Below are 132,507 nucleotides of genomic sequence, written 5' to 3'. Positions count from 1 at the left end.
GTGACTTCTGCCGTCAGACACTGACGAAAAAGCCGTCCTTTCACGTTGGCATGATAAGTGGCCAGTTGCCATTGTAGTTTAACGGTGCTCGGCAGCGTCAGGTTAAAATGCAATGGGACAAGAATGAAAGTTATGGTAGCCAAAGTCTGACTGAGGCGGGCGACAGGTGTGGTCGATGGGTCCAACAACATGGACTTTCACCCGAGAGAGTGGTGTTTGCATCTTGTAAGATTCTAACGTCAAACCCTGTTCTTTTTTCCTAAACCTAGCCATGTGTTTGTTGTTGAAGGAAAAAAAACGTCAGTTCACGGTGTTGTACTGTCGTAGTGCCTTTATTTTGAAAGAGACTGTATGTAAACATTAAATTTCCTGTGAAAAGAGAAGTGTATCTTGAAAGGAGACAATGCATGTAACAGGCAGAACTTGACACGGCGTCCCAGAGAGTCAACAACCAACACACCCAGGGTACCTTGCAGGTCGTATGTGGACGTGGAAAGTCCATGACCTAAACGTCAATATGTGACGAGGTCGGAGTGAGAATGTTTTGCTGCATAAGTGCAATGCAAAGTGGCGGTGATGAGCTAGCTAGCGGTATACACTATGAATCAGCTTATTACAACAAACGTCAGAGAAACTGGGATTACAACGCAAACAGAGGTAGCGTGACTTCATTCTCTTCTTCATTCTTCGGTGTCTCTGGATGCCATTACTCCAATACAGCTGTGTCTTAATTCAGGGGCTGCAGCCTTCGAGGACTGCATGTGAGGACCGGTTGCATTGGTGCGACCAAGGCTGTCCCATTTCGAAAGCTCCTTCAAATGCTGCCTTCTTTCCCAGAATTTGGAGGATGCAACAAATGAATCCTTCATTGCCCAGTTTATCCCAAGATGCATTGCGTGCCAGTGACAAATAATAACAATCTCTGGGTCTGTGATTTAGGGCTAACTAACGTACTAGCTTACTCTTTCTTTCTTTCTCTATTTTCGTTCAGTTTAGCTGATGCGGTCTGTAAAGGAGGTGGCCGACGTCCTTCAAAGGCTGCAGCCCCTGAATTGAGACACAGCTTCTATCTTTACTAAATAGTGCTTTATCAATGCTCTGAGTGTGGCATAAAAACTACAGCAGTAAAATACAACATACACATGAATGCAGCAGCAACATTAATCCAACAACATCACATATAATTTAAAAACACTTACAGGGAACATTTCACTGCACAATAAATCCTTTTCTTTCCTTATTTTAAGTACATTTTGCTGATAATACTTGCATATATTTACTTTGGCGAGGTTTTAAATGCAGTACTTTTACTTGTAGTGAAGTATTTTTACCAGTGGGATAGAAGTACTTTTACTTATTAGCACTTTCACTTAGCCTCACAGATTAAGGCGTGGCTGTGGAGCCTTGTTAAAGTGTTAAGCCATGAAACCTTGAGATTAAATGCAGCTAACAGCGACACATCAGTTGAGAAGACGGGAGGTGACAGCAGCGTTCGTGACAGAATATATTTTTGAGGTTTAATGAGGCAGAAACAGATAAATGACAGCGAGCAGGGTTAAAAAATTATGCAGCATTAAAATGAAAATCCTCAACTCAGGGAAATTTAAATAACTCTAAAACAGGAACTCTCTTATGCTGTTGCTCCAGTTTGGAAAAAACAGACATGCTGTGCTGATGACAGCTAAACAGCCTCACCAGGCTGTTGCCCAAAATTTCCTGTCCTCATGACTAACATGCTCACAGACAGTGCAGCAGATAGAAAGAGACAAACAGCCCAGATATGGCTTCCTGTACTCTATCAGTGCCACCGTCTGAGCTCGTACAGTGGTGCTGTCTGTGTCTTTACCTGCAGACTGTAACCTTATATGGTGCCCTGTAGTGAATTAAGAGGAAGTCCCCCTCTGTGGAAAAAAAAGTGACAGCCTGGTGGTTTCAGTAGACGGTCGGCAGCTGTAGGAGGCAGCACCGAGCAGCAGCAGCTGCCCACACTGCAGCCTCAGCTTTAGGAAGTGGTGTGAGTGCTGATTTTCATTTCTACTTCTTTCATTACACATGCATGAACACAGACACACACAAAAGAAGTATTATTTAATGCTTCGTCCTACACAAGGCTTTGAGGAAGTACAACAGGAAGTGGGGGCTTTTATTTTGTTGTTTCATGTGTGTCATTCAAAGACACATCTCTGATTTGATCCTTATGGAGAGTTGACCAGTTTGAACCCACCAACCTTTGTACATTAGTGACTCACTGGTTTACAAGGCCACACATGGAGTACACACACACAAACACACACACACAAACACACACACTTCTTCTTCTGTCTGAGAAGGAAACTGGAACGTCCTCCTCTGCAGTTTCCAGTTACTGAAACACAACTGAGAGAGAAGTGAAATCGACTCGAGCTGTGAATTCCCCTGAAATCACACACACACACACACACACACACACACACACACACACACACGCCCAGAGTCACAGGAGGGCATATGCACGCAACAAAAAGCGACAGATTGTCAGTTCAGTGCTGACAAATTGATGCATACATGCAGGTAATGGAGGTGCTTGTAAATGGGAGCCTAATGAGACAAACACACACACACACACACACACACATAATTTCACAGTCCTCAGGGGGTGAAGCTGATTTCCTTGAGACGGCGTCCCATGTGACCCGTCTTGCATTCCTCAGATTGTTGTCATGTGACAAACTTAAAGATTTCCTTTTATGGATGTCAGCGTTAACAGGAGGGGCGTGGCCTCACTAATACACACCCAGGTCAATAAATACACACACACTCTCACAAACACACACACACACACACACACACACACAAACAAAGAATGCACATTACTGCACAACACAACAACTCACACACTCCTGCCAGCTCAAACACAAACAAACCCACAGAGATAAGACAAAAGGGCTGAAAGCAGACTGGCAGCAGACTCATCCTCCTCTAAGTCACACACACACTTCACAGGTACAGTCAGACTCAGGCGGCCTGTGAGTTTCAGACCAACTGCTGCATTACATGAGGCTCAGACCACAGCAGTGAATCTGTTATGACTGAAAGACAGTTTGACTTTTATATTAATGTCATTGTTACAATGTAAAGTGGGAAAGAAATAACGTTGTATTTCGTGTAGTCGGGTAAGAGCACTAAAGAGCACAGGTCTCGGCCCATGCTAAGGTTGTTAGCACAGCTTATTAGTGTATCTCATAGGGCTGGCTTTTGGTACTTGATGCCTTTAAGTACCAACACATTCTCACTCCGACCTCGTCACATACTGACGTTTGGTCATAGACTTTCCACATCCACATACGACGTGAAAGGTACCCTGGGTGCGTTGGTTGTTGATGTTCTGGGACAACAAACACACATGGTTAGGTTTAGGAAAAAGAACAGGGTTTGGCTTAGAATCTCACGGGACGCGAACACGGCTCTCTCAGATGAAAGTCTGTGTTTGTTGGACCCATCCATCACCCCTCCCGCCTGCTCCAGTTGGACTTTCGTCGCCTTAACTTGTCCTTGTCCCACCGCGTTTCCCCCTGACGCTGCCAGGTGCTGTTAAACTGTAACAGCAACTGGCTGCGTGTCATGCCGACGTTAAAGGACGCCTTTTTGCGTTGGTTTCTGACGCTGCAAGTCGCTGCCCAAGTGCTGGATTTCGATGACTTTGTTTCCATTCAAATGATACCTGCATTCGGCCCTTTTTGTACCCAGGTCTAGAAAGAAATTACAATTGTTATGGTTTAGCTCCTAGCCAATCATTGCAAGTGTTCTTCGATTTAATGCGACGTGCGATTGGCCCTCTACTGCAGCAGCTACGACCCTTACAGACTGTGGTGTGGTGAAGTTGAGCGCGGTGTATTTACAGAGTTGTTTGTACAGTTATTTAATAAATATTTTAATAATTTGAACACTTTCTTATTGTTTTTTAGATATTATATGGGGCTTTTTTGCCTTTATTTGATAGGATAAATATAGCCTTAAAGGGGGAGACAGGGTGGGGATGGCATGCAGCAAAGGGCTGTGGGTTGGGATTGAGCCCGTGGCTGCTGCGGCAAGGACAAGGCCTTTATACATGGGGTACCTGCTCTACTAGGTGAGCTAATGGGTGCCCCAATAAGTTCTTGCATTCACATGATGGGTACTGAATGAAGTAGAGAAAAAAAGGTATCAAAAGAAGAACTCTATTGGTATCAGCATCACCTTAGGGACACTGGTACTGGCATCATAATTGTTTTTTTAACAACCACCAGCCCTAGTATTATCATAATCAGGTTTCACTGTGTCAAAACATCTTAAACTGTGTATGTGTTTGCTTGCAGCAAAACTGTCTTTAACCCTTTGAAACCAGAAACTGAAAACAGTATTCTTGTGGTGCGTTCAGACGACTTTCACAAGTATTAAAACCTTTGAAACCTGAGAACTTTGGTTCAGATTCTTTCGAAACAATGGCAAAAAGAAACTGGGAAAAGAAGACATGAAAGCGATTTTTAAAAAAGAGAAAGAGAGAAAATTATTACTAAATGATCGAAAAAGGAAAAAATGTCCAGGAATGTTTTTTTGATTATTATAATTATATATTTAAAAGTGTTATGATGTGCCTGGCATCTTGTTGCATCTCTTATTGCTTGAAAAACAGACACGGGATGACAAAGTGGAGCTTAAACATGTCACTGACCGAGCATCCCAGCTCTGTAGCGGTACCACAGAGGCCCGGATTCAATCCTAACGCAAGGCCCTGTCATCGATTGATGACGAAGCCCATCTGACATCAATGTGACCCATTTAGAGACGGTCAGACATGCTTTGACGTGACTCTGATGGTCCATCTTGGGTGCGACTTGGCACAGCTTGGCATGTTTATGCTGGTAATGGAAATGCAAGTCAACATGGCCAACAGTGCCATTGTAAAAGCCCTAAATGTAAGCTCTCTGGTGTGTTCTGGGTGCACCCCCTTGTCTCCTCACAGCTGGATCTCTTCAACATGAAGAAGCAGTGGCTCCTCTCTATGTTCTCCATACTGCCAGGCATAAAATTTCAGGGCGGGACACCTCAAACCTTCTTCTAGTCACCTATAAGTAGTAACCGTTACATATATTCAGTCTAAAAAATAACAGGATCTCCAGCATGTGTACATTTTTGATTAAAAACTCCCTGAAGGTTGGTAAAGCCCGGCTCTCCCTGCATGTCTCACACTGACACATTACATCATGCTGTTCTCATGTAACAGTCTGCTGCACAACAGCACCATGTTCTGCTGCTGCATAGCTCAGAGTGGACTTTGTCCGACCCTGGGCTGTAAAGAAAAGCCACTGTGCCGCACTAAGCTGAAAGATCGCTGCCATGAGTGATTAAGCGGCTTCCAGTCACACACACACTCCGAGCACACTTATAAGCACAGCAGGTAAGGTGTGACTGGCTCGTGAATGTGCTGATTAGGAAAGGATGCTAAATCAGGAGACGAAGGAGAGGAGGATAAATGACAAAGGAGAGGAAGAGAGGAGAAATAGAAGACGTGATATGTTATAAACCGAGAATAAAAGATGGAGAAGGATCCGAGGAAAGGTGTGGCAGTTTCTTATGAATTCTCTATAGGCTGCACATTCTGCTGCCGGTCTGCAAGAGCCGGCACTCCACTTCCTCTTTACCCCACTTCCTGCCGCTGCTGCTGGCCTATGCCCTTATATGGCAGCCGCCGGCAGCCAATCGGTGCGGAGCAGGCAGCTCATTCAAACAGCAAGTGTGAGAGAGGAGAAGGGTGGGAACTGCAAACAGAAATGAACAGCATCGCACCATACAAAACAATATAGCCCCCCAGCACAAACACACACACACACAAACCTGCCGGCTGGCGTGAAAACAAAAAAAGAGGTGCTACAATACAACAAAGCAACGCAACGCATGCAAACTTTACTCAGTGATTCAGGGGCACCGGGTGCACGCTGCAGCGCCGCAGTGAAGTTGTTTTTTGGTGGCAAACAGAGAGGGTGGGCTCTCGGTTACTATGCAGAGGAGAGGAGAGGAGATATATTTCTAGGGCTGAGAGGAGGATGTAGACAGAGGTATGACTTGGCACATAATCCCTCTATATTTAACAGTTTAATCAGAAGCTGACATGTAATTGTCATTTGTCAGAATAAGATAAAGACAGTGGACAGGAAGAGAACGATCCAGAGATAAGAGGAGAATCAGAAAGAAAGCAGGGAGGCACGACAGGCTGTAGCGTTACGTAAGTAGCGTCCAAACACAGCCGAGTGCCAGGGACTACGGACCAAAGTGCATGGGCGTGTGTAGGCTGCTGACCTCTCTCACTGCATTCGAGCTCCAGCTGAGGGGGCAGCGATGGGATAAGGAAGATCAGGAAGTAAAAGCAGGGCCGGGGGCCTGTCCAGAGGCTCGAGACTCCCAAACGAGCCAATCACAGAGCTGCCAGCTTGTGAAATGAGCCAATCTGAGAGGAGGAGCCCTCCCACCAGACGGAGACAGATGGTTGAGGACAGATAAGCCTCCCTGGGTTCACCACAATGCAGGGGGTGCATAAGGAGTGTGTGCATGTGTGTGTGTGTGCGTCAGTGGGAGTTAGAATTAGATGCAGAGATGGATAAGTCCGTCGCTCCTCTTAGCTTGAGGAGAAGATCTCTTTGATATTTTGCACAAACTACATTCAAAAGTAGAAGTATCATCCTGCAATGGTAGGCCTCAGTTTACACCCATGTCTGTCCTGAGTCATGTGCAGCCATGACAGCTAACGATGCTTCAAATGATGCAGCAAAGAAGCTTCACACACATCCTCAACCCGGCAGCACAGAAGATCTAATCAATCAGCGGTTTCAAGATGGACACCCAAGATTAGTGTCACTGATTCAGTATCTGACCAACGTCTTCCCCCCTGTTCCTGAGAAATGACGTTGAGTAATGGCCAAAAAAGTGTTTTCGCTGAACATTATGATGTCACAGTGAAGTTACTTTTGACCTTTTGGATATGAGATGGCATTATTTTATTCAGTTAGACATTTGTGTGGAATTTGGTCGTAATTATTGTATGAATTCTTGCGCTATGGCCCAAAACATGCTTTGAGAGGTCCAAGTGACCTCCAAGTGGACGTTTGTGCCCAATTTGAGGAAATTCCCTCACGGTGTTCCAGAGATATCACATTCACGAGAATGGGACAGATGGATGGACGTTCGTACTGCCATGACCCAACTTGTAGGCCATGACAAAAACGGGAGACACACATGACATCAACTGAAAAGTGTGCAAATTTATTATTAACAGAAGATAACTGCCGAAACATAATTAAGCCATGAGGTGTGTAAATCTGTGTGTCGGTGTGTTGTCAGGTGAACGGGTGAGTGAGTGATGTGTGCAGGGTGTTGTATGGTGTAGAACACAAACTGTAAACCAGGCCGAAGCCACTTAAACAAAAAAAACGTGGTTTTGGATGAGGGGAAGAGGTCGAACTGATGGCACAGCCAGGCTTCGGTAAGCTGCCACTGGGACACTGGCCAGGTGCTCCCAGTTGCCACTTACTCAGCTCCGCCCGACAGGACCTGAAGACAAAGCAGGTCTTACAGGTCACAGAGGCGTAAAAACATGTCTCCTGGTCCTTTTTCCTTCTTTTATATATAAGATAATGTGATCATGTTTCTGTCTTTTCATGCAGTAAACACCTCAGGAAATCTTTACATGCAGCTCTGGGTTCATTTCTGACACTTCTCCATTCATGGTTAAAGCGCTGGAAGCCGTCATCAGCCCCTGTTTTGCACGACACCTGAGTTAAACCTCACAACCTTAAAAGGCAGCTGTTACTTTGAGCCAGTAAGAGCACAGAACGCCGGGAGGAAGTGAGGTGGATGCACAGGAAGAGGAAGAGAAGAAGAAGAAGAGAATACAGGGGGCCTGGTGTTTGTTCATGAGGAAGAGAAAAAAACATTTCAGCCTCAGACACTGCATGTGGTTACTTCATTAGTTTGGGAGAGAAGCTCTCTTTGTCTGGCGAAAACAAGTCTGAATACTGGGTGAAACACATCAAGCTTGATCCGATTTATCTATAATAACATTAAGAGTTTCCTTTAATCAATTATTAGTGGAAGATGTTTTGCATTAGTGCGCAGCCAGCAGCTAACACTTTTATTTCATAGCTCGGTGCTGGAGCGAGACCAACACGAGCTGTGACACACTTTTATAAGAGGAAGTGCCAAGCCTGTAAGTCACCAAGAACGTGTTTGGATCATCACAACAATATGTGCTTTGTAATCTGAACTACTTGTTGTACTGAGGTGTGAAATGAAAGAGGTGTAGAGAGATTTCCAGTGAGCTGTGCAAAGTTTGATGACTGGTGTAAGATACTGGTCAGGCAGCCATGACGAGGAGTGGCCAGTAAACTCAGTGTGTGTGTGTGTGTAAGAAGTGGGGGGTTGGAGTTAAAGATCCAGTTGGGCCTTAAATGGGAAGCTAATCCAATCGGCGCATGAACAGGCCAGCTGGCAGGCACAACACACACACACACACACAGCTGGTAACTGGCCCGTGCCTTGTAGTCACACCGTCACCACGGTGACCCACAGATCGATGACGCTGCAGACGGCCGATCTATTGGCTGTATCACAGGAGAGAGGGGGGATGAGGAGAGGAAGGAGGGAGGGAGGCAGGAAGGGGGTGATGGCAGAGTGGTGAATAGGGCTTCCCTCACTGAAACTATGACCAGTCACAGATGGCAAACAATTGGTCAGCCAGTCACTTTTCAACAGGCTGCAGAGACAAGAGAAAGAGAGGGTGTGAGGAGGAGGAGAGGGTGAAAAAGCTGGTTTAGTAAGATAGGAAGAAAGAAAAAAAGAGGAGAGGAAGATTTTGCTGCAGACAGACAAAACTTTTAGTCGCTGTCTGCATCAACAGCTCAATTTAAAAATTTAAAATTCAATTTAAAGCAAAAGTTTGACATTTTGGAAAGTGTGTTTATTTGCAACACATTCACACTCCGACCTTGTCACATATCGACATTCGTTCATGGACTTTCCACGTCCACAAACGTTGTGCAAGGTACCCTGGGTGTGTTGGTTGCTGACGTTCTGGGACGCCGTGTCAAGTTCAGCCTGCTACATGCATTGTCTTCTTTCAAAATACACTTCAGTTTTCACAGGAAATGTAACATTTACATACAGTCTCTTTCAAAATAAAAGCACTACGTCAGTACAACACAGTGAATTGATGTTTTTTTCCCTTCAACAAGGAACACACATGGTTAGGTTTAGGAAAAAAGAACAGGTTTGGCTTTGGAATCTTACAGGACGTGAACACCGCTCTCTCGGGTTTGTTGGACCTGCCTGCCCCACTTCGACTTTTGCCACCTTAACTGTCAACCTTGTTCTGCCATGTTTCCCCCTGACGCCACCAGGTGCCATTAAACTATAACGGCAACTGGCCGCCTATCATGCCGACGTTAAAGTACGCCTTTTTGCGTTGGTTTTTGATGCCGCAAGTCACTGCCCAAGTGCCAGATTTCAATGACCTCGGAGTAAGACTGGGCTCTTATTTGCTTTCCTGTGGAGTGTTAGATGAGAAGATTGATGCCACTCTCCTGTTAACATATCATTAATCTTCTCATCTTCACACATAGTTTTAGAAATTTATATTTCCCTTTAAGTTTTGGCCTCTTGTCCACAAACAAACAGGTCACTAAAATGTAAATTTGCCTTCTTATGTGCAGACTTTAAAAACTCTAGTAACTTCGTGTCCATGTGGATGTGTAAAACAGAGTCTGGGAAATGGTGACATCATCTCCTCTATTTGCACATGCCCATTGTTGCTTTGTGCAATGAGAATATACCAGAAACAACAACAATAGCAGGCTACCTGTTTTGTTTTTTTTACCTTTTTTTTAGCACTGCTTGGTCTAATGACTACTTTGTACTTAAACTTAGTGTTGCTGCACCATCAGCTGCACCTGGTGTTGTTAGCACCACTTCAGCTTCCACGGTAGAGTCCACCGGATACAACAGTTTTGGATCTGACTCATCAAAATTAGAAGATAGTGGGACAATTGGTGGGAGGGATTGTTGTCAATTAGGAGGGGAAGGAAATCTTTTGCATGTCCAGAGCATCATTTGTATGTTAAAGTGAGCTCTTTCATTCTTATATTGAAGGAGGATAGAAGGTTTACTATCTTAAAGAAGTATCTCACAACTTAAAAGATGTTGGGTTTTTTTTGTAAAACTGGGCTGTCTATACAATATGTCTAGACAATAAGCCAAAATATGTTTCTGAAAACATCTGAGGCTCAAAAACAGAATATTTTAGATTTAGGTTTAGATTTGATCAGGGCTGCCTAGTTTTGATCTGTTTAATCTGATTTCAGTCTCAGTTTGAGAGAAAGAAAGAAAGAAAAAGGCGGTTCTGTCTCTTGATCTTCTGTACTCTTTGAGTCTCTGGTGGCAGCATGGGTGGGAGAAGTACAGCCTGTAGTTCAAGGAACAGCCCGAGAGCCAGTGAAACTTTGCCGGATGACACAAAATGCATCATCTGGCAGGGAGATCTGGGTGGTAAGATGGAGGGAAGTTTGCCACAGTTCATTTATAAATACTACTCTGACTAGTGTGATTCAAAGCTGGTTGAAAATCAGTGAGGTATCCCTTTAATATCGTGGAGAGACAACAGATGACAGCTAATGCCGGTGAGCGTTTGGAGTCATTTTTGCGTGCTAGTGTTGACGGAGATATTTTGTAAAACGATGGTCGTGTGTACAGACTTTTTTCTTTATTAAACAGAGGGGAAAATGTATAATATGTTTGCGAGACGGTACTGGGCGGCACAGGGGCCCTGCTGTGTGGACTTTGCATGTTCTCCCCGTGTCAGCGTGGGTTTCCTCCGGGTGCTCCAGCTTCCTCCCACAGTCCAAAGACATGCAGGTTAATTGCTGACTCTAAATTGTCCGTAGGTGTGAATGTGAGTGTGAATGGTTGTCTGTCTCTATGTGTCAGCCCTGTGATAGTCTGGTGACCTGTCCAGGGTGAACCCTGCCTCTCACCCAGTGTCAGCTGGGATAGGCTCCAGCTCCTCCACGACCCCTGACAGGATAAGTGTGTACAGAAAATGAATGAATGAATGAAATAAATCTGTATACATGTAGACAGGGCCAAATGAATTGTGTGTTTAGCACCTGCAGCAGTCTTGATTCATATCAAACGAGCTAACAGGTGATCTCATTGACTTTTTGCCTTTCGCCTGCTGAAGTCAGGCCACGTGACAAGTTAATCAGTAACCCAGTGACCACTGTAGCACGTGTGTTTATATGCATGTGTGTGTTGTTCAAAGGTCAAAGAACCTTAAAAGACAACAGCTAATCATAACCAGTGCTATATTTGATGACAGTGAGAGTATGTGTGAGTAAGTCAGAGCTCAGTGGAAAGCTTTATATGGATATATGATGTGGGCGAGTCTATGTGGGTGTCAAGACTGTGTGTGTGTGTGTGTGTGTGTGTGTGTGTTTTCTGAGGGTCAAACAACAGTCTTTGCTGACATCTCACCACCCTGACCTCTCAACTAAAGGAAACAAAATCCAAATTAAATGACACAAACACACACAGCCTTATTAAGCATTCATGTGTGTGTGTGTGTGTGTGTGTGTGTGTGTCTGTGTGTCTGTGTGTCTGTGTGTGTGTGTTTGAGTGTGCATATGTGCCTGCGTTGTCTCAGTGTTTACCAGTGAACTGATGGTGTTGTAACACCCCTGTGTGACGTCATCAGCTCAGTTTTTTCTCTTCAAATATGGTAACTAGTTAGCCAGCAGCAGCACCACAGAAGAAGAAGAAGCAGTCTGTTCTGCAGCGCTGCCACTCCTTGCATTACCAAACCCCTCCCACATGACTTCCTGTTCCTCTAATGAGTAAAGATGCCGCAAGTTTCTCTTTGCTTTCAACCTAAGAAGGCCATCATGGACTGATTTAGTTTCACAACCTCCTCCTCCTCTCTCCTCTCTGTCTACATTAACGCTGTCTCCTCCTCTTCCTCTCTCTGTCGCTCTGATTCTGAGGAAGATTTGATATTTTCTGGCACTCATGGCACCGGGAAGCCGAGGCTTTAACAAGGGCATGTTTGGTGTATATGTGGGTGTGTTTGCGGGGGAGGGGAGAGGAACCATGAAAGGCCTGTTGCTAATGGGTAAAGCCGGCCATAGGGGGTGGACATGAATACTATATCTATTATACACACACACACACAGGCAGAAAGAGTTAAACATCTGCTGCCTTGAGTCTCACTGCTATTAGACTACAAGGCTGCAGCTCAATACAAAAAACATTAGTTGCAATTAGCCTTGAGTGAGGTTGAAAGCTAAGGCCTGCAAATGTGGACATCCAAAGAGGAAAACAAAAAGCATGAGGTGGGAGCGAAAGATACAACCATCAGACTGGATCTGAGTGGAGTGAAGATGTTGGTAAAGAGAGATAAGAGGAAGATGATGTGAAATATATGATGTCATGTTGGAAATGCACTTTGTCACCTACAGAAGTTTCATTCTTGCTTCACTGCATCTTCGCACATGTGTGTGTGTGTGTGTGATAGTATGTATAAATGTTTGGGAAAGGTCACGTGAGGTCGAGCTGAATGCCTCAATGTTGGCATTTCCTCCTTTAGACAAAAAAACAAGAAGTTAAAATGAATAGTTTGACATTTTGGAGAAACGATTCGCTTTCTTGCGGAGAATCACATGACAAGATTGATACCACTGTCACTTCTGATATCTGTCTCATTGTCAATTAAAATTAAAAGCTAAGCAGCAGCCAGTTAGCTTAGCTTAGCATAAAGATACTGTGGATATCTTTGGAGGCAATCTCCGTTTGTTCCTGACAGCGAGAGGTAGAAACAAAATCCTCGAGCCCCTCTACCACGGAGTTCAACAGCATAAAGGGCGGCCATGTTACATTTAATTAAGTGCGATAAAACAGAAAACATACCTGACAACCATACAAACTCGAGCCCAGATTAAGTGATACAGGAATATGTTAGCATAAAATGAACTCATACACATCTAAACAGCGCTAAAACATGGAAATTACCATCAAAGCAATGTCACTTACCTCTCCCACGAACAGCAAAAGGGGAGAGGTAACACCCCTTTATAGGTGAGGTACCCCCAAAGGTGAATGTGGGGGTACAGAAACTGAGTATCAAACATTCCACATATTGATTAAGAAGCTGCAGCCCACCGCTAGTTAGCTTAGCTTAGCATGAAGACTGGAAACAAGGGGAAACAGCTAGCCTGTCCAAAGGTAACAAAATACACCTAGGAGCATTTCAGTACTGATCCTGTAACATCTCATTTGTTTGTGTCAGCACAAACATTTGCAACATTTACATTTGTGAACTTCAGGTTGATTTTGTTACCTATGGACGGAGCCAGGCTGGATGTTTCCACCTATTCCCAGTGTTTGTGCTAAGCTAACAGCAGCTGCTGACTCCAGCGACGAATTTACTGTAGAGACTTGAAAGCGCAATCAATCTTTGAGGCTCATGTAACCACTGTTCATACTGTGGAGAGTTTTATTAGTGAACTGTCACTATAAAATGAAAGGATGTTTTGGTGCCTCTCACAGCAGCTGGAGTCTGAGATATAATTTAATTCACTGGGCCGACTGCCGGTGACTTTTAAGGTGGAACGTTAACTTGTAATGTTACTCAATGCATGAGTTGACGATGTGAATCCATCAACACACCTTAAATTTCACTGTGACAACTTTGACCATCACTTTAGTTTTTTTATAACAGACACTTTTAGTTTAGATTTCGACAGGTTTATGTGAACTGCATATATTCTAATCCTCACTCGGAGAAGAAAAAAAAATCGCTCTGGAGTGTCGTTCCTGTGGGCTCCAGCAACACTAAACCCCTGAGCTTGACTGAGAAGGACTAAATACACAAACCCGCTATTTTTAATATCCCATGGAGAGAGACTCTCACTGCAGCCTGTTGTATTTTGTTCTGAATTGTCAGTGTGCAGCCTCGTTCTGTGGACGATAAACAAGGTGCAGACTGATAAAGGAGGAAATACAGTGAGTGCTGGACAGAGCAGTGAGTGACAACAACCCCGCCCACATTTAAGGGTACTGTTTGTGGTGGAACCGGTTATCTGAAGGGTTACTTTTGGTTCCATGCCTAAAGTGTTTGGTTGAAACAGGGCTTAAGTGTATTTTTAATGCCATCTTTCACGGCTGTAACGAACGCAACCATGTTCATGTTTACATTTGGTCAGGGGCTACTTGGCTGATAAAGTATTTTAAAGGGGATATAATATTGAAAAAAAGGTTTGAGAACCACTGCTTTAAGGCACTGGAGACAGACCTACTCACTTGGCGGGGGGTTAAACAAGGTGATAAACTTTTATATCATGGAAAACCTTGTGGTCATGTTGACGGGAATAAGGCCCTCAAACAGTGCTTTACTAGCAAAAGCTGTTTGTGCAGTGCGGCCTTCAAATGCAAAACTCTCTAAGCCACATTCAGGAGGGTTTTCCCCACCGGAACACTGCAGATTGTGTTCAATCCATGTCAGTATCACCAGTCACTGACATGGGTGAGTTATGATACTCCAGGTTAAGGCCCCAGGCTCTTGAATGCCACACAGAAAAAACACTAACAAGCATTGAAAGGTACAGCTGAACAATTCACCTGGCTGAAAACCTTTGTACCAGCTGACTCTGGCCCCACGTTGGCCTCCGCTGGTGGCCGCTCGGTCAAGCTGCTGAACATCATTTTCGTAGAAACATACAGATGAGGTGTTTTTGCTAAAGGGCAGAGAGCTTTTACAACTAAATTACAGTTATCTTCAGTAGCTTCTGAACTCTCCCTGACTGTAAAGGACAGGTTCAAGCCTGGCAGAGCTTCTACTTGTTGCTCTCATTGAAGTGTCACTTAGTTTGATGAACGGCTTATTTAGATAATCACAACTTGTTGTAAGAATTGTTAAAGACAACACCATGAGGGCCTGTGTGTAAACTTCTGTCTGGATGAAAGATCCTCCGAAAAAATCATTAGCTCTGTTGCATTAAGGAGCTTGGCAGCAAGGTGCAGGTTCAGAGAGCCTGCGTTTCACTGGTGTAAACATACACACACACACTGTTATGACACATGAGAGGAGTCTTCCCAGGACACTATTCCAGGCACTTGGCTTGTAGAAATTCCAACTGAAGAGTGTTGACAACACACCACTTAACCAGAGACCTCTCAATTACTAACAGTGCACACACATACATGAGTAAATGCATATCCAAAGTCCTGCTTACCTAAGATGACTGACAGCTGATTTAAAGGCCCAGTGTGCAGGATTTAGGGTGAGATACTGGCAGAAATGGGATATAATAAGCATGTTTTCCTTAGTGTATAATCACCTGGAAAAAAAATCACAGTGTTTCCGTTACCTTGTAGTGAGCGTTTATATTTATATGGGGAACGAATCCTTATCTACAGCATTGCAATCTCTCTATGGAGATCACCATGTTGCACTGCCATGTTTCTACAGTAGCCCAGAATGTATACAAACCATAAACTGGCTCTAGTTGGGGTCATTTGCATTTTTACATTGGCCACCATAGTTAGCAGCTCTTCAGATAATTTAGCTCTTGGTAAAAACCTTCTGACTGTCTGGATCTTAAGTTATCAGAGAAAAAAGGTGAGCATACGTTAGCAGGTGCTGAAAAACACTGACTTGTAACATGAAACTGTTTTAGTCAGTGTTTTTACTGGTTAAAATCACCTGGTCCCTCTTTTGGGAGTGGCGAAGGCCTCTGTGGATAATTTGGCTCACGGTAAAAACCTCCTTATTGTCTGGATTAGACATACAATTAGCACACATTAAGTTATCAGAGGAAAAAGGCGAGCTGAGCTAGCCTGTCTGCGATGAGCCAAACAGCATCTGAAAAACATTAATTTGTAACGTGAAACTGCCTTATTCACTATTTTAAACGGTTTTGATCACCTGGTCTGTTTGTTTAGGAGAGGAACAGACCTCTGTTGATAATTCGGCTCCCGATAAAAACCTCCTGAACATCTGAATCTGAAGTTATCAGAGAAAAAGGTGGGTACACTTTAACAGTTGCTGGGTTAGTGGCCAGTCTCTGACATGCCGAACATCATTGAAGAAACGCTGAACGACAGACAAGTGTGAAAGGGGGAGAGAGAGAATTGATGACATGCAGCAAAGGGCCACAGGCTGGATTCGAACCCGGGCTGCTGCGGCAACAGCCTTGTACATGGGGCGCCTGCTCTATCCACTAAGACACCAACGCCCCAGAAACGCAGATTTTTAACGTGAAACTGCTTATTCAGTGGTCTGACTGGTCTTAATCACCAGGTCCAGGTTTAAAACAGTTTTAATCACCTGTTCCATTACTTTTGGAGTGGAAGAGACCTCTGCGGATAATTTGGCTCCCAGTAAAAACTTCCTGAATGTCTGAATCTGAATCACATTAAGTTATCGGACAGAAAATGTAAGCACACTGTTGCAGGTGCTGGGCTAGCAGCCTGTCCGCAATGTGCCAAACAGCATCTGAAAAACACTGATTCGTAACATGAAACTGTTTTATTCAGTGTTTTTAACTATTTAAATCAACAGCCCTTTTGTTTTGAAGAGGAAGAGACCTTTGTGGATAATTCAGCTCCTGGTAAAAACCTCTTGAACAATGCACACTTAGGGAATTCTAACTGAGAGAAGTTTTAGCTTGTCACAAGCTGCAATCCTCATCGCTAGACGCCACTAAATCCCCTTAAATCTTACACACTGAATGTTTAACAAAGTGATACTGAAGTGAAAATAATCCGTACTTTCACTCTTATGCAGGAGTAAATTCAGAAGAATATGTCACGCCACAAACTGTTTCCCACTTGAATCGGTGTAGGCGGGGCTGTAACATGACTCACTCACTCACTAACCCATGTATGTGCAAATGTATAGACACACACACACACTGTCAGCTTGACCCAGAGGCACTCCCTTAAAGCCAGATTAAATATTTCCCAGCCAATCCCTGTTTATTCTTTCACAGTGTCAACATGGAGAAACAAGGTTCAAGACACCTGAACCAACCCTTTCCCCTCCGTCATTACAGAAATGCAACATTATCACCAATGAAATGACGATAAATGAAAAGACGAGGCTAAAATAGGTAACACAGGGATAAAGTAGGTTTGAGATTTGACCCTTTACTATGAGATTTAAGACCTGTAAATCAATAAGTGGGCCCAGTAGACCTTTGATCACCTTAAACGCACTCCCTTTCATCTGCAAAGCCTCTAACATCGTCTCTACAGAGAGTGTTTCCCTGGAGTCAAAGCTTGACGTGGGTGAAATGACAGGTGCAGCTCTGATTGTTCCCTTTAATTAAATGTTTATCACCACAGAATAATTATTTAAGTCTGGGAGCAGGGTGTTTGTAACATGGCCTGAAATTAACCCTTTCAGAATCTGCAGGGTTAGGGGGAAGTTACACAAGCAGCTGTTGTTGCAGCTGATTTAAAGGGGTCACATGAACCAATAGTGTCCATTTAAAGGCAACTTTTCACAGCATGAATGAGGACAAGGAAGAGAAGAAAAGAGAAAAAAAAATAGGAGTTGGTGTAACTGAGAGAGAGGAAGGGGAAGTGGTAAAGGAGGAAGAGAAGAAGTTGCTGCATGTCTCAGTGGCCTCAGTTAGAGCTTTAAATGGCACTGAAGCTGCCCGGCCAGTCCGCTAACACACACAGCACAAAGTGAATGGTAGTGTGTACCACATGTTTTAAGGAGAAGATAGTTGACAGAAGGGCAGAGAAGAGAAAGAGTGAGATGTGAAAAAAAAGGAGAGTGGAGTGGTATAATTTATGATAATGGTCTGATGATGTACAGAGACTTAATGTGGCAGTGAATCAGTGGATGGAAATTTTACTAGCCTACAGGCCCTTGGCTAGCCTTAAAATCTAAGTCTGAGATCGTGTCACATGGGCCTCATTAGTCATGATGTGAATGAGGCAGAGGGCGAGAGGCCTCAATATTTTAAAAGTCCAGTGGACCAGGAGGTGGAAAATAGGAGCGATAATACGAATAATAAAGGTGAATAAAAGCAGGTAAAAAGGTAAATCAAAGGGGTTTGGTTGATGAAGCTGGAGGACAGGGAGTGCTGACAGAGAGTCTTCCTGTTTCATAATGGTTCAAAATGGCACACAATAGCTTTGATAAGGGGGTGGGCAACCTGCGGCTCTTAAGCCCTCCTCCTGTGGTTTTGACTAAAATTATGTGGAAATGAATAACGGTTATTTTTTAACATTTTGAATTTTCATTTATCATTGTTGTAGGCCTAAAGTGCTTCCCTCTGTGTGGCCTATACACCAAATAAAAAAACGTTTCGTCATCTAAAATGTGCTCCACACGGCCTGGCGCCATTTCCTAAGTCTCCCCAGCTCCTGGAGATCGCACTATGGGGCCACTACGAAGTCCCGTCTTTACACCGCCTTTGCATTTTTACACAAAGCCAAACAACGGCGGCATAATGTGTGATTTTAGACAGTATGCCAGCATCCCGGAGTCAAGAGGCATGATGGCCACGACGCTTTACACAACAGTGTCGGCCTCAAGTGTGACATATTACATACTTGTCGGCAGTGCTTTCTAAACATTAACAACAGCATAACCTGGCAGCAACAATAATTTACCATCTCTGTAATATGGCAGCTGATCTTGCCCTCTCTCAGGGTGAGGAGCTCCTGGACCTCAGTGTTTCCCCAAATTGCAGACATGTTTTCAGCCGCTGAGCTCCTACTTTGAGTTAGCGGCTAACTGCTAGCTGCTTTTTAAATCTCTCAGTGGTCGGTTGTACACATAAAATGTCATCATGCCAGCTGTCCCTTTTACGCCAACCTCACCTCTGCGCTGTTACTACCCTTGTCACCGGCTTAAAGGCGAGACATATCTGTCCCCCCTTTTCCACGATCGTACCTTTTATACAGAACAAAAAGGCGGCACAGCAACACAATATCCCCACCTTGAACAGGCAGTGTAAAAGGGGCAATAGACCCTGAATCCAGAAGAGGAAAAGTCAAAAGAGAATTTAATTGTGCTTGGACAGATTTGGTTGCTTTTACCACCAACGCTGCAAAGTTAAAGCACCAAATAATCACTAACAATCCACTGCACAGTGGCCACCTTGTGGTAAAACAAATGAATGAATGCTCATTATTGGACTCAGATGAAGATGCACCTTGTGTCAAAATGTTAGTCTTTAAATAAAGTTTGTCGCCTCACGTCCATATGCTTCAGTATACGTTAGACCAAAGCTAATTCAGACCTTTGAGTGATGCTGATAGGCTCATTTAGACTTCACAGGCTGTGTTAGTAGTAGTGCTACTTATTGTAAGGCTCAAATATGTTTTGCAGCTCCAGAGAGATTTTTTGGGTTCTTTTGATAGTAAAGGTTGCCATCCCCTAACCTAGGTGTTTCCTATATGATAGACAGATGGCTGAAAAAGCAACTGAAAACCTCCACTTTCACTCAGCTGTATTTTGGGGCTTTTTTTGTTATTATCACAAGGTACACTGTCTGAGCACTACTATCTAACTCTATTTATAACATCTAGTACACTGCAAGCACCATTAAAATCTGGCAATCCTAACAAACCCCATCCTCCCCTGAAACGACACACCTTTGTCAAACTATCAAATCTCATGCAGAGGCAGAGCAGCCAGCCTCTGGCAGGATATTCAGGAGGAGCCCAAAGAGCCTGTAGCCACAAAGCACAAATACTTAATCAATAAATGAACATTATCAGTGAGCACTATGGCGAAGGGTGGCCTACATAACATAAGTGGTCATCCCTAGCTTGTGGCAGATCAGCTCCACCACTGTGTGTGTGTGTGTGTGTGTGTGTGTGTGCCATGTGTGTGACCTGGTGATGCAGTGGCTGTGGCTCCCACTGAGCTTACAGCTGGTTTTCAAAGTGGACAGCAACATCAGCATCGCCCCCCCACCCTCTGTGTTGTCTGGAATAATCAAATAGAGTCATGTAATCTAAAGAAAGGAGCTGGGAATGAGGGCAGCTCTGGATGAAAGTCTTGGGCCTTTGCAGCCTTCACAGGGAGGAGTCCTTTGCTGCTGAGCTCTGTCAGTGTGCCAACCAGCCCCGAACAGGTGCACGGAGGACATTTTAACACGTATAAAAGCTTAAACATGATTTAACATGTATATAAAAGAGAATATGAAGAGATTAGGCTTTACTAGGCCTCACAACATCAATCCCTTCCCTTTTATTTTCTCCAATCCTTTGCTATTATCGCCTCCCTCTCTCCCTCTCCCTCAAATCGCGAGCGCCCAGTGCAGCACAGTGCCCCAGTGCATGACGCCGGACCAATCAGAGGGCGCTATTCCGAAAGTTTACCTTTTATGGCTAGAGCCGGGCAACTGACGCAGTATAAAAAACATGCGCCCACAGCTAACGGATTCACTCTGAGCGCCGTCACACGCAGCTTGTGCGGGATATCATTTGCCTGAAACCGGTTCCCTTAAAGCGAAAAGCCCCCCACCCAAAGGTAAGGAGACACGAACTGATGCTTGTATTTCTAATTTTAGATTCATGTTTCATGTAAACATCGAGTTAATTTGTTTATTTAAAACGCAGCTGTCTGAAATTTGCCATTTTGAATGCAAAAGATTGAAGTGACCACGAGGCTCTTTGTCCTGCCACACATCAACTGTACTGCTAATTTAACTTTATGGTTTTAAAAGTAAAAATTGCGGAAACCAGGAAGTGTATGTGCCTGTGTTAAGATATGCAGTGGTGACTGCAAGACACCGCTGAACTTGTGCTAATGCGACTCACAGGTGCTTTTGGGTGTACCGTTAGCCGGCTTATAATTAATGTTACCCTGCGAGACAACGGTCCTACGTGGGCTGGGTCTTTTCAACGTGTGATTGAACAACATTTGCATTTGTCTTTGCCGTGCTGGTTTGCATCTCTTCCCCTCAGCAGGGTACTTTGAAAGAGGCTTTGAGTTGGGGTCGTCTGGATCCCGGCTGCTCCCTTTGTGCGCCCGATGCGGCGGGGTGTGACCTACTTTAGCATATTAGCTTAGCCACATCATGCTAGCACCGCCCTTCAGACTTGCAGCAGTGGCAATTTTTAATAAAGTTTTATTTTATTTTATTTTTTTTAATGGACGCTTGTGTCCACTTCCTGGTCGTGTTAGATTTTTACTTCAACATTATAATAATTTATAAAAATAAAAAAAGGTCCAAGATTATGAGGCCTGTTAAAAGAATAAATTTAAAAGCTTAAATGGATAGATCTGTCTTTAAATGATTTCCGGTCTAGCCAGTTTGCATAAGGGGGAAAAGGGGAAATGGCGATTCATCCACCCATTATAAAAGGCGTGGCTTTCAGGAAATGGAGCATCAGTCAAGGACTTGTGACCATTCATGAGTCATTATGCAACTTGATTTTATTTTAATTAACTCCCAGTGTTAAAAGGCTGTCAGTAATATATTGAACTGGTAGTAATGGTGTCTGCGGTCGTGTGTCAGTCATGTTGAGTGAAATGAATGAAGCAGTTGAGTATGACGCAGTGATATTGAAGCAAAGATTTCTGCCGGGTCTTTAACAAAGTGTGATTAAGCACTGACGTGACGGCAGCAGAGGAAGTTAACGGTTGTGACCCGGAGGGAGTGGTCGCGCGGTGCCGGCTCTGATAATGTCGAATGTTCCTTTTCTCTCGCTGTACTCTGTCGCCCTGCCTGGCCGCGCGCCATGGCGCCGGTAGCCGCAAAGCTGCTCAAAACCGAACCATGTCCTTATATGGTAATAACAGAATGCAGCGCCACTTCCTTTTGTCTGGCTCGGTCGGAATGTGCGGCACGAGCTCCACCCAGCGGCTAGTCTAGTGAACTGCATCTAGTTGAGTGAACAGGAAGTCAGAGTGTCAGGCGCTGCTCGGAGGCGGATGTGAGACTTACCGGTTGTGTTTCTGCTCTTCACAGTTCAGCCATGGAAGATGAAATCGCCGCACTGGTTGTTGACAACGGATCCGGTATGTGCAAAGCCGGATTCGCCGGAGACGACGCCCCTCGTGCTGTCTTTCCCTCCATCGTCGGTCGCCCCAGGCATCAGGTGAGTGATTGATCTCCAACAGGATTGACTGATGTATTTATTTTGAAAAAAAATGCAACCAAAAAAGTTGTTAAACGTAATTAATAAGAGAAAAAGACATAATAAAATAAGGATTGCAACAAGAAAAAAATGCATTTAATCCTACTTCTTTAAGAATAAAATATTAATAATAAATCATACTTACAATTCTTAGCATAATATTTACTATTTACACACCTTAATTTATCTTAAACATGAATGTATATACACACTTTTGATTTCATTAATCAACTAACTGAATATTGACAAGCTATTTCACTTCTTTAAATACAAACTGTGCATACACACAATATAAATATACTTGCATACACTTAGTATACAGAATAAAGCAGTAATTAATTTCAATTAGCCTTTGTGCTAATTATAATAACTTATCACAGATGTTAATGCCTACATTTACAGTCTTAATTTAATCTAAATATATTTAAACAAAATTAAGTGTTAATATCTCAAATGACATCTTAAGTTTGGCTCAAATGTTATGCAGTTAATAAGACTTAATAGCAGCTAGACCACCTTTTGTATACTTACAGCCATCGTGAAATTGGTGTGCTATTAAATAACCACCAAAGTACATGTAGTCAAGATGGCTGCCTGTAACTAGATATAAAAGGGCCCACTTATCTCAATGTGTTATTGCAGAATTATTTTGGTTAATTTAAGTTTCAGTGCACAGTATGTTAACAATCTGTTATCTCTTGTCCAGGGAGTGATGGTGGGTATGGGCCAGAAGGACAGCTACGTTGGTGATGAAGCCCAGAGCAAGAGGGGTATCCTGACCCTGAAGTACCCCATTGAGCACGGTATTGTGACCAACTGGGATGACATGGAGAAGATCTGGCATCACACCTTCTACAACGAGCTGAGAGTTGCCCCTGAGGAGCACCCTGTCCTGCTCACAGAGGCCCCCCTGAACCCCAAAGCCAACAGGGAGAAGATGACCCAGGTACACACCCTTTAAATGTGCACATGTAGAGTTGTAGCATATCTAGTTCAGCCAGACCGTACCTTTTTTAAGGTTCAGAGCTAGTTGCCTCATTTCCTCCTTGGTCTCCCCTCTTCATCCCATTCTCACTTGCTCCTTCCTCCCCCTCTCCTCCAGGACCTCTCTCCTATAAGATGATCTATCATCAACAGGTCTCTCTTGACTGTGTGCCTTATCTGCACTTGTGTCTAGCTGAGTCAGTAGATCAGCACCTAATAGACATCTGACATGCACAAGTGTGAAGGAATGTTGATTTTTCTGCACTTTTTTTCCTCTACTAACTTAAATCATAGCCTCACAGTAATGCATGTAGTGAGTGCAGTGGCCACAGACGCTAAAGACTTTTCTCATCTCTAAGTGACAATACTAAACTGCTTTTCTTTCTCTTTACAGATTATGTTCGAGACCTTCAACACCCCCGCCATGTACGTTGCCATCCAGGCTGTGCTGTCCCTGTATGCCTCTGGTCGTACCACTGGTATTGTCATGGACTCCGGTGATGGTGTGACCCACACAGTGCCCATCTACGAGGGCTATGCCCTGCCCCACGCCATCCTGCGTCTGGACTTGGCCGGCCGCGACCTCACAGACTACCTCATGAAGATCCTGACAGAGCGTGGCTACTCCTTCACCACCACAGCCGAGAGGGAAATCGTGCGTGACATCAAGGAGAAGCTGTGCTACGTCGCCCTGGACTTCGAGCAGGAGATGGGCACTGCTGCCTCCTCCTCCTCCCTGGAGAAGAGCTACGAGCTGCCTGACGGACAGGTCATCACCATCGGCAATGAGAGGTTCCGTTGCCCAGAGGCCCTCTTCCAGCCTTCCTTCCTTGGTACGTTTCCAAACTTAACCTGCGCTACACGCTAAGAACATGCTAAACTCTTATGGTTATAATGCACTTCAACATACTGACGAGTGTTTTTGTCTCTGCTCTCAGGTATGGAGTCCTGCGGAATCCACGAGACCACCTACAACAGCATCATGAAGTGCGACGTCGACATCCGTAAGGACCTGTACGCCAACACCGTGCTGTCTGGAGGTACCACCATGTACCCAGGCATCGCTGACAGGATGCAGAAGGAGATCACAGCCCTGGCCCCATCCACCATGAAGATCAAGGTGAGCTGACTTGATCCAGAGTCCACAGAGTGACACTTAGCTGCTGCCTACATAGTGACAGGTTAACATATGTGAGTGAAATGCTATGGTATGCTAACGGTGTTTCTCGCCTTCTCTCTGCAGATCATTGCCCCACCAGAGCGTAAATACTCTGTCTGGATCGGAGGCTCCATCCTGGCCTCCCTGTCCACCTTCCAGCAGATGTGGATCAGCAAGCAGGAGTACGATGAGTCCGGCCCCTCCATCGTCCACCGCAAATGCTTCTAAACAGACTGTTCCTCCTCCCCCTCCCCGACCAAACGCCCAACAACTTCAGCTCTGTGCAAAACAACCACACACCACACATTTCTCATACACACTCAGGCGCAGAGCCTAGATGACCAACTCATTGGCATGGCTTCAGTTATTTTTGGCGCTTGACTCAGGATTTTAAAAAACTGGAACGATGAAGGAGACCGTAATGTTTTTGGCTAGGTTATTAAAAAAAAAAGCACCCCAGGATTCTGCAGTTGCATCTGGGGACTTAAAAAATGTACATTTTGTTTTTCTTTTGAGTCATTCCAAATGTTTGTTAACTGCATTGTTCAGACACATGATTCCAAATGTTAACTGCATTGTTCAGACACGTATTCGCCTCTGTGAAGGCTGCCCAGTGGTTGGCGCATACTTAAACATGGTTGTAGTATCGCTTGTATGTAAATTATGTCTGGGTTTTTTGTACTTTCAGCCTTAAAAATATCTTGGTCCTGTTAATTTTTTTGTTTTTGTTATGCAAAACCCAATCGTGACCTCTTCTTCCCCCTGTTGGAGGTTTCATCCCCGGGGTGGTGGGGCAAGGGGTCTCGAAGTGATGGGGTAACATGGGGTGCCAGACCGGTGGGGCCAACCTGTACACTGACTAAACAATCCCAATAAAGTGCACATGTGTTCCGACATGACGTCTGACTCTTGTCTTCTGTGAACTGTGTATTTAACTGTTGAGCTACTGAAAGCTAAAGAACAACTTAGCTTTTTGCTTTAAGTGCTGCCTAGACTTGATTTATTTCTAGTAAGTCTTCAAAGTCAGTCTCAAATTTGAGGTCTTAATTGCTGCAAATATTCAACCTCATTCATCCATCTTTAATTTTGTCTGAGTGAAGCTTTTGTGCATCAAAATCCACGTTCTAATATTACAAGTCTTAACACCTATAACCACTGAACTTTATACTGTTATTTTACTGTACTTGCACTGTCATGTTGGCAAAATATGTAACCTAACACTGATTATTCCTACATAAAACCTACCTCTAAGGAGGACAATACACTAGCCTTAGGTAAGGTAAAACTAACATCTCTGGGGGGAAATTTGGGATACAGAGTAGACAAAATTAACATAACACAGTCCAATCCAGGATATGGGATACTGTCAGGGATAAATCTTAGACATTAGTGGTCACTGCTGCTTAAGACAGACAGGACAAAGGACTATCTGCAACGCTTGGTGCTAGATTTAGGGAGAAAAAACCTCCATCAGGTGACCCTAACTTTACATACAGATGCTGCAGGTTATTAAAAGTAACACCAGTGATCTTACAGCACAACTTGACCACTTCCAACTTGTTGTTTTTAAGGCTCAGATCACCAAACCAACAAGCCGCGTTAAAAGAGAACAAACTTAATAAAAGCAGCATCTACATCGAAACTCCTCAGCTACCTTAAAAAGAAAAGGCGCTTGTCATCTAAGACAGTGCCCAAATACTTGCACTGCTGCACTGCTGCCACCAGCTGCCCCTTGATCACACAGGGAGCAGGAAGACACAGGAAGCCTCCTCCAAAAATCAAACATCTCGCTGGTCTTAGACACATTAATGCGCAGGAAAGACTGGTCGCACCAGTTAACAAATCCATCAAGTGGCAGGCCGTGATCATATTCTGATCCATGAAGAAGACTTGCTATAACAGTCGTCCACCTACTTAAGGACAAATCTTGATGTGTGATTACTCTCACATTAATTTGTGTACAAACAAAATAAAAGAGGAGAAAGAACACATCCCTGAGGGGCTCCAGTAGATTTCCTCATCTTTTTTTTTGAAAACAAATTAAAAGTTGATAACGAGAGGCTATTTGTCTAAAAATCAGCCTTAAATTTAGTGAAATTTAGTGTCTGATACCTGCTGACACCCTGATAGAAATGTTTTATTCAGATGAAATAACTACAATAATTATCCATTTTATTTAAAGGCACCTTTCACCACACTCGAGGTCACCTCACAGGCATAGATAGAGAAAATTACAGTAGATTAAAAGTCAGCGAGGTCAGGAGTTAAGTAAAATAACAGCAGCAAAGCAAGTTTACAGTGAATAAAATTCTGCGTACACAGTGGATATGTGTGGCTACATGCACGGGAGTCAAACTGAACAGGCTATTTGAAATAGAGATAAGCGCCTTAGCGTCTGAAGGCTCTAGACCCCATGGTGGTCAGGCAGGCCGGCGAGACAGTGAGGTGGATGGAAGAGGAAGACCTGAGAGTGTGGGTGTGGATGTGCAGGAGTTCAGAGAAGTTGAAAGGAGCTAGGTTGTGGAGTAAGATCTTAAATCAACGCGGTGTAATTAACTTGGAGCCAGTGAAGCTGCTAAGGGACAGGAGTGATGAATTACAGATTTGAACTAGCGTTTAATGCAGGTCTCATTTACACTTCAGGCCAGTGGTTCCCAACTGGTGGGTCCAATCCGGCCTAATGTTGATGCACTTGTGAAGGCTGAGAGGTTTCAGGAGCAGATACTTCATGTAAAATGCTGCTGAACAGTTCTTATACCAGGCCGTGATGCAGTTCATCAAGATGCTCTCAACTGAGCAGTGGTACAAAGACTCAAGTACAGAGAGGTTGGTCGTCCTCAGCGTCCTGAGGAAGTGTTGTCTCTGTTGGACCCCTTTTCACCAGAGCAGTGGAGTTTATAGTCCACTTGAGGTCCTCGCTGATGAGGGTTCCCAGGGATGTAAAGTCAGGGACCTTCTCCACGTCCTCCTCTCCTATTATGAGTGGTAGGTGCTCCTCCTGTTGCAGGATGTTGAGGTTGCTCACTGCATACCATTCTATTAATTTGCCGACCTCGTCTCTGTCTTGTTCTCTCTATTGTTGATTTCAGAAATATAACGCACAGGAGTAGACGAGACCGCTGACCCTGTTTACCTCTGCATCACTCTCTGCCTCACCTGTTCAGTACCTCTTCAGTCCTGTTACCACTCCCAGCCCTGAAGGCACGGTGGAGTTTTATCAGAAACAGACACAATGACAAAGCCTCCAGTGTGAGCTCCACAGTTTGCCTGTGGGAGTTTAAAAGGCGTGTGACGAGTCATTACTTAAAGGTGTGTTTGCAAAACCTGAGATAATCCCAAACATCCTGTATTTAGTAACAGTGAGCTCCCTGTCTCTGTGTTAGCACTGAACCCAACATGAATCCCATTAGAACAGCCTTGTCATTTATACACTCTCCTCATCAACCAGTCCTGCAACAGAGACTGAGTACAGCTTCTCTCTTTTACTTGTATGACAAATATAAAAATAGTGCCTTTCATGAATGTCTCATTTAGTCATTTTATACCTGTATGTCTAAAACCACTGAAATATTTAATAAAACTTTAGATATCTTCACCCAGAACTCACTTTATACGCTGTACTGTGCTCTTATATTCAGGGCTGCTGCTGGACGTTTTTGTGCCCTCAGCATAATTGTTTTATTTTATTACGTCAAGCAAATATGTAAATCATAGTTCCTATAACGGTCTCTAATGTAGTTGTGCTTCATCTTAAATTTCAGTAGTTGATCCTTATGATTATGACTGATGGCCATTAGCTGTGTTAGTGCCCCCTCCAGCACTTGATGCCCTACACACAGCACGTGATGTGCATGTATGTAGTGGTGGTGCTGCTCATATTTCCATACATTACCTGCTGTGTGGAGCTTTGGGGAAAACACATATGAAACCAACGCTATTACAATTTTCATGCTACAGAAGAGAACTAGAAGAACTGTAAATCGATCAAATTATTATGAACCACTTAACGCTCTATTTGTTAACTTACATGCTTTAAAATATTGTGATCTAGCTCATCTTAAAACTACACAGATAATGTACAAAACACAAAATAACTTGCTTTCTGCTGTATTCAGAAAAAGTTAAAAATAAGAGATATAAGATGCACAAGTATACACATAAACAGATACCTACATACACTGAAGAACCCTTAAAGGAACAGGCAGTTGCAGAAAATAAAGGCTGTTGTGATTGGCTACAAGATGTAAAAAAAAAAAATGAAATAGAAATAAAATTTAATAAATAAATTGAATAGGTGTGTTTATGTATATCTGTCTGTCTATATCTGTTGTTATCTTATGGGACTGACAAGGAATTAAAATATGTAGTTTGATTTGCAAATTTAAAAAAAAATGTTTTAAAAGTGGGTGTTAAACAAATATAAAACTAGGAAATGATTATTATTGTGTAGGAAATGTTTGGGAATTTTATTTATTTATTGTTTAATTTTATTTTATTTTATTTTTGTTGTTATGTCTCTTTTTATTTTGTTTTAAATTTTATTCTGTTTCATTCATTTATTTTATTTTATTTAATTTTATTCTATTTCATTTAATTTTTGTTGTTATTTCTCTTTTTATTTTGTTTTATAATTTTATTATATTTTATTATATTTCATTTTGTTTTCATTGTTATTTCTGTTTTTTATTTTGTTTTTAAATTTTATATTATTATATTATTTTATTTTATCTTATGCTATTTCATTTATTTTTGGATACCTGAAATCTAGTAATGAATTATGACAATATGCCAAGTAAAAAGGGTGGGTATAATAAGCTCAAGCTTCAGTCTACATATTTTTAGTCTATATTTTTTGTTTGTCTGTTTGTTTGTTTTTTGTTTTGTTTTTCCCCTTTAATATATTACGTGCATCTCTTTTAGAAATTAATAACGACTGAATCAAGTTTCTGCTGCTACTGCTACCACATATTGTGTGAGGAAACAGTGAACCCAAACAGTGAACCCAGAGAGCAGAGATAAATGAAAGGATGTGGCTCGTGCTGCACAGATTTGTGCTGCTGCAACGCCACAACCATCACTGAGTCTTATCTGTTTACATGTTTCTGATGTTTTCTGCTCCAGGGTTCATGCTGACCTACTTCCTGCTGTGTTACCTGGCTCAGCTGACCGGCTGTGACATTATCAATCAAAAGGTCACGGCGGGCTCAGAGGACACATCACACCGAGGTCAGGAGAATCAGATCTGTAAGTGATTGTCACACAGAAAGCTTTTTCTCTGCGTCCTCAGGCGTATCATCGTGACATCATCTGCGATCATGCTCTCCTCGTGGGATCATGAGATTGTTTGTTGGCTGGAAATGCTTTGATGATGAGGATGAGTAACAGATTAGAAAATGTTTTTGCTCACTGAGGACACATGAAGCTGCGATGATCTCAGAGACTTTAATAATAAGTCCTTTCCAATATTTTATTTGGCTCCGGGAAACTCAACTTGATTTTCCTGTGGTTATACTTTGCAAAATGACATGAGGCCAGGGCCAAGTTATTAAACAAACATTAATATATTTATCATATGAAATAAATAAACAAGGCAAGTTGCAGCAGGCCCACATACGTCAGGTGTACACAGGGGTGTTTCTAGGATCTGAGGACACTCTGGGCCCAGCTGGGACCTCTGTTACTAAGCTGCATTTTGATGCTATTCATGCACTCTGTCACCTTATTGACATTCAAGGCACAAAACAAATCCCAGTTATATCAATTAATGTTCATTGTGAGTTAGAGGATGAGTCGGCATGCTTCCCGGCATCCTTTCATAGATCGCAAATTGAGCATCACTGATGTAGGCTCTCCATAACCACATTCAGTGGTGCAGGAAGCATTCAGATCCTTTGCTTAAATAAAAGTGCTAATACAACACTGTAAAAATACTCGGTTACAAGTAAAAGTCCTGCTCTTAAAATGTTCCTTAAGTAAAAGCATGTAAGTATAACCAGACAGATGTACTTACAGTATTAAAGGTAAAAGTATTCAGTGCAGAAAAATGCAAGACCCAGTGTCCTCAAACAAGTACTTCCTAATTTACAGCTTCTTATCTTGTTACTGTCCCTAAAATCGGTCAAATGTGTTGCCATATCAAACTACAAACATTATTAATCATAAATAAACCAAGTTTCAACCATAAAATGTGATCAGGTTTTGGACCTTGTCCACTTTTGTGTCGGGATCAGCTGCAGACTGACTTGGCAGAGATTACGGAAGCGATTTGCATTCACTTGACAATAAAAAAAGGCCTGTTTTTCCTGAGTATTTTTTTCTGTTTTTCTGAGTAATTTATTTATTTTTCTGTTTTTTGTGGTAATTTTTTTTTCCTGAACGAGGAGACGAGACACTTCAAAATCCTGCGAGAAGCTCCCACCTGGCACCTGCAAGTGACCCCTGCATCCATGGTGACTCCTGCTCATGGATGTATTTTGTAAGGTGCCTGCGTAAAGTCGACAAACTAATGATAACACCATCTATATGACTTAAAGACAAGAGTATCTCCCAGTGTCTCAACCCCAAAACAAAGTAAAACTGGATTAAACGAAACAAGCAGGTCATGTTTGCTTCCATTATATCGAGCTCTCAAGAAAGGAATAAAAGCGTCTGTTGTTCTATTGCTCTCTTAACTCAGAAGAAAATACCACGAAAAACAGAAACAAAATTACCACGAAAAAACCCCCCACGAAAAACAAAAAAAAAAAATTACCACTAAAAACAGGAAAAGAAAGCGTCTGTTGTTCTATTGCTCTCTTAACTCAGAAAAAAATACTCAGAAAAACAGAAAAAATTACCCCGAAAAACAAAAAAAATACCATGAAAATCAGAAACAAAATTACCACTAAAAACAGGGAAAAAAAAATTCCACGAAAACAGAAACAAAATTACCCTGAACCCCCCCCACACACACTTTTTGTCAAGTGAATGCAATACGCAAGAATGCCATCTTGTTTTTGCATAAATTAGTGGTGTACTGGGCTCTTACTAGCACTAGATGGCACAAAAAGTGTCCATGAACGAGGACAACAGGTCTGAGTTACAGAATGAAGTTTAACGTGCAGCAAACCCAGACTGTGATGTCCTCATATGAGGAGGCAGGGTCTCAGGAGGATATAATAAGATCATTATTATAACTCATACAATAATGTAAAAGCAGCATTTTGCTGTTGTAGTTTCGTTGAGGTGGAGCTATTTCTTTTTAGCTATTTTGTTTTGGACTGCAGCTGTTTTCATTGTGTAATTATAAAGCAGCAAATCCTCACATTTGATCTCTATTTAATATAATATGGCGTTCACATTTATATTGTGTGGCAAGACAGGCAGTTTGAGGGAGGACTGGTTGAGGTGCTGCATTACAGTGTGTTTGTTGTTTGTGACCATATATGGCAGCAAACTGTGCAAACTGTGATGTGCTGCAGCACAACTTCCCCACTGTCAGAACTGCCACTCACACTACTACTGCTACTTTTCTTTCTTTTCCCTCTCCGTCTTTAAGTTATTTACTATTATATATATATATATATATATATATTATATTTTGCGCTTGTTTGTTTTGTTATCCTTTTGCGGGGGTGCAGTCATTGAGTCATAGAGTATATGGTGGCAGTTGGAGGGTGGGGGTTACATGGGCAGAGAAGGCTCTGCATAATTGTATAATGAATTTTCGACTATCTATTTCTATTTTTGTGAAACTCTATTAAAAATTAAAAAATTAATTAAATAAAAGTGGTCAGTTGTGGAATGTTAGGAAGCACATTTACTCAAGTATTGTACTTACTTGAATATTTAGTTCTCGTACCACTTAATACTTCTACAACGTTACATTTCAGAGGCGAAACTGTACTTTTATAAATTTGTCTGACAGCCATAGTTACTTTACATGTTAAGTTTTTGCACACAAGCATAAAAAATAATATTTAATATCTAAAAATATTTAAAATTAATAACATTTTAAATAACAAATAAATACAGTTACTTTATAGGTTTCATTTTTATTCATAGAAATATTTAAATACAGCTGAAACATTTTGGATAATTGAAGTAGTTTTTCATGCAAAAATATTTGGGAATCTTAAACTATGGTGTTTTTGCATTTATGCATGAAAAATTAATTTTCTGTCAGTTGATGAATCAACTGATTATTAAGGTAAAGGTAAAGTTCCACTGATTGTCACACACCTGAGTGTGTGAAATTTGTTCTCCGCATTTGACCCATCCCCTGAGGGAGCGGTGAGCAGCAGCGGTGCCGCGCTCGGGAATCATGTGGTGATCTAACCCCCCAATTCCAACCCCTGATGCTGAGTGCCAAGCAGGGAGGCAATGGGTCCCATTTTTATAGTCTTATATGTCTGCTGTATTTTCATATTTTTCTGTATAAAAATTAAAATCTTTAAAGTAACTATAGACATTTTTTTTGTATTTATTTGTTCTTTTAAATGTTATTTATTTAAAATATTTTATTGTTAATTGTTGTAACGTCTATTTTATTTTATTTCTTTTTCAGAATTTATTTCTCTTTTTTATTTGATTTAATTTGATTTGATTATTTAAAGATTTTATTTTTCAGTTTTTTAAATAATTAGATTTGTTTTCAGTTTTTTATTAGATTTCATTTCATTTAATTTTTAAAAGATTTAGTTTATCCGTTTTTTAGTTGATTTTATTTTATTTATTTTATTTTTTTACAGATTTTATTTCTGTTTTTTTTATTTGATTTGATTTGATTTGACTATGGTCATCAGGCAAATGTATTAAAGTCAATAGTACAATACCTGCCTCTGAAAGAAGTATACAGTGGCATTAGAAGAAAACATGGAGTTAAGTATGAGTACTCCACATTTGTACTTAAGTACAATACTTAGTTACATTCCACCACTGACCACAGACAGTACTGTTGAGTGTTGCTCTGACTCTCCTACTGTTACATGGCCTGTTTGTTCATGTGACGCAGTTGCACAGTTCAGACAGCAGGTGGCAGCGAAGCTCCATTTTTAATTTACATCCAAAAAAGAGGTGTGACTGCTCTCTGCATGTTGCCATCATGTTCTCTGCATCCCAACACTTAAACTCACATTAAAGCTGATACATACAGCTACAACTGAACCAGTTATTTTCATACTGGTTTGTGAAATGGCCGTCTTTGATAATAAAGTTAAATCAGACTGAATGGATGTGGTGTTACTGGGCTGTTGTAATGGGCAGACTGGTAATGAATATGGAAATGGGGCAGTGCAAGAGACAGGACTGTGTTCAATACAGCAGTAAAAGGGTGGATGGAGGGTGTAGGCTGTTATGGGAACTGTGCATGTTTTAAACCATCTTTCCTCGAGTGGTGGGAAAAGATCGACTGCTGACACGAGCACATTTCCTGTCCACATCTAAAAACGGATCTCAACATTTGCATATTACAGAGAGGAACAGAGGATGAGATGAATGGTGGATGGTGGATGGTGCGGCCCCACCCTCGTGCACTATGCATCATATATCCTGTTTCTGTGTGCGACACCACAGATCCAGCACAAGCCAAAGTCATGCTGCATCCATTAGTCAGGCTGTCCCAGTTTCATACAGTATTCTGGGCTGCAGGGAGGCACCTGGTGATATATGAGGAGCCTGGAGGGCTGTTTGAGGGGACACAGGGGCCTGTGCACATGCATGATATGGATTCATACGTGCATGTATTAAGGCAGGTTGAATACAGACAGCCTGCTGCATACACACTGAAGATCAAGTGTGCTTGGTATTGGAAATTTATTCCATCTCGCTGCAGCCCCCCGCCTGTGATTCTGCTGAGACTGCTTCCCTCTGATATCCTTTTATTGCCACGCCAGCAAAACACTCGCTGGCAGGGAGGCAGTGCTTGGCATGCCTGTGTGTGTGTATGTGTGTGTGAGTGTGAGTGTGAGTGAGTGCAGCCATACTTCACTTTCCTGTGCTTGTGGAGGTTATGTGTGTGCTCGCCCATGCAGGTGTGAGCGCTGCAGGTGTTTGTGAATGAGGCACTCCAGAGACAACACAGAGGGGGACCAATTTGTCAGAAAATGAGGCTTGCTGTGTTCCTCCATTTACTACAGCTGTGCAGCTTTACTGCAGCTCCGGTCGGGGTCACTGATGCACCCCCCCTGCACGCAGTTCTCATCCATCCCCAACAGGTGGGGTTGCTGCGCTACACGGGCCTGTTTGGAGCATAAAGTGGGTGAAAGGCAAAAAGAAGGCTACCACTGCTGACAGAAGGAGGCCAGCAGAGAATAATTGATCATATTCAAATACAGTAGCTCCTGTTTCTGTGTGTCTTTGAGTGATTTGCATTCTACCGGGGTGACATGTTCACTGGAGGTAATGCACCCCCTCTGCATGTATCCCACTGAATGTTATTTAGTTTGATTGACTGACAGCAGATGTAAAGTGTTGTTTCTGTCAGTGAGCTGCTGACTGACAGGAGGCTATAAAAACCGGTCAGTTGGCTCATTTTTAATCTGTTGTTTTCTATCTGTCTCTCAGTCAAACCAATATGTTCAGCACCCTCGATGGCACGTTTCCCTGCCTGCCACAGTCCAGAATAGAAATAAGGGATTTGTAGAAAGAGCACACTTGATGGAGAAAGGCAGTGTCAGGGTTAAAAGGAGGTGTGCAGGCGTTTTCTATTTTCTCCTTGAGGTTTCAGCGACCCTGACACATCACCACTGTGCATTTACTCAGCAGGAGATGTGCCTGTTGCATCAATGTTTCCTTACGGCTGCGGTGGAGGCCCGGTGGTGTTTCTCAAGAAAAGCCCCACCATTTCTCAGAGTTCTAACCACACGACTCAGGCACAGGAACAGGCACCAAAAATACACACCATGTGCACTGCAGGCTTGCTCAAGCACCCTGCATGCACAGTTGACAAGCCACCCACCCTCCATCCCCCGGCTCGGTTTGAAGCGGTGGCAGATGGGAATCACTTTGCTTTGACTTCCATGCGTGTCCTCGTCTTGGTGCCATTTTCCAGAAATAAGGGTGTTTATTTTGATATGATTCAAATAGAATTCAAACTGCAGCCTTTTGGCTGACGGGACAGCACACATCGATTTACACAAATATAGCAGATGTTGTGGATTCTGAAGACATGTAGGTCTTGGACTTGGTTAGATGTGGTAGAAATTTGTGTTTGTTTGTGTGTTCTAATTGACCCAAATTGCCAGAGTAAATGTTGGCATTGTACGTTTCTGCAAACCATGGACACGGTACACTTGTATGTTATTATGTAGCAGATATGTTGAAACTTTATGTTTCAACAATACTGTGGTTAACATGTGGTCAGGTTTAGGCACAAAAACCACTTGGTTATGGTTAGGAAAACACCTATTTTTTTGGCTTAAAATGCACATTTTTAGTGGCACAATCTCAGCTTGAAGAGCAGCAATGTGATGGTAAAAAACAACCATTGTTGGTGGCGCAAGCCCTGTATGAAACTCAGCAATATCACAGTAAAAAACACCTGCTTTTGGTGGCATAAACTCGGCTGTAAACACAGTGATGTCTTGGTAAAAAACAACCATTTTTGGTTACACAAACTCCGATTCAAATGTGGCAATATCTCAGTAAAAAACACCAACTTTTGATGGCGCAATCTCTGGTTGAAACTCAGCAATGTCTCGGAAAAAACACCCGTTTTTGGTGGCACAAACTCAGCTGTAAACACTGTAATGTTTCAGTGAAGTACAGTCTGGAAGTACAGCAGTGTCCCAGTAAAAAACAACCTTTTATGGTGGCACAATGTGCGGTTGAAACACAGTGATGTCTTGGTAAAACCAAGTTTTGTGGCACAAGCTCGACTATAAACACTGTGTGGCACAAAACTGGCTGGAAATACTGCTACGTCTCAGTAAAAACCAACAGTTTGTGGTGGCACAAAGTCCAGTTTAAACGTGGCAATATCTCTGTAAATAAAACACCCGCTTTGGGTGGAACAATCTCCACCAGAAAAGCAGCGACCTCTTGTTAAAAACAACCAGTGTTGATGTTTGGTGGTCTCAGACAGTGCTCTGCAGTTTGGCAGGCATCTTGCCAAAGTGTCACACCATCCACCATCCCCTCAACCTCTCAGTGACAGTCATCTCATACATGTTACCAGAACTACGTCACTTTAGAAACACTGAAATGATATGTATAAAACGTACAAATGAAACTACCCGTAGTTTGCAGAAACGTACTATGCCAACATTTTCTCCTGAAGCCTGGGCTGGTAGAGCTGTGTGTGCATGTGGTGGCTCAGTCCTACTAAAATAATAAACTCCATATATATAATGTATGGGAAGAACATATATGACCATATACGTCTCACTATTTCTGCACACTGCAACATCCAAACATCCAAAATACAGCTCAGTTTATTGAAAATTGATAAATATGTTTAAAGATAATCACGTGTGGACAAAGAGTGTGTAGATTATCTTTGTAATCTACTTCCACACATTCAGATGTGTGCGTGTGGCCGGCTGTTTGTCCTCCAGCAGAGAGCTCCTCACCCTCCCTCCCCCTTCCTCCCTCCAGTAGTCCACCATAAAACCCTGCAAGCCACTGTCTGATGATTGACAGGTACCCCATGAGAGCTGTGTGTGTGTGTGTGTGCCTCAAGTGGGGAGCTGGTGTGTGTGGTGATGTCAGTCATCTCAGACTCAGTGGCATGTTTACTGCATATATATATATATATATACAGTGTGTGTGTGTGTGTGTGTTTGTTTCTATTTGTTTCATCCCATCAGAAAACATGACACTGCAATTAGCCTCCTTCACAATCATGTAGTGAGTGTGTGTTGCTGCAGTGCAGCAGCAGCAGCAGCAGCAGTCCCTCCGATAACAACACAGCACTTGTGTCGAGCATGAGACAAGGTATGATGAATGATTTAGCACTTTGGGCATGCGGGCGCTCCATGTGTGTGTGTGTGTGTGTGTGTGTGTGTCTGTGTTGGGAGGGGTCACATAAAATATCTGGACTGTTTATTTCTGCTTCTCATTTGTCCAGTTAAAAAATGTTGTATAAAATATGTTTAATTTGGAGCAGATCATAAATCCAGGTTTTATTATCCCCTCAGCTCGAGTGCTGAGTGAAGAGCTGTTGCTGAGTGGCGGGTGCTTATGCAGGGGGGACATCTCTCTGTGTTTATTTATTTATGTATTTCTTTTCCATAGAGGGCTGAACCCCCAGCTGAATTAATCAATGCTGCCTCTGCGCTGCGTCCCCTGTGGGTTAATGCAGCCACACGCCTGCAGAAAATCAGATTGCCTGGCTGCCAAATAAAATAATTTACCTGATCCTTCAGCTGATAGGACAGACTCACCCCCAAAACCCCAACAATGGTATTTGGACAGCCACGCAGCTGGGGGTTGATGGGAGATATGGTGATAGACACAAACAACAAGGGGAAGAAAGAAAAGCACAATGAGGCTAAAATAAGACTCAGGGATAACAAATGTTCTCATCCTGTAATCTGTGGTCGGCAGAATAAAAACAATGTGAGGGGAATGAAAAATTGGCCATGGTGTTTTATTGACTCAGCAGCATCTCAGGCTATAAATCATGGTTTTCTGTACTTTTCCACTGTGGACACACATAGAGGACAAGCTCTGGGCTTTCAATTGGGCCATCCTCAAAGAACCCAGTTGGTGTATAGGCTATAAAAAGAAATAATCTACCAAATGGTCCCATCTGCTGCTGCTGCTGCAGTAACGCATCACTGGGATAAGCCTAACCTAGAACTTAACAGATCTGTGTTATTAACATTAAATGAGGAGGGTTAGAAGCAAAGCAGACACAGCTCTTGGCTGCTTAGTGTTCTGTTGATGGAGAGCGCAATAAAAATTACGAATACATTTTTATTGGATTATGTTGGTTGATGGATTTCAGCAGCATGTCAGGCTAGTATAAATTAGGACTGTAACGATCTGTCATAACGACATCAACCTGGAGGTAATTTCATCAAGATTATATATTTAAATTACAGTTACTGCTGAATACCGTTGGGTTAAACCCGTGCGTAAAACATGCGTAAAATGCCGCTTTTGTGGAGAAGACCGCTGTTGCGCGCTTTATTATCTAAAGGAATCATGACTGAGCTCTTTGATAAAAATATATGCATACCACCTCGACTTTTCATAACCCGCAAAGAAGCCAAACCCACCTCAAAGTGGAGATAACCCCCCACGAAACGCCGCCGCATCTGACAAGAAAAACAACAACGAGAAGATGAAACCTGCCTCCTGCTCGCGGGCTGAAGAGACAGCAACAATAGGGCCCTAATCTAAAGGCATTGTCTGAATTCCCAGTCGGAGCGATTTGGAGAACAAAGGCTGGCTTGGTCCCCTCGGACGGCCCCGGGACGGGACATCACTCTGATCTCCGCCTGGTAATTCCCTCCCCGGGTCCCGTCAGGGGTGACAGGCGCTGCGAGCAGACAGGTCAGGGCTGTCGCTGAGCGGCCTCTTCTTTATAAGCTCGGCTCGGTGCTGAGGTTGTTTTCCAAAGAGGGGAAAAACACCAAGAGGGGCCGCCGGGAGTGCGGCGAGTGTGGCAGCCACACATCGGGCTCGTTTCTCCGCTGTATGACGCGTCCGTGGCTGCATCAGATGAGCCTCCGCTGTCCTCTCCCCTCTCCGTCACCGGTTTGGTGTCTGCTGCAGCGCTTCTTTTCCCCTACCGGAGAGGGCTGCCTTGAAACCGGCCTCATGTGGAGGAGGAGGGGCTGAAGGAGGGGAGGGGAGGGGTGACATGGGCAACTTGAAACCGCCTCAGATGTTTTTTTTTAAATCAACATTTTCTGTAACTATGTGAAGCGGAGCGGTTCACCTCAAATGAAACGTATGGATGATAAAAATAACCGTGAGAGTGAAACACTGTGTGCATCATATTTTTAGAGCCCCGGGTCACACCAAAGGTCGACCACCCCCCTGTCTGAATATCAGCACTAAATGAGCACGCCACTTCTCCTCCTCTCCTCTTCTAATGCAAATCTGTCCCCGCTAAGACTCCACCATCCACAGATTATACACAAGGAGACATCCAAATGCTGCCTGTTATGTTCATTTGCATACCGACAGCTTTACCCTTAGCTTTGGTGGGAATCACAAGAACAGCGTCCGTGAAGGCAACAACAAGGATAGTCCCTGGCTGACATGATAAAGATCCACAAAGCCTTTGACCTGTGAAATGTGCCCGCAGACCCACATAATGCTGAGTGATGGCGAACAACTGCAGAGCCAGTTTAACCCCAATTAACAGATAATACAGCATTTGATGGAAGATAAGTTTCCCCGCCTCTCCTCTAACTGTAGGCAGTACTTCATTTGTATCTTGCATGGCTGCACATAAGAAGCCAAAAACTTTGTGGCATTGTGTGCAAAAGATAAGACAATAGTTACTGTATAGACTCCTTCTCAGCCTTCATGGGTGTCCTGGATGTGCAAGCCTCATGTTTGTGCTAATCTGTGTGAGGTGTATGTTTTTTATTCCATAATTCAGAGGTTTTTTGTGAACATTTGGGGGTGTGGGGACTCTCCTTCAAGAAATTTTGACTGTCAGACAGTTCATTTCCTTCACTAAGGTTAGTTTTTGAGCACCAATTTGTGCCTTTTCTGCATAAACGTATTGTGGAAATGTCATACTTCCAGCCAGTTATCATTCCTGGGGCATCAAATACCGACACTTCCTTGAATCCCTTGGCTTGTGACACTAAATCTTGGGGTCTGTATTAGAAGAAGAAGAAATAATTCACCACAGAACGAGGGGAGAGAGTTGTTTCATCTTTCAGCTGGCAGTGGAGGTCGGAACAGCAGTGAAAAGACGTCTGTTTCAAAGGTATAGCCGGCACAATGGGACCATGGACGGGATGGGGCGGGTGCGACGTTTCGACAATGTGCTATGTGTGTGGCCCACCACTGGGTGATTTAAAAAGCAGCTAACAGCAGTTAGCAGCTAACTCAAAGAAGAAAAGCAGCCCAAACTGGAGAGACAGTTTGGTCCAGGAGCTCCTTACCCTCTGAGCAGAAGATGACATCAGCCGCCACATAACAGAGATGGTAACTTATTGTCATTGGCATGCTATGCCATTGTTATTGTTTATAAAGCATTGCCAACGTATCTGTCACGTCACACTGGAAGCAGACACTGTTGTTTTAAATGTCACACCTGTCTCACTCCTTTCACTTCTGGAACGCCGGGATGCTATTTAAAGTCACATGACCTGGTGGCATGATGCCTGCATTGTTTGGCTCAGTGTAAAAAAGCAATGACTTCATAATGAGGGAACTAAGTAGCAGCCATATTACGCAACCTCAGAGTAAAAACTGCTTTTGAGGTTGGGTAACTGCCACCACCTTTACTGGAGGCAGCGCCGGCCCGTGGCATAGGCAATACAGGTGAATGCTAAGGGTGCCGTCATTCATGGGGGGCGCCACAAATGGGGGAAGAAAAAAAATCAAAATATTTATCTATTTTTTTACTATTATTAGTATTATTTTTGAAATATTACATAAGGCCACAACAACATAACTACACAGCAAAGCCTGGGGGCGCCAGGCAGAGGCTCGCAAAGGGAACCAAATGTCCTAGAGCCGCCACTGAGTGGAAGCTTGTCGCATCTATGAGTTGCATTCTAGAGGTTCATAAAAATAATGCTACTTTTTATTGTTTTCATTGATGGGGACACGTGTTCTAAGTATTATGAGGGACGTGTCCCTAACTCAAGTATATGTTTTTTTTTGTCAGTATTTGGGAATACATATTAAAAGCAAGAAATTTTGAGTGTCAAACACTTAACTTCCTGCATTCTGGTTCATTTCTAAGCACCAGTTTATGCCTTTTCAGCATCACTTCATGGTGGAAATCCCAGGTCGTCAAACACTGACGCTTCATTGCATCCCTTCGCTTGTGACCTCGTCACATATCGACGTTTGGTCATGGACTTTCCACGTCCACATACAGGTGCAAGGTACCCTGGGTGTGTTGGCTGTTGACGTTCTGGGACACCGTGTCAAGTTCTGCCTGTTAAATGCATTGTCTTCTTTCAAAATACACTTCTGTTTTCACAGGAAGTTTAACGTTTACATACAGACTCTTTCAAAATAAAACACCACGTTGGTACAACAACGCAACTTGCTGTTTTTTCCCTTCAACAACAAACATACTTGGTGGTTTTAAGAAAAAAAGAACAGGGTTTGGCTTTGGAATCTCCCGGGATGCAAACAGCGCTCTCTCGGGTGAAAGTCATTGTATGTTGGACTGGGACTTTCGTTGCCTTAACGTTCATCCTTGTCCCGCTGTGTTTCCCCCTGACGCTGTGTATCATCCCGACGTTAAAGGTTGCCTATTTTCATTGGTTTCTGACGCCGCAAGTCACTGCCTAAGCGCTGGATTTCGACAACGTTGCAAATTAATATATGTACAGGCTTCAGATCCACTCATTACTAAAAGTGTATGTCATATATGCACAGGGGATGCACGTGGTCGAAATATTCCCAATCTACGTCTTTACCATAACCATACAACCTTTGCATAATAACTGACCCATTATAGGTTGTCTGGGGTTTTTCAATGGGAAAAAAGACGCCTGAATAAAGTTGAATAATTCAATTAGAAATTAATTGAAAGGCCTTTAGAAACTGTGAGATTATTATCTCAAGTTTTTTATGTTTGCATTCAGGCTCCTTTTTAGAGGAGAGCAGGGGTGTGATGGAAATAATTTACTGACTAATTACGCACTGCTTCCTGGTGAGAAGAAACTAAAGCCCACACTACATTAAAAAAAAGGAGTGCAATATTTTTTAAGAGTAACAACGCCCCCATACTTCCCAGTCTTTGAGCGTCTATTGTAATTAGCGTGGAAATGGGTGGTGGGGGGGTGGGGGTCGCCTTGAAACTGGCCCCCACCACCACCACCACTGAAAAAAAAGAGAAACCCAGTGCTTGTTTTGATCACTCAGTCTTGAAGGGAGAGGGGACCTTGAAACGGCTCAACCTCCTTGCTCCATAATTGGTTTTATAGTGCTGGCGAGAGGCCAGGGCTGCTTTCTGTTTTTTTATACACACACTGGGTTTGATTGACAGGCCCGGCAGCCAATCAGAGCGCAGCTGTGTGAGAACGTAGAGGGCTGGTCCCGGGTTGGGTGGCAGCGAGGGGAGGTGGGCGGGGCCTGCAAAACAATGCTGTGTTTCATTGCTGAGGAGTTTACGGACGCGTCAGGGGCTCGCGCTCCCCCCAGTTATCCCCCAGTTTACCTTCGGACCAGCCTGTAATGGACTACTCCAGTTCTCCCAGCGACCTGGACGCCTTTTAGAAACATTTTTAGCTCCTTCACCTCCAGGTTTTCCTACATTCAAGTAAGCGGTCGATTTTTTTCTTCTTCTTCTTTGGTGTTTCTTCTCCCAAAAGTGACTCGGTGTTTTAAAACACAATTTAAACGAAGTGAAAAGGGCGCGGAGGATTTTTTTTAGCATACGACATTTTGGTTTTTTTTAAAGCGATGTTGGCGCTGTTTAAAAATCCCACTTTCGAGATGTTTCCGCCGAGAAAGTTTTGCGTGTCGTTAATGGAAGCGTGAAAAGTTTGAAACGTGGCTGAAATGCCCGAGCTGCTCCGCTGCCGCCGCGCAGCATGGAGCTACACCGAGGACGGTACAAGCTAGCTAGCCTCCCGGGGGTGCTTCAACCGGGGGGTTTAAAAGCAGCATTACTGCTTCAGTGTTGTTTGTCTCAAGTTAAAATAAAGGTTTATTGTGATTTTTAGGAAGCTGATCTTCAGATCCCGCCCGCCTGGATATCACGAGTCGCTGCTGTTATGTGTTTGCTTGCAGCCTTTGAAGGTTAACTCGATTTTCGCCTTGTTTTTTAGCCTAAAATTACACAACTAATTATATTTAAATTGCGTTTCTCTCACTTAGAAATGTAAAAAAATGCCTCCAGAAATAATAACTAAATTTCACCCTCTTGTTGCCTTCGGATAAACTCGCATTTGCTTGTTGTTTTTCCTCCATAAAGTAACTTTTATTAATTTTTTTTGAGCTTTTAAAATCACACACGCACATCTGCGAGTTGTATCCTCAAGTATCTGCTATGCAAAATATTTAAATGGACATTTTTAATAGATTTAAGACGCATTGCACGAGTCGATGTTGATTAAACTGAATAAACCTGCATTTATCAAGTGAAAACAGTATTTATATGATTTAATATGAGCTCAAATGAGTGCCCTCAAAGTCAAACCGTCGTTTAGTTGGATGTAAAATGAGGTTTTAGTTTTTAAACATTACCCAGGGAGTGTTTACGGGGCTGGGTTTTGATTTCTTTCCTCTGGGCTGCTGCACCCATGTCCAAATGGCGAAGTAGCCCGGACTAAATTCGCATCTGTGGGCAACAAAACACCGCTAACCCCGCTGATTAATGATGCAGGCTTTTGCAACCTTATTTATTTTTAACCCGTTTGAAATTTATATTTGATGCGCCTCCAGTATTTATGGTGTATTGGTTTACAGGGGCGACTCCTCGGCCCATAGCCTACATTGCTGCTTTAGGAAAACAGCTGGGTAATCGGAAAAAGGTAGAATAGGCTGTTAAAATGTGACCGTGTGCGTTTCCATCGCATGATCCGCTTGGTGTTTTATTTTATGGCCGGGGCAGAGCAGCTGGCCGCCCCTCTCCCTGGTTGTGTTTCCCTGGGAAGCGGAGCCCCGGAGCGGCCGCCTGCTCGGTGTGCGGTGGGGGTGGAGCGCTGCTGCTCGTCCGCTCCAACATTAGATCATAATATTGTAGATATAAGTTAAAGCTGCATTAAAGAGCTGCAGTTTTGCACCAGGAGCAACTCGCACCGTGTTCCTGTCGACCAGCTTAATGAACGTTTAGTTTTTGAAGTGGTTTTCCAAACTGCGTCATTGCACATATGGACCGCCTGTTCGCTGGAAAGAGGAGAAATCCTAAAACTACCAACAGTTTGTTCAGTGTGCCTTTAGATTATTTATCAAGCCATTTTTTTCTTGTTGTGTTTTGTAGGTCAGCAGGATGGCTGATAAGGAGCCCGAATCGCCTGGAAAACTAAAGACATTATTATAGCCAGAATTGGCTTTTTCGGAATAGGGGGCCTATCCGAGCGGACTATTTCTTTTCTCAACTTTCCCCACTGTGGATAATGGATGGCAGAGATTTTGGACCTCCCCGATCCGTCCACGTACCACCTCCGTTGTTGGCGGGGCTCGCAATGGAGTCTCACCGACTCGGAGCAGCAGCAGCAGCCGGGAGGATCCCTCCCTCGCCCGGTCACTTGGGCGCGAGTCATCCGCCGCCTCTCCATTCCGGAAAATTCCTGCCATCGGCCATAAACCTACATCCACACCACAGTAAGTACACGATGCTTCAATGCTGTAACATGCCTGCTACCTGAAACCATCAAATTATGAACTTGAAATAACGCTGCGCAAATATTGCGCACAGTTTGTGGCATCATGTGCGGTCATTGCTCGGATGTCGCTACGGCGTTCCGTGGGAAATGTACCCAGCTGTAGATTTCATAAAGGAGGTGTGGCTGTTTATAAAGCTGTGACAAGTTTCAGATGTGCAAGTATGGGATCGGGTTCAGGATTCTCCGCCTTTGCAATGGTCAACGCATTAGCGGAAAATTACTTGGCAGCGTGCAACACGCAGCGGTGGGTTTTTAAGGCACAAACAGGGCTGACTGTTCAGGGTTGTGGTGTGGGTGTTGTTGCAGCAGTATGCAGGTCAGGGTGCAATGGTCTTGGATTGCATGTGGACCATTTTACCGTCATTGCCGTGGAAGCAGATACAGTTTGTGTGTGTGTGTGTTTTGGGAGATTGGGGGTGGTAAAGTTGCGACCCTCAGAGAGATGACAGACCACCTCTTAACCTTTCTGGGGGGGTTTCTTAAGTGTTTGTGAGAGCGAAGAATGGCTGTGGTTCAGTCTCCTGTATTTGGAGTAAAAGCCACTCGCCTGGAACATTTGGCAAATGGCTGGTGCTGCTTTTAGCTGCGTTTGTTCCATTTGTGTTGGACATCTCTGCTGCTGCTTTAAATTGGGGAATCTGTGTGAGGGGAAGAGAGGGAGAGAGATCAAGTGAGTGTGTTTCTGTGTGTGTGTGCGCACTTAAAGGTCCAGTGTGTAAGATTTAGGGGGGGGGGGGGGTGTTGGCAGAAACGTAATAAAATATAAAAAGTATGTTTTCTTTTGTGTGCAATCACCTAAAAATAAGAATCCTTATGTTTTTTTTACCTTATATCTCCATACAGAGCAGGTCCCCATCTACAGATATCACCATGTTGCACCACCATATTTCTAGAGTAGCCCAAAATGGACAAACCAAACACTGGCTCCAGATAGGGCTGTATTTTCGTGTCTGGCACCCTAGTTAGCAGCCCCTCCCTGATGAGCAGTGTTCTTGTAAAATGGATTTATTCAGCGGTTTTACCAGTTTAAATCACTGGGTGTGTTTGTTTTGGAAAGCAAGAGACCCCTGCGGATAATTTGGCTCCCGGTAAAAACCTCCTAAGCATCTGGATCTTAAGTTATCAGAGAAAAAAAATGAGCTCACGCAAGCAGTTGCTGGGCTAGCAGTCCATCTTTGACATGCTAAACAGCGCCAGAAAAACTGAATTGTAAAGTGAAACTGCTTTATTCAGAGTTTTTACCAGTTTTAATCACCTGGTCTATTTGTTTTGGAAAGGAAGAGACTGTTGCGAACAATTTGACTCCAGATATAAACCTCCTAAACATCCAGATCTTAAGTTATAAGAGAAAAAGGGTGAGCTCACATTAGCGGGTGCTGGGTTAGCAGACCATCTCTGACATGCCAAAGAGTGTCCAAGAGTAGATAAACCCAATTTTTAAAATATGAAACTGCTTTATTCGGTGTTTTTACCAATTTAAATCACTGGATGTGTTTGTTCTGGAGAGGAAGAGACCTCTGTGGATAACTCAGCTCCTGGTAAAAACCTCCTGAACTACGAACGCTGAAGGAATTCTAACCAGGAGAAGTTTCAGCTCTTCAACTAGACGCCACAAAATCCCCCTAAATCTAACACACTGTACCTTTAAATGAGCACATGTTGGGTGCAAACTGGTGGGTTTTAATTTGTTTGTTCATTAAAGAGAAGGTGTGGTGTGAATCAGGAAGATGCTCCTTAAAGCAAATCCTCATGTATTTACATCATGTAGGTGTGTCTCTGCGTTAGCCAATAGATCGTCTGCAGTATATCTTAGTCCCCGCTGAGCTGCTGGTGATTTTACTTTCACTAACCGCACAGCGATGTCTGCTTCTGCTATTAGTAATAGAAGCCTTGAAATAACATTGTGCTAAAAAAGATAACAGTGCATATTTGCATACAGTTTTGTGGTCAGTCAAAGGGAAAGTCAGAGCTCTGTCATCGAGGTTCAAAACATATGTTGTATAGGAAAGATAGGTCTGCCGTGTCTTTCGTAAAATGGAAAGTCTGACAAACGCTCTCCTCGAGTTACTTACTTACATCCCCCTGAAGTCATGTCGCTGCAGACAGATACAATTACAGCTCCTCTGGTTTCTTTTCAGAGGTAAACCCCGCCCGGAGATAATAATATTCCAGTTTAGTTGTGTTCCCCCGTCCTTATCGCTGAGCGTGGGTTCAATGCAGCACTTGTCACTTTGGAGCGGGATGTACTAGAGGTATAGTAAAGTGAGGCATTGCTCCCAGGGCAGGGCTCTGATGAAGCGTTAATTTGACACACCGACAGAGAGCCCACACACACTCAACCTGCACACATGCACATGAAAAGCTGTCAGAGATGAAATCAACTCGCAGCAGGGAGCGTTGGGATGATTGATGGGTGTACCGTGGCAAAGAGATGTGCCAGTTTACTGCAGCTAGTTGAGCTGATTTTTGCGGCTGCAGAATAACAAGGAAATATTTGCAGGTGAAGTGATCGGATGTGCTGCAAACCGTGCAAATACACGTCTTTGTAGCAGCAGTTTCAGTTGGGATGATGTTCCTCCATTTCCCCTCCCGTGGCTCTGAAACGAGCTGAAAATTGCTTGCGGTGTGCATGTGTGTACAGACTTGTGTGTGTGCGTGGAACAACTTGATGTGTAACCAGGGGGTGGGGGGGTGGGGGGGGTTTGTGAAGTGGGATTGACCCAACCACTGTTCCAGCCCAGATTGGCAGTTTAAACACTCCTTTAAAACGGGATACATTTTATTCTGCCCACACACTGACCTTCTCACTCTCTGACTCTCATCTCCCCTACGCACACTCGCAGCCTCCACCCACTAAAAACACACCACCGTACGATGCAGGTCATTTAGCTTTATGGCACTCCTCAATATCAAATCCCCACACACATTACATTAACCAAACCCAATCGAGATCTCGGTCCCATGCTTGTAATAACACTATACAGCCCTGTTACATGATAATTACCCGGTAATTGCAAATGTTCATAATGTTCCCCGTTTAATTGCAATAAACAGCTTGAACGCGGCGCTCAAGGACCTGACGTGCAATCACAGGAGCCAAGGTCGCCCTGCTGCTACTGTTTTTGTTTACATGTGTCTCATGGAATTCAAGACATTTGTTTTGCACTGTTGTTTTTGGCTGACCTCTTGATAGTGGGGTTGACTTGCTATAGCTGCCAACACACCCTTATTTCCCAGGAGTCTCCCTTATTATCTGTTTTAGTTCAGTTTTAATAGGATTTCCACCTGACTTAACAGAGTGTCTCCTTTATTTCCACATCTCAAGGTTGGCAGATGTGTGTGTGTGTGTGCGCATGTGTGTGTGTGCGCGAGGCAGCTCAACATTTGTTTTAAACGCATTGTGAAGTAGCAAAGAGTTTGTTGACATTTGTGCTGCTTGTGCACTCTGTAAAGACTTCATTTTCCATCACCAAATCTTGCCTCATAACTCAAGCACCTATTCCAGGCTTTATCTAAACACGATGAGGTCTGAGTCACTGTTTATAGATGTAAAATGGCTGTAAATGGTCCTCTTGTCTAGAGGAGGTCTGCCGGAGCCTCCATCACCAGATTGAGGCCATCTGTCCTCTTCCCTCCCTCTGGCATCCGAGAGCAGCAGAGGTACGACCTGCTGAAATGTGACTGCACCAAGGAGACGGTGCCGGAGAGACTCTACTATTACTGTTAAAGGTTGCAGATTAATTTATTGTGAAGGGCGCGTATCAGGAATTGAGATTATGTGTGGGGTTTTGCAGGTGAAGAAATTTTCGGAGCACTTTTCTACTAAAGGTTCTTTTGCACAGCATCTCTGTGGGGTGTAAAAAAAAAATACAGTTACACTTGAGTATCGTGATACTGTGTCTATTCTCAAAAATACTATAACAATTTTTAATAAATACTTAATATTTGTGACACTTATGCGTATTGTTTTTTATTTAAACCCCGACTGCTAAATAGCAGTGTTGTTCACAATCTTCTGTAGCGCAGTATAAGGGACAAAATTAAGACTACTGAGAAGTCTGCGGAGGCTTTATCCTTGCTGAAGCCAGCTACTGATCTGGCCATTGATAAGCTGGCACTGGTAAACCGGCGGCCCGCGGTTGGAAATGACAAGCCAACTATTCATTCAACCAAGGTGCATGCGTCTAACTTAGCAACCCACTGGATCGGTTACTGGTGTGGGTAGTCATTACCCCTAGAAACTTAATGCCATCAAGGACTTTATGGTGCATTCATGTGCTCCTCGTGAACTCTAAAATCTTCACTAGAATGGCCGCAAAAGTTGCTTTCGTCCACCTGACCTCTCAAGACAGCATTTTTAATAATTATATGGTATAATCATAACTGGAGTGGCGAGTCAATAGCTTCTGAGGCTGGTAACTAGCATGTCAAGGCTAGCAACCAACAGGAGCGTCTGCTGGTTTGGCAACCCACCTCTGACAGGGACTTCATGGTGCATTTATGTGCACCTTGTAAACTCTGAAATCTGTACTGGAATGGCCACGAAGGGTGCTTAAAACGGGAACGTTTAATTTTTATTTCTTGACGCCACCTTAAGGACAGCTGGGCCTCAGGATGCACACTTAGCTAACTTCATTTCTTTTCTATTTGTTGTCCTAAAAGCCCCTTTGTCCTTCGTCACAATGACCCTCCATAGCAGCTCTACGGGGTTTCTGTTGTCCATTTGTTCCCAAACCATGCTTAGGAAGTGGTCAGTCTTGTTTTTGGTGACTGTCATTGCTGGCTCTGGCCGTTGTTGTCTCATTACTGCTGTGTTTAAGTAACTACAAGTCACTTCACTGTTACACAAAAAAGCTGTAAAACAAACAGTAAAAGAGGTTTGGATTTTTTTTAATAAAAGGACTGAATGGGACATTGTTATGATTTTAGCATATTATCATATACAATGTATGTATTTCAACAAAGGAAAACTGGAAGAAAATAGAGAACTGTTCCCATTGTAAGCAACCTTTGTGGCCTTTCAAGTATATATTTCAGATGTTCTGAGCTGCACCTGAATGCATCGTAAAGTCCCTGTTGATTCTCTATTGTTTTGGGTTGCTAATGACTAGCCAAGCCAATAGCAAAGCCATTGAGTTGCTAGGCTAGATGCATGCACCTTGGTCGAACAAAGAGTTTGAGCCGGCCTCTCAGTCACCAGCGCCGGCTTATCATTGACCAGATCAGCAACTGACTTCGGCAAGGATTTAGCCTCCGTCGACTTCTCAGTAGTCTTCATTTTGTCCCCTTTCCTACAGCCATTTGAGTCTTCACTCCAATGTAACAACATATCGCAAGTATAATCTCAAAGAACACAGACCGGTGAAACAGACAGACAGACAGGGTGCACTGCTGTCTCCTAAAATTAGACTTAAAAATTGCAAAATATCTTGGTATTTCCCAGAGATCACTTAAATCAAGGGGAAATCAAAGAGCATGAGACAGTTTTTCCTTTTGGTTTTTGACCAGTTGAATATTCACTTCTTCTTCTAAACAAACAACACAATGTTGCTGCAGCTGTTGGAAACGTAAACACGTCACTTTCCGTGTATCGGTTGCTTTTTTTTTGGGTGTTAGAAATTGAAGAAGCATTCATGAATAGGGTGTAGGTTGTATCTCTGTTGTGATATATCAGACGGCCATTGTTGTAGATGATTACTTCAACTGTATGGAATGACCTTACATGTTCAGGAGTGCAGTTCGGAACAAATGCATGTTTAATGAGGCGAAAATGTCGTTCAGGGCGGCGTCCCTCATTGGAGAGACTTAAGGGATAACACGTCTGAACCAGCAACTTTTCTGCTCTGGTCTCTCTCTCTCACACAGACACACACACACAGACACACACACATTTCAGTGTTCACCAGGGAGCAGGAGATAGGAGTGAGACGCAGAGGCAAATGTAGGTGTTGTAGCGACTGCAGAGAAAGGAAGTCAATAGATGGAGATGGAAACAGCAGCTCGAGACAAATGGAGAGGGAGAACTAAGTGGGCACAATCCCTAAGGTGGAGAGCAGTGTTTTGTTTTCAAGGGATAAGAGCTGACGTTGTTGTTTGTGTGTGTGTGTGTGTGTGTGTGTGTGTGTGTGTGTGTGTGTGTGTGTGTGTGTGTGTGTGTGCGCGCAAAGGGGAACGGTGTAGATGAGAGGATTGAGGTCTTGTGTATGGGAATGGGAGCATGTGATTGTGCTTAGCGCAGTTAGAGCCGGGGTTTCCCCCTGAGACTCTCTGCAGAGAGAAAAGGAAGAGATTTATCCTGACCACAACACATTCGTACACGGTTAGATAAATGTGGTAGCCCTTCAAATGTTCTCTCTTTCAGTCACACACGCACGCACACACACGCACGCACGCACGCACACACACACAGAGTTGAGTGTAAGCATAATTCATGCAGCTAGCAGGGCAGGGCAGGGTTGTCTCGGCCGATGCCAATTTATCTTCCACGCCACTTGGTTAGTGTGTCTGTTTACGTTAAAATTAATATGTTGAGTGTGTGTTTATATGTATTCAAGACACAGACCCATATGTGTGTATGTGTGTGAGGAGACGTGGCTCGGACACGTCCCCTCTCAGATTAATTGAATCCTTCAGGAGAGAAAACAGGCCCCTTAAGAGAAAGCACAAGGCACTGCTGCCCTTCTACAATAAACCTGTCAGGGGCAGACAAACGACACGCACACACACTCATCCACACATATGACGCACACACACCCAGCTGTCAAACGTAAGAGTGATAGGCCAGTGTGTGTGTGTGTGTGTGTGTGTGTGTGTGTGTGAGAAAACGAGCGTGCCGTGGCATGTCGAAATACCCAAAGCATTAGCTAAGTCGTTCACTCTACCAGAACCCTCCCTTTTAGTCAAACAACAGCCTCCAACACACAAAGGTCACACACTGCTTTGTGTCTGTCTGTTTGGCTGCGTGTTGAGTCTCTACGCGTCCCATTACATAAGGCTTATAATATTCCTCCAGGCAAACATAGTTAAGATTTAAAATATGTAGTGACATGTAAGAGTCGCGCAGAGCAGATTTGACATGTGAGGAAGAGTCTGATTTGACGATGTGGTATGTGCTTTAGCAAGTCGAGCCGCCGAAACAACCAGCAGATGTGACGGTTTAACGCCTGACATTTATTATAAAGGAATCCCTAATGCTGGATACACCCTACACGATTCACTACACTACACCAGGGCTGCACAATGAATCGAATAACCTCGATCACTATTTTGGCTTCCCTCAATTAAATTACCATGATCGATTGTGATATTGATGTTTAAAATGCACGCTTCACTCCTAGAAAACTCTGCTGCACATCAAGTCAAGCACTTGTCTGCTCTTGCGCTGACCCTGCAGTGGCAGCCTGTGAAAAACTTGACCTGAGTATTTCGGCAGCAGTCCATAGTAGAAGAGTGATATACAACAGAGCAGACATCAGAACAAAAATCTGAAGTCTGGAGCAGATAATAAAGACCTAGTCCTGACCATGTCGGTTTCAGCTAGTTTTGCTTTGAATAGCTAGGCAGCCATTAACTGGTACTTAACCAATTTATTTTGAAGAAAAGTTTTTAAAATGACGTGAAATGCGGGAGTCCGTTTCTTCTCCTTTTATGTTCTGTTGGCTTTGCTGACTGACAGACAGAAGTAACATGTAGAAACATAATGGCCACTTCCTAACCTCTGGTCTCTAGGGGTTAGCTAACGCTCTGCTCTGTGCAGCGCTCAAGTTAGGTGGCAGCTAGCTAGTGGCACCGCTCATTCAATGGTTACTGCTGGTAACACTGTCCCGTTGTTGCAGAGGCATGGTGGACAACCTCTGGTCTCGCCCCAGTGAGTAAGTGGCTTCATTTTGATCCACAAAACCCCTCTAGTATTGTTAAGTATGTTAGCACTGGCTGTGCTGACACTGCTAACTGTGCTAACAGAGCTAAAAGCAATGCCTAAGGGGGTTTGCAGCTCAAAATTGAGCTGGTTGGGGCGCCCACTAGCTCACCCGGTAGAGCAGGCCCTCCATGTACAGAAGGTTATGTCCTCGCCCTGCTGCATGTCGTCCCTCCTATGTCTCTCCCTTTCACGCTACATCTGTCCTACCTAGTGTTGCACGGTATACCGGTACTAAAATAGTACCGCGGTACTAGAGTATTCCAAACGGTACTATACTGCATTTGGAAAATACCGGTACTTTGAAATTGATTCAATTCATTAATTTAGTTAATTTATTTTACTCATTTATGCACACAAACGTCTTTCTTGTTCCTATTGGAGCACAGATTGCACAAGTGGTGTGTATGACAACACCTGTATCAACATCCGCAGCTGGCGCACGTGAAAAAAGACAGGAGAAAGTCTGCCTCACAAAGGGAGACAACATGAGACAACACAAACTTGGTGGAACATTTGAGTTACTAAACCACGACGTCCGTACCGAGGTACTTACCGAACCATGATTTTTTTGGTACCGTTACACCCCTACTATTTATTGTTCTAAAGGTTTGTATCCAAAATGACTTTTCCTTAGGAAAAGTACTGAAGAGTATCAAAGTATCGAAATTCATATTGGTATTGGTACCGAAACAAAGATTTTGGTATCGTGACAACACTAGTCCTACCAAATAAAATGGCAAAAAGCCCCCCAAAATATCTTAAATTTCATTTGGTTACTTATCGGGGCATCCTTGGATGAGGCTTAAGGGTGGGCACAATGTTCCCACAGCAATGGTGCTGGGTCCAGATGGCATTACTAGCAAAAACTGATGAAGCAGCGATACGGCTTGCGAGCTCCCACCAGACCCAGTTGGGAAACCCTTCAGCAAACTTAAGAGCAGCAGAATTAGCCTATAGATCGACATGTGTAACCGGTCAAAAATATTCTCAGCAATTAATGAATGAGTGATCAACCACGGACATCCTAACGTGGAAGGATTTTGGATTTAGAGTGCATGAGAGTTGTGTGTTGGTGGCAAAGCAACACAACTAACTTGTTTAACTGCCTGAAAAAGACTTAATCCATATGTTTGAATTTGTTTCTTTGTGAATTTTCTGTAAAAAGCGGTGCAAAAAACAAACAGTTAGTTCATCCTGCCCATTGTCCTCCATGTTTGTCTACTCTGACGTCATGTCTGATTGCAAGAGATTTGCAAGTTTTCCGGTTTAGTGAGTGAAGACGAATAACACATCCATGGTTGGGCCTCTGGTTGTTTGTGAGTGGAATCTGTCGGTGTGTGTTGTGCTGTTTTGGCCAAATCGTTGCTCTCCACTTACTACAGCAACAAAACTGTTAAATGTATCATTACATGTTGTCATATGTGGGATCTGTCACATTTTTAACATCTGTTAAGAACTGAAAAAGCCAACAGCGTGGGCCAGTCTTGAGATTTACTGATGACTCGTTAGCCTGTAAAACTGAATGAATGACACACTGTCTCTGTCCTCAATGTGTTTTTTTTACTCCGCACCAACATCACCGGAACAGTCTAGATTAATCTTATCTACCACCGACAAATGTCCTGTTTAAAAAGATCAAATCATTTCCTGTCTGTCAGCACCTCAGTGCCTGTGTGTTTATGGCTTTATGATGAATGTTAAACCAAAAGTCAACCAACACCTGTGCTGTAGTACAAGTGTAGATGGAGTAGATGGCGTTTGTTCTTTAATGTATGCGAGTTTCATTGCAACTGTGCATGCCATTCTGTCAGTGAGTGACACTGCATGACTGTGTGTGTGTGTGTGTGTGTGTGTGTGTGCGCGTGCACGTGCCTGTTGCGAGCATGTTTCCATTTGCTGATATCGAGGAGTGTGTCAAAATAACACCTGCCGTCTTCACAGGAGATTTCTGAGTGCAACAGCACGGCACAGCGAGACTCAAACACACAAACGATGTGTGTTTCCATCCAACTGTCAGAGCAACTTTAGTATGAGAGAGTCGCGAGAAAACCCCCCCACTAACTTTGTGTCTTTTCTGTCGTTTGTTGAGGTGAATAAATTGACTGCTCTTGTTTTAGCTGGATTTCAATTGAGATTGCTCCATTTAGCTGCTTCAGTTTCAGCGTTCTGGTATTGTTCGTGCCGGATCACTGTCACACTGTCATGGTTTACTGAAACACTTGAATAGAACGGAGTCATTGTTAATGTTATCAGTAGCACCTGAGCTTTAACAATTATGACAAGTCAAAATGTCTGCTGTGAAAAAAGGACTATTATATTTTCAGTTCATCAGTTTTTGAAAAGAGTATTATTGTAGCAGACACTTTTTTTAACCATATTCCAGTTTCTAACACCACCAAAGCTGGGAGTACACTGTATTCTCATCTGGTTTTTGAGCCGCTTGACTCAGTTTAGAGTCAGACTGAATTTCATCTTTGTCATGGGTTGTTTGCCATGAAGTATACAAAGGAAAGTGAGGACAAATCATGGCTTGATCAGCTGCTCCTGACCGGCCGTCAGATGTCCGCATGAATTTCTGACATGTCAGAAATTTTGGTCGACTGTCGTCAGGCTCTTGCACAGTTGAAGCAGAGCCAAAGGTCGATGCCCCAAGATCAGTGCCTTTTCTCTCACTGCACCTGCATGAAGCCTAAAACAGAGCATCTGAAAGTGCCATGGCGACACGGAAAATATGGAAGCAAAGAGGGCTGCCCCTTGAATGTTGGAGATTCAAATCATCAGTTGGGGCCCCCTCATTCGACTGAGATTGCTTCAAGTAGAGCAGTCGTTAGTCAGTGTGCTGTGACGTGTACTTCTGGGGACATTTTTGACCCTCGACCCTGAAGTGAGTTCTCTTGACTTGTAACGCAGCGGCACAGTGGAGGAGAGACTTTGCACCATAAGTCTCCGAGACATTATCTTCTTTGAAGTGGTGAATTTACAGCTCACAAATACTTAATACTTAATACGACACAGTCTCTGGCTTTTGTTTGATATATAGTGTCTGCAAAAAATATTATTATCGTTAGCTTGTTTACCATCCCACTGAGCTTTGTTCAAACTTTAAATCTTTACATGGGGGAAAGAAAATCATCAAATATTCGTATGAACCGTCCAAAACTGAAAAACTGACATAACTCTGAGTCGGGTGCAGGCCCAGAAGCCAGTTTAGTCGAGCTATGGCGGTAGTGTACAGCCCTCTTTGATGTTTCCTTATCTTCCTACCACGGCCGATATGAATGACAGAAACATAATGCATTACTGTGAACCATACTGATGTAGTGTTACACACCTCCAAACAAACCTAGGTGAACAAATTTACCTGCCTTGGAGCTTTCAAACAAATATTTGTTGACCTTTGTCAACAGCCAGAATTGTCTGCAGGGTCCGACGGGCTGTTTTTATTTTCTGTTTCACACAAATGTGAGCACTCAGGTGGTGGCTTGGTGATCTGACTGCACAGAGTGAGCTTTGGCTTTACATCACAGATGAATTCCTCGTACAGTGGGAATTAGAATTATACATATCTTTCTAAAAAAGTCTACGCCCAGCTTTGGTTTGGGATTGTGTAGTCACAAGTCCTCTACTCCTGTTTGCACAATGTTACATCATGTGATAGAATATGAGTCACAAGCTTGTTTCCATCCAGACATTGCATCCACATCTGTAACAAGACATTGCTCTTTAACTTTTTTTTCATACCCATTGCACCTGTCATGAGTAATAAAAATATATGTACCTATATTCTTGCATATTTAAATGTAATCTTTGCATAGTCTAGCTTTAATAGTCTGCAGCTTGTTGTGGGAGTGAACCCAAGATGTATATGTTTATTGGCAATATGTTAGGAAAGTCATACATTTTTCTATTATTCATGCAGAGCTGTTGATGGATTCTGGTGTCTTGAGTCTTGCGCGATGTCCATTTTTACCTCAGTTGCACTTCTTATAGTCTCAAGATTTGCATCATTAATTACACCACTGTCTTTTTACCGTGTAATTTTGTCTCCAAATAGTCTTGTATAGATGTATTTTGCATGTGATTCTTATTTGAGTGTTCTTTATTCTTCTCTTCTTTCTCCATCTGTGCTGCTGCAACAACTGAATTTCCCCACTGGGGATCACGGGCCAATTATTAGACATGGGGCTCCTGGGCACAGATAAGCAAAAGGCCCCACCACCTCTCTTACATAGGAGCCAGACACACAGACTTCGTTGTGATGTTGCCTCTTTTTTGTGGTTGTTTTGAGTCCGTTTGTAGTTGTGATGCATGTGCTTTTGTTTCTCTTTGAGGTAATTTTATCTCTGTCTTTTGTTGTTTTCTGTCTGTTTGTGGTTATTTTGCAGTTCCTTGGCATCTCTTTGTGGTCTTTCTAGGTCATTTTGAGTCTCTTCCTGGTTGGTAATTAAGGCTGCTTTCAGACCTAGAGTCGTCTCCTTTGGTCCGAATCAGGGACTAATTTTGTCACAAAGTTGTATAATTGCCTAGAGTTGGTTTGTGTTCTCACGGCAGCATTTACAAGCGGACCAGATCAGATGCCTTATGTGAGAAAGCTGCTCTTGATTGGTCAGAATTTCCATGTGGGAAAAATCCAGGAAGTAAAGCAAACGTTGAAGAAGAGTACACTTGCAAGATAAATGTGACACTTTCTAATGTCACAATGGAGAGATAACTACGCAGGTTGATTTTAGCGCTGCTCATCGTGGACTATATTGCTGTCATTGTTCATTTTAGTCAAACCATACAGTTTGAGAACGAGGCGTGGCTCCAACTAGAAAACAATGTTTTGATGCATTGGATGTGCTGAATGTGCATATTAAGGCAGTACAGGAGGAGGTGCACATTAATAATCCTCCAGGACTGTAACATGCTCATGTTTAACCCAAACAATGTGTCATGTGACTGCAGTTGCTTCACATCCAGGTCGGAACACCTTCTCACCACAAAGGAGACCACCTCTTCCAGAAGGTCTCAGTCCGGTTGTTTTGGTGCACACCTGAGTGTGATTGCTGTGTTCACACCTGCCCAAACTAACTGCACTTAAGGGGCAAATGAACTTGAGTTTGATTAAACCGAACCAAACAGGGCAGGTGTGAAAGCACGCTTAGTGACATTTTTAAGATGAAGGCTAGGGCGGCCCCTGACACTTTTGGTCCCTAGGCCTGCACCCAGTTGGCCAGTTCAATAATCCTTCCATACTGGGGATCAGTAAAGGTTTATCTCAAGATGTATTTTTAAACTTTCTATTAATAATAATATTATGAACCACATCTCTGTGGCTTCTCACTATGCTTTCTCTAGAAAAATGAAAGAGATAAGTACCTCATAGATCTGACATCTATGTCACTGCATCAGCCGTTAATAACACATTTGTACCAAGTTTGCTTTCCGCACGTATGTCTGTTTTTCACAAGAGCATTTCCTTTGCAAATGTAGTGTGTAATTTCTTAATCAACAAACAATGACGCAAAGTAACCACATCAGATATTAACACATTGCATTGCGGTTTGCAGAGCTGAAGGTTGTCGTGTCGTAACGTGAATGAAGCATTTTTAAGTGGGTTTGTGTTAAGCTTCAGCTCTCAAAGAGAGAAAAAAAAAGTTTCCTCTAAACAATTCAGAAGGCAGAAAACCAGACGTGAACACCCTGAAATCATTAACAGACATTTTTTAAACCACATGCTCGCAGCATGAATCAACACACCAAACAATCCACCACACATAAAGAGAGATACGTGTTACCAGACATGTATGCAAAACCTGCACAAGCCCTCACCTGTGTGTGTATGTGTGTGTGAGGACCTCTTTCTCTGCTTTGCTGTCAGGATTAATGGTTACCAGTGTCAGTGTGCCAGTTAGCTGTGGCAGAGGCGGACAGCATGGCAGAGTTTTACTGTTTGAATGTTTTTCTTGCAGCGAATAAAAACCAGAGATCAATAGCGATTCCCCCCCAGCTAACCCTGCTCCAAGTCCCACTGATGGATAACAGATGGGTTCACAGAGTGTGTGTGTGTGTGTACGTGTTTGTGGTGTGTGTGTGTGTTTGTGGCAGACATTTATACCAGAGATTTTTCTTTCTCGTATTTTTAGGGCTTTTGTACATGATCCAGCGTTGTCGTTTTTTTGGATTCTGTTGTGTTTCAGTCCATCTCAGATCGATTTCGCGATCAAGACTCTTGTTCTCGAGTTTGATTCCTCTGATTTTCACTGTGTGGGTGTGTGTGTGTGTGTGTGTGTTTATGTGTGTCAGATTTACAGCTCTATCAGGATTGATTTCCAGCAGGCCTTCTTCCCTCTGATATGGAGATACGTTTCTTATGAGGATCTGAAAATGGAGGCTCAGAACGTGTTGGGGAGTCAGAGAGCGCGTTTCTTGGCAACTTGGTTATCCCAATATGGCAAACTAACTGTCTTGTGAAGTGGGAGCCAAAGTATGTGTGTGTGTGTGTAGGGTGGGAAAGCGGGGACGGAGTTGTGAAGGGAAAGAGAGGAAGGAAGGAAAGGGCTGAGAGAAAGAGAGAGGGAGGTAATGAAAGAGTAATTCCAAAACATTTAAAGAAACATTTCCCTCTCAGCTACCATTTGGATGTTGTTTCTGGAACGAGGAGAGCAAATGTTTTCCCTCATTCTACCCCGCCCTCTTTTTTCTCCCTTGGACTGTTCAGGAAGGGGAAAAGGGAATAAGGGATTGTATGTTTTTTTTCCTGATCACTGGCATGAAGCGAATCTGTGGTCCGTATGTTGCTGTGTGTACTCACTGCACACATGGATAAAAAGGCCTGTAGGCGGCTGTGATGCAGAGATTGATCCATACTCTAGTGGGGCATCAACGAGAAAGTGTGTGTGTGTGTGTGTGTGTGTGTGTGTGTGTGTGTGTGTGTGTGTGTGTGTGTTTGGCCTGAAGGAATTCAAAACGGCTGACATCCTACCAGGACCTTAACATGCTTGACAGGTGGTGGTTGTGAATGTATTCTGTGTTCATTGAGGGTGTATGTCTGGGTGTTGCTCCTCACACACACCAGGTAACAATTAGAAAGTGTTTTATAATTGAGAATGATTTGTTAACACAACAATGTTGGCACGTCTCCTGACACACACTGAAGGGAACGATGGAAAAGGTGGCGGTGCAAATAGGTTTATGTTTTAATGGTTGATTATATTCTAACTGACATTATGAAATTACCAAGAAAAGTCATGAGTCACTTGAGTTAAATGGTGCCTTATCTCATATCAGACCAGCCGCCTGAGGAAAAAAATGGTGGCATTGTACGTCTCTGCAAACCACGGATACATTTTCACATATGTATCATATCAGCATTTCTAAAATGATGGATTATATGAGCTGACTTTGTCATCTGGAGGTGGAGGGGATGGTGTATGGCCTGACACTCAGGTGTATCGCCTGCCAAGCTGCAGACCACAGGTGTCCACATTTCAAGACAAACAAACAACAAAATTGGTCGTTTTTTTAGCAAGTCACTGTCACACCAAACATGGTGTTTATTCGGGACCCATCACTGTGTTTCCAGCGGCTTTTTAACCCCAAACGTGGGTGTTTTTAAGGGACCCGTCACTGTGTTTCCTGCAGCTTTTTAGCCCCAAACATGGATGTTTTTAAGGGACCTGTCACTGTGTTCCCTGCAGCTTTTAGCCCCAAACATTGGTGTGTTTAAGGGACCCGTCACTGTGTTCCCTGCAGCTTTTTAGCCCAAAAATGTAGGTGTTTTTCAGGGACCTGTAGCTGTGTGCGCTGCAGCTTTTTAGCCCCAAACATGGGTGTTTTTAAGGGACCCATCACTGTTTTTCCCACGGCTTTTTAGCCCCAAAATGTGGGCTTTTTTTAAGGGACCTATCACTGTGTTTCTTGCAAATTTTTAGCCTCAAACAAAGGTGCTTTTAAGGGACTAGTCGCTGTTTCCTTTGGCTTTTTAGCCCCAAAATGTGGGTGTTTTCCAGGGACCTGTAGCTGTGTTTCCTGCGGCTTTTTAGTCTCAATCATGGATGTTTTAAAGAGAACCGTCTCTGTATTTCCTGCGGCTTTTTGTGGGTGTTTTTAAGGGACCTGTCACTGTATTTCCTGCGACTTTTAGCCCCCAAACATGGGTCTTTTTTAAGGAACCCTCGCTGTGTTTCCTGCTGCTTTTTAGTCTTAACCATTGGTGCTTTTAAGGGGCCTGTCACTGTGTTTACTGCAGCTTTTTAACCTTAAACATGGGTGTTTTTTAGCGGCTATTTGTTGTTTTCCCAGTGGGGAAAGTGCCATAAAGGGGTTGTTTTTTAACTGAGATTACGCTGTACGCAGTGTCCCCCAAGACATGATCTTCTCCTGACCATAACAGAGTGTTTTTCGTGCCTAAACATAACCACATGTTAACATCAGTGTCGTTGAAACATTAAGTTTCAACATTTCCGCTACATAATAATGTGCAAATGTAGCATCTGTGGTTTGCAGAAATGTATAACGCCAATATTTATTCTGGCATTGGATCACTCGCGTTACACTAACAACAAATAGCAAAGTGCTTTTTACAGTCACACTAAAAATTGGACGGTACTCAGAAAAACAGGAAACATAATGTTCAGTTCAACAGCCGGTTATTGTCATGAGATATTTAAGATGAGATAAGATATACTTTATTGTGCCCAAGGGGAAATGTTGCTTAGGCAATAGTGCTACACACAGCTGCAACTTAAAACAATATGTAGCCACCAAGACAGGACAGTAGTACAACAAAGACACTGATAAATTACAGAAAGTATCACACATGGCTTGTGAGATAAAATAGTAAATACATAGGTATTATATTATATTTAATATTATACATGATGCATACAACTAAATGCAACAATGCTCCTTGCTTATGACACACGAGTATAGATAAACCTGTTTTGACTTTTGCATCTGATGTCCATAAAAGAATAAATGTTTGTAACACAGCACACAATTTATTGCAACATGTTGTGGCTGTCCTGTGAAAACCATGTATCACCAAATTAGCTTTTTTAATAGTTTATTTAACTTAAAAGTGCAACACATCTTCAGTGGAGTCAAAGCACGTTGTTGATAATATCTATGGTGGCGTTTCTGAGCAATAGCCTCTAAATATATTTGCATACTGTAATTACCTCTCTGTGTAGCAGTTTCATTGTGGCTGGCAGGGTCTGCCATTCTCACATTGGATTCAAATTACCTGCACATGCATTGGGATTGACAGGAAACAATGCATGTATGTAATCCAGTGTTCCATCTTTTGATTGTTTGATAATCGCCACACTGTTCACTGTTTGCTCTCCTGCAGCTGTATCAGAGCTGTTTTAAGTTATTGCTGATGCAACATATTTTGGCCTATAAACAAGACACTGGTTACTTTTAGTGTGTTTTTGTCAGCGGATCAGTTTGAGTACCGAAATATGAAGGAGCAGTCGCAGTGATCTGGAAGGCTGCTTCACACCAAATCTGGCGTTGTGTGATGGAGTGGGAATGTCACCTAAATGGCCAATTTGTGGAAAGTGGAGACCAACTCTGGAAAGCCAATCACCACATCTCAGTGACTGAGTAATTGTCTTCGTATCAGTTGTATCTTTACAGCCACAAAAGACACGTGCGCGCACACACAAATGAAGCGAGTGTTGTCCTTTGTAGGAAAGTACAGAAGAGCTGTTAATACATTATTTCTTTTACTCACTATAATATTTAACGATAGAAAAGCTGTATTACTTCTTCCTGTGGACTGCAGGCGTCCTTCTGGTCTGATTGCCAGTAAAGTGATCGGCCACTATGTCGGGTTGTGTTTCTCCAAAAATGTAATTGGTTTTAGCTTTTTGACACAGGGCACTGCGTTATTTTTTGTTCTTGCCACTTCTGCCGCAGCCTGGGTCCATCAGTCAAATTAATGGGAGGAGTGGCTTTTTTGGCTACAACGCCAGATTTGGTGTGAAAGCAGCCAGAGATGAAGAGTGGAAAACTACTTTCACTGCATGCTGTGTGACTTCAGATCACGGTTGACACAATGGGAAAAGACATATTATTGATGGACTGTTGACAGCAAGTCTTTGCTGTAGAAGTAAACACACTTAATTGTAATTTTTGCACCAGTGACCATGGGTGTCTGCAAGTCAATCAGGACTCAAATCGTAAAAATGATAAGTTTTAGAAGTTAAAGAATTTTCCAGTGCATAAAAGCCACATAATCCTTACTAAGAATTCCAAGTCACCAAATGTGGAGATGCCTAGTTTTCTTCGGACAGCGGTGATGTATGCATATGAAAAGGACAAAGTAGTATAATGACTTCTGTGTGTGAATATGTCTCTGCTATAATGAATAATAGATTGTATCATTAAACGACACAGATAGTCATCTCTTTTCGGAGGTATAACCTCATCGCTGTGCTGCTCTTCAGCGCAGGATTAGGGAGGTGTGTTTTTCTGCAAAGTTAACATACTGAGACAACCTGAAGGTTAGTCACAGGCTGTGTGCGTGTCTGCATGTTTGCGTGTCTGTGTACACCCAGTAAATCGCGTGATCAGTGGAATCGTATGTGCATGCCTGCATTTTCTTACGTGCGTATCTTAGGCGTGTATTTGTCCATTTGTTTAGTGTGTGTGTGTGTGTGTGTGTGTTTGTGTGTGTGTTTGAGGCTCCTGCAGTGTTTCTGACTCAAAGGGCATTCACTGCAAACCCTCACAAAACTGTTTGCACATGTCAGTGATCACACAGAGAAGCAGTGCAGCCACTGAAGCCACAGACACACACATGCATACATGCAAACATGGGGAGACGAGAATAAATCTGTGTCTTATAAAAGCTGAGTGTGGAAGGATCCACCTTCACTAAGGCACACTGCAATACTCCTGTATGCGTGTGTACACACCTCTGTTTGTGATTAATTGGAAAGCTGCATTTGCTATTGATTTAAAATGCAGCGTGTGTGTGTGTGTGTGTGTGTGTGTGTGTGTGTGCGTGCAGGCGCTAACGGACTGCGGTTTTAATGTACTGATTTAGATGCAGGGGAAACTCGGTGAGCACAGCATGTCTTTCTCAGATTCCCACAGGACTAATACAGAAACACACACACACAGATACACACAGTCCCTTCCCCCTCGCCCATATACAGACGGCACCCTTTCCCCTACACACATGGTTAGTTTTATCAGGGTAATGGCTGTGCAGTGCGTTCAGTAATGGGCTGGGTGGGTGGGGGAACCTCGGCTAAACATGAAACCTTTTCCAGCTCTTAGGAGGTTGTGATTGGAAGAGGCAGGGACGGTTCAAAGGTTCAGAGTTTACTAATGGTCACACATGTAGGAGTGGAGTCTAATAAAAACAATCGATAACCATATCATACATGCCGAGATATGAAATATTTTACGAGGATGTACTCTGCCGATGGTGGAGTGATGGAGCTGGGTTTAATGGTGAAGTGTGTGTGACGTCAACATGCTGTGAACAGAGTGTGTGTATAAACAGATCACTGTGTGCAGGGGTGGCGGTCAGTCTGTTTGCATCGAAGCCAGATTTGAACATTATCAGGGCAGAATGATACTTTTGGGGTTATTATTTCTTTTTATCATAAAGAAGTTAATGTCAGCAGCCCTCATGTGATGGAGGGGTGTTTGTTGAAAAACCTGAAATGAATCAAATGTCGAAAAGTTGACATCAATGATGCTAAAGTGTACGCCACAGGCTGTATCAGTCCGTGGAAATATTAAACTTTAACGCTGGTTTTCATGCTGGGCAAGTATTTATCAGCCTGGGCAAAGAGTACATATCTGTGGATCACAATAGAGCCCTTTGAAGATGTCTGCTGCTGTCTAACAGTAAAAATATTATGTTGTGATTTCTCCCTTAAAGGGTAACTTAGTATTTTTGAACCTGGACACAATTTTCACATGTTCTTGTGTGAAAGGGACTAATGGGAGATACAGTTTATGAAATTGGTTGAGTATTTAGCAAGACCCCTGCAGACGGCAGCCACAAAACAGACTGCAATATAACCACCAGCCGTCAATTTACATCCAATAAAAGTGTTTGTTTTTGCCACTGACGGGCTCAGATTGTTATTTTAAGTGTCTGACAACATTATGGAAAGGATCCCTACAGAGATAGACCTCTTTGTTAAAGAGAAAGACGCTTTCGTTTACCCAGAAACAGCCCCAAAATCTGAATTGCCCAAGCCCACCAGACTCCATTTAAATAAACAGTAATTTTAGGATGTATAGAGCCAGCATACTTTCACATCTAACTGGGTGAATTAAGGGTTTATTTCAACCAAACCAGAGTTGGTGATTGTTGGAACAGTGGAGACGAACCAAGATGGTTTTACTTTGTGTCTGTCGACTTTGAATGGAGTGTGTTTTATGCTGTTTTTTTAAATGGAGCCTTGTGGGTTTGACAATAGTTATTTCAGGGCTGTTTCTGGTTAAACAAAAAGAATCTTATTCTTTAAAAAAAGGTTTATAACTGTCGGGATTTTTTCCATAATGTTGTCAGACACTTGGAATGATAACCTGAGCCTGTCAGTGGCAAAAACAAACTTGAACAGATGGTGTAAAAGGGGCTCTTGTCATACATCATAGTGCCTGAATATCATTTGGTTGTAACGAAAATTGAGGGTGTCACCTTGGGCTTTGGGAAGTTATGATGGGCGTTCTTTTACTTGCCTGATATCAGACAGGATTGTCAGCTTGTTACACTCCTTTCCATCTTTACTCTGATGTCCACAGTACCAATTTCAGTCGGGGAGAAGGGTTCAGTTGCCTGTAATCAATCACAAGAGACCAACATAGTCGCCTGAATTAAGCATTATTTAAGTCCACACTGATGCGTAGCCATGTACCTCTCTTGCTGGGGTTTAAGAGTGGAGTGGAGCGAGGTAAAAACAAACTACGATGTTGGGCAATGTTGACATTAACACGTCATTTAAACAGCCTCGATAGCAGCATATATCTCGTCTTCAGCACTCGCCATTGTTATTACTCCTCATTACACTGCTTTATAATGCTAGACAATAGTGTTAGTCCCACCCATGGCACTGAATGGCTAATCGTAAGTGTCACGGGGCACTCCCTGATGAATCGTCAACGGAGAAAGCGCTGTTTCATGTCACAATGCCAGACGAATCAGTCAACTCTGTGGAGTGGGCGGATTCAAAGGTCTAGACCCAGGCAGTTCTTGTCTTTGATGGCATGTCATAGACCAAATGATTGATTGAAAGAATCATCAGCAGAGTGCTGAGGTCACCAATTGGGCTGCTCACACAGCCCAGTTCTGTATCTTCTGGAGAATTTAAAATCAAATAGATATGATTTATTGAAGGCAGAACCCACAAGGTGACAAGTAGAAAGTGGTTTATAGGAAAGATCAGGAGGTAACTAAAGGGAGCTCTGATGGTAAACTCCCTAACAGCGACATATCTGATGACATGCATGTGTCCAGCTGGGTTTACACAGCTCCCTTCTTCCTCGCTCCCGCTGTGATGATTGCGGTTTTCAGTCGGTGGTTACATTAACTGTCCCCTCTCTTCAGAGTGCAGTCTGTCTGTGGTCTGTCTTGTGGAAGCAGAGTGCATGGTGGCTCAGTAGTAATGTGATTACAACAGACTGCTTCGGCACAGAACCATCAGCACGCATCGATTGTGCACCACACACACCCCAAAAGCACGCACGCTGGAAAGTGACAGCATGTACAGTATAAATCGATCGTCATTTATTAGTTTGGTTCTTGCGGCCGTGTGGTTGACTGACAGTCTTCGTTCTGTTTTTTTCCAGGCGATTCCTTCCCGGCAGGCTCCAGTCCTTTCCTGTCAGGTTTTCCCGGCCCCTCCCCCCTGACCTCTGACCCAGCATACAGATCGGCCAATCCCAGCAGTCTGCAGATGGCTCAGCTCTGGGCATCACCGGCTCATGAAGGTAAATCATTTGCCTGGACAAACATTTCCATCTCTCTCCCCGTGTTTTTCTGTCTCAGTACAGATTTCAGATTCTTAAGACACATCATATATTTCTCACAGTCTGCTGCCGTCCAAAGCCCAGGAGGCTCTTTCTTCTGCTTCTCAGTGCTTACACCAGTGGGATCCTGTTCCATTTCTGTCTCTCTGCTGCTAGCTGCGCTGCTGGCTCTGTCCTATATGCGTCTCGTTTCCTCCGTCCTCCACCTGTCTCTTACTTTCGCCTGTCATGCGTTACTGTAATCTATCTTCCTCTCTCTTGTTCTTTTTTTGAGCTTCCTGTCCAGTGTGCACTTTGTCTCTGTCTGTCTCTGTGTAGCTCTCCTGCCCCACTTTTCCTACAACACCTCTCTCCTGACCCAGCTTCCGAACACAGTTTTAGACGCACAAAGGTGTATGTATATTTATATCTTTGTGTGTTTTTGTCTTCTCTGTGGACCTCTCTGTCTCTGTGCTCGTCTTAAGGCCTGCCCAGTAAGTGATTCAATCTCTGCTCCTTCCTCATTCCCTTCTCTTGTCCTTTTGTGTCTCCTTATCAAATCTCGCTGGAGTAGAAGGTCAGATAGGAGGGAACATATCCCAGAGTGCATTTTGGCAAGGTAAAGGGAGAAGGACGAATGGATTCTATTTAGGGTTCGTTTTAAAGCTGATTGCATCGCCTGTGTGACACAGATCTCGTCCAGTCCGCTGCAGCAAATCAGATTCTGTGTGATTAGTTTTTTAAGATTTTGTCTCGATCGTACTGTCTTCAATTTAGGGACGGTTCAAAGGGGGCAGCACTGTGATTATAACCAAGAGTCTGAGCAGTAATTCCTCCGACTCTTTGCTGGTTCCCTGGCAACTGCTCAGAGCCAAGAATAGTGCGGCACATAACTCGAAACAAAAATGGCATTTTTGTGTTTTTACACTTCAGTTTCTTTGCAGATTAAACAATCAAGATATAATGTGTGAATTTTGAGCTTTGGGGGTGCTAGTAGATGCATTTTGTTACCTGCAGACAGAGCCAGGCTGTCTGTTTCCCCCTGTTTCCAGTCTTTATGCTAAGCTAAACTAAACAGCAGCTGGTGGTATAATAAGGTTCCTCAGATTTCAATTTAGTGGGATTTCATATTCCTAATTTAGGAACACAGCTGGTATATTTTATACTTACTGTAATCCAGTCCATCATATATCACTATATGTATTTTGAATATACTGGCACTCTGTGTGGACATTTTTTTGGGAAGCGGACTTAGTCACATGTGTATCCTGGGCTGTTTCCATGTACCATGAAGGTCAGAATAAGAGTGCACTCCAACTTTAGCAGTGGCTGCTTTGACCACAGAGATGTGGGTGATGGCTGGCTCCACTGTGGTCTTTTCCCCGGCCAGATCTTAGGCTTCTCAGGTGGTCCAGAGACGGCTTGTTTGCCATCAGGTTGATGGTGTTGGTCTCTTTCAAAGAACATGAATAAAGTGCGCCTTTACGCAAATCCGCATGCTGCAACTTTAGTTAATAATGCCTAAACTTTGAAATATATGAATGATAAACAACCTTTTATGTTGAAATAATGCCACAACATTCAGAAACACAATACTTGAACTATACTAGGGTGTCTACAGGTCCTTAAATTTTCTTAATATAAGGCTTTAAAAAGTCTTATATTGTCTTTAATACTTTCAGTCACACTACTGCGAACATTTCTCCAGCCTGACATACCCAGTGTCTGTTTACAATCATTGAAGAGACCAATATTGCAATAATAAATAGACAGTGATGAGATTTTCTCTTTACATTAAACTTATTAAACAATTCAAAACAATGACAAATAGTGTCCAGAATATTCTCCAGAATAACCTCAAAGGTTCTGCATGCTCAAAAAATATGCTGAAAGCAAACCATGGCAAACTCAAGCCCAACAAGCAACAACAGATGGACACATTAACCTGAATGAAACATTACTTAGTTAACTAACACAATGTAGTGCCCACCTCTGCACTTGTAAAGGTTAACTAAACATCCCGTTTTTTCAGCAGCTCGACATACTCTGGTGGTTACTCATTTCACATAGACAGAAAATGCAAATGACCATCGGGCAGGGCTTTGCATCTAAACTTGCCATCAAAAGACGCCTTTCTTTATCCATTTCTGCTCACAGAGGTTTGTTTCTACTTGCCTCTGCTAACGTTACTGCTCCATCGGAGGTATATGTGTTCATCACGCGTCCAAAAAATAAGTGTCATTAAAAGGAATTTCCATTGCACGTTTGTCTTAAATTTCATATAAGGTGGTATTAAAAAGGTCTTAAAGTCTTAAATTTAACCTGGTTATATCTGTAGACACCCTGTATACATGATTTAGGGACATTATTTCAACCTTATGTCATGTTTGTGTCTTAATATCCATAAAGGCCTATTTATTGAAGAATGAATGAATAAAATCAATAAATCCTGGTTGGTCAGGCAGGGTGGGCCCCTCCTAAAATAATGGTGTAAATATATCCAATGGTTGTTGCAGAAAAAAATGCCAACCATAACAAGTATCAAAAACAGGGATTGCTTCGATGAAACTCTAAAGGAACATACCTTTAAATCATACCCTCAAATACAGAAGTCGATCAGTTTCAGCCCCCGCCAACACACACCTTGTTAGACTTTATATTCAGCCAAAGCAGGAGGGATAAAGGATGGATGGACTTTTGACGCTTGACTTATAGTTGAGCCTGAATTGAGGATGAAGTGTCTGAAGCTAAAGAAGCTAAAACCTTCTGCTGGCTAAAGAAGCCTTAGAGTCGACTTGCTCTGATATGAATAGAATCTCTCACGGCCTAAGAGAGATTCTTAATACCTGGTAGCTGGCTTTAATAGCCACTAAAAGCTGGAGATGTTTCCGGGCGGCAGCTAAGAGGCAGACTTTGGATATGCCTGGGATGCTCCGTGGCTGCATAGGAACCCGTATCAAAGCTGTCTGAGATCAAGGTTAGCTGTTAGCTGTGGTTAAAGGAAGCTTTGCAAGAAACTTATCCCGCGTGCCTTTAGTCCCCTCACATCATTCCTCTTATATTTCTGTCTTTCTATGCCTCCCTCTAACCACTGACACCCTCACCACCCGCCTCCTCCTGCTTCTCCATTTCTGCCTCTCACCAGATTTATACTCCGGCTCTGCTGCTCGCCGCTGCGTGCTGGAACGGCAGCAACGTCTTTGATATATCTTGGAGTGGCCGGAGTGTGGGAACAGGGAATGTCTCACCCTCTCTGGGTGGCAGCCTTTTTTTTATTACATGTGGTGACGCCAGCCAGCGTCACACTTGCAGCCAGCTCAGTCCCAACACAGAATCCAGAGCATTACACCAGGCGCGAGGCTTTGTCTATATTAAGAGCCGGTCTCTGAGAGTGGCAACTGACTGTCAGGCAGACTCTCACTCAACATCAACCTTGAGCTAATCTAGGGCTGAGTGATTAATCGAATTTTATTTTCAACCAGGATTTGGCTTCAAACGATTATGAAACAAGATGATCAAGATGAAAAGATTATTTTGCATCCCTGTCTTTTACAGCAGTAGGCTCAATGTTTTCTCTGACTTTCTCACTGGATTTAACAACTTCTCAGACCATCTTAGTGACAAACTTTGAGACTTATGCAGACCATCTGGGAAAAAGCAAGAAATATATTTAAGTATATTGTGTTGTAATTCATTCCCATGCTGCTCGAAGTAATCGCAGTCCCAGGCCCTTCTACCAACAGTGCGGGGTCTCTCTTTCTCCTCTTGCACCATGTATTTGTTTTTAAGTTGAGTTCAGTAAATGCAGATGTTTCCATCGTCAATGAGTAATTGTTTGAAATAATCGTGATCTCAGTATGGACCCAAATTATCATGTTTCGATGATCGCATAGCTCAAAGGTGAACTCATGAAGCACGCAAATTGTTAAAGGTCCATCTAAATGTAGCACAAGTTTTGACTGAATTCTCCAAAAATCTGCAAAGTATAATGCAAATTTATGTCCTTTCTCCATGGACTACTGTTACCTGAACTTTGGGAGTTGGTTTATCAAGATACGCAGTAGTTGGCGCTAATTCTCCGGTCATTACAGCATACAGCATTGAAGGCCGGGCCCCATTCATCCCTATACGAGTTGCTCAGTGGTGCTTGAAGCCAAAATGGTTCAACTGCCGTGTATAAAATTACCCACATGACCAGGAACTGCTTCTGCACTATGTGGCCCATAGAGCAGGCGCATTAGAGACTTCAGCTTAGCTACTTATGGTTTAACCAAAATAATTCTAACCTGTGGCTGTTCTAGACTCTCTAAATGTTACTGGACCGAATGGATTGAATCCCGATAGTGAGAGAAGTGATTTTTGCAAAGGTTGTGATGCTAAAAAATGTATCCACGTATTTACAGATGCCTCTATCACTGTGCAAGACGATATGAAAATGTCTTTTTGTGTTGGAGCCAGCAAGTTATAACTCCACTGTTTGGTCACTATGAAATCAGGCTTCCACCTTACCATCTGCAATTTCCTGTCGCTAGAATGTTCGTAAGCATGGGTCAAGTGTCTCCCACCAAGTTTGTTTTATAGATCACAACTTTTGCGTGGGAATTGACGCACACCTCTTTCAGGCCTCGATTTATGCTTAAGCAATGTTTATAAATGACACTCCTGGTCAGATGCAAGGAGGTTAAAACATGTCAGTGTACTTGGTTACAACACATGAGCAGTATATGAGCAATAGCTGGGGCGTTATCATAGGACTTAGGGGATGACTGATTTGTCAAACTGAGACTTCCACTGTTGGCCTCAAGCTGGAATAGTTTTGTACGGAAAGTAAAGATATAGGTGAAAATTACAATTCTTTAAATATTGAAAAAGACCTAAACAAATATTTTCTACATGCGAACATTCTCTTGTATATCAGCCGCCATCTAAATTAGTGTACCCAAAAGGTGTGTCAGGTTGAGCGCATCCAAGGAGGCTAAAAAAGTCTCACCCAAAGAGCACTTGAGTGGACACTGTCCCTTTATTTCTGGTACCATCTGCTGTAACCCTCCAACATCACAGCTCCAGTTAATTACATTGCACTTGTGTCATACCTCATAGCTCCCATGAGGTCAAAGAGCGTGTCCCAGCCTTCTTTGAATAGCTGTGGTCAGGTGACTCTGCAGAAGAGGGCGTAATGAGATGTCACAATTAAAAGAGGGGCAGTCAAACCTCAAACAAAGGAAACCAGCAGATGTATAATAACGCAGACACACTAGACAATCGACACAGAGAGTTTTAAACAACTAGTAATTCAGCTATGTGCTCTTGGAGAAGTTTTAGTAACAGTGCTGTGTGCAACGGGTGTTAGAAGCCATCCAGAGACGCTAAGTAGAGCTTGCAGTGACCTGTGCAATGAATGTATGTTATTTTTTGCTCTATTTGTTTTACCTTGCCCACTGTGGAAACTTTTTTTTGCATTATTTCAAGTTTTTTTTTCTAGGTTTTGATGTTTCCACTCAGGTACTTTAATGCAGAAACTGACCATGACATTTTCAAAATAGTTGCCAGTTAATAAACTGCATGTCAACTCTGCTGCTCTTTATGTAAGAAATAATATTTTTGTTTGTTACATAACAGCAGAAGATGCCTCTAAATCCTCATGCATCATGTCTCTCGGGTTGTCCAGTGGCTCCAAATGGTCCTCGTGAGAATTTCAAGGGAGACATAATATTTACAAGACTGAGCTGGAGAATAAGTTGTTGTATAGTCTCAGTTTCTGTGTAAACTACATCGTAATGACATGTTTTTTGTGTTGTGTGTGTGTCTGCAGGCTACCCTCCTCTGCCAAGCAGCCTGTACTCCAGCCCCTATCTGTCCCTGGGGCACCTGGATCCTCCCTCACTGTCTCAGCACCCTCTCTACGACTCACATAAAGGTCAGTCGCTGTCACCAGCAACGTTCACGGAGACAAGTGGCTGAATTTAGTGCACATATTCTCTCATAACCTGTGATACCTGAGTGGAAGTAGGTTTTCATGTGGAGCCTTTTCAGTTAGTGAGGAGACTCGTAGTTTGTTGTGGAATGAAGCCAGAAATGGGGAACATTTGGTTCACAGGGGACCAGTTTGAGCTTTGTTTTGTATTTTATTTTCACGTTTAAATGTATAGTATGCGTCTTTTCTTCGTGGATATGACGGTTGCAGATCTTCTGTAGGTTTGTGTTACTGTTATATTTTCTTGGCAAGTCGACATTTAAATATTTATCATGCTCACCTCTGCCTCTGTGCTGCTGTTTTGCTCTAAATCTTCATCTGTTTCAACAGGTTGTGTTCATGCTGTGGGTGTGTGTTTAGACTCATGTCTCTTATGTTTTGTGTTGTTTTTTTTTTCCTCTAGAGAGCTTTTTCCTGCCAGCCTCCCTGAGCCAGTTGCCTCTCCACCCTCCATCTGCTCCTCCAACTGCCCCGTCCAGCTCCACACCCCCTCAGAGGACGTCCCGGGACGGGGGTAGAGACCGGCCTTACCGAGGGGAGAGGGAAAGAGAGAGGGACAGGGAGAGAGAGCGTTCGAGAGAGGAGCAGAGGCCACACAGCGTGGTGGACCTGACGCAGGATGGGAGGAGCGAGGAGGACCGCAGAGCAAGGAGTGGCGACCGGGAACGAGAGAAAGACCGGGACACGGAGAGAGACAGAGACAGTTGGCCCTTCCATCCTCACTCCAACCAGCAGAAGTCACACTCCCAGCCTTCTACTGTGGAGCCACGATCCAGGCCGTCACCCCCGCAGCACTCCCTCCCATCTGGCGGGGGTGGGAGGTTTCATGGACCAGACACAGACAGAGGAGGTCGGGAGGAAGAGGGCGGCTCTCGACCCCACCATAACCATAACTCAAATAACGCTAACTCAAATAACTCTCACTTAGACAGACAAAGGAGAAATGACTCTATGGCCATGTCAGCCGGGACCCTCCACATCTCCTACGCCCTCCCCCCTGCGCTTCAGCCCTCTGCCGCTGGACCGCCTCACCCTTCCACAACCAGAGAGTCTATCAGAGAGCAGCGAGTTAGCGCACCGACATATGTGCCTTCTGTGGAGGTTTACGACGAGCGGGTTGGGCCCATTCAGATCGCCTCGCAGGCCCGCGACAACAAACACAGCGACAAACACAGAGAAAGGGAGCGCGACAGAGAACGAGAGCGCGACAGAGAGCGCGACAGAGACAGAGAGCGCGAACGTGAGAGAAACAGGGAGAGGGAGAGCTACAGGTTTCCTGAGAGGAGCCTGATGGAGCATCCTCGCCTCTCCCAGTCTGGCGAATCAGGCAATCAAAGAGAGGAAGGTTCTGTCATTTGTTCCAATGGTTCCATTGGTAAACGAGGCCAGGACGCCTCTTACACCAGTCAATCAAGGTTCAGTCCGGAAAACAGGGACATCTCTAAACACTCAATGCGATTGGGTATAGAGCGGGCAGGGGCGGAGCCTAAGTGGAATACCATCAGCCCGTTAGCCAACTATGCCACGAGTCACATGGCTGCCCTGGCAGCCCAGCACGGACACACACTCTCCTCTCCCCACAGCCAGCCGACACACACGCAGATGTCCCCTCACACAACCAGTCGGCCAGGCAACAACTCCCACTCCTCCCACAGCCATTCCCCCCAGACACACCCCTCCCAACACACACATGGGCGTGCAGGTGAGGAGGGGAGTCAGAGACGCTACCTGGACCCATCGGCGCTCTACCGACCTGGAGGGTCGTTGGGAGGAGAGCGCGGTGTGGGAACAGGTTCAGATCCCACAGAGGTTTCAGCCATGCAGAGTCTCATTAAGTACAGTGGAAACTTTGCTGCTGAGGGTCCGGGGTCCTCCAGGCACGCTGCGGATGGCCGAGGTCCCTTTGGGGGCCTGGCTAGCGTCGGGATGGAAGCTGAAAGAGAGAGGGAGAGGGAGAAAGAAAGAGAGCGTGACAGAGAGAAGGAGAGGGAAAAAGATAGAGAGCGTGAAAGGGAAAGAGAACGGGAGAGAGACAGGGAAAGGGTTTCAGTTGGATCATCGGGTGGTTCAGGGGCGTTGAGGGTGCCGCCACAGCTGAAGAGAGAGCAGGAACGGCCGGATAGCGCACGCTCATTTGGCCGAGAGGGGGAAGGGGAGGTGCGCCACCCTCCGGTTGGCATTGCTGTAGCTGTGGCCCGGCAAAGAGACAGTGGGAGCACCAGTAAACAGACCAGTGGACCCTCGGACACACAGAGGACCCTGCTGCAAACAGCCATTAAAGGTAATGACATCTCTTATGTAAAATAAACACCAAACAACTCACTGCATCACTGTTGTTTGACTGTTGAACACAGTTTCACTTCAACATAAAAGCTCTGTGCTTGAAATTCACTGTACCTAAAAAATAAAGTGTGTTTTGTACAAACTTGACATGTTCGCGAGTCACTTGCGGTCCATTCAGAATGGACCAGCAGCCCACTTTTGGACCACAACCCCACCAGTTGGGAACCACTGAGTAACCAAGTCATGATCTATGGAAAGAGGCATTAGTGTTGAATTTTAATATGTAGTTTTTGGGCACTATTAGCACCACAAACTTAGTACTGTCTAGTTCTATTATACTGGAGAGAACTCAAACATGTCTATGAGATATCGCCATCACTCAGCAACTCACACCAAAACAACCTAGACTGATAAATAGCACTACAGACAAGAGAAAAAATATTTATTTTTCATCCTGGGGTGTACTGTCCCTTTAAAGCCTATGTTCCTGTGGAGCTAACCCTCGAGTAGAATATTGTTTTCTTGCATGTAATGATAGTACAAACTGAGAAATGGATCATTGGTGAATGAATGGATCAAGTTTGAAATGCTTGCAGGAGTCATGCGGTGACCCTCACTTACCCTCACACAAGTAATTATATATTTGATAAGTTAATTCAAGTGTACTTAACTTGTTTTAAACATTTTTCTAATATATTTCCTCCTGCTTTCGCTCTCCACTCTGGCTCCTCTCAGAGCGGCTCTGCAGGGAACATACAGTAGATCCCCTCAGTTAAATGAACCACGAGCAAATGATTCCTCATTTTGGTTTCCATGAATAATGGAGGATTCATTTTCTTTCGGATCAAAGTCGTGTTCACTCAGCCCGTGTTTGACTTTGAGGTGTTCATGCACGTAACGTGATTGGAATGGTGGAAATACCCCCCCGACCCACCCACCCCCAAATTACTAATTATGTCATGACTTGTGTTTTGTTGAAAGGCTCTTTTTGGCGAGTCCGTAGGCTCTCTGTGCTGCATAGCAATTCCTGCCATACAGCGCTCTATTCTTGTACGTCAAGGTCATTCAGCTACAGTGCTCTCTCTCCCTCTCCCTCTCCATCTCTCTGTCTTTCTCCTTGTTTCTGTTTCTCTCTCAGCTCCATGCTCTCTCTGTCCTCCCACAGCTCAGCCCCTCTCTCTCCGTCTCTTGCTCTTTTCATTTCGCTGAATGTCTCTCTCCTTCCCCACCCTTCCTTCCTCTGTGAGAAGGTCTTTGTGGCGGCACTCCCTCCTTGTCCCACCTCAGGCCCCCTGCTCTTTCTCCACTCTTTTCTTCAGCGCCCCCTTCCCCACCCCACCACCACCCTCTCTGCATTAAACATGTCATTACAGAGTGCTGCTAAAAGCTACAAACAAGCCTTGAATTACAATAAGACCATGGGTGCGTTGCTAAGCAATGGATCAGTCTTGAGAGTGACGGACTGTGTGTTTGTGTGTGCGCGTGCGGGTGTATACGAAGAACCGTGTGAGATGTTTGTGTGTGTGCATGCCTGTGTGTGTGCATGCCTGTTGGGGGCGTTTATTCATTTCCTTGCTTGAGCAGAGTGATTGGTCTAATAGCATCAGTCTCACAGGCTGCGAAGAGCTCTAAATAAACAGCGGAGGATTTACGCAGAAATCACAAATAGATGGATGGATGAATGGAAAGATGGAGGGAAGCAGGAAGGAGAAGAAGAGGGATAGGCTAATGATAAGAGATGGACAGATGGGACGTAGATCGATACGTTGATAGACGGGAAGAGAGAGCTATGTCAGGAAGTAAAGAAGTGAAAGAGTGAGATGGAGGGAGGACCAGCGATGGAGGAATGGGGAGAAAGAGGGGGCGTGCAGTGCTAATCGCTGGCTTTCTGATGCAGAGAGGATAGCATGTGGGACAGGCTCCTTGTAACCTTGGTAACAGTCTTGAAACCTTTCCTGCGGAGCATGTCAGGGATTGTTAAAGTCTCTTGTCCCTTTCTGGGCTACACACACACATACACACACTTATAGAGCAGAACTGAAGGGTTCAGCACACTTGTATAAAACCTTTCTGCTGCTTGGGGACCTTCAGTCAGCGTCGATGAGATGGAAGAGGGTTAACGGGAAAGAGTGCGAGGAGGAGAGCCTCATGTTTATTCTGGACTGCTTGGTTGAGTGCTGCTGCTTTTTTATTCCTCTCCATCTCTGTCTTTTGCCGTTGGCCCTTATAGTAAGCAGAATGGGTTTAACACTGTGTGTGTGTGTGTGTGTGTGTATAGTGAGGCAGTAGTGGTATGTTCACACGTCTCCTGTGGCACTAGACTAATAACTGATAAGAGCTGACACTCAGAGTGAGAGCTGTCACTCCATTCGTGTGTGTGTGTGTTTGTACAGTATGTGTGCACACGCGCTTTGTGTTCAGGCTGTGGCCCAACATCATATTTTTAGCTTCTCCTCTCATTTTGACATGCTGTGTTGTGTCATCATTATATAGCCAGTGTCACCTTGTCTTCTTCCCCTCTCTCCTCTGCTGTCACCCACTTTCCTCTTTTACTTTCCTCACCACATTATTGCTTCCTCTTACCTCTCTGCTATCTGCTGTATCTTCTTTCGCAGCTCATTTTTCTCGTTAAACGAACACTTCACTGACAAAATTATCATTTAAATGTCAATTACTCACATTACTTACTCTGAATTTGTGAAGGAAAATTTGTTTTTCTCGCATGCCTCCACGGTAAACGAAGAATCTAGAAAACTCTTGATGAATTGTAATTAAAGAGACCTGCATTTAACAACATCGAAACTATATGAAAACATGTGTTTACAACCTCTCACACGCCTCAGCACGCAGTGCAATCCAAGTCTCATTTATCCAGTTATATGCTCGGTACTTCCCAAATAGGCAGCCCTTTTTGACGGGGAACTAACACTGACTGCATATAATAATGGACTTACCTACTATGACATCACCTATTGGTTTGTGGACTACCGTTTTGAAGCCTTCAGTTCAGCATTTTGGCTATCGCTATGTTGTGGGTTTTTTTAAGCCAGAGGTGATCATATTTGGACGAGAGGGTGGATCTGACTCAGAGAGTGCAGCGACAACTCCCAGCCTGTCACTCAAAGCAGCCCCTACTTTAAATATGCAAAATTTGGGGCCTTGATAGAAGGTGAACAGGTGAGTTATAAGAAAATTCACCTCTGGTACAGTTCTCATGAATGTAGAGCGTAACAACGAAGACCAAAGGCGTTTTTTGCCAGGTTGTGAACATGTTTATTTATGCTGTAAAGGTGGTGTTACATCGGTGTCTATGGGGATTGACTCAATTGTCCATACGATGAACGGCACTTCTGCATTGGCTTCATTTTTCAGCCTTGATGGTTGCCGCTTGAGAACTAAACGTGAAGTGAAACTTATCTATGCTGTCTTCAAAGCTAGACTCCATTGACAAATCGTAATTTTACCTCGCTGAGTCTTTAAAGAGTTGGTTTGGATTCACCGAAGTCACACAATAGCACAAGCAAACCTACTGATTGAGGCAGTGGTTGACCAGCAGCTCCTGTGTACGGCAAAGTAAAGTGACTGTTTTTGTCAATGGAGTCTGGCTTTGAAGAGAGCATAGATCAAGTTTCAGTTTCAGTTTAGTTCCCGGTCGGAAAGGGCTGTCTGTTTGGGAAGTACTGGGCATACAACTGGATAAAAGAGACTTGGATTATACTGCACGAGTTGTGTGACAGTTTGTTTAACAGATGTTTTGATATAGTTAAACGTTGACCTCTATGACCCCTTTGTTTTCTGAATCTTTGTTCACCAAAGGCATGTGAGAAAATAAAGTTTTCTTCACAAATTCACTGTAACACAGGCTGAGTATTTGATGTACAAATGGTCAGTTTGCGGGTGAAGTGTTCCTTTAATACATACTTCATGTGGGATCAGGGTTTAAACACTGAAGGAGCCACTAAACATCTTTGTCTGTGCCTCGTCCCATTACAGATGAGGAGCGAGGGGAGGACCGTGGCCGTCACCATGACGACAGACTGCTGGCCGGCCGGCTGGAGCGTGAGCAGGAGAAAGTGCTCAGGTAAGGAGTAATTGTAACCTTGTTAACACAAGTTTGAGTGGTTGCCAATGGAAATAGTGTAAAAAGTCTACTGTTGGAAAATATGAACTCAGTGACATTTTGTTCAGACAGTATACTTCTGAACACACAGAATAAATAAAACTGACTTGTCTCCTTCCAGAGAGTCCAAGGAGCTGGCAGAGTTTACTCAGATGCACCCTACGCCGCTGTCTAGCGGCCTGACACCCAGTATGATGACTCCCAGTCTCATGACCCCCAACCTAATGGTGACAGGAGGAGCTGCCCTGGCAGGGGCGGGGCGATGGCCTCCAGACCCCTCAACTCTGACCTCTCACCCCTGGATGCCTCGACCTGGAGCTCCCCCAGTGTGGCTCTCCGGCTCCCCATACAGTATGTGGACGTACATGTGACTGGAGACACTTACAAGCATATGTTTAGATGTTCCCAAAATTGCAGTCAACATACCTTGTGACACCTTAGTGTGATGGTTGAAGTCAGGCATGTATTTAGTGATTTCAAGAATTTATAGCAGGAGACAAGTGATTAGATGTACTTTGAATTCTAATCGGCTTAATTTTACACTTAATTTTTGAGTCATTTCCGAGCTAAACGCCAAATATTACCAAGTTTTCATTTCTCATTTGCTGCTTTTCTTTTTTCTATGTGATCGCAATCTGAATATCTGTTGGCTGTGGACTATTTCTTTTAGACGAAAGAAGCATAAACAAACACCCACATGCATGATAAATGCAAAATTTCCCTTGTCAGAGCTGTATGACCTTGTATTTTCTTCATGTGAGCTGACACTTCATATGTCCCCTAAGGTAGAGTGACAGATGTGGACAAGTACAGCTGCACGCCACACTAAGCATTAGGAGTACAGTAGCTTTTGCCCTTTTCACTGAGCATTATGTCTTACTCTCTGTCAGCGGAGTTATCCAGCCCGGTGCTAAAGACTAAAGAGTCTAAATCAATTCAACCCCAGGACGTGGCGTGCTTGCAAAATTCTACATGCATCCGTGTAGCCTCTCACGATTGGCGCAGCAGCAAAGGGAGGTGTTGTCTGCCCGTCCAGTGGCTCATTCAGCCGCAGCCTCTAGGGGTCAAGTTCCACAGACATTCCTGATCTTTGCAGGACATTCCTGCTCCTCCAACGCTCGCTTGTCCAGAAATAACAGCATCAAGACGCACAGACACACACTCACATACTTATGTGAGTTTACACATAACTGTACACGCACAACATCTGAAAGTATGGTACACACACACGCAGGCGGAGCTCCCCATGGGACAGCTCTGTCTAGACACAGAGGGCAAAAAAACAAAATCACTCAAAAAGCAGCTAAATTCAGAGAGTGCTTACTGATATAACCCCACTATGACTTTACCATGGGTACTCTGGCTGAAGTATGATACTGAGTTTATGTTAGTTTTAGCTGGGAAAATGTTTTTTTTCCTCTCAGTCTCTAACATTTCACACTTTCTCTTCCCTTCCCCTCCCATTCAGGCCTGGGTCCTTCCTCACTCCACCAGACCCTCCCCCCAGGCTACCCACCCTCTCTGCCAGGCTCCATACCCCCTCCCTACCAGTTTGCCAGGGACCCACAGTCTGGACAGCTAATAGTCATCCCCACTGAACACCTGCCACACTACGGTATGAAAGCTGCTCTCTCTGTATAAGTGTGTGTGCATGTGCATCAATGAAATCTAAAGTATGCGCACATGATGCTGGTTTGCTGATTTTATCACTTATAAAATTACTATTTATTGCGTTTTAGCAAAAAGAAATCATCACCGTTTTCATTTTGAAACAGATGTTAGTGTTTGTAATTACTATAAACAGATGAGACCATATCCAATAAGAGTGACAGCCTCCATATGGTGGCGTGGACTGTGTGCCAGTAGTTTTTGCTTTCTGCTACTGTACAGCACAGAACAGCAGGGTGCTGTGATGCACTTTAAACATGATTATCCACTTCTGGAAAGTGAAAGAGAAACTAATATGAAGCATCAAAATAGAGCAGTTATTCCAAACCAAGGGGTACTTGTACCCAAGAGGTACTTCTGGAGTTGGAGAGAATCTAGATTAGCTCAACTAATTTGGACAAAATATAAATTAATCTTTGATTGAAAACACATAGCCTCATATTGAGTCAGCTACAGCACCAATCTTGTGATTAAGAGTGTGTAAAAACTAGTTATCAAACGAGGACCTATCAAAGTCTGCACAGTTATCTAAAACTAATAGATATGGATGATTTATAGTGCTGGTTTCAACATAGCAGAGTTCCCTAGTCTGCAAGGTGTCTTAGTTATGACTTGTTTGACGTGTTTCTGTTTCTTATGTGAAGATCCACAGTGCTCGCACGAGGCAGGGGAAAAGTTGGAACAAAGTTTCAGAGAATACAAAAAAGAAAACAAAACAGCAGGCCAAGTCCTTCCAAAAATACATCTCATACAGCCCACTACTGACTAGATGTCCTATTTCTGTATATTGTCACCGTAAAAACCTGTTATTATTCACTTTAACACTGCTTAACACGGTCAAAAACGTAACGTAACACAGACTTAAAGTTGTCTGTACACAAGACAACAATCTCCTTTTGTCATTCACACAAAACTGCCTTATGGCATCACACCTGTGGTAAATAACTTATGCCTCTGTTCTAACATAGAAATTAAGTAAACATAACCTTAGCAGATTCCACTACTACACACTTAAAATAATATACAGTGCAAACTTAAGTAATATCAGAACCGATATGGTATCATATGAACACAGACATTTTTACCATAAATAAATATATGTTTAAATGGCTCTTACATTGTTGAAATAGTTAGCTAAATGTAATGGAAACTGTTGAAAATAGTTAGCCAAAAGTAATCATAAACCGTTGAAATAGTTAGCTAAAAGTAATGGTTAAAGAGTTGAAATGGTTAGCTAAAAATAAAACGGTTGAAAAAGTTAGCCAAAAGTAATCGTAAACCATTGTAACAGTTAGCTAAATGTAATGGTTAAAGAGTTGAAATGGTTAGCTAAAAATAAAACGGTTGAAATAGCTAAAAGTAATGGTTAAAGAGTTGAAATGGTTAGCTAAAAATAAAACGGTTGAAATAGTTAGCTAAAAGTAATCATAAACCGTTGTAACAGTTAGCTAAATGTAACGGTTAATGAGTTGAAATGGTTAGCTAAAAATAAAACGGTTGGAATAGCTAAAAGTAATGGTTAAACAGTTGAAATGGTTAGCTAAAAATAAAACGGTTGGAATAGCTAAAAGTAATGGATAAACAGTTGAAATGGTTAGCTAAAAATAAAACGGTTGAAATAGTTAGCTAAAAGTAATCATAAACCGTTGTAACAGTTAGCTAAATGTAACGGTTAATGAGTTGAAATGGTTAGCTAAAAATAAAACGGTTGAAACAGTTAGTTATAAGTAATGGAAACTGTTGAAATTATTAGCTTAAAGTAATGGCTAAATGGTTGAAATGTACGGCCTCTGCTGATCCAAGTGATGATAATGCTAAAACTAAATCAAACCTAAACACTGGTTCATTTTGTATGTAAAAATACACCCTGAGGGTTGTTGAAATGCAGTCTTTATTTTGAGAAATGAAGCAGTAACAATGCTGTTAATCACTGGCTCATCCCTTCAACATACCATGACAAATGTAAATGCCAAAGGGTGCTACTTAAACAGCTCACTTCCCTCTGCCCTCCATCGCTCCACAGGAGGTGATGTACTGGAGCGTGGAGCCCCGGTGTGGTCGGGGGTATACGGTACAGGCAGCTCGCTGCAGCATGCAGCCCAGCTCCAGCTCCTCTCCCAGCAGCAGATGCTCCGGCAACAGGAGCTGCTCATGATCCAGCAGCACACAGCGCAGGTCCTGGAGCTGCAGAGGAACGCACAGCTAGTCGTAAGTGGACTTTGTGTTGTTTAATGTGCACGTATTCAGAGATATTTACATACCAACACATGTATACATCCACCTACGTATCCAAACAGAAACATAAAACATAGCGGGTCTTTTATGTGCATTATGTCCTTACAAACACACATCATATCAACAATGAAAACATATGGTGGTTTCTGGCACTGTAGAGGAACCTAGAGCTAGAAATTAGATATATAATATTGCATACACACACAAAATCTCATTCTACAGCAGGGTGGAGAGTTAAAGCAACAATACAAAGGACAAGGCTATTGTTAAGGTTATTCTATATTCTACATATTGTCAACAAATCCCATGAAAAGACCAGAGCCAATAATGCAGCCACATCTCAATACTCTGTGATTTTCCTTCTCTGTCTGTGACACTCAGCCTCAAACCGGCTGCTCCCTGCTGAAGACTTCAATCTTTAAAAATGGGTCACAAAGCCTCAGTAATTTCCCAGAGATGATGTGCGCCCTTCACATATTTTTATGTCATAGTAAAGTTGTATAACACGTTCAATAAACAGACACTTACACAGCACATCCTGCAGCTGCAGTAGAATACAGTCCAGGAAGTCTAAACAATGCAGCCACACACTAATATTTATACCCTGTAGTGTGTCCCATCACACACACACACACACACACACACACACACATATGAAGCCGTCTCCTCTCCTGTGTTTCAGGAGCGTTTAAAGGCCAGCGAGCACCGGCCAGAGCTGGAAGACAAGGCAGACAAGCGGAACACCGACCCCAAACCTCGCCCATCCTCGATATCTTCCCCATCTCCCTCACCCATCCTGCACCCCCGCAAACCTCCCCCTCCCTCTCGCTCGCCAACCCCGTCTACCTCCTCCCTCACCCCGCTGCCTCCGCTCCCGTCACCAGTGACCACCCTCAAGTCAGAGGAAGGCGGGCAGAGAGTGTTGTCTCACCCGCCGACGCCCCTGCCTCACCCGCCGTCCCCCCGCTCAGCCTCTCCGCCACCGTCCTCACCACGGCGGCCTAAACTGGAGGCGGCTGAGGAGGGGGAGGTGGGACGGAGGGAGCAGAGAGAAGGACAGAAGCCGGCCTCTGCTCCCTTTCAAGGCATCTACTCTGGTGAGTCTGGAGGAATTTAACAACTGAACATTCAGTCATTAGAAGTTTAAAAGACTTGTTTCTTTACAGGTATTTTTGTCGCTAAATTCCCAACCTGTGCACATAAATGTTTTATAAGCTTTTTGGTCTTAAGACCTTTTGTGTTATCCAGGATTTTTGAGATGTTGGGGCTTATCTACTGTGTGTCTGATACTTTATGAGCTACACTGGACAAACATGAGGCTAGCAAAGTTTTAAGTTGTGATCTACAGACTGAATCTGACTGTGTGTGTACAGTAACTTCTGGTTTAAAAAACCCTTGCGTCATGTACATAAAATGAAACAGCTGAGCAAACGCTGCCTGAATGGCTTAGTTTTTAGCCATCTAAAAAGAGGCTTACCTAAAAAATCAATATTAGTTTAAGTGTGCGGTTTATTTAGAATATTTTTACCTCTTTACCTTTCTGTCAAACAGCCCTCTGTGACAGGTATTGAAGCAAACACGCTAGCAAACAGGGATTTGCACAAATGTGTTTCGTCAATTAAATGTTGCTAGCCTCTCTACTCAAAATTAAACCTTTTATTTAAGACTATTATTAATGTATGCAATTGTGTTCACCCCTTGAAATTGCTTATTATTGCTTACTTCGGTTATTATTTTCAAACTGTTTTTTTCCCCACTAAATATTAGTTGTTAGCTTTTATTAAGTAAGTTGCTGTCATGTTTTTTAGAGAGGTTCATAATACACGGTGCACAGTGTCACACATTTCAGTAGCATTTAAAATACAATTTAGTTATTAAGAAATGTAATTAACAAAATCAAAAAGGCCCATATAATATAACAAAATATTTTTTGGACTGCGTTTAACCTTTTGGATTGAATTGTGCTTAATTTTGACTGTTTTATTTGAGTGTTTTCTAACTTTTAGAGTAGTCGACTAGTTAGACTTAATTATTATTAGACTTAACTAACTTAAACATCAGTGAAATTAGTTGTTACGAACATACCGACTAGCAAAGCAACACAGTGCCTAACATAAGCGCAGCAGCAACATCAGATAAGTTGGACCACTGCGTTTCATTATATAACTTTAAACGTTACAGTTACAGCTGAAAATGACAACAGAAACGAGTACGTTTGCTGATTTCACAAATCTCTGCAAGGGTTGCAAGGCTATTAACTGTATTGCAGAATTACTACAATAACTATAAGTCAAAATGACCCTTAGAAAAATTACAACGAAAGTGTTTTTTTCAGTTGAACGAACATTTTATTACTATTAATGAAACTTGAAGCTGTTTTTTAAAATGGAAGTATGTGCAAAAAGTCTCTATTTTGAAAGAAACTAAAAAAAAAAAGTTGAGCTTCTTCGTCCAGTTGCATTTTTTTCTTTAATACCGTAGATACGCAAATGTACACGGTATGATAATCGTCACAGTGTACCTTAAAACTGGTGTACCACTGCACCGCTAATCTCTGCCATTGAAATCAATTGCCAGTTGTCTACCTGGAAGTGACTGTAGTTGCTAACTTGAAGTCACGACGGGTTGGTCTATTAAAGGATCTTTGAGCAATGAATTAATCTGGCCTGTTCATAATATTGTGTTAATATATTAATGACTCTAATTTCTGTATTTCTGTTTTTGCCATGACAGATCTCCCTCCAGGTTACCCTTACCAGTCCATCACTGCACCTTTCGGCTCACCTTTCCCCCCTTATCACATCCCAGCACCCACAGGGGCAAGCACAGAAGTTGTCCCACCCCACCGCTCCCGCTCTCCCGCTCCCGCCTCTGCTGTCCCTTTGCCTTCAGCCCACCTCCATCCAAGACTGCTGGACGCAGACATCAAGCCACAGAAACTAGAGCCGTCAAAGACAGGATCTTTCCTCAAGCAGGAACCAGGTGTGGAGCAGCCTCCGCTTGACATGACGCCAGAACCTTTGGGTCCTCTTCGCCGTAGCTGCAGCCCTGTGCTACCCAGCCAGGACAGAGAGGAAGACGGGAAAGCCCTGAAGCCTCAACCTCAACCGCTACCTCTGCTTGTCCCTAGCCCTCCACCACGACAGGGTGAAAAACTGGAAGAAGTCAGGGAGGAGGAGAAGGAAGGAGGGCAAATCAAAATGGAGGTTTTATCTTACTCCTGTCAGGCAGCATACCCCCTGCCTCCTCCACTCACAGAGGCTGAGCCTAAACCAGAGGTCATCAAGGATGCAGAGCGATATCCCCCGTGCATCGCCGCAGAATCAGACAGCCAGAAGTCTGCTCAGATGTGTACGTCACTAGAACAAATCACCAGCACAGTGTGTGAACAAGAACAGCCAGACACTCCAATCAACGCGCACACTCCCAGTCAGAAAGAAAGTGTCACTGAAACTCCTATTTATCCGCCTCCCACCTCCAAATCGCCGCTCCCGCTGGTCATCGGTCCTGAGGATCCCATGGCAGGGATGTTTGCTCTGCTGGCAGCCAGTGAGATGGCGCAGGCCCGCCCCAACACCCCACCTGCCCCGACGCTCATACCACAGATAGAAAACCCTCCCATGGGTGCAGACTGTGCTGGCGCTCTGGAGATGGTGGCGCTGGAGGGGATGGCCTTGCTTAGCCAGATGGCCCAGCGAGAGATGGAGCACATCAGCCAGGAGCAAGGTGAGTAGATCCGAGGGGGTGAGGGGAATTAAAAGTTGAAATTTAAAAGATTAAAATTAAGTCTTATTCTCTCATCAACTCTTTTATATTTCTCTAATCTTTGAATTTCCTCTGCATCCCATTCAGATCTGACGTTAGAGGGTCTGGACTGTCTTCTCGAAGCAAGCAGACAGATTTTGTTGGAGGCCATCGAGAAACAGTCCCACATTGATCTGCCCAGAACGCTGGACCCCAACAAGAAGTACAGCTGGAGGCAGAGGAAAGAGGAGCCGGTAAGATAAAGAAAACTGTCGCGGCCACCCAGAGCTGAAAATGTGTCAGTATGTGAAATGTCGTGACACTTTTCTCTCTCTCCTTCAGCTGTACAGTAAAATGTCCATGGACGTGTTGGACGCAGTGGAAGTGGAGTACCGCGTCCGCCTGGCTGAGCTGCAGAAGACGTACAAGGAGAAGCAGAGAGATCTGAGCAAGCTGCAGAGACGCAGAGACAAGCGGTGAGCTCGCGTAGTTTACTGCACGTACAGGATGAATTAATTACACCGCTGCTATAATTACACACACAAATATGTTCCCACGTCTCCACCCCAGACAAACACACCTATAACTCTTTTATGCATGTGTCAGTGAGCGGCAGCAGCAGGAGGATGAGAGGCGGAGTCTGACCAGACGGGGCAGAGGAAGACCCAGGAAGAGGAAACTCTTGGCTACACCTCCCAAACTGGATGGCAGGCCTGGAAAGTGAGTGAGAGCTCCACCTGGCATGTGCTTCTGTTTGAATGTTTAGTTTTTTGGCAGTGCAGAAACAATGCAAATATTCTGATGTCTCAGGGTGGGTAGGACAGTGCAATACTCTGAGGACTCTGAAGCCGGGGAGGGACAGAGGAAGAGGTTCCGGGTGTCCAGAGAAGAAGAGGAGATGGAGGCAGGAAGTGGTGGAGTGAAGATTAAGAAGAAGAAAAAGAAGAAGAAGAGCTGGAATGACCAGGAGCCATCCACCAGTCATGCTCTGGAGGTATGGCCACTTCAAAGTGCATTTTTTAATTTCGATTGCAGTGTTAACATCATTGTTGGGATTAATTAACAAAGGTTTTTTGTGGTGTTTTTTATCAGGTGTTGAAGGCGAAACGAGGCCACGTGTGTGAGCAAGAGCAGCTGGCGTCAGACCTTGACCGAGCGCTTTCGCTCTCGCAGCTCGGCTCGCTCGGCTCGCTTGGCTCGCTCGGCACATCTCGCAAACTTACCTCCAGCTCTAAATTAGACAAGTCGAAGAGCAAGTCTGCGGAAAGTCGGATGAAGCAGCGCGGCATCCTACCGTCCGCCAAAGCAGGCAAACACAAGATGGCCACCAAGGCTTCTGCCTCAGAGACCGTCCGGAAGGTGAAAGGTCAGAAGAAGACTGCTATGTTCTCTGCCATGAGATCAGAGCTCAGCAGCTGCTCCAACAGTGAGTACCTGACACACAACAGCTTTATATAACTGATGCTGTCAGAGAATAGAGTCAAAGTACTACAGATAACAGTAACTCAACAGTTTTATACATTTCCAAAATACAGAAAAACACCAGACTTATCCTTTAAAATGTAACTTATAGGTTAGTTCAGTGATAAAAGTACTCTTACCTTACTTAAACACTTAACACTATTACTGTATGGAGAACATTTTTTAACTAACCTGAGGTAGAGTAGTCGGGTGTAAATCACTACTTGCACCACAGTACAATAGTATATCTATTCTTGGGACAACAAAACAATATTTGATGACATCACAAAGTCTTCCACGATACAATTTTGATCTAATTCAGGGGCCTGTGAACAATATGAGATTATATAATCTGCCCTTATAACACAGTCGATTGCAGAAGAAGCTGCTTTTGGAACAAAATAACACATAGATTGTTGTATGTAATGACAACCTGTTAAGTGCAGTAAAGTTTACTTTAACGTGACTCCAATAACGAACAAAATACAGCTTAACAAAAAGAACATTCAACAAAATTCAGCTCAAGAATAACTCAAAATTCACAGACTGCACTGTGAGATACAGAAAAGCTCGCACATCCAGATGATGAACATTTGGTGCTGGACAAGAGATCATGCAAAAGACAGAAAGACTGAGTTCACACACTAGACTATGCTGCCTTTACATATATTTAATTTAATTACCACAGAGGTGACGTTTCAAGCTCAACGTTCGCCATCCGTGTTGATCTCAAAGCGTCACCTCAGTGGTAATTAAATTAAATAATTGTTCATGGGAGCATAGTCTTTCACATTGCATAAATTAGCCATGCAACCAGCGGACATTTCCTTTACTCGTACCTTGACAAATTACATCTATTATGTATATGTTTTCTTATTCACCATTGGTTTAGTTCAATGCATCTCCTGACAAAACAGCACCGTTGAATTTCATCTTGCTTGCACATTTTTTCAGCCTCAAATTGTTGAACGAGTGCAGCTATAGGCGTTTTCGGACCGCACTTCATGTTGTGTCCAGAGCGCTGTTTTGAGGAACCCTGAGTGAAGAAATAGTATGGTGATTGGGCGAACACAACTTTATATTTTATTTTATTTATTTATTTATTTATTTAAGAAAAGGGACAGTGTGCATTAATCAACATTTTAATTGCAAATGCACCCAAATTAGCTGAAAGGCTAGTTTTCATTTGCAGTTTCTTTGCAAGGCATCCTAGAAAAATTATTATATGAATATTATTTTTATAAACCTGTTAGCTGTGTAAACAACAGACAACACAAAAAAATAGCTAATAGCAAAAAGAAAAAGGGAGAAAACACGGACTAATGGGCTGACAGTGAAGTTCAGGCTCTGTTGAGCAAATGTGCGACTGTGGAAATAATGCGATTTTGACTCATCAAAGCTAAAGTGACGTTGCTGTACCAACCACTGGCCAGCTTGCAGTGCATCATGTCAGCATTCCCTATTGGCAGTGTGATTGCATACAGAAAAAAACCCCTGAAAATTGGAAGTTTTTGTGGGAGCTCCTCAGTGGGCAGTTCCTCTTAAGAAGTTCCCGTAACTGTTTGGGTCTGAAAACGCCTGATGTAGCTGCAGCGATAGGAACAAGTCAGTGGAGTGAGGTCCCTGACGCCTTTTCTAAAATCCAAAATGTTTCCACACAGCTGATTTATTCCTGAGATAGGAGTGAATATCGTCTTTCTCTTGGCTGCCTGCCATTATCTGAGTTTCATAATGAAGGCGAACCTTAAAGATGATGATCTGGATTGATGTTTTCTATTGATCCAGATCGATGAATCGTTACACTCCTATTGAGCAGCAGACTAAAAGACCCCTGCATGCGCTTCATCCTCTTGAGACCAGCATGCAGCATCGACTCGTGGCATTATACAGCTACTCCTTAGGTCACGTAGTTATGTAGACCATAGCTGAGTCAATATTTTAAAACAATATAGATTGAGGTTTAGTTTGAAGCATCCTGATGTTGCTGAGGTCAAAGCAGAAATCTTCTTGGTGTTCGACTCCTTATTTCATGAATCATTAACCGTCCTTTCTCTGCACCAGACTCAGATTCAGAGGAGCACAATTCTGCTCGAGGGGGCTGGCCCCCTCTCTCAGGGACGCGTTCCCACAGCAACCTGGCCAGGAAGAGGCGGTCCGCATCGTCGCCGACATCTCCGCTGTCCAGCCAGAAGTCTCAGAAGAAGAAACACAAGCACTTATCCCTGCTGCTGGAGGAAGCCGGCCTCAGCTCCTCCTCCGACTCCTTTGACCAAGGTTACTGACAAATCTTACAGCTCCCTGCCCCTCGCTGTAGAGTCAGACAGAAATGTGTCTCTGAGCCTCGTCACAGCTTGTGTCTTTGTTTGCGTTTCGCTAGGGCAGCTGTTTTTCCTGACTGTGCTTAAGCTCGACGATCTCTACCTCTCTTGCTGCTGGCTTCTCTATAAAAGTTGCCTTGTTTTTAAAAAGAGTTACAAACCTATTTCTATGGTGTTTTATATTGCCTGGATTGCAAACCGTTTTTTGTAGCATTTGTACATTGAAAAATTGTGTGAATTGTGAGATTTTTTCATAAAGTTGTATTGCAGTTTGGTACCTATAAGCTTTATTAAAGGTGTTGATTTGATTGGCACAGAAAGCGAAGCGCTGTGGTCCTTGTGTCTGCTTCATCTGTCTGTCTGTCTCCGTCAGTCTGTCCAGCTGCACCTCACACATCCTTTAGACTGCTCTGTTCGTCAAATATCCCTTTAGTCCTCTTGGCAAAGGTTGGAAAACACTGCTCAGATTAAGGTTTGGAACTTAAAACATAGAGAGCACCGAGATGAATCTGTTTATTTCCTGGTCATGAAATAGAAAAATGTGATGATAGTTGGATCTTTTTCTAATTTTTGAATTTTTAGTTAAATGTTTATTAATGATGTGATCTAGTTTTGATGATGTGGGGGAAATTTTTGCATCTCTACTCATTCTAAACTCCTTGATGGCACCAATCACTAAAGATACTGGGGATATTTGGACAATAGAGCCCCTCCTCTGTGTCTACTAAACCTTCAAATAACCCTTTTCCCTTTACGTTGCTCTCTCAGACACCTTGCTCTGTCCTCTCACCTTTCCCACCTCACCTCTGCCCCTCCCCCTCCCCCCCTCCCTGTCCTACCCATGATGCTTTGAGTGTCTCTCAGCCTGTTCCATGTGCTTGTGCTGCTGCTGCCGTGACATTACAGAAGCTTGGCAAGGACTAGCGCAGCCTTGAGCCCACGCTACCTCGCTGCGGCTAGTGGCTAAAGCTTTGCTTAAGCTTGACTGTGCTAAGGCCAGGCTACGCTACGGCTAGGCTGCGCTCTCGCCGCCGCGCTGCCCCGCCCTGCCTGAGGCCACACCCCTGTCACCTGCTCTGTAAGTAGGAAGTGCCCCTCCCTCTATTCTTTATTGACCGCTAACATGGACTATGCTGAAATTGAACTACATACACAGAACATTAACTTTTTTTTTGAAGGGATGCACCGATTTATCAGCGTTGGTATCGGCCAGTATTGTGCTTGTTGAACACCAGCGGCGTATCAGCAGATAAGATGACTTTCACAATGGCAGTAGCCGATATTTTTCGCAGACTAAAAAAAATAAGGCTTCTTAGGGACTGAAGAGAATGTGTTTGGGACCAAGAAAGCACGTCGTAAACTCACTATTGAGGCGACAGGCGACACGCTATATCTTTTTCCTGATGATGGTTTGTTGTAAATAACAAATCCGTGTCGTAATCAGCCAGAAAACATCTAGTTAACGTTAGCAGCTGGTGGCTGGAACTAACTGCTAACAGAGGGCAAATTTGTGTTTCCTAGCACAACGAAGGCATGACCTGCCCTAGTCTGCAAAACTCTGCCTCAGATTGGCTGACCCTGACTCCAACCAAATCTCACTCCTCTAACCTAAACCCAATCAACCCAACCAACGAAGGCAATGCGTACTTGCCAGCCAAAGGGAGAGTAGTGTGGGTCACTCTGTCGCTATCCTCAGATGTGCAAACTCTCTAACGGTGGTTGCATTCAGTTACATTATGATGCGTTCAAGCTCTTATCAGGAAAGATAAGTATTAGGCGAAGGCAAATTGTAACGTTATCATGGTGTGTTCAAATGTTGCCCTCTAAAACTTAGCTTTTGGCAAGAAACTTGAATTATTACAGCTATTTGAAGACAAAATTTGTCGATGTTTTCACATAAACATGAGAGAGATATTGGAGAGGAAACTAAGATATATTTAGTTTGAAGATTTTATTTTTAAAAAGATGTTTTTCCATGTGAAAGACGGTTATAGTAAAGGTTGTTTCATAAATTTGTTTCCTAAATTGACAGTGTAGTGACGGCCTAAATGACTAAAGATTCCTTTATTTCCATGGTAAAAAAAGGGGGGTAATATCAACAAAAACAAAACAATCAACAACACAAAATTTTGTATCAGCTATCAGCCAAATTGTTTTTTTAAACACCGGTAACGACCCACAATTTCACAATCGGTGCATCCCTAATTTATTTGTTAATCTGTTTATTTATTTGTTTCTTTTTATTGTTCTCACAAATTAAAGCTCTTTAAGAGAGCCATGGTTACCTCCCAATTCCACTTTATGTCTCCTGATGGCTTGTAAAAGTTAATTGGGAGACTTTTGGTGCTTTGCCGGGAAGGAGGATGTAACCATGGTTACTCAGACCTCATACCAACATTATACCAAGGGGCCTCACAGGGCTGTCCTCTCAGTGCCTGTCTGTTGTATCGTCTGCCTGCTTCAGTTAACGCACAGTGGATTCACAGCACAGCAAATCCTGACACCTTGAAATTTAGTTTTTTGAATATTAATTTTACTCTTGTCCTGAGCCACAACAAATTTAAATAAGACTCATAAACCAAATAGAGTGTTACTATTTTGGTTAAAGGGTAACTTAACACCCCATAAAAATCTTGTTCTTGCTGACCTCTGTTGGTTTAACTGCTCACCTCGCTGCAGTGATGTACAGGTGTACTTTGGCGCACCGTGACATCACTGCTCGGTACGATTACAGGTGAAACCTTTAACCAGAGAGGGCAGCAAAACACAGACTTTCAGCCTGGTGTTACTTTTTAATAAAAATCTCTGTTAGCACAAACTATTGCTCATTTTTCTACGCTTTAATTTCAGTAAGATTAAAAAGATTTTAAAAATAGTTAATGTACTGTGAATCCACTCTCAATGTTAACGCTCTAACCCCTGAGGAAACACTCCTCCTGCTCATCTGTCGCCATGGACCTAACTGCTAACTACCTGCAACACACGGCTACAGTGAATATATGTTTGTGTGTGTGTGTGTGTGTGTGTGTTGCCTCTGCCTTCTTGTGTGCTGCACTGGCCGGTCAGACATAGAAGAAGAAGGTTTTTCACTTCTCTCTGTCACGTTCTCTGAGAGGTTTTTTAAAATAATATATGATATCTGAGTCAGAGTTAATGCTCACATGGTCTCAGCAGTAGTGTGTGTGTGTGTGTGTGTGCGTGTGCGTGTGTCAGCGTGGCTCACATGCATACATTGGTTAAATCGTAATTTTTCCAGCTGTATCTTGCTTACACAGCATTACAATGTGAAGGCAGGCTGCATTATCCTCTCCCTCTATTGTTGTATCTGATCAGCCTACATGTTAAGTTGTGGGTTTGAGTGTGTGTGTGTAAAGTGGGTTACTGTAAAGTCCAGGCGGCTGCACCCTTCTACGCAGGGCTTAACTCAGCTTTTCTATTTAGTCTTGTCTTAGTAAAGCTGTATCTTGATCATTTTTCTTTTGTTATTTCTCAGCGGTGCAGCTTTTGTGTCCGCAGTCAGTAGGAAGAGGAAGTAGGAAGTGATTTGACCTTTGTCCCAGACCCGAGCTGCAGCCACATGCACCTCTAAGCTGAAAAATCTCTTCTCTGAACACAGAAACCTCCGAGGACGATGACGACAACGAGGACGACACAGATTCGGACGACGATGGCGGCTGTGAGGAGAGCGGGCTGGGTCTGCTGGCCAGGTTTGCGGCGAGCGCGCTCCCTGTCAGCTCCACCCCGCTGAGCCTTCTCCATGACGGCAAACACCGCAGCAGGCAAAGCACTCTGGGTAAAGACAAATACATAAGAGTAGATCGGAGTTTCGTGTCTGTCTGTGCAAAAAACAGAATACAGATTAGTTTTTTATGCAAAGTAACAAGAACACGCGTAGTAAGAAATACAGTATTCTGTTTTATTTCGTATTATATTCAACCAAAATGCAGAGATGCCTGTTCTCCACACAAACTCTCCTGCGTTTACTGATTTCACAGATTCCCTCGATAGCCTATAATTGTGATTTTTTTGTGGTTGAGCAGCTTCACCGCCTCAGCATTTGCTCAGGATTATGTTATTGATTCATGGTTAAATATTCATTTATTTCTAATTGTCACATCAGGGTGCATGTAATGATTCAGCCCTGAATTATGTATTAGTTTCAAATTGATCAATAGTCCTATTCACAGGGTTATTGATCCCAGAGAATCTAACACCTGGGTTTATTACTGCTGCATGTTTTTCCTGTACAGTGTGTATTTGTGTGTTCTCACAATGTGTGACCCTCTCCTCTCCTCCTTCAGGGTCGTCAGAGTGCGAGTGGTCAGACTCTGGCTCAGACTTGCGACTGAGGAAGTTCCCCTCTCTGCTGCATGGCAAGCGCTCCGCCCCAGAGCTCCCCCTGTTGCCCCCAGCAACCCGCCGCATCGACCAGACCAGCCCCACTAAGCGGGATGACACTATGCCAGTCAAACGCAAGCCTCTGCCCAAGCCACGCCCCTCACCCCGGTCGCCGCGACGATTCAGCTTCGACCTGCCCTCCAGCTCTGGGTTCGGAGGCTTCAGCGAGGATGAGGGCTGGACCAGGCGACGCAGCGAGAGGATTTTCCTCCATGACGCCACCACCACGGCCAATCAGATGCCCGTGCCAGCCTCCACCTCTGCCAGTCAGAGCTCCTCCTCCTCCTCCTCCTCCTCCAGCTCAGCCCCGCCTCTCACCCCGAAGCCAGTCTCCAGACCCAAACCCTCTCCGCCCAGCAGAGAGGGGAAAGATGTGGTGAAAGTACGTCAATAATTCATCAAGTTGTTACTTGCCAACTGAGACGAGCCCAAAAAACAAAGAGGCCCGAGTCCTTTTTCCCGCCTCTCTTTGCTCCTCTTCCTTTTCTTCTCTGTTACTGTTTCAGTCCTCTCCTCCTCCCTCAAACTCTCATTCCCTCGCATGCTTTTGTCTCCCTTGACACCTCTGTGTGCGAGAGTGTGTGTGAGAGTGTGTGTGTCAGAGTGCCAGCAGGGTTTCCCAGTACTTCAGTCACTGCAGCACTCCCCTGCTGTCTCTGTCGTGTTACTGACAAGAAAGGACAACTGCAGGCAGCCTGGCAGCATCCCGCCCTCAGTGTGTGTGTGTGTGTGTGTGTGTGTGTGTGTAAAGATGTAAATCCGTCCAATTCATCCTCAGTGCCGTCATTCATATGCATGTTTTTAACTCTGTACGTTCTGACCAGAAAAAGAAGCTGAAGGACTCTCCTCTGCCCGTGAGCCCGTCCACTCTGTGCAGTCCAATCACAGACAGCCCTGCACCTCTGAGCCTCAGCCCGGCACGCAAGAGCCAACCAAAAGCCAAGACCAAGGCCAGAGAGGTCAGTGTGATGATGGATCAGCTGCAAAGTCATTATGGATGTGAACTTAATTACCCTGGCAAGGACAAAACCAGAGCGTTTAAGTTGCCACACCTAAGCGTGCACACACCCACTTAACTTTCTAGCCAGCCGTGCTGCAGGAACACATGCGCACGCTGTAACAATAAGTCTCAACTGATAGCGTGTGTTGTAATTAACACAGTTTTGTTCTGCTAGTGAGAGTAAACCTCTTGTAACGTGTGATTTCTGCCAAAGTGTTGCATTGCTCTCCATCTGCCACCAGCCACAAACTCCAGTTTGTTTTGGAAACACTAAAGTGTGCAGAGCTCTTTGTGGTGGTGGTGGAGCAGCAGAAAAAGATTGTGTATTCAACAGCATAAGTGTTGTAATATGTTACTGTTTCACTTTGAAAAGTTAATTTGTGGCGTGTCAGCCTGGTAGTTTGGTGGTCTGCCACAAGTTAATCTTAAAGAGCAGAATCACATTACAGAGCAGGTTTATTCCACGATCACAGATCTTACTGATTGACTTATTGGATAATTAGTGCTGGGACATTAAAGCCTGTATGTGTGTGTGTTTTTGCAGCCCTCCAGAGGAGCGGTGAGCCGGCTGATGGAGAGCATGGCGGCAGACGAAGACTTTGAGCCCAATCAGGACAGCAGCTTCAGCGAAGATGAACTCGTCCCGCCACGTAGCAACAGCGTATCGGAGAGGTCCTCCACACCTGGTCAGTACACACAGACACCATCCACTGCTGCTGCCAGACGTTACTTACACAGTTAATAACGACGTGCTTATTTATTGCATTTATTGTTCTTGTGTTCAGCTCCAGTGCAATGTGTGTTGGATAAGGATTCTCTGGTGGACGGACTCAGAGTCTTGATCCCGATGGACGACCAGCTGCTGTACGCAGGACACGTGAACACTGTACACTCCCCTGACATGTGAGTACACAGAGGGTAAAAAAGACAGGAGCACAGTGATTTGTTTGCAGCCTTTATTCGAGGAAAAACATCTGTCTGCACTATTAAAAGCCACAAATCCATCAGCGTGTTCCAATTTTTGTCCCCGCCGAAGTTTGCTGTCCTTGGTTTTAAAAGTTCCTGATTCAGCTGCTTGCTGATGAAGATACATGGAGAAACCCAAACATTTAAACTGCAGGAGAAAATATTGTTGGGCAGCGTCTGCAGGTGCAAAGCACAGTGTTGTGTTACAAAGCTTTGTTGATCTTTCAGACTAACTGTTCCCTTATTTCCCTGTCTTTATGCTAAACTAAGCTAAGCTAAGCTAACTGGCTGTAGCTTCATATTTACCACACAGACATATGTATTAATGCTGCATTCAGGTGCTCCTTGGATGGTCCCATTTCCCAAGTTAGGAGGTTGTTCTTCCACTGTTCATTAGTTTTAAGTCGTAACTTGGAAATGACACGGATGTGAAAAAGAAGATTGTTGTATTTTATTGCTCTGAACATTAAACATCCCAGTTTAGATTCATGATACCATCCAAATATGGTGAAACTAGTAGAAGCTTTGTATTACATAGTAACTTGTACTGTTGCTGCACCAGTACATTCCCTAAAACCTCTAAAATATTGCTTTACTTGACTTGTTATCAGGGTTAGTGCTCATAAACAACTGCTAGCTTATGTGTCACTCTACATGGACAGAAACGGGTACAACCTAATACCATATTACATTACATTACATATATTAAAAATTAATACACAATATGTGAATTACTAAAAGTTTCTGAACATCAACCAAACATTTACTTTTGTCTTTTTGTACTATGAGGTGAATTCTGCAAAAAAGTTTTCAATTTTCTGAGTTGTTCCAACATGAGGTGGCGTTTTCACAGTGGGAAACTCGGTTTTCCAGTTATTTTGATACCATATGAATGCAGGGTAATATTCTTCGGGCTGGGCGATATGTAGAGAATAGGATAGCACGATATTTTTGACCAAATACTTTTGTTAGAGCCACTTCTAGCAAGTCCTAGTTTCCTAGTTTTCACTTTTTTTTAAACGCAACAGTCAAGACAATCAATTCATAGCGTCCTGCAACTCTCTGTACGTCCTGCAAATCAATCAACTCTTAAACCAACCGAAGCACCTGGATCACTGAACAGAGAGTGAAACTAAATAAAAGACAGTGAGTTCATTGTATCTCCCGTTATGGCGTCTGTGGGCGGCTTTTTATTTACTTATTTGGAAGCTGCAATAACCTTGATATTGATATTGTGATGATATTGTTGTGTTCGGGATATCTAAAATCTAAAATAATATCTAGTCTCATATCATTATATCAACATAATATTGATATATTGCCCAACCCCAAATATTCTCATCAGTCTTTGCATTAAAGCAAATAGAAATAATTCACAAAAATGTGAAACTGTTCCTTTAAACAAAATTGCACACACACAAACAAGAAAACATCAGATTTAGATCTACTTTTGGTCATTGAGCTGATGCTCAAATCCAGAGTGACTCAATTAAAAGAAAACAAACAGACTAAAGCCCTGTTCAGAAGGGATTAATATTCCAGGGGGACGTGGGTATTAGCTGTGCTCCGCTCATTTTAGCCAGAACTGTAGTGATAGTTAGCAAAAGACCTCACATTCCCCAGCCTGCTGCACATCAAAGCAGTCAGGATCAAGATAAAGGTGCCATGTTGTCTCTGGCAAAGAGACTGTTAACACTCCTGAAACTGTCAGGCGGTGTCATTTAAAGCTCACTGACCAATAGCAAACTTTTGACCCCAAACTTATTCCCACATTTTTACCCCTGCAGATACAGCGTGGTGGTGGAGGGGGAGAGAGGGAACCGACCTCACATCTACTGCTTGGAACAACTGCTGCAGGAGGCTGTGAGTAACCCCGGTGGACGACTCAAAGCTCCACATCTCTCTGTTTCTGGTTATACATGTGAAAGCCTTGATGTTGTGTATGTTGACATATTAAGTCTTCATTCTGTGTGTTCAGATCATCGATGTGAAACCTCCATCAGTGCGCTACCTCCCAGAAGGCACCCGCATCGCCGCCTACTGGAGCCAGCAGTACCGCTGCCTTTACCCCGGCACTGTTGTCAACGGTACAGCAAACACACACCCGCCACTCACACAGCCAATTTAATTGTAGCTGACAGCACAAACAAACGTTAAAGATCTTTAAACTGCTGAGTTTATTACTTAGAAGAGCTGAATGGTAATGGGAACATAACTGGAGTTCTGTTCTTATTGAACACTTTCCATTCAATGAGCTCTGCTGCAATGAACACAAACAATGAGGACCGATATTGCCTGAGTGACTGGGTGTCAAACAGTTCTACAAATCACAACACAAACGATATAACAGGTTTTTAATGTCTAAATACTCTCTGCTTATTTTTCTTCCTCTTAAACAGGAAGTTCAGATATCGATGAGAATGATGACCTCATCACGGTGGAGTTTGACGATGGTGACACAGGCCGCATCCCCCTCTCTCACATCAGACTGCTGCCGCCGGACTACAAGATCCACTGTGAGCACACACACACACACACACACACACACACACACACATACACAGTCCCAGTCACAGAGTTAGATTAATCTTAGGGTGCTTTCACACCTGCCCTATTTGGTTCGGTTCAGTCAAACTCAAGTTCATTTGCCCCCTAAGTGTGGTTCATTTGGGCAGGTGTGAACACAGCAATCACACTCAGGTGTGCACCAAAACAACCACACCGAGACCTTCTTGAAGAGGTGGTCTCAGTCCGGTTACAAACGAACTCTGGTGCAGTTGGTTTGTGGTGAGAACGTGTTCCGACCTGGATGTGAACCAACTGCAGTCACATGACACATTGTTTGGGTTAAACATGAGCATGTTACAGTCCTGGAGGATTATTAATGTGCACCTCCTCCTGTACTGCCTTAATATGCACATTCAGCACATCCAATGCATCAAAACATTGTTTTCTAGTTGGAGCCGCGCCTCGTTTTCAAACTGTATGGTTTGACTAAAATGAACAATGACAGCAATATAGTCCACGATGAGCAGCGCTAAAATCAACCTGCGTAGTTGTCCCTCCATTGTGACATTAGAAAGTGTCACATTTATCTTGCAAGTGTACTCTTCTTCAACGTTTGCTTTACTTCCTGGATTTTTCCCACATGGAAATTCTGACCAATCAAGAGCAGCTTTCTCACACGAGGCATCTGATCTGGTCCGCTTGTAAATGCTGCCGTGAGAACACGAACCAACTCTAGGCAATTATACAACTTTGGAACAAAATTAGTCGTTGATTCAGACCAAAGCAAGACGGCTCTAGGTCTGAAAGCAGCCTTACCCTTGCTGCTTGGTTTGAGCTTTGACATATTTTTGCGTGTGCAGTCTTTTGGTTTTGACTCGTCGCAAATCTTTGGTCTGAACTGGGCTATAGAGAGAGCAGAGAACAGGCCCTGGTGAGTGATTCAGTTCGCTACCTCGGATATACGCCTATGTTCAAAGAGTAACACGCTAAATTTAAAATGGTGCCATTTGCTATGCCCTCAAAAAAGGCAAAACTTCTCCGTCATGGTTCAATTTTTTATTTTTTATTTTTTTGTAAAATAGTCAGTAGCAATAACAAAATTAGGTGCTTTTTCTATAAAATCTAGAATGATTACTTATTTTCTTTGGTATTTTCATCATATACAAATATACCGGGTATGTAGTCCATGTCAAGTTTCTATTTGATCATGCAACGAGACGATACAATACTATACACAGCAGCTAGTTTAAACACATATCTTTCAAGACTGACAAGCTGAGCACATCTGCAAGCTGAGGGAGCAGTCATGGCTTTCAGACATAAAAGCAGCAGTAAGAAAAGACAACAGAGAAAAGAACAGGAGGAGAAGGTAGTAAGTAAGTAACTCAGTCCAACACATTGTTGGTAAAATATATATATATGCGCCTAATGGTGTGTGTGTCTTCATAACTAGTATTTAGTGTGCACTGGGGCCCGTCATAATAGCGTGCACTGGGGCCTGTCGTAACTACCTTATGTCACTGCTGGTGCATCGCTACTCTTTAAACTGCTCTGTGTGTACATATATATATGTACTGTGATAGTTGTTTCTAAGTGGATTGATTCCAAGACTAAAGCCTGTTTTGTCCTCCATGGTCGTCCACATCAAACACAGGGAGGAAAATGTTGTTTCCTGAAGGAGAGAAACAACATGAAGCACTTTGCTGACAAAAAACTAAATATTTATTGACCACGGAGCTCAAAACACCTTGTTAGAGTTTTTCTCTGTGGGCACTTTTGTTGTTTTCTGCACATCAGACGCTGGTGTAAATATTTATTTCTTTACAAGCAAGGTGCTTCTAACATGATGTTTTATGAGGCAGTGAACTCTGAGAGTGCACACACTCACAAAGACATAATGTTGGTCAAAATAGCCGATCGTGTTGGCTCGGTTTAGAGGTTTGCAGGTAACAGACAGCATGCCTCTGTTCAGATGTTTATTGATGTCTTTTTTGTTAAGAAACCTGAATAGATTTAATTTCCTGCAGTTGTGGTGAATGCATACGCAGCATAAAGGTCAAATATTTCAGATAAACCATAAAGTCTGCTGCCTCTGTCCAGGCGCTGAGCCGTCCCCTGCTCTGCTCGTGGCCAGCTGCTCCAGGAGGCGAGTCCGCAAATGCAGCAAAGAGGGCAAAGAAGCGGGAACAAAGCCAGAGGAGACCGCTCCTAAGATCAAAGGAAAGCCAGGCCGAAAACCCAAACCCAAACCAGGTGAGCTAATCAAACTGCCTCCTTCAGGAGTTGATGGATGGATTTATTGGGTAATAAAAGTCTTTGTCTTTAGTCGGATCACTGGGGCTTTAAGCTCGACTTTTAGTATCATCATTATTCCTTTTTCTAATTGTTATTACCAACCCACCGACCCACTGCTTATCCTACTAATAGATGATATCCTCCGAGTCTCATTCTGCTTGACTCTAATGTCTCAGTGAAATCGCTGGTAGAAACAATGAGTGTCACAGAAATGATTGACCAAACGTGTCAAATCTGTTCGAATCATCAAAGAAAGAAAAAGTAATATTTCCTAAGGGAGGTAAAAGTAATGGAGGGGGTGCTAGAGATAAAACTAGAGCACTGAACATTAAGTACCGCCATCAAGTTTGCCTTTATTTGAGATACGCTGTCTTTTTTCTTGTTGGAGTAATTCCATGGGACTAGTAAAGGACATCTCACGCACTGGAGCCAAATGTGTCGTCGTAAAAAAAAAAAGAAAGGATGGATTTCACATTATTTGCCTCAGTGCTCATCACAGAAGAGCAATGTGTTTCACTCCTGAGTGCCGTACTTATCCATTTAAGACAGTTTCATTTATGTTGATTATTGGGAATAATAATAGAAATGAGTTACATTCAATTTGTCGCTGCCCTTATTTTAACATATTTATCATAGAGGCCATTAAAGAGGTAAAATAAAAACTGCTTTTGTCATCTTTGTCTTTTGATTAGTCTTTTTAAAACCACAGAACCAGCAAAAATAGCTCAAGGCTCAGAGAGATCTTTCATCAAACATCTCATATTTGACCATGGCTGTCATCTCTGATATCAGTTTAATGAATTTGCAGCCTCGCTGTTGTTCCGTAAAGCTCGGAGTCTGTTACCCTAGCTGTAATAAATGGCATGTTGCATGTCTGATTTGCTGACGCCGGCCTTGTTTCGACTGGGTAAGCAGTTCTTACATGCAGTGTTTTCATTTCAGAATTGTTTCCTTGCTCGTTTCTCTACTGCTCTCAGCACATGAGGCTGCACACCACAAAAATCATGAAGCCACATAATGAAAACTTCCAGCGTGTCCAATGTAAACCCATTTACAGCTGACCAAAAAAAAATCCAGTTTCCTCCAGTAACCTTTTCCACTCTGCAGGGACACGTCCCCAGCCAACATTACCGTCTGTCAGAGGTAGAAGCAGGCTGAGTTTTGAAGCTGGAGCCAATATACAAGAACTAAGGAATCCATTGGTATTAGCTTTCCTATGTGAGGGGGTTAAATGATGCTCAAAGTTAGGCTAAATTTTGGCAAGTGAAAAACTGGCATGGACATTTTCACACAGGTCCCTTGACCTCTCACCTCATGATATCTGAAAGAAAATGGGTTCTGTGGTTACCCACAAGTCTCCCCTTTATAAAAACGCCCACTTTATGTGAGTCCCATGCAGTTTTTTTTCCTCGTGCAGCACAAATGTGTTGTATTTTAATATTTCTGCATACTGGGGTCCCAAAGCAGTATTGGAAATGCATAAATTGGGTAGAAAGCTGTGACTTGTGAATTTAAAAAAAGGCATCACTGTATAAAATGACGTGTTGTGACCTCTATGATAATCACAGCCATATGAAACTTTACAACCACAAAGTAGAGACCTTGGGCATTCAGAGGGTGTGTGGCTTTCATAGGTATGCTACCAATAAGGGCGTTTCTCAGCAGTTTTCGGAACAGAAGTGTTCACCATCCAAACACCAAGAAATGCAGTTCTTATAGAAATCTCCAAATGTCAAATAAAAGTTTTGGATTCCAAATCACAGCAGGATTTTTCTATGGTGTATTATTGTGGGATTTTTTAGGGATTTGTGACCATATTATAAATTCTAGGGTCATCAAAAATGCTTAGATTTGTCATCAAGTCTGTGTAACAAATGATATCAACCCAAAATTGTTGAGGATGAGAATTGTTGAGGATGAGAATTGTTGAGGATGAGAATAACAATCATGTACTTCCATCATAATGCTCTAAGCCCCTATACGCTAAATACTTTAAAAGTTTGAAATGTTTAATACAGATTTATCGCCAGAACAACTGACATACAGTGCTGAGCTGCATCTCAAATTAATCTTCAGGTTCCCAGCTTACAGGTGATGTATACCACTTCTATGTGGCATCTACTGTTGACCTGCTCTCTCAACCTAAAGATCCCCTGTCCCCCCTAAAAATGACAATAATAGGTCTATGGTAGTGAGGGGTGGAGTAGGAGAGGTTAAACCTTTTTGTTGTTTTTCCCATCTTTTTTTAGACACCTCCATGAACCCAGAAGGCCGGGAGAAAGCCGATCCTCCATCTTGCTCCACTCAGCCCACAGAGAGACCCCAGGCTCCGGTCAAGCCTTCCCAGGACAGGACCTCTTCAATCCAGAAGGCAGCTCAGGAGAAGCCCCGTCCTGCATCCCGACCAACGATGGCAACCCAGGCAAAACCAGCCCGCAAGAGCTCCACCACATCTCCCGCAAGTAGCCCCACCCTTCCCAGCCCGGTGCCCAGGAAGGCCAGCTCAGCCCAGCCTTCAGCTCCTAAACCAGCCCGCGCTCTGCCTCCCTCCCTCTACCCCTCCACATACGGAAAAGTCCTGACTGTGGATCTGTACAGCGAGCCCAACCTCAGCTCGTACAACAACCAGCGCCGAGAAAGAGAGAACAGCAGCAGTGTCAGTCCCACTGCAAACAGACCAATGTCCAGACCCAGTATGGCGACATCATCAACTGCACCCAAGCCAAGTGCTTCATCCACACCCAGACCCACCGCTGCCTCCTCACCAAAAACAAAACCCTCCTCGGACCATCACGGCAGCTCCAGACCCAGCCACAGCTCTGGACTCATACCCAGCAGCATGTCCAGGCTGTCAACAGGCAAACCCAGCTCCTCACTCACTCCGAGACCGTCATCATCATCATCTTCACTTTCGTCATCATCTGCCCCTAGACCCAAACTGAAGATGCCGTCCGACCAGCTACCCTCAAGACCCAGCCCCATCTCCAGACCCAAGCCCAGCACGGGGCAAAGTGACGTGGGCTCGCTGTTGAGGCGCAAACCTCTGTCTGCAGAGCCCCTCGTGAAGCTCGACCATGAAGGTGTCACCTCCCCCAAGACCAAGAAGACAAAGGCCCTGATGTTGCTAGAGGGTCGGGGCGTCAGAGGAGAACACACCCCCATCACCACAGCCACAACCAATCAGAAACTGCTGAAGGCTAAACCGAGGGCTCCAGACAGAGAGTCTAGCCTCCCAGAGAAAGACTCCACCTACAAAGCACCACTGCTGACTAAGGAGAAGACGGAAAATCGCGGAAGTGCTGCTCGAGGACAAGAGATGGACACAAGAGAGGAGAAAGGTAAAAAGGAGGAGAGAAAGGAGGTGGAGAAAAGAGATGAGAGGAAGATGAAAGAGGAGTCTCAGAGCAGCAGCAGCTCAGAGTCGGAGGAAGAAGGGGAGAAAGGGAAGATGAAGAAAAAGAAGAAATGCACTTCAAGTTGCTCGTCCTCCTCTTCATCCTGCTCTGGCTCCTCCTCATCTTCTTCATCATCGTCTTCCTCCTCGTCATCATCGTCCACTGATGATTCCTCGTGCAGCTCAGATGAAGAGAGGACACCTACGCCTCCACCAGCCCCTGTCACCCCACCACCAGTACAGGACAAACCGAAAGAAGAACCAAAAGAAGAAGAGGAGGTGGAGGTGAAGAAGGAGGTGGAGGTAAAAGTGGAGGAAGAGGAGCTGTCTCCTCCCTCACAGTCTCCCTCCCCGTCAACTTCTCCGACTCCTTCCACTCCTGCTCCAGCTAAACCTGCTAAACCAGCCACTGGGAAGGGCTCGGGCCAAAGGGGTCGTCCTCCGAAGCCAAAGCCCAGCGGAGGAGAGGGGAAGGTGGGGAGACCAAAGCGGAGAGAGGGCGTCCACCTCCCCACAACCAAGGAGCTGGCGAAACGTCAGAGGCTCCCCAGCGTGGAGAACAGGCCCAAAATTTCTGCTTTCCTTCCAGCCAGGCAGCTCTGGAAGTGGTTCGGAAAACCCACTCAGGTGAGGAGAAAAATCACGGTAAAACTGTATTTGTCCAAATATCCTCCTCCTTTCACTCTGTGACCACTTTGTCCTCCTCTGACCCCCCCAGAGACGCGGTATGAAGGGCAAGGCGAAGAAACTGTTCTATAAGGCCATTGTGCGCGGCCGAGAGATGATCCGTATCGGTGACTGTGCCGTGTTTCTGTCCGCCGGCCGGCCCAACCTGCCCTTCATCGGCCGCATCCAGAGCATGTGGGAGTCGTGGGGCAGCAACATGGTGGTCAGGGTCAACTGGTTCTATCATCCAGAGGAGACAAACCCTGGCAAGAAACTCACCGACAAGAAGGTAGGAGAGAGCCTGAAGTTTTGAAAAACTCTATTTAAAGTTCATTTGTATAGGGACAAGTGTGTAGCATACATTAATGCCACACACCACAGCATTTATGGGCTGAGCTAATTTGCGATGCCCGTCCTGATTCTAAATCAGGATCCAATTTGAGTTAAATAGCTAAAGAATGCCACACGTTAATTCCACAGACTGAAAAAGCTGTTTGTCAAAATGAGGATTTAAACAGTTTGATATTGGCGAAATTTACGAAATTATGAAAACTTAACATATTTAGTTTCTGAAGAGCATGACAATGATGTGCTCTTATTGGTTTCCTGACCAAACTATTAATTGCTTGATTGTATATCGATGACGCACGCGTCGACCGTTGTAGTTTGCAGCCCTTCCACGATGAGCAGTGTCGGAAAAACACATATTTAAAACGTGAAACTGCTTCATTCGGTGTTTTTACCGGTTTAAACACCAGGTTCATTTGTTTAAGAGAGGAGGAGATAATTCAGCTCCCGGTGATAACCTCCTGAACGTCTGGATCAGAGCGGCAAGCACACATTAGCAGGTGCCGGGCTAGCGTCGTGTATGTGATGAACCAAAAAACAAATGAGAAACACTGATATGTACGGTGAAACTTCTTTATTCAGTGTTTTTACCTGTTTAAATCACTGTATTGGTTTTTTATGGCGAGGAATAGACCTCTGCAGGTAATTCGACTCCTGGTAACAACCTCTGGAACAGTTAACTCAAGCCCCTTTTACACTGCCAGATTTTCGGAGTATGTTGGGCCGTTTTGCCGGCAAGCTGCGAGCGTTTAGACACACAGAGTCGGATTGGCGAGTTGATCCGAGGTGCCCAATTTTCTGCCTCGTAGGGTAGACATGTTGGCGGAACCCTTTTAGTTTAAAAAGAACGAGGCGGCCTTCCGCCACGGGAGGAGCTGTTGATGACGATAGCAGGAATTAGCGAGCAGCTAGTAGCAAGAGGGAAACACAAACCTGACAGACACTGTAAAGATGAGCAACTGGGGAGACAAGGAATTGCGCGCCCTCCTTGCCCTCGCAAACGAAGAGGCCATTAACTGTCAGATGACGGGGACGGTGAAGAACGGGCCGACTTATGAGAGAATCGCCGAAGGACTGACCAGCCGCGGCTTCCCTCCCACGTCACTGTTTACGTCACACGCTGAGCTACACGTTTTCTTACTTGCTCACGCCCCCCATTGCCCCGAAAAAGGCACATTCTGTATAAACTGAAGTAGGTAGGCGGCATTTTGCTGCACTCCCTGATTTTGTTTTTATACTGCCAATGCTGAAAAAAGACTGATTGGGCTTTCCTGCAAATTTGCACAACTCCTATCTAAAAAGGGCTACCGATGGAATTCTAACCTGGAGAAGTCTTAGCTTGTTCAGTCTGCAATCCTTACCACTAGATGCCACTAAATCCTCCTAAATCTTACACACTGTTCCTTTAAAGGTTTGTAAAACATTGTAAAAAGTCAGATATACATGTCCTTTTTATTATAGAGCAGACATAGATGCTATATAGATACTGTGATCAAAATGCTCAATCCACAGAGAAATGCACACAGTCCATATTCAGTAACTGCCTGTAAATGAGCCGTTAGGACTTCCGTGAATTTGTGATGTCACAACTATACTATATAAAGATAGTGAGTGCCGTTACCATCATTCCCTGGCTGTGATGACGGTGCTGAGATGCTGAGAGTGCAGATGTGGAATACTGGAAAACACTGACAAATCAGAGCAGACTGGGCTTTTGGGAAGGGGGTTTAAAGAGACAGGTACTAAAACAGAGTTTCTCAGACAGAGGGTGATTATGAGTGTATTCAGGCAGACTGAATGAGAAAAGGAAACTGCTTTTTAACATTACAGCTTGTAAACATGATCGAGTAGAAACCCAAAATACAAGAACGAACCTGAATGTTCACATAATATAGGACCTTTAAACATTTGTGGTCATTGTTGAGTCAGAAAACTCAATAAATCACTATCTAAAAAATGTTTTTATTCAGTACAAGATAATTTTGTTTCTTGAAGTATTACGTCTGAATAACAGAAGGTCTTATTCACGGGTGAGAGCGCTTTGACACGTATTTAATTTCCGGAACTGTAATTCATTACAGGGGAATTATTTAGTCCAATCTCATAACTAATGGAAACTTCCTGCTTCATTTTTCTCTCTTATTTCCTCATTGCAATACATCATGCTACTGTATCATTAAAAAAACATGAGATCATCGTGAGAAGGTTGATCATGACTTTTTTAGTATTGTATGCATGATTCATTCATAGCTGTTAAGTAAAAGAAACGCACGTCAGGCTGAATATATTTTTGTGTATGATTAGTTTGAAGCTTTTTTGCTAACACCGCTGTCCTCTACAGAACTGGGATCAGATGTGTGGTCAGTCTTTACCAGCAGCTCTGCACTCTTCTATCCAGAGGAAAGACTTCATGGAGGTGAGGAAAGAATTAATTATTACACCTGTGTTTTCCAGCTCTGATTTTTCAGGCCTCAGAATTCCTGTTGATTTTATTATAACCATAAAACAGACTCAAGGGAGGCTTGGACAATATGGAGCCCCAAAGCTGACTTAAAACATTTCTGAATACATCAATAAACAATGCTATTAGCTATATAATCAGTATGGAGTGATGAAGAAAATAGAAAGCTTTAAACCTTCCTTTAACATCCTATTTTTATACAACTTCTTGGTTGCCTCGCACGTCGCCTACGCTGTTGTGAGCACTTTATACATGTGGGGTGGTGTGTCTGTGTCACTCTGCAGTTACACCTCCAAAACACAGGGGTTGGGTTTCTGTGAAGTGCTGTAAAGTTTAGTTGATTCAAAACACACATTAAACACACATTAAACATGGCTTAATAGAGACAATTTCAAACACAAGTACACAAATCAGCTTCACTTCACAGACAAACACTTGTCTTTATCTGGACACATTTTCCCCACAAATACAACATGCTAATATTATTAGCACAAGCCTATGGCATTTTACATTATATTAATTAGCCTAGCGGCTAGCAGACTTTTCCTCTACTCATATAAAACCAGGATCAACAGCAACATTTAACAAAGGTAACGTTACAAAATTCAGCTCCATTACAACTCACAAGGTTCACCGACAAAACAACTGTCTTACACTAAACACGTTTTCCAAACAAATACAACATGCTAACGTTATTAGCACAAGCCTATGGCATTTTACATTGTATAAAATAGCCTAGCGATAAGCGGAGATTTCCTCTGCTCATATGAAGCCAGGATAAATCACACACAAGACTTAAAATGCTATTTTTGTGGAGGCTTTATTGTCTTCACAATTTATAGCTTCTTATCTGTGAAATTAAAGTAAGGAAATGGTTTCAGCTTACAAATATAGCCATTATTTGTAAGCTAGACAAATATAGACAGAAGGTCTGCGTTGTTGCGATGCATAGTTACATTTCTGCATGTCAGGCTACGGCGTAGGGTATGCAGACTCTATGTTGACGCAGTAGTATAAATCCCGCATTAGTCTTACAAAGAACCTTCTCTCAAAAAAAAAAGTTTTCAGAAGGTTCTTGGTAGAACCTCAGCCCCTCAGGAAGAAGCCTTTTGGGACCCTTATTTCTAAAAGTGTTGTTGTCTAGTTGGGTGAAAAGAAGCAGGTGTTTCATTCACAGTATTTTGGGTAGCTTTAGAATAAAATCCTCTGTCTCTGTCACAGCGCGCCCTCTACCAGTCGTCACACAGCGACGAGAACGACGTGCAGACGGTCAGCCACAAGTGCCTGGTGGTCAGCGTGGAGGAGTACGAGCAGATGACCCACACACGCCGCTACGCCGACAGTGAGGACCTCTACTACCTGGCCGGCACCTACGAACCCACCACCGGCATGATCTTCAACACCGACGGAGTCCCAGTCATCTGCTGAACAAAGACAGAAACTCACTACGAGTTGCTGAAACCAAATCGTGACACTCACTGGGAGTCAAACCCGACCAAGTCTAATCACTGATCTTCACTCATGACGGATCTTTCAATGAACTCCACCGCTCAGACACCACGATACACTTCAAACAGACTGTCGTGAACAGCTTCTACTACAGAGACGGAGACACTATAGACAGTATTACAAGGAACACGTCTCCTGAAACGTTTGCACACACAGACTCCATCAACACATAACACTGTTCTGCTCGATGTGTTCATGGGAAACTCTTCAGAACACGCACGAGCACCTCAGTCTCCTTTTACATGTAAATAATCCTCTGCATAAACAAGCATTTACACCCACATGCACAGACACGTGTAAATACTCACCTCCATGTAATACACACACACATACAGTTATATAGAGGAAAATATGAGTGTTTTATTTTCATGTAATAGATTTATGTCAGAGTACTTTTTTCTAAAGAGGTAAACAGTTGAGAAGCTTTAATGAACTGTGAATGATGATACAGGAGAGAGGCCCCGTGTCTGTCCGTCAGACGGCGGTGATGTGACGTTGTGATTATGATGTTGCCGTGGTGATGTTACAGTCATGTTACAGTCATATAAATGTATCTACAGAACAGCAGGAGCGACAGACAGAGAAAGAGACGCACAGAAAGCGAGAGGTAGAAACTCCTTCCATTGCTGTCCAACAGAGAGCACTTAAAACACTTAAATTCTATCCTCCTTTAATTTAACCCCGTAAACTCCCCTTGACAATCCTAACGCTGGCAGGAAAGCTGTCTGCGTGCTACTAAAACTTCTGACTCCCTCAGAGACTCAGGCTTAAAGAGAGAGGAAGGAATCTTGTACTATTTAAAGCACTTCCCATTTTTCATCTTTGAGTTCTTTATCTTTACGGAAAAATCCACCCTGAACAAACACTATGAAACAAAACCAGCTGCTGTTGATTTATCTTGTATTCTGCCCATTTTTGCTCTGAGGTTGAACATCAAAAACGTGGAGAAGTAGATCCTGAAGGAGGCAGAGACACCAGTTTCTCTACCAGACAGACACCTCAATAGATACAGTCGGTATTTATGGGAAAATAAACGTAAAAATACAAAGTTAAAGGGTATTTTCAGCGTATTTTCCCATGTTTTTGTGTCTAAGTGATTAATGGGAACGTCATTTTTTGAAATTGGTCCAATAATGAGCGAGAGCATGTTCGTACTGTCAGTGTACATCCACCAAAGGTGCTTGTTTTTGCCACTGACAGGCTCAGATCGTTATTAGAAGTGTCTGACAATTATTTAAAGGATCCCTACAGAGATAGACCTGTTTGTTTAAGAGTAAGATCCTTTTTGTTTCACCAGAAACACCTGAAATTACAATCGTCAAACCCACCAGACTCCATTTAAATAAACAGTAATTTCCATGCGTCAGTCAAAGCAGAGCTGTCCCTAATACCAGTTTTTGGGCATCAAAGGTTCAATGAAAAATATCCGCGATGAATCAAAGCTTTTAAAACGATTATGATAATAATCTTTATTGATAAAGTGCTTGTCAAAACAGTGACAAAGTGCTCCACATGTCAATAATTAAAACAGACAGGACATGAAAACAACAACTCAAGAACTGATCAAAAAACTGAGTGTATAAAAACGGAGGAAATAAAAGACTAAATTAACTTAAAAGAAGGGATTGAAAAGAGATCACTGACTTGTCCGACCTGATTTCCTTGGGCACATTGTTCCAAAGCTTCGGGGTCCGGGACAGCAAACGCTCTGTCCCCTTTAGTTTTCAGCCAGGCCTCTGGAACAGACAAAAGACCTCTGGCTTGTACGGCATTAAGAGGTCGTAGATATAGCTGGGACAGAGACCATGGAGAGCCTTAAAAGTAATCCGTAAAATGTAGTCTGTAGTCTGGAGTTTCTAGTTACACAAAAAGGTCTATCTCTGTAGGGATTCTTTCCATAATGTCAGATGCTTAGAATAATAATCTGAGCCTGTCAGTGGCAAAAACAAACACTTTTGGTAAACTGATGGGGACAAAGCACTTTATCCAAACAGCTTTAGATTGTTAAGCCACTGGTAAAAAGTTGTGAGCCTCCAAGGTCTTGTAGTTCTACGTCTTAAAACGTGCATGAAATTCACTAAAACATGCTAGTCTCTTACATCATAGCGTTACTGGCTGTAGGGCTCTGATTTGGTTTAATTAAACATATCTATAGTCTCCTATGTGAGTTGAAAAACTGCGCTTTCCCAGCATTTAAAGGCAGACTCCGCCCCCCTAACTACAACGACACACTGACTGTATCTATAGAGACGCAGCACAGCTACAAGATTTAAAGCATATTGGAAAACTGAAGACAAAAATGGGCAACCAAGAAAAGTAAACTACAACACTTGATGACAAAGTGACTCCGTACTTGCACTGAACGAGAGGAGCTGATGTATTGACAGTGTGGGAGTCTCAGAGGGTGGATTATTCCTTTTTTAAGGTGTTTTCAGGGTTGTAAACATTGCAGTCAGTCCAAGACGCATCAAGGTCATGGCACCGATAGTCAGTGTGAAGCTGCCAGCGCTGATTACATCATGAACATAATTCAATTTTAACAGTTTGGCTTCCCTCATTGGCTGCAGCGTTTTCAACCTCTAAATGTCCCGTGCTGAATTTTATTTTTTTTTACTTTTGCTTCTGCTGTTTTATGGACGTCTATTGATCACATATTCGCCCCTCCAAAGCAATCATCTTTGACATGAGTGCACTTTGAACGAGCTCCGCTGCAGAGGAGACTCTGTGACTGGGAGTCTTGTATGTCTTCCTAGAGTATTTACCTAACCGCCCCCCTCCTGCATGCCGCTGAAGCCCCTTCGCCCTTACACACAGATACACACACGCATCCCTTTGACACACACTTCTTTTCGGTTCTCTTTTAGCTGCTTATGATTTTTTTCCACGTGCCTAGTTTAACCGTTTTTTAGGGTGAGACTGTTGAATGTTGTGCTCAGGGTTGTGAGCGTTCGGGCGGCCTTTACTCTCCCAGGCCTTATGATGATGATTCGCCAAATCTCGCTTAGGTCCCGCCCCATCCTCCCACCATCATAAAAGTAATCAGACTGGTGTTTTCAACAGAAATGCCTTTCTTCTTTATGATTTAAACAACTCCGTTCCTGAGCTCTTAACCCACGTCGTTACACTATTGTGTATAGAGTGTGTATCAGATATATCAGTATCTGTATGCAGTATATGGTATACTGTATTCATAGTATATATCTGTGATTATCATGTTGATTTTCTCGTATGTTTCTTACCACGTTGCCCTCGCTCTGCTTCGCCGCAGAGATTGAAGATTGTCTTGTTGATATTCAATAGGTTTAATATTTTCTACTCTTTTGAGATCTTTTGGTTATGTCTGATTTTATGATATCGTAGTTGTACTCACTCTGAGATGGCCGTCTGGAGGACGGCCCGAGATGTTAATGTTGTTAATGTGACATATTCCCGTTAAATGACACAAGAAGTCTGCCAGTAGAAGTGGCTTTTCAGTGCAGGAGAGCTAAAGGAAAAGTTTGATAATGTGCTGCTAGTATTGAAAGTGGTTTAACAAGGTACAGAGTGACTATATGTGCTGTTTTTCTAGATAACTTGATCGATTGACGCCTGAAAAGTAGAGTTGTTCTGATACCAGTACCAGTAATGCCTCCAATACTGCCTAAAATGCTGCATTGGGTAACGGCAAAATAGTCTGATACCACGTGATTTATTGCAAATTCAGGGTTCCCACGGTCATGAAATTCCTGGAAAAGTTCTGAAATAAGAAAACTGTTTCCCAGCCTGAAAATTGTTTTTGATTAACAGAATGTTTTGGAAAAGTTTTGACTGTAGCAGTCAAACAGTTAATTTTTTAAATCACTGAATTTTAATGGTTCATCTCGTTAAATCTCATTTTTAATTGCATGTTTAAAATTCCATTATTTTGCATTTCAAAGCTGTTTTAAGTCCCTTTTTACAAGATAAAGTCATTCTTACCAGAGTGTCTTGATTGGAAATCAGATGAACGCAAAGAAATTAATGTTATGATCTTGATTTTTAGATTTATTTCTTACAAATCAGTGCTGCGCTGCTATGACATTTCAGTGCGGCAAAGGAGAATTCAGGGTTCCCACTGTCATGAAATTCCTGGAAAAGTTTTCCAGACCTGAAAATGTTTTTTAATTAACAGAATGTTCTGGGAAAGTTTTGAATAGAGCTGTCAAACAATTATTTATTTATTTATTTTATCACAATTAATCACTGAATTTCAATAGTTCATCTCGTTTAATCTCATTTTTAATTCCACGTTTAAAATTTCAATATTTTATTTTGCATTTCAAAACAGGTTTAAAGTCATTCAAATGAATGCAAAGAAATTAACATTATGATATTGACTTTTAGATTTATTTGTTTCAAATCAGTGCAGCACTGCTACAACTGTTTGGTCTTGAAACCATGACAATACGCCAACCCGAGGACGCCCCTCAGGTCCAAGTCTTGCCACCCATTTAGCAACTTAAATAACATAAATGAAGTCATGAAAATGGGATAAAAGGTTTTTAAAATATTGCTAAAAAAGTGAGGGAACCCTGAAAATTGATTTCCAGTAAAAAAGTGTAACGTTGGCCGTTAGCAAAATCTCAAACTAGACAATAAGAGAAAGTCTGTGGCGTTTATTCTCTGTATGTATTTGTTCATGTTTCACAAAGAGTTAAACCTGAGCCCTGCCACATTACGATAGCAATTATCGGAGGAGCTCTGGGTGTTTGATGTCCCACCTGTGCAGCGAGTGCCGGGGCTTATTTGCTGACGGACGTTTGCTTGCATGCACTGTCCATGCTGCGATGACACAGAGGTGGTTGAAAATCTGCACAAATTCCCTCGATATTATTTAAGTTTCTTCCTGGTCTCCTACGATTGTATCTCGCTTGAACTACACTGCACTGCCCCAGAGTACGGACAGAAGGCTCCGTCCGTCTTTATATCTAACATTAGGCATAAATGAGCCCTGAATAGTTAGTCTTTTACACAGTGGTATCAGATCAGTGTTCGGTATCAGCCGATGCTCAAGGTCAGGTATTGGATTCGGTATCAGGAAGGCAGGAGTGGTATCGGAACATCTCTACAGAAAATCTCATCTGCTGAAGCCCCGCCTGCTCCTTCAGGCCGAGACTCACAACTCCGCAGAGAAAAGTTCAAAAAGTTTTGAGTGACAGTCGGCCAAAATGGATCTGCGGCTGCCATCTCAGCCGTGGGAGCGTAATGGGTACACAGGTCGTACCGGTGTTTGCAGAGTGAACCCGTTAACGTGCCCGTTATGAATGTTTGTTTACCCCTGGAGCTGCTGAAGCACTTTTTTTCTGTGTGTGTGTGTGTGTGTTTGTGTGAGAGGACGGAGACTGATAAGACATCACACTCTTATCCTCCACCACACACACACATACACACACTTACACACCTTTGTAACCCTTTAAGGTGTGTGTTATTGCCTTCCAATCTCTATTTGCCCCTTCTATCTCCATCCAAAGCCCAGCCTTAGGCCTTCGAACAGGGTCCAACACGCACACACACACACACACGAACACTTATTGCCCACTTCGCCTTCATTTTCATTTGGTGTCGTACGTTTAAGAGCCTGACTTTGTAAATGTTCTTTTTAATCATCGTTTATCTTTTACTTTGGCTTTTAAATGTTTGTTTTTGCTGTGATCTATTTTTTCAGCTCTGTATTTTTTCTTTTGTGCATGTTTTCGTCATTTGTTTTCCCCCTTTGCTTCCCCTCTCTGAACAATCGTCCACGCCTCTCAAGCAATACTGCTGACAGGCACTGGGAGCTAGCTGCTAGAGAGAGAGAAAGAGAGATGGGATAGAGAGCATACGAGAGAATGGGAGAGAAAGAGAGGTGGACTGGAGGCTGGTTCTTCGTCTGCTGTTCCTTCAGTATCGTTATCGTCCTGTTACAGAAACAAAAAAAAAGATTATTTTGAAAATAAATAGAAAAATCATCTAAGTTTTGTAAATGATGCTTCACTGTCCGGTGGAGAAAAAGCTATCAGAATATACTTTGTACACATGTCTAATCTTGTAAAAATGCAAAAAAGAATACATTTTAGAGATAAATCTGAAACCAGATATATTCTGTCACCCTATACTGTATGTGTAAGGTTTTTTTTTTCTTTTTTTTTTACAGACAGCAACCACGTTTATCAGTGTTTCTTTTAAATTGTTTTAGTAACTCAATATTTTATAGTTAATCAATAAACAGATGGAACTGTACTGCTGGTGTTCTGAGTCTCTGGTGTGAAAACAAAGATCGAAGGCTTTTCTCAGATGTCTTTTGATGATGTTTGTGTGTCTTTTAAACTGCGGCACATTTCCCTTTCATCTCTCTTTGACCGGTTTTGTTCAATTCATGTGCAGGAAAAGACGCAGGAACACAGTTTTGATTCATTTTGAAGTTTTGTTAAATCTTCACAAAGATAATTTGACAGAAAAGTTTGACATTTTGGAAAATTCTTTCTTTCTAGTAGATGAGAAGATTGATTCAACCCAGCAGTTGGTGAGGTCTGCATAAAGACTGGACTTGTACAACCTGAATAAATGAGATTTAATGTGTTGAAAGTTCTGGATGTGACATTCGGAACATTAAAATAGCAAACTACTGTTTGCTGTGTAAAGATACAGTGGAGTCATGGCATCCTCACACCCTCTCTGTGTGTTGTCATCCGAGCTTCTGTGTCTGACGTGGTGGGAGACAGTCCGGCCGCACATGCGTGTTAGTGCATGTGTGTGTACACCACTGTTTAAGGGGCCGTTCACATGCTGCGTTTTTGTGTCGTCAAATTCATTGTTTTAAATGTAGACACGTGGCAGGCATGCTTAAATGCCGGAGCAGTGCGCACGTGTTCCCAAACACACATTTTTCATGGCACGTTCAACTTTTGAAACACAGCAGCGCACACCGCATGTCATGGCAAGGACCAACCAATCACAGCTGACAGATATCTTTCCCTTCTTCTGTAAATATTCAGTCTGGTAAAACGGAAAAGTTGATCATGTTAGTGCAGGGCTACCCAGAGCTTTACATCTGTCCCACAGACGATAGGCCTACACACTTACAAACAGCCCCTGGAAGAAGATCAGCTCTGCACTCAGGATTTCAGGTGAACAGGCTATATGATGCTTGTTGGGTTGCATAGCAACGTCAGACGCAACCTGCCACCGTGCTCTTGAAAGCTGGCACAAAAAAGGCACAAGAGGTTAAAGATGCGGCATGTCTACGGCCCTAACTAATCGCCACTGTACTTCACCGTGCTCATCGGGACGCGTCTATTGTTTTTCCAACCCTCTTTAGATAAAACCACGCCCACTTCTGAATGATGAAAGTGGGCTGCCAGGTGTTACGGCCTGATTTTCAACCAGATGTGTTATCACAGTGTGGGCAGATGAACAGTGTTTGCCACGACTGGCAGGAGCTCCCCGCTCATCCACTGGTGGAGGTCTACCAGACTTTTGCCAGCAGATGAGGGAGGAGCTTTGGGTGATTAAATTCCCACCTGTGCAGTGAGTGCCCAGAGCTATTTGGCCACTTCTTCCTGCCCACACTGCAGTGACACAGAGCTGGTTGAAAATCTGCACAGATTCCCTTTAACTAATGACATTGCTGCTGTAGCTGTCATATTTAGCAGTGACCAGCCCCCGACTCCCTACAGCCAGCTAGATAGCAGCAGTCTCCTCTCTGCCACATCAGCAAACTTTCTGGCTTTGTAGTCTCTGAGCGACAGGGAGTGGATGGTGGGACTGCAGGGTACGTCCTGGGGTGCACTCTTTCAAGGTGCTGGCTAGGCAAAGGCATGACCCAGCTCTACTCTCTCTCTGATTGGCTAGTACTTGCTGTCCCTTTTCGTTTTGAGCACAAGGAGTGAGATTTGTTCAGGTTAGGGTAAGAATGTTAGAGTAAGCCAGTCAGATGCAGAGTAGGGCAGGTCATACCTTCACCATCGTAGAGAAAAAACTTGTTTACTGTACAGACATGAGAGATGTTCTTCCCATCCAACTCCCTGCGAGAAAGTGAGTCAGTGTGTCTCCCAAAATGTCAAACTATTCCTTTAATGTAATAGTTCAGAGCACAGTTACACTTTGCTGATCTTTCTGCTCCATCACTTTGTCTCCTGCAGCGTTCACTGCCACCACAAGAAGCAGCTCACTCAACTAAATTAGCTGCTCTGGTGTTGTTTTTTGTGCCTGGGTTCAGTTTGTGTGGACTGCCCCTTTAATCAACAGTGGACTCCATCAGGCCTCCATTTTGGCAGCCCAGTAATGAAGCTGCTGCTGGTTGTGATAAAATGGAGGAAAGTTCAGCTTCCTCTGCTGAGCTGCAGAGCTGACCGCGGGAGACACATTTTCCACCGCTGACCGTTCATGACTCTGCCCTCAAAGAGCTGGCAAGGGTGTGTGTGTGTGTGTGTGTGTGTGCGTGCGTGTTGAATTCCTGTGTGTCCACGTGTAATCAAATCTTTGCTGACATGAACTGAGTGTGTGTTCCTGTTTCACGGTGAGGGGTTCGGCCGCCTCTCTGTTTCCCCCAAAGGACCAACATCAGCATAACATCAGAACCTGCTGGGCGCTTCCTCTGACACATACACACACACACACACACACACACACACACGGATACAGTACACCAGAACAGAAAGGTACATACACTGGCACACACACACACACACACACACACTCTCCATCCTCCCTCAGCAGCGCCCTACACACCCTCCTGTGGGTGTGTCAGCATGCAGCGTTCTGATTGGCTGACATCACAGGAACAGAGTCTTTCTATTGGCTGAGGTTTCATTGCAGCTTAAACACAGGGAGCCAAGGGAGACGCAAGTGTGTGTGTGTGTGTGTGTGTGTGTGCTTGCTCCTGTATGTGAGTGTTTGAACTCATTACTTTTGAATCCCCCCACCCACCACCACCTCTTTTTCTGTCCTTACTCCTCGGCTATTCTGTGTGTGTGTGTGTGTGTGTGTGAGTGGGTCGTACACACCAGTTTCCCAGGAGACAGGTATCTAAGTGAGGGGGCGTTCAAACGCACACTGAGCGAGCACAAACAGTTTGAAAGGCTTGTTATCCAGACTGGAGTCTGCTCTCAGACTTTCAGAACACTGTGTTTGTCCTTCGACTCTGTTTTGTCAGGAAGAAAAAAAAGAGTTTTCCTTGTTTGTTTCTACACTAACTCTACTTTACCCTCATTCCCTCTTTCCGTGTTTCTGTCTGTCTTTAACGATCACGTCCGTCACTCTCAGATTACTCTGTCCTCCTCCTGGCTTATGCAGACTGAAATCAGGAGGTCTGATCTCCATCACCTTGGAGACACCTGAAGCCTTAAATCTTCTTGTCATTGTCCGTCCTGCTGCTTCGCAACAAAAACATGAAACTGGATATTTTAGGAGGGACGCTTGTTTTCGGGAGGGAAGCTGATAAGATTGATACCACTCTCTTCTGTGTATTAAAGTGGCTGTAATCAATATTTTTACAACAACAATGGATCAAACGAGAGATTTAATAATATAGACAATGTGAAAATGTTTGTAAACGACACAGCTGTTTATCTGCAATTAAAGAAAGCACATCTTGGGGTGTCGTTGGCTTAGTGGTAGAGCAGGCGCCCCATGTACAAGGCTGTTGCCGCAGCGGCCCGGGTTTGAATCCAGCCTGTGGCCCTTTGCTGCATGTCATCCCCTCTCTCTCTCTCCCCCTCACATTTGACTATCCTATCTATAAAGGCAAAATGCCAAAAAAAAGAAAGCACATCTCAATCAGCTGTGACTGCAAAGGTCGCCATGGTGATGGTAAGGGCTCAATCAGACAGAGCGTGAGGCACACCGCACTGCCTTTTTTGTTGAAAACTGTCACTAGGCAACTAACAAATCCCATGTTCTCAGCAGGGCCCCAGAAACAGAGTCCACCAGGGATGACGTTTATCTGTAGGCCGACAAGGAAGTTAGCGTCGCTGTGGTTCCCTCGACAAAAAGCCAGTGGCATCTTTCTATTGACTCTTTGGATAATTGACCTGTGGCAAACAAACATTTATGATACTTATACGACAATCTTCACAACTAAACACCACTTCCATGATTATTTACATCTGAGTGCAATCGGCAAAAGTGAAAAGCTAACGTAGGCTATGAACAAACTACGCTAGGGTCGCATGACGTAACATCACCGCCATAATGAGACTGGCGCAGCTCAGCATGATGGCGCTTTGTTGTCTCATTTCGCCACTTGTTAGCAACCGCCATTTTTACAACACACAGAAGCTTCGAGGTTCATGAGTGGGGTAGGAAGCAATTCATCTTCATAAACAACTGCTCCTCCTCGACTGCCCCTTGTCCCAAGGTGTCCCCCTGGGTTCGGTGCTTGGTCCTCTCCTCTTCATCCTCTACCTCCTCCCCCTCGGTCAGATCATCCTTTGTCACGGCCTCGGTTTCCACTGTTGCACTGACGACATCCAGCTCTACATCACCAAATCCATCACCTCTCAGACCCACTCTACCCTCTCAAACTGTCTCTCTGATATCAGACACTGGATGCAAACAAATCTCCTCAAACTCAACTACGACAAATCAGACTTACTCATAATTGGTCCAGATTCCCTTACCCTGACGGCCAAAGACTTCCATCTCTCTATCGACAATTCCACCCCTACACCCCTTCCTGCACCCTCCGCTCCTCTGACGCCAACCTCCTCACCATACCTAGGACCAAGCGCCGAACCTGGGGGGACTGAGCTTTGTCTATTGCTGCCACCACCCTCTGGAACTCCCTACCACAACACATCCGTGGCTGCACAGACCTCACCTCCTTCAAGACTCAACTTAAAACATACCTGTTCCGCTCTGCATTTAACTTTTAAATTTGATCCCACCCCTTGCACTCTTACTGTTATTTGATATGTAATTTATACTGCACCTAACTTTGTAATTTGGACTTTGGACGAGGGAACCGGACGCTCTAACGTGCTAACTCGTTTCAGAATTTTAGGACTTATTCCTGGTGGACTCTATTGCGCCGGGCTTCGAAGCTGCAGTTTCCAGTGTCGGCATGTGATGCCATTGTGTCCAGAAAGACTCTTTACCATAGACTTACATTGGAGAAGACTCGTCTACAAATCAGTGGATACATTTTTTTAACATCACAACCCCTGGAAAATGTCTTGTCCCACTCCCATTTGGACCGCTAACATTTCCAAAGTCTAGAAGAGCTGCGAGATTTTTTTTTATCTCTGTTCAAGTTAGCAAAGTGCTAAACTGAAAATCAGCCACTCAGCCAGCAGAAGTTCAACAGCCAAAAGTCTTTAATGCACTTGCTCTGTAGGACAAAGATGTGGAAGCTGCACTGATCGTCAGCATAAATTCATACAGCTGAAATTCAATCAGGAGAGAAAAGAATATTTATTTACATGTACACATAGGTATGAGAGAGGTGAAAAGTCTAGAGTCTAGACTTAGTGGTGGTAATGAGATGGGATGAAGAGGGAGCTGAGGATCGGGATGTGAAGAGGAGTGGGCTTTTGATGAGCTCGTCCTAGGCTCTGGATAAGGTGACTGGTGAATGGTGCGGAGAAGAGTTAAAATGACAGCTGACAGGAGCAGGGAGGAGAACAGATTGAATGGCTGAAGGAGATCGTGGCAAAGTTTGATTGGCGAACCAAGAGAGGGAACACTCATAGTCAGCTGATGGTGGAAGAGGTGTGAGTGGGATAGAGTGAGAACTGTCAATGGATGCAGCATAAAAAAAAGTCTTCCTGACTTAACTTACGCTGAGCTTCATTAGAGCTTCATAAGCTTCGCATGCAACTAAGCAACTTTCACAGGAATGAACGGGGTCCTGCTGCCAGTGCTGTTGCCAGGTGTCTTCATAAATCCACGGTCCTTAGCTTGACTGCTATTTTGTTGAGAAGCAAACTTGCAGATACCCTAAAATCTGCATATAAATTGACAGGCGGAGGGTACCTGTTCTGGCTCTGATTGAGGGTGAGAAGCTGCTCCCGAGTGGTACATTGAAAACAGGGAAACGAAGATCTGTGTAAGTATGAGACCCTCTGACAGAGGACAAATCACAGGGAGCTTTGCCTGGATGATGGTCGGTTCAGAGTTTATTTCAGGATGAGACTGGGACAGTCTGACAATCTGCTGTCTATTGTCAGGCCTGATTATGGTTGGTAGAGTGTGAGAAAGTAGTAGACTGCAGTTTGTTCAGATATGTCTTAAAGCTTGTCAGGACAACGTTGAAAGTGAGCTAAAGTTAGCTTAACACACACGATAATTAATCACCGTACGACCTCTCAGATACAGGAACGTATTCCCAGAGCCATCACAGAGTAACTAGTAATTCCCCTGCTGCATGCTTTTATAGTATATATGTACGAACTGTGTGTGTGTGTGTGTGTGTGTGTGTGTGTGTGCTTTGTTTCCTCTGCCTTTTGATCTCTCTCTCTATCTTTTGCCTCCTGTGATAGATTTGAATGTGAAATGACAACTGAGCCTCACAAATATTAGTTCAGAGTGTGATCCCACATGGAAGTGTGTGTGTGTGTGTGTGTGTGATGTACTGCATATCAATTAGCTATCTATTATTCATGCTGACAACGTAATGAATGAAACATCACAGTCTTTGTATTTCAGGCATGTTTACTTCTCTCTCTCTCTGTCAAACACACACACACACACACACACACACACACACACATACACTTCGTTTCTCTGTCTCACACATGGCACAGCTGCCGTTGTGGGTATTTAGACAGTAGTGACAGTGTGTGAATGAAATCCAATTGTTGCTGTGAAGACGTGGTGATGCCCACTGAATACCTGACAGCTGAAGACAGCCAGCTCCTCCTAATGACGGAGCAGGGGCATCATTTACTGAGAGACTGAGTAGGACATGATTTAGTCTCTAAAATCTCTCTTAACAACATCCTCTGAATGTCCCTAAAATCCAGACAAGAAAAGAGCTGATTAAAACACTGATATCCTCATCCTGGTTTGCCTTCATGTGTTACCCTGAGCTCTGAGCAGTCAGCTTTGGAGGCAGCAGCTTCTGGACTTTACACCCCTGTGTTTTGCTTCTCAGGCTACATACTGCACATGCTGCCATCATTGGTGGAGGTTGTTGGTGCCACTCTACGTTTACACGACATTAGAGAAAATGGATTTATGTGTTAGTCCGACTTAAACCGGAATTTTAAGAAACGTGTAAACATGTTAGTGTGACTGAAATCGTACTAAATCAAATTTCTTAAAGTTACAATGTGTAATTTATGTGGTTGTTTATTAGCAAATATCAACTATTGCTTTCATAAATATATATTTACTAAAGTGTAATGCAATTCATATATAAATGGAAGCTTTCTCGTAGGCTTAGAATGATTTCTCTATATATACACAGGCAGGGCGTGGTCTGCTGGAGGCTGCCCTCTTGCGTCGCCATATTTGAATACAGTGGCCGAAAGGGATATACGCGCTTCGCCTTTCACGTTTACCTAGAACTTGCCGTCACTGGAGACGATTAAGGTGAAGATCAATCCGGGGCGCTTCTGCGTGAACCTGCTTTGTACTTTTATGATTCTGTCGCACTTTAAATGGAGGACCACACATATGTTTTGCCCCGTAAGAGGGAAACCACGCCACCAAATAAAAGAAAAAGATCAGATAAGCGAGGACGGGACAAAACGCGAGTGAATATCGGCGTTGCTTATTCCAGGTGGAAAGAACTCCTGAAGGAGAAGGATTTCACAAGGGATGCGGAGGTTGCCTGCTTTCTGCTAGACAGGTAATTCAATCTGATATTTTAAAATCATTTTGGCTTCATGTTTGCAACTACTTTTCCCTCTCGTCTAAGTTCGAGTGACGGCTACGTTTACGTGCTAACGTTATCCTAGCCTTGGCTAACGTTATCCCAGAGCTACAGCTAAATGGTTAGCCTAGCCTACAGCCTAATCTGTTGATTCCTCTCGCGCTGCTGCGAAGGCTGCCACCCTCTCCTCCTCCTCTTCCCTCTGGGTAGCCGAGACACACCTCTTCGCCTGGCCGTTCCTGCACCGCCTCTACCCCCTCTCCCCCTCCCTCTCCCTCTCCCTGGTCTTCCTCCTCTGCCTCTCCCTCTTCCTCATCTCCCTGTGTCCTGTGGAAGAACACTCTGGAATCGCATATATTATAATCGTACCAACCTATATTTGCTGCACTGTGCCGCGACTATCACATAAAACGTGTTATTTTAGCATTACTGTGCTAATGCTCATGTTACCAAAACAATTAGAAATAAAACACTCCTAACATATATCTGACAGATAACCTATATCTCACTAGTAAGCTATAACATGTCGTAACATGGTTTAGATTCCTAAATAAATATTCACCTCATCGCTAGATACTCCTGAAAAACTTGCAAAACTCTGCTGTCTGCGCAAGGCTTTTTGTCCTACGAGGCCACCGTCACTTACCTGACGGGAGGGGTGAGTGAGTGACTAGAGTGAGCGCTGCAATCTAGAATCTGTCACTGTTACTCACCATTTTTACACACTGAGACTTTAACGTCAGCCTAACACATCCAGATAATGCGACTGAGAGTTGAATTCCTCCTGCATGTATACAGTCAATCAGACCCAAACTGGCCGAGGCGCTCTGAGCATGCTCCACAGTTTCTGCCCCAGGCTTTGACCTGGAAGTTGAATAGTATTACCCTTTAGTGGCGATACGAGACGACCCAAGCAGCAGCATTTTTTGACGCTTGCAGCAACAGAGCGAGAACGTCCTTATTGGGCAGGCGGGTCTGTGTCCAGTGTGAAACCAAAAGTCAATCAAGTTGCATTAAAAACAAAATAGTGTGTGAATATGTTCAGTCTCGTATGTCACATGACGTTATATTACAATAATAACAAGAGTACTTATTTTAAGCAGGACCATGATGTGTGTGTTTTTTTAAACCTAACCACATTCTTTCGTTGCCTAAACCTGAAGAAGTTCACCTAAAAACTTTTTGCATATGTTCTAATGTTCTTTTTGTTAGTTATCACGAGTTATACCCTCACAAGTATTTCAATTTTACACACATTATTAGTTTCTTGTCCGTTCACACATGTTGTTTTTAGTCCTTGTCATACATAATTTATATTTTTCAGTTTCTGCCACTTTATGTGCAGGTTTGTCACAATATATAATATGAATAGAATATAAATATATTTCTATTTATTTGGTATTGAACCTATTTTCGTGTTACCAGTATACATTTATGTCATTTTCATTTGCAATATCTATCAATGTGGTTTTTGTCTAGTAGGACTGTACCAATATATCATGTAACCTGTGTCACATGACCCTCACATGAGCTCTTAAATTGCTCACCTGTTTCCAATGCATTTTATTCCCTTATGAAGACTCTCTCGTCGAAACCACATAAATCACATATTTTAATGGATAAAATTGTATATATTAAATTATTTCAAGGTGTTTCAATGTGTTTCTCCTCATATTCCCCTCCCTGATGGTTTCATGGAGGTCATCAGAGATTTTTTTGTTGTAAAATAACAGGTCTAAAAATACATTTCAGAAAGTAGGTGTTACACACTTACTTAATTTTAAAAAACTTTTTAGCTTTTTAGTCATCCCTGTATTACTTGTAACTGCTGTCTCATCTCTCAGATTCCATGTCCTGTCAAGTTTCCCTTCTTTGAGATTTCTTGCCCCGCCCCGATGTGTTTCACCTGTGTCTCATTGTCTTTCTTGTCTTAGTTCATTCAAGTCCATGTCTTCACCTCATTTGTTGCCAGATCGTCTTCACCTCTGAGTGAGAGTTCCAGCGCTTCTCTGGTGGTCCATGTGAGTGTGTCTTTGACCGTTGTTGCCCTCTGACCACCATTTTGGCCTATCGAATTGGATGCCCTGAACTTTAATCTGAGTCTGAGAGTCAGCCAGTTTGTGCTTGACAGTTAAACTGTTGTCTTACTGCATTATGAGTTAAGTGTCTCACCGACTCTGTAAACTTTGAACAACCTGCTCTCGGTTTGCTAAACTTAATGATGCAAATGCCATTAAAGCACATTTGAATTAGTAACATCCTGAACAGGAAGTAAGAACATAGGAACTGAAGTCTTCTCCAGCTCGAGACTGCCACCTGTGGGGGAGGGCGCACGCTCACCACCCAGGAAGTTTTCTGTCATATTTCATTTTTATATCTTGTTATACACGGACAGACTGTTTTTATCGTCCTCTATCCATCCTGCTTATGAGACGTATCTGCGCATCGTGTCACTTATCAGGATGCCTGCGTCTGTTCTTCTGGCCAATCATCTGTTCTCTGGTTTTCTCTCTTTTCTCTCGTCTCATCCATCACCTCTTCCTCCTCTCCCTCGTCATCCTTCCACACCTTCATGTTTCAACTGTTTTTCCTCATCTTCACTCTCTCTCATGCACTCGTCTTCCTCTTTCACTTTGGTTCTGCTCTTACTTTTTTCTTGGTTTCCTCTATCGGCTGTTCCTCACTTGATTTATGTAGCTTTGCCCTTCTCTCAGGTCAAGTCAGTTTCATTTATACATCGGCTTTATATGGCTTCAAATGTCCGCAACAAAAAACCTACTACGGGAAAACAGACACCTCAAGAAGGAGAAATCCCACGCAATAAGTAAAGTGGACAGTAGTATGAGTCGAAGTACAGCTGAGGTGATGTTAAGACAAGGGTGGTCCAGGTAATTGCAGACAACAGATGATACATTATCAGCTATGGGCAATGACGAAGTCTTCTGAAGAATCATCATTTTCCATATCTCTCCAACACTTTTCTAATCAATCAGGGTGTTTCTTTCCCAGCTGTGACAGCGTGCCAAGGGCTGGTACTGTTCAACATGTTCTCATCCCAAGTCATCAGACATCACCACTTTGTCAGTGGACTTCTGTGTCTACATATGATACGCAAGGTATCCTTCTGTGTCTGTTGTTCATGTTCTTGGATGCAGCAACCAACACCAAGATGTCATCCAAAGAACATGGTTAGGTTTATAAAAAAACATCATGGTTTGTCTCTACATTCATACAGGAAGTGAACACCAGACTCTCAGGTGAAAGTCCGTGGTTTGTTTGACCAATTCACCAGCCCTCCCTGCTGCCCCATAAGGACATTTGAGCCCGGTCTCACTCACTTACGGTGTCACAAACCAACCAAAAAAGACGTCCTTTAATGGCGGCATGGTACGTGGCCAGTCACTATTATAGTTCAACGGCGTCAGACAGTGTCAGGTGGATGGGTGGTGGATGGGTCCAACAAACACCGACTTTCACCTGAGAGAGCGGTATTCGCATCCCCTAAGATTCTACAGCCAAACCCTGTTCTTTTTTTCCTAAACCTAACCACGTGTTTTTGTTATTGAAGGAAAAAAAAATGTAAATTTGCAGTGTTGCATTGACGTAGTGCTTTTATTTTGAAAGAGACTGTATGTAAATTGTAAATTTCCTGTGAAAACAGAAGTGTATTTTGAAAGAAGACAATGCATGTAACAGGCTGAACTTGACACGGCGTCCCAGAAAGCCAACAACCAACGCACCCCGGGTACCTTGCACGTTGAATCTGGACATGGAAAGTCTATGACCAAACTTCAATATGAGATGAGGTGGGAGTGAGAATGTGTTGGACTTTCCTTCTCCTTATATTACGTCCTTATCAGCAGCGTTTCAAACTGACACGGTCCAGTGGTGTATCATACTGCCAAGACAAGTGCCGTCTAGCTGACCGGCAGCGTATCTTAACACCAAAGGTTACGTCCGGCTGTGTTACAAACTGACAACTCTCGACGGCATATCATACCACCACAAAAGGTGGCTTTCGGCGTTGGTGTCTGATGCCGAAGTCACAGACAAAGCAGCGGTATATGACGACTTCAAAATCAAACAGGTTCTGTTGTCTTGGCCTTGTGAGTGTGTGTGTTATCATGGCAAAATGTGGCCCTGGTGACGTCAGTTCTAGCAGGAACTATCCCAGAAGCTGTTTTCAGTGCTTTGCCAGGTGTTGATGTGTCTGGTAGCGTAAAAACCAACACATTCTCACTCCGACCTTGTCAGATATTGAGATTTGGTCATGGACTTTCCACATCCAGATACGACGTGAAAGGTACCCTGGGTGCGTTGGTTGTTGACGTTCTGAGACACTGTGTCAAGTTCTGCCTGTTACATGCATTGTCTTCTTCAGAATACACTTCAGTTTTCGCAGGAAGTTTAAGATTTACAAACAGTCTCTTTCAAAATAAAAGCACTACACCTGTAAATTGATGTTTTTTTTTCCTTCAACAACAAATCCATGTGGTTAGGTTTAGACAACAAAAACACGAGGTTAGATTTAGGAAAAAGGAACAGGGTTTGGCTTTAGAATCTGACGGGATGCAAACACGGCTCTCCCAGATGAAAGTCAGTGTTTGTTGGACCCATCCACCACCCCCCACCTCTGCCCCTGTCGGAGATTCGTCGCCTTAACTTTCGTCCTTGTCCGGCTGCGGGGAAAGAAAATCATAAATTACAGGTTGAGGATTGTGTTACTGCAAGACAATACACCTCAGCTCAAGTACATGTTATACTAATGTTCACATTTTGACAGCAATTAACAAGAAAAAAGATTCAGTTCTTTTTAAACTCTGTATTATTATTTTCTTTAACGTTTTAAAAACAGCAGTGATTATGAGATGCAGAACAAGAGCAGGAGGACTAGAATCAGGCCATCTGTTTAACACAGATACACAGGCAGAGTTCACTGGGTTCATTTTCCTCTCAGCACTGAAAGCACAAATATGGATTAATCTGTGACTGTGACTGAGTGTTCACCACATCTTTCTATAGTCGACGGTGTTGTTTTACACACTTAGATGAATTAAAAAAACAATGTCCTTGATATTAAATGTCCCACTTTCTCTTAAACTGGGGCAATACCAAAATACGCGGGTGTGGTTGACCAGTTCAAGAGCAAGAGAACACTGGGTCAGATTTCTACAAGGTTAATGAGGTGGGTGTACTACCAGGTAGATGGGTGCGTTACAGAGGAAGAAGTGGGTGTTCTTTCCTGTAACTTAAATGGCTTTTACTGTAAACAGCTCCATTACTCCTAGGGTACCCTGGACGTTGTATGTGGACGTGCAAAGTCCATGACCAAATGTCGATATGTGACAAGGTTGGAGTGAGAATGTGTTGGTTTCAAAGGTGGCAATCTGAATCACTTGCAAGGGTCCACTGCTCTCTCTATGGGCCCCTCCACCCCAGGGGCCCCAGTGCAATCGCACTACCTGCACTGTCTATACTTACACCCCTGTATCTGGGTCACTCTTGATAGATTATCTGGATCAGAGCCTTCGATCGCGCTCAGGAAAAAAATGTCAGATTTGTAATAGTCTCGCTCACCAGACCTTTCTCAAGAAAAGAAAGGTCTGGCTGCGCCGACTCTCACTTTAAGATTGGAGATAAAAACGCCCCGGCTGCTTGTATTTCTTTCAACCAATCACAATCGTTCTGGGCGGTGCCACAGCAACGGTGCGCTTGCAAAAATATTGCCGGGGGGAAACAGGTTTTGGTGTAACACGCCCACAAAAATATCGCCTACAGGACGCGAACCATGGCAGAAAAATGGCTACATCCCCGCAAGATCAAACACCGCAAAAGTTAGTAAAGGACGTTTGTGGACAATGACAACCGGAGGTGGTAGGGCGGGACTTCAGCGGGTGGCTCGTTCTGCCCAATGAGAGGCTGATCTATGCAGCGAACTTCCGCCCACTCAGACTAGATTTGTAAGTAGTCAACCAGTTTAACCAGCTCAAAGGACTCTAATGGCTCTAATCCATCATCTGATTCTGTTGTACTTCTGTGATGTGAGTTTCCTAATCTAAATTTGTGATAATATAATAATTATAAAGTGAAGTATGATAAGAAATGTGCAGAAAAGAAGCTACTGGCTAGCCCAGCAGTTTCAGTGCATCACAGTTTAAACAAATACGTCTTCTGATAGTGCTCACTTCCTTCTCTAATAGGGTTTCGTCCTCACCACAGAGACACTAAAGAAGAAGAGGAACCAGCTTTTGATGATGTGAAAATGTCACATGCACCATTTTCACATCAATAAACGGGCCTTATGTAATCGAACAAACTGCATCGCTTTATGGCACAAAGTGATACAGATTTATGGCACAAATTGGACATTCATGTGGAGGCGGTTAAACAAGTGATGGGCAGATAAATCTGACAGGAAGCAGTGAGGCACAAAGAAGAGACTAACAATAGTCCTGATGTGAGTTTTATCACCATTTGTTTCCTCATGCTGAGACATTACCATCCGTTTGAAGAGTGCATATTGACCTTTAAAACACGGCACCATTAAAACTTAGACACAGAGAGGAGAGCCGACCACCAGACCTGTTTTACCCTTCCACTCCCTTTCTATCTGCTCCATCTTCCTCCTCCTCCTCCTCCTCCTCCTGCTCTCTACAGTATGTGGAGCAGAATGACTAATGATCAGTTGCTCTGTCACACACCAGAGACTTTCTTCCCCTGCAGCCACATCCAAAATTAGCGCACACGCACACACACACACGAGTACACACAACAACACACACACAGGCAAACACCCAAATAGGTTCCTACACACGGACGCACACTTTGACCTCTGTGAAACTATGAACACAAGACAGGTCCTGCAGCAGAGAGGTCAAAGGTCAAACAAAGGAGATTTTCACTTCATGAGAATCTCCTCCTTTTGTCCTCCTGGGCTCCTGACATAGATGTGAAGTTAAATAAAGACACAGCCTCTGATCCGTCTCACAAACGCTCCACACACACCAGTGTCCATTTGGACCTGAAGTCCTCGCTCTGCTCAGTCGATGATGTCGTTCTCTGAGCTGCAGCTCCCTCTGCTGGACAGAAGCAGCTAATGCAGATTTCACTTCACTCTCACTCAGATTCTTGCTCAAGTCGTGTTAATCTCACCTGTCTTCAGGTGTAAGATGTCTGTAAAAATGTAAGAAGGAAATGACACAACCAAAAACATTTGATGCACAAGGCAACAGTTTGGTGAAGAGTTTGTTCAAAGTGTCAGCCACTGAGCCCTTGCACTTAATTCAACCATCAGCAGCTATAATTCTATAATTTATTTATTATATTTTCAGCTTTGCCATAGTGACTTAACGGTACAATAATTCTGTGCATCACTGTCTCAACTGTACAATAATCGGTGCAGTGATTCAACTGCTGCAATAGTTTTAATTTTAATTTTAATATATATTCTTACCTCACTACTCTTGAATGTGTATAAGAAGTGTGATGCACAAACTGTACTTATTTCATATTCTTATTACTATTTGTACATATATATTGTACTGAAGCCTACATTGTGGCTCATACACATATTTCTAAAACTTAGTAGTTTTTATACATTGCAACATATTATATTCTTAAATATTTTATATACTTGTTTTAAACATTGTAGCATAATACATATATTATTATATTTCTAAAATGTACTAGTTTTTAAACATTATAGGACAAAGCACATATTAAACATATTTTTTAAATTTTACATACTAGTTTTAAACATTGTAACATAATACACATATTTTTTATGTTTCGAAAACTTCTTAGTTTTTATACATTGGAAGACAAAGCACATATTTTATCCTATATATTTTTAAAAAAAATAGTTTACATACTAAATTTGAACGTTGTAGTATCAAACACATATTTTTTCATGTTTCTAAAACTTTTTAGTTTTTATACATTATAGGGCAAAAACATATTTTAGCCTATGTCTGTTTTTAAATAATTTACATAGGCCTGCTAGTTTTAAACATTGTAGCATAATGCAGATATTTTTTTATATTTCTAAATCTCACTAATTTCTATACATCGTAGCATAATGTGCATATTTTTATATATTTTAATTTTATATACTAATCTTAAACATTGTAGCAAATATTTTTTATGTTTCTAAAACTTCTTACTTTTTATACATTGTAAGACAAAGCACATATTTTATCTTTTATATTTTTAAAAAATATTTTACATACTACATTTGAACATTGTAGCATATTGCAAATATTTTTGTATTTTTAAATATTTTATATACTAGTTTTAAACATTGTAACTCAATGCAGATATATATTATATTATATTATATATATTATACTATTAAATATTATATCACATTTGTATTTCTAAATCTTACTAGTTTTTATACATTGGAACACAATGCACATATTTTTAGCCTATTATTATATTATTATATTTTACATATTTGTTCTAAGCATTGCAGCATAATGCATATTTAAAAAAATATTTTGACCTAATTTTTATTTCTACTTTATTGCAATTCTCTGTGCTACATATCAGAGCGACTGTATCGTAGCCTCTCACAATTTTTCCCCGGGGATCAACAAAGTATTATAAGAGCACAGTGATTAAATGGAACACTGTTTCTATAAAATGTCATTAAATTGCTAGTAAATGTGAACATTTTAACAGGAT

The 132,507-nt window shown here is 43.3% G+C and overlaps 2 protein-coding genes across 2 annotated transcripts; both read left to right on the top strand.

Annotated features, from left to right (window-relative positions):
- Positions 1–20,403: 20,403 nt before the first annotated feature.
- On the top strand, positions 20,404–25,209 carry actb2 (actin, beta 2). Its single transcript, XM_050068492.1, has 6 exons — positions 20,404–20,554; positions 21,999–22,128; positions 22,874–23,113; positions 23,546–23,984; positions 24,090–24,271; positions 24,395–25,209. The coding sequence occupies exons 2-6, from the start codon at positions 22,006–22,008 to the stop codon at positions 24,536–24,538; spliced, it is 1,128 nt and encodes a 375-aa protein (XP_049924449.1). The 5' UTR covers positions 20,404–20,554; positions 21,999–22,005; the 3' UTR covers positions 24,539–25,209.
- A 17,328-nt stretch (positions 25,210–42,537) lies between these two features.
- tnrc18 (trinucleotide repeat containing 18) lies at positions 42,538–116,246 on the top strand. Its single transcript, XM_050068482.1, has 30 exons — positions 42,538–42,704; positions 44,370–44,713; positions 66,503–66,643; positions 72,474–72,578; positions 73,039–74,916; positions 78,912–78,999; positions 79,160–79,389; positions 80,507–80,653; positions 82,730–82,914; positions 83,624–84,038; positions 85,675–86,667; positions 86,794–86,939; positions 87,028–87,161; positions 87,292–87,405; positions 87,496–87,679; positions 87,778–88,111; positions 90,208–90,420; positions 94,081–94,257; positions 94,766–95,244; positions 95,687–95,821; positions 96,407–96,548; positions 96,648–96,765; positions 98,616–98,691; positions 98,807–98,915; positions 99,228–99,344; positions 101,437–101,589; positions 103,881–105,652; positions 105,744–105,980; positions 108,381–108,455; positions 109,722–116,246. The coding sequence occupies exons 2-30, from the start codon at positions 44,506–44,508 to the stop codon at positions 109,926–109,928; spliced, it is 9,312 nt and encodes a 3,103-aa protein (XP_049924439.1). The 5' UTR covers positions 42,538–42,704; positions 44,370–44,505; the 3' UTR covers positions 109,929–116,246.
- Positions 116,247–132,507: the final 16,261 nt, after the last annotated feature.

Source organism: Epinephelus moara, chromosome 18 (genome assembly GCF_006386435.1).
Source record: "Epinephelus moara isolate mb chromosome 18, YSFRI_EMoa_1.0, whole genome shotgun sequence".
Classification (NCBI taxonomy): Eukaryota; Metazoa; Chordata; class Actinopteri; order Perciformes; family Serranidae; genus Epinephelus; species Epinephelus moara.
This window is presented reverse-complemented; position numbering and strand designations above follow the sequence as displayed.

Coding starts and splice junctions, on each gene's coding strand:
- actb2 (XM_050068492.1), top strand. CDS start 22,006: ATGGAAGATGAAATCGCCGCACTGGTTGTTGACAACGGATCCGGTATG. Junction 22,129..22,873: donor TCGGTCGCCCCAGGCATCAG/GTGAGTGATTGA, acceptor TCTCTTGTCCAG/GGAGTGATGGTGGGTATGGG. Junction 23,985..24,089: donor CTTCCAGCCTTCCTTCCTTG/GTACGTTTCCAA, acceptor CTCTGCTCTCAG/GTATGGAGTCCTGCGGAATC.
- tnrc18 (XM_050068482.1), top strand. CDS start 44,506: ATGGATGGCAGAGATTTTGGACCTCCCCGATCCGTCCACGTACCACCT. Junction 95,245..95,686: donor AGGGGAAAGATGTGGTGAAA/GTACGTCAATAA, acceptor CGTTCTGACCAG/AAAAAGAAGCTGAAGGACTC. Junction 108,456..109,721: donor AGAGGAAAGACTTCATGGAG/GTGAGGAAAGAA, acceptor TCTCTGTCACAG/CGCGCCCTCTACCAGTCGTC.